The sequence below is a fragment of the Gracilinanus agilis genome, chromosome 3, assembly GCF_016433145.1.
Source record: "Gracilinanus agilis isolate LMUSP501 chromosome 3, AgileGrace, whole genome shotgun sequence".
NCBI lineage: Eukaryota > Metazoa > Chordata > Mammalia > Didelphimorphia > Didelphidae > Gracilinanus > Gracilinanus agilis.
In genome coordinates this window covers 246,851,720-246,995,898 of record NC_058132.1, presented here as the reverse complement: position 1 = coordinate 246,995,898, position 144,179 = coordinate 246,851,720, and the positions used below count along the sequence as shown (strand labels likewise).

The 144,179-nt window shown below is 35.2% G+C and overlaps 1 protein-coding gene across 1 annotated transcript; it reads right to left on the bottom strand.

The window, feature by feature from the left end:
• Positions 1 to 31,028: 31,028 nt before the first annotated feature.
• On the bottom strand, positions 31,029 to 132,877 carry ATF2 (activating transcription factor 2). Its single transcript, XM_044669774.1, has 12 exons — positions 132,839 to 132,877; positions 110,400 to 110,469; positions 96,086 to 96,182; positions 91,579 to 91,697; positions 91,310 to 91,438; positions 86,348 to 86,526; positions 84,572 to 84,686; positions 81,661 to 81,747; positions 48,597 to 48,746; positions 45,981 to 46,187; positions 37,197 to 37,302; positions 31,029 to 31,434 (listed from the first exon to the last, which is right to left on the bottom strand). The coding sequence occupies exons 1-12, from the start codon at positions 132,868 to 132,870 to the stop codon at positions 31,208 to 31,210; spliced, it is 1,518 nt and encodes a 505-aa protein (XP_044525709.1). The 5' UTR covers positions 132,871 to 132,877; the 3' UTR covers positions 31,029 to 31,207.
• Positions 132,878 to 144,179: the final 11,302 nt, after the last annotated feature.

Here is a 144,179-nt window from a genome sequence, read left to right as displayed (position 1 = left end):
AAAGTTCTCTACATATGTGATCTCAGTTGATAACATGATTAAAATCACAGATCCAGCTAGGAGGCACAATGGAAAAATGTGCTAGATCTAGAGTCAAGAAGACTAGTTCAACATGTAAAACCCAGTGGAATTGTGCATTGGCTATGGGAGGGGGTGGAAGGAGGGGAAGGAAAGAGCATGACTCATGTAACCATGGAAAATATTCTAAATTAATCAATTAAATAAAATTTAAAAAAGAAGATGAGTACAAATTCACCTCAGATAATTACTAGTTGTGTGGCTTAACCCTGGGCAAATCACTTAGCCTCTATCTGACTCATTTTCTTCATCTATAAAATGGGAATAATAATAGCAACCACAGCCTTTTTTCTCTATACACACACATGCAACACACACACACATACACATGCATATACATGCACACGCACATACTCTCATTCTCTGTTGGTCTATCTTTCTATTACTCATCAGCTTACATGGTTTGGATTCAACTACTAGCTCTCTCTTCTGAGCCTTAGTCCTGCATCATCAACAGCCTGTTGGACATCATTACCATCATCGTCACAGCTAGTTTCTGAAATTTGCAAAGTGCATGTATGTTAACACAATACAATCCTATGAGGTAAGTGCTATTATTAACCCCATTTTATAGATGAAGAAACTGAGGTACAGAGAGATAAAGGAACTTGCTTCAGATCACAAAACTCATAAATGTTTGAGACAGGTTTCAAACACTCTTGGCTTCAAGTCCAGCACTCTTTCCACTGCACCACCTAGTAGCCTCCAAGACATCTCTACCTGGACTCTTAAAGGCATCTCAAACTCAACCCAAAACAAAACTCTTTATCTTTTCCCTTAATCCTCCCCTCCTTCCTGACTTCCCTATATCTGTGGAAGGAGATTCCATTCTTCTACTTATTCACTCCCAGAGTAATGAACTGCCATATGCGATCAATTGCCCAATCTTATTTAGCCTTTCTCAAAATTCTGAACTCTGTCCCTTATCTACTCACAACGTGACCTCCATGGTTCAGCACCTCATCCCCCTTTATCTGGATCATTGCAATAATCTTCTTACTGGATCCCTGTAATATCTCCCCTCTCCAATCCAATATTGTTGTATTGTTTTTCCTGCATTGTGCAGTTGGTTTCTTGACTGCTGTTACCAAGGGTCCATTCATTTGATCAATAAGCAATTATTAGATATCCTAAAATAGACTATGGACTGAGGATACAAAACCAAATAAAAATAAAAGACTTTACTCTCAAGGAGCTTACATTCTGGTAGGGGAAAAACAACATGAACATTATATTCCAAGCAGGTCAAACTACCACTACCGTGTTGACCACTTGAGCACTATCCCTTCTCGAATCTTGATTGAGACAGTCCAGGAACCTGAACCAAGGAGGCTTAGGAGTAGTGGTGTCCCCTAAAGCACCAAACCTGCTTCTTGTCCCCACTCCATAGCCATCATTGAAGAGAGAAATCATTGTGGAGAAGGCATCTACTTTCTTCATCACTTCCAAAAACAATTGCTAACAATGGATGGATAGGCACAAGAGCCTTGGGAGTGGTAGCATTCCCTAGGAACACCATCCTGCTTCCTGCCCAGCCCTCACAACCATTGTCTGAGGAGGCAGCTCAAGTAGAGAAGGTGCTAGCCATCCCCACCAACTGCTGATCAACCACCAAGTGGTTGGGCCCCCAAGCCAGCCAAGCTGAAGCAGCAAAGCACCCAAGTCAGAGAGATTGGAGGCAGCTTATGCCAGGCAGATCAAAACACCAGAATCACCTTGACCATCATCTCTTTCAGACTGTGTGGAGAGTGAAAGACAAAATGACTGAGGAAACAAAGGTTTGAGCTTTTGAGCATTTTGTTTTAGTAAACAACACATGCTGATTGTTCAACAAGTTGGGACTAGGACCATTCTTCAGCTTAGGGTTGAATCCCAAATGCAGGGAAAGAGAGACTTTTATACATTAAAAATAATTAATCAAATAAGACAATTAATTTAAAGAAAATAATTAACTAGGGTACAAAATTAGATAATCTGCTTTCTAACTGGAGGAAAGATTAGGGATTTTCCAAGTTGGGAATAGGAGAACAAATATGTACAATTCCCTGGATTCAGAAAAAGAGATATCTCACTCCCTCAAGTATCTGCAAACAATCAAAGGGAACATGGAAACAAAAACTGATTGATCAACATGGGACCTGTTTTCAGATAAGACATATGGGTTGCTGAAGATGTATAATTGTGTAAGGATGGAATTTGTGCAAGGGGCATGGGACAAAAGGAGCCAGAGAAGGAGTGACTGATGGTTGGTGGCAGTTGGTGACAGTTGAGAGACCAGAGGGATTCTGGGAAATTCTCTGGAGAAGTAAGGGGAAAGAGGAACTTCCAGCAGAGGACTGACTGAGAGAGGAGGAGGAGATCTCAGCTCAAATCCAGTCCTGAGGGCTTCCTGAGGATCTTCCTTTGGACATTGAAACCCTGATTCCCTGGTCAAAGGCATCCCATCACATCTCACCTAGCAAGACTTCAATCATCCAGTCAGCTAAGTGTTTCTGGACTCCATTTTGGGAGTGATCTCTTAGGCTCCTTCTCCCATTATCCAACCTTGCTGAAAGACCCTTTCTGGTCTAACTTGTAATTGAAGAAAGGATAGAAATAGGAAATAGAAAAATAGAAATAAAAGGAGAAGGGGCAAGGGGAGACGCTTGGGGGTGGGAACCCCAGAGGTTCCTACCCTAGTGATGGACCCCGTAGAAATAGTAAAGAGGGCACCCCAAAATCCCTCTGCCCTTCACCCCTTTCCCCAGTCCCTGAATTGTAATTAATAAAAACCATTCATTAGTCAGATAGTGTTCCAGAGTGCCTGAGAGACGAGGGGGAGGGGAATCACAGCTTGGTCTGGCTGTCTCCATCTTAAAGCCAGACCACCCGCTGTGAAGTTGACTGACCTCGGGGGAGGCTTGTGTGAACCTCGCCCTCATTCAAAATCAGTTTGGGGTTGCCCATTACTCATCTTATAGGGAATCCTTGTCCCCAACTCCTGTGGGGCAGCACGACCATCCAGGTCACCCAGTTTTAGGGTGACACCCCCTCAAAGTTTCCCAGAGTATATTTGGTGAGAGGGGAGAGCCAGAAGAGAGTCTCACATCATAGACTCTCTATCTCCCCCTCTATCATAACATTGTTTGCTAACTCCCTCTTTATTCTTATAATTGTGAGAAAACTCATTGCATTAATCTTTGGATCTGATGAGATTTCCAGTCAGCATCACCTTTGGTTAAGGGTCTCTAAAGAGCAAGTAGAGGTGATCCGGTTTCCCAGCTACGCAGGGCCAGTTTCAAATAATGCAATAAGGTTTTCTCCTGGTTCCCACTATTGAACAGTTTTCTCATAAGACAGAAGCTGGACTAAATCTCTAATTGAAAAGAAAGAGAACTGAGCTGGCTCCACAATTGAGACACAAGATGGAATCAATGTGGTTCATTCAATTCCTACAATTAATCCCATCAATTCCTTCATTTGATGGAGACACCCCAAGGCTCTGAACCTGAGAATCTTGAGAACAGTAGTGCTTCCAATACACTGTCAAATGGTTCAACATCAGAAACTGTTAGGACAGTGGAAATTACAGTAAAGAAAAGGCATCATAATCTCCCTTGCTGCTGCATCCTAAGGACTCTGGGACTTTTCCCTCTAAACTGATCTGAAGGTGATTATGCAGCTGAAACCGTCCTTATGTATTGTCTCCCCATCAGAATGTGAGCTCCTTGAGAGCAGGTATTATCTTACTTTTCTATTTGTATCTGGCACTTAGTACAGTGCTTTACACATAAGAAATGATTAATTAATGCTTTATTCATTAACTTCTAAACAAATACTATATATGTATATATATATACGCACACAAAATAAATGTACTAAATCATTTTAAGCTTCTCCTCAACCTATATAACAATATGAAAAGAGTATTCTTATCCATATGTGTGTGTGTATATATATATATATATATATATTTTTTTTTTTAATCCTCATTTTCTGTCTTAGAATCAATACTAAGTTTCTTATCAAGGCAGAAGAATGGTAAAGGCTAGGCAACTGGGGTTAAGTGACTTGCCCAGAGTCACACAGCTAGGAAGTATCTGAGGCTAGATTTGAACCCAGGACCTCCCATTTCTAGGCCTGGCTCTCTATCCACTGAGCCACCTAGTTGCCCCTAAATATAAAAATCTTAAAAGAAAACAATTTATAACACTCCCCCAAAAGGTCACCAATTAGCAAAATGACATTTATTAAATATGTAGACTTTAAAATAAAATGGGTAGTCTTTGTGAAAGCAGGTATTATTTAATTTTTGGATTGTGATCACTGCCTTCTGAATTTAATCTCTCCCCTCTAGAATGTATTTTACACACTGTTGTTATTTTTTATATTATTTTTAATCAAATACAAGGTATTTATAACATGACCATTTATTATTATCATGTGAATTATTTTTACAAACATTCAAGAATTTGTACATGCAAATAAGGATTGTTCTTTTCAAAGGGATCCGTTTGGGAGGCCAAATTCTTGGTCCAGTGGTCCAGTGATCCTACCACTTCTCTGAGCACATACTGTTATCGAGTCATTTCAGTTGTGTCTGACTCTCCGTGACCCCATTTGGGGTTTTCTTGGCAAAGATACTGGAGTTGTTTGCTGTTTCCTTCTCCAGTTCATTTTACAAATGAGGAAACTAAGGCATGGTTAAAGGACTTGCCCAGGGTCACCCAGCTAGTAAGTGTCTGAGGCCACATTTGAGATCAGGAAGATGAGTCTTCCTGATTCCAAACCAGTGTTATAACCATTAAGCCACTGGCTTGGACACAATAATTTCAGTATTTTCTCGAACACATTTCCATACTACCTTCTTAAGTCTTGCTTTACCTTGTTTCCTGTTTCTAAACTGTTTCCTGCTCAGCCCATTGATTTCTGTGTCTACTGTTCCCAGGTGGCCTGCCTGGTTTTGTCCCCTAATAACTGCTTGATTCTTCCATCTTCATTTTGACCACCTTGTCCTGGCTCCTTGATCTGTAGCTGAAGCCTAAGGGGCACCGTGACAGAGTCAGAGCCTCACCTATTGTGTGGTGTGTGAATGTACCTGAGCCTATGTTTCTGTGCATTCAGGTATAGACTTGGGTAGGTATCTGGTCTCTAGAGCTAAGCTTGTGAGTCACTTGAGAACGTGCTCTACTCTCTACCACTATATCCTCCCAAAGGTGCTACTCATTACCTGTTATAGTTGTTATTGAGTGGATTTTCAGTCATGTCTGACTCCTTGTGACCCCACTTGGGTTTTTCTTGGCAAAGATACTGGAGCATTTCCTTCTCTGGCTCATTTTACAGTTGAGGAAACTGAGGCAAACAGGATTAAGTGGCTTACCCAGGGTCACACGATGAATAAGTATCTGAGGCCAGATTTAAACACAGGAAGAAGAGCCTTTGTGACACCAGGACTGGTGCTCTAATCACTGCACCCTGCCCATCATATACACTAATTTCAGATTAATCAGCCACAAACACGTTTCCATGCTGCCTCCTTAAGTTGTACTTTGCTCTGCCTTCTGTTTCTAACCAACTGCCCAGTCAGACTTTTGACTTGCCTTGACCAGGCTGCCTGCTCTATCTGCTACTCCACCTAGTTGCCCACCTATTTGGCACTCAAATACTTGAAATTTGTTCACATGGGAGTGGCCCTTTTCAAATGTTATTTTTCACAACAGAAGACCATTTCTAGAAATGTTTTTGCAGTTGATGCTAAAAAATCGTGATGAGGGGGCAGCTGGGTGGCTCAGTGGATTGAGAGTCAGACCCAGAGACTGGAGGTCCTGGTTTCAAATCTAGCCTCAGACACTTCCTAGCTGTGTGACCCTGGGCAAGTCACTTAATCCCCATTGCTTTAACCCCTGCCAATCTTCTGCCTTAGAACCAATACACAGTATTGATTCTAAGATGGTAGGTGAGGGTTTAAAAAAAATCATGATGAAACCTCGAATCAAAATTTTTTTGATTGAAGTCACATGGGGAAATCCACTAATCCAGTGCTCTAGCCACTGTGCCACCTAGCTGCCATCCTACAATGGAGAAACTGTGGCTCTGGGAGGTAGTGATCTACCTGTGGCCATTCAGCTAAATGTTCAGAGCTGGGACTTGAACCCAGTGAATCTAAATTCCAAGGGATACTCTTATTAATTAATTAATTTATTTATTTTTAGTTTTATTTTGAATATTTTCCCCTAGTTACATATTTCATGTTCTTTCCCTCTCCCCCAAACTCCTCTAACCCTCCTTAGCTGACACACAATTCCACTGGGTTTTACATGTATCACTGATCAAGACTTAATTCCATATTATTGATAGTTGGACTAGAGTTATCATTTAGTGTCTACATCCCCAATAATATCCCCATCAGCCCATGCGTTCAAGCAGTTGTTTTTCTTCTGTGTTTCTCCTCCCACAGTTCTTCCTCTGAATGTGGCTGGTTTTCTTTCTCACAAGTCCAGAGGAATACTCTTGTACTCTATCCACCATACCATGCCAGGTTTTACTTGAAGACCACTAGTAAAAGGAAAGTCAGATACCTCCTATGTATGAGCTTTCCCTGCGTCAAAGATCTGTGGTATATCTCTAACTACCACTAGGCTGTATTTTTGGTGAAGCAAATTCCAAACTAAAGTCACCCTTTGGTCTGATTTGCCCCAGAAAAGGAAAGCTCATGTAAAGCAGGAATACTACTAAATGTACTTTATTTACCACTTTAACATTCTCTTTCCTATTCATCTCAATTTGCAAAATTGACAAGAATGAATGAAATCTTTGTTTTACTCAAGAGTTAGGAATTAGCCATGGCTCTATTTGTCCCAAAACAAAATGAAGGAAGTATGACTCTTCTCTCTGAAGAAAAATTTGAAGTGAGAAGAAGAAAAGGAAGATGGAATGCATCTGGAGTGAGAAAGAGATATGTGATATTGTACCCATTCTCACATCAGAGGACATCAAGTCCAACCTGTACCTGAAGAAGAATTCCTTTAATAATATATAATAATGACATATGTATTGTGCTTTAAGTATGCAAAGTATATTATGTGTATTATCTTATTCCAGCTGTGAAAAAAATGAACTTATCATTATCCCTTTGTTGTTCAATTGTGCCTGATTCTTTGTGACCCTATTTGGGATTTTCTTGGCAAAGATACTGGAGTGTTTTGCCATTTCCATCTCCAGCTCATTTTACAGATGAGGAAACTGAGACAAACAGGGTTAAGTGACTTATCCTGGGTCATCCAACTAGTAAGTGTCTAAAGCCAGATTTGAACTCAGGAAGATAAGTCTTTCTAGCTCCAGGGTTGGCACTCTATCCATGGAGCCACCTAGCTGTCCATTCTCCAGCCTCATACAACCCAATTGCTTCCATTAATTCTCCTAAGCCATGCTCTACCATTTGTATTTGTGCTTTACCATTTGTAGACCCTCCAATGAGAATACTTTATTATTCAAGGTCAAAGAATACGAAATTTTCAAGAATGCTGTGGTTATACCATTCTTTGACCTCCCACTGCTTCAAAATGAAGATAACTTTAAAAAAATAAGACAACAGTTTCAACCCCAAAGAGCATAGGGAAAAGCTTACATCTCATGTTGAGCTGGCAAGATATAATACTTTGAGTACAACTATCTCAGATTATTTTATTTTTATTTTTATGAGTACAAAGATCGCAAAGTATTTTGTTTAGGGGCCCCTAATTTCTTGCAGTTTCAGTCATCCACAGTCAATCCAGAGAGCTAAAAGTCTATCGTCTAAGCACTGGAAGCCTGGACAGCTCTGAGGTCTCTTCTGCTTCTCCTTTTGCTTTTTGTTTTTGAGGAGTGGGGAGGTCACTGAATTGAGGGACAAGAACAAGAAGAGGGACTCTTTATGTATGTGGGAGTCAGCAGGTGTTCACTAATATCCACAGTTTCAGCCATCACAGCAGGTCTTGGGAAATATCCCCAGCGTTCTGGGAGCTGCTGTATTTATAATCAGGCCTAGATTTAAGAGTGGCTCTAAGGAACCTCTTTCTAGAAATACAAACTATAGTGGGGAGGGCAAGAGAAGGAGAAGAAAGGGAATTTTTTCCCCATGGTCCTTCATGTTTCATGGACTTCTGGCCCTGTGCCTTCCTCTTTCCTCATTCATCCTGGTTGGCCACTAGTTGGTCCCATCCCTGTGAAACCTTCTATGGTTTAACTTTCTTCATCATTGCAACTGCAAGATAGCATATGGCAGAATGGACTGCCCACTTAGTCCTGCTGAGGCTGGAGATTTAAACCCTATACGTGCTTACCAATGATGGTGGCCTTTCCAGAAGTAGTCTCCATGTATCTGTTCCTTGCCCCAACTTAAAAAGAATGAGTTCCATGTTCCAGTTAATGGCCCTGAAGGGGAAAAAATGCTTCAAATAATGCTACAGCAAATAATTCGCCAACAAGTAACACAGATACTATTCTGCTAAAATAGGAATGATTTTTATTTGTGTGTCCTAAGAGTAGAATCTCTGATGTTGGTCAGCTACATTGTCAGGAAGAGAATTCTTCTACAGGTAAGTAAACACCCAAGTCCTTAAATCAATGCTTACTGATTGAGAGAAATCAGTTAGCTAATTTTGATACCAGTCAGTGGACTCCAGCCATAATGTTCAAACAAGAAAGATCCTTAGAGATCATCTAATCTAAATTCTTCATTTGACAAATGAGGAAACTGAAGTCCTTAAAGGTGGAGTAACTTTCTCAAGGTCATTAAAGAGATTTGGCTGTAGCTACCTCTAATGCAGGAATGGATGTGCTGTGCAGGCACAAACTTTTAGCCTTGAACAGAAATACAAATTGACTGGTTTTACTCTTCCCTTCATATAGAGATCTCAGATTCATATTCTATTTTTTAATCAATCATTATTTTTTGAGGCACAAACCACAAACCAGAAGTATACCATTGTCAACAAAAAATTCTACAGTACTGATCCCATGCTTGTGTATGCTAATGTTTCTTTTAATGTCCCAAAACTTTAAAATTTGATCTTAATAACAATTGTTTGCATTATTTTATTGATGGCTTTTGTTTTGACATCAATTTCACTTTCCAATCTAGCCCTCCACACTCCCTCCACTAAAACAGCTATCCCTTCTTACAAAGAATAGGAAAGAAAGAGGGGCAGGAGGCAGTTCAGCAATCCTAACCAGCAGTTCAATCAAGTCTGGCCGTTTTTGCTACATATTATTCTAGATCAAGTTTCCCATCTCTGCAAGGAAGGGAGATAGAAGAGTTCATTCTTAGATTTCTTTTTCAGTGCCAAGTCTAGTCATAACATATATTCAACCTTGATTTTTGTTGTCATTTTTTTCTCTTTACATGGTTGTACACTAAGGGGTGGGTTGGAGTCAACCCAAACCGTTCTGGAGAACTGAGTGTGAAATTTTAAGTGTGAGCCTTTATACTTCAGAAATTGGCAAATGCTACAAACGAGGACTTGATTCATTATTTAGACTTACCTGATAATTTTTATCATTCAATTGTTTTACTTGTGTCTGACTCTTCCTGACCCCATTTGGGGTTTTCTTGGGAAAGAGTTTGGAGTGGTTTGCCATTTGACAGATGAGAAAACTGGGTTAAGTGACTTGCCCATGGTCACACAGCTAGTAAATGTCCAAGGCCAGATTTGAACTCATGAAGATGATTCTTCCTGATTCCGAGCCCAATTCTCTATCCACTATGCCAGCAATCTGTTAAGTGAAGAAGAAACTGTTAACAATACAGATTAAACTTTAAAATATGTTCTGTATCCTGGAGGGTTTTTTTTTCTCTTTGGAGAGATGATTATTAAAATGTTACCAGCACACTCTTGGCTGTAGTTATAATGCATTTTGTTTTCTTGGTTTTGCATATTCCACTTTTCATCAGATCATAGAAAATTTTGCACGTCTCCCTATAGTTTTGGCTCCATTGTTTCTTACAAGGCAGCAAAATTCCAAGTAACATGATCAACAGACATTTGTTTTGTTTACAGTTCATTGCTACTATCAAAAAAGTGTTGCCATAAATACTTCCATCTTTGACTTCCTTTGAATAGAGCAACTTACATTTCTATATTTCTATAATATCTTAAAGTTGGCAAAGTGCTTTTCTCACAACAGCCGCGAGTATTATTATTTGTATTTTGAATATGAAGACTCAGAGGGATAAGATAATTTGCTGAAGGTCACACAAGTATTTGTTTTAGGAAGCAGGATTCAAATTCAGGTCTACTCAAAGTCCTGAGCTTTTTTTTTTCTCACTACAACAGAACTGACACTTTCAAGCCTGAATTAAAATAAGAAACTAATTAAAACTCTTAAAAATGTTGCTTTTTGATAGATTTTGCACAGGAGCATTCCTGGTTAACAGAATGATCATTTACTATTCCAGTGTATAAATATAGAAGTGACAAAGTAAAATTGTCTTTTTGCCCTTTGGAGAAAAGATCTAGATTATCTTTATTATGTGGCTACATTTTTTCCTATGTAAATCAAATTTATTCATGTAGAATCTTATTTCCCTTCAATTTTATAAAATGGCAAATGTTTTAACCCCCCAAAAAGGGCTCTGAGCTGCAATTAAAATAATTTAGGGATCCTAAATACATATATATTTTATATGTGCATATATATGTCTAAAAACTGATCATTTTAATAATTATACATAAAACAAATCATGAAAAGTACCTTGAGTTATTTTAATATTTTCCAGCTAAAGACTTAAAAAATAATTAACTGCTCAAGTCAACAACAGTGTGCTCAACAACACACTGGGCCAAAAAATTTGCCTAAAATGATTTCCCCAGTATTCTTCAAGGGAAATCATTTAACTCTGGATCTTCAGGATGAAAATGAGTCTTCCTGACTTCAGATGTGGTACTCTATCTACTATGCCATCTAGCTGCCCCAAACACATTAGAATATATGCAATATAACATTATAAAATATATTGTTGTGAGGAAACCGAAAGATTCAGTAAGATGACTTGGCAAATACTGGATATTCTATCTAAATAAACACAGATTGTATCCATTTGAAGTCATAGAATAAGTGGAGGGTGCTGAATTTAAATTTATCTGTAGGATAAAGAATGCATACCTTTTAATCCAGTGATATCATTACTGGGTCTGTAACCCAAAGAGATAAAAAAAAATAGGAAAAGACCTGTTTATACAAAAGTATTTATAGCTGCACTTTTTGCGGTGGCAAAGGATTGGAAACTAAAGGGATGTCCCTCAATTGGGGAAGGGCTGCTGTGGTATATGATATTTTTATTTGAAAAGTTTAATTAATTAATTATTTTAGAACATTTTCCCATGGTTAAATGATTCATATTCTTTCCATCCCCTCCTTTCACCCCACTCCCACAGCCAATGAGCAATTCCACTGGGTTTTACATGTGTCATTGATCAAGACCTATTTCCATATTATTAATATTTGCACTAGGGTGATCACTTAGTGTCTACCTCCCCAATCATATCCCCATTGAACCATGTGGTCAAGCAGTGGTTTTTATTCTGTGTTTCTGCTCCCACAGTTCTCTGGATGTGAATAGCATTATTTCTTATAAGTCCCTTAGAATTGTCATGGATCATTGCATTGCTGCTAGTAGAGAAGTCCATTACATTCGACTGTGCCACAGAGTCTACATCTCTCTGTGTAAGGTTCTCCTGGTTCTGTTCCTTTCACTCTGCATCACTTCCTGGAGGTCTCTCCAGTTCACATGGAATTCCTCCAGTTCATTATTCCTTTCAGCACAATAGTATTCCATCACCAACAGATAAAACTGTGGTAAATGATGATGGTAGAATACTATTTTGCTATAAGGAATGATGAAAAAGATGGAAAGAACTGCATGAATTGATGGAGAATGAAATAAGCAGAACCAGAAGAACATTATACTCAGTAATTGAAATATTATGGGATGATCAAATGATCAAATGTCTTAGCTACTCTCCGTAATACAATGATCCAGAACAATTCTGAGGACTTATGAAAAAGAATGCTATCCGCCTCCAGAGAAAGAATTGTTGAAGGAAGAATGAAGATGGAAGAATATGATTTATCATTTGTTTATTTGGGTATATGATTTGGGGTTTTGTTTTACGAGATTTTTCAATTACAAAAATAAATAATATGGAAATATGTTTTGCATGATAATACATGTATAACCCAGATTGAATTGCTTGTCAATTCCAGGAGGAAGGAGGGAAGAAGGGAAACAACATGAATCATATACTTTCGGAAAACTTAGGTGAAAATTTGTTATTAAAATAAAGAAAAAAATTTTTTAAACCCTTGTATTTCGGTGTATTGTCTCATAGGTGGAAGATTGGTAAGGGTGGGCAATGGGGGTCAAGTGACTTGCCCAGGGTCACACAGCTGGGAAGTGGCTGAGGCCGGGTTTGAACCTAGGACCTCCTGTCTCTAGGCCTGACTCTCACTCCACTGAGCTACCCAGCTGCCCCAAGAAATTTTTTTTAAAAATGTATCTGTAGGTTTTGAGATTGTAGCAGCAGAAGCAGAACAGATTTTGGAATGGGTCCTGGGCATGTCCATGAATATTCTGTAGAGGTAATGTGCCTAGAGATTGTTCTTGGAAGTCAGGGAAACTGGGTTTGAATCCTGCCTTAGACTCTGTGTGGCACTGGGCTGTCTTAATTTCTCTTGGCTTCAGGTACTTCAAGTTTAAGAAAATAGTATATAATAATATCCCACAGAGTTGTGGAATGTACCAAATGAGATGACTATATAAAATACTTACTTTGCATACCTTACATACACTCAATCTTCAACATTCACCCATTTTACTTGCAAGACTTTGTTGGTCCTTTAACTTAATCCTGTGTGCCTCAGTTTCCTCATTTGTAAAATGAGCTGCTGAAGGAAATAGCAAACCTCTTCATGATCTTTGCCAAGAAAACCCCAAATGAGGTCAGGAAGTGTCAGACACAACTGAACAACATAAAAAATGCTCATTAAACTTCTGTACCAGCAGTAATGCAATGACAAAGGACAGTTCTGAGGAACTTATGGTAAAGATGCTACCCACATTCAGAGGAAGGACTACAGGAGAGGAAACACAGAAGAAAAACAACTGCTTGAATGCATGAGTTGAGGTGGACATGATTGGGGATGTAGACTTGAAACTACCACATCAATGCAACTACCAACAATTTGGAAATAGGTCTTGATCAATGACACATGACAAAACCAGTGGAAATGTGCATCGGCCATGGGTGGGGGGGTTGGGGGGGTGAAGGGGAAAGTAGGAGCATGAATCATGTAACCATGTTAAAAATGAATATTAATAAATGTTAAAAAATGCTCATTAATTGGTGTTTGGAGTGTATTTAGTTATATGGAAAATCAACAGAGAAGTTATAAGCTTATACATGAGCCCCTTGGAATAGCTGCAGATTTTGATCTGTCTCTTAACCATATCTAACTGGGGGAGGAAGGAAAGGGGGTGAATATTCCCCTTTTTTCTTTTTGAAAAAGGGCCTGAAAACTTAAGGTATTGTATAAAGTGCTAGTGCTGTATACTTTATGTAGGTAATAATAATAATGGCAATTATTGTTATTGTCATAACTGACACAGTCAATCCTCAACTTTCCCAGGCAGTAACATTCCTAGAAAACAGAGGGAAAGTAAAAAAAAAAAAAAAAAAGTGAATGTTGAACATCGAACCTTTGGGAAAGAGGGGATTAGGTTTCCACAAACATCAAAAACTGTAATCTTTCCCAGCTGATGGTGGCTGCAGACATTCCAACACAAAGTTTATTTAACACTTTTATTTTCTCATAAACTGCATCATAGCCTTTGCACTCTTGGCTTTAGGTCCCAAAGGGCTTGCACTATGCATTGAGGGCCTAATGGCAATGCAAAATCTGAGTTTAAGAGACAAACAACGAAAATTTGCAATGAATGCATGGGGAGCTCTTTACCACAGTAGGGTGAACAAGACCAGTGAAGTAGGATACCAGCTGCTCTGCAAACTTACAAAAATCAGGCCTCTTTTTTTTTTTTTTTTTTTTTCTCTACTACATATAGCACAACATTTTGTGGCTCCATTTTGGGGTTTCCTTGCCAAAGATGCTGGTGTGGTTTGCCATTTCCTTCTCCAGTTCATTTTACAGATAAGGAAAGTGAGGCAAACAGGGCAAAGTGAACCTGTCCAGGGTCACACAGCTAGAAAGTGTCTGAGGTCAAATTGAACTCAGGAAGGTAAGTCTTCCTGATTCCAGGCCCTGCACTCAATCCACGTGGTTACCTAGCTGCCCAATTAACTACCAAAGTGGAATCTTTCCCTTGTAATCTCCTTGCGGATGAGGATTGTTTGGTTTTTTTCTTTCACCCCTCTACCACCTCCGCCCCTCTCCATAAAAGAGAAAAAAATGGAAAGGCATTAACTTTAGGTTGAAGAAATACACTCAAAGTCGAAAAAGCCGAATTTATTATAGAAGTTTCAGGATTCGTAGTCTTAAGAAATTTAAATGATTTTTTTAAAAAAAAAGCATTAAAGGAATAACTAGCTGGATGAGTGCACTTAAAATTCAGAAATATGAAAAAAGTCAGGGTATGAAGAGAGCAAAAAAATCTTATTGTGGGTTCTTAGTATGTGAAAAAGCTGTATGAACACGTTTGCAGATGACATCAATTTCTTCTCTGCCTCCTCCTCTTCCTCCTTCTTCTTCCTCTTCCCATCATCCCCACAATTAATGTTGATAAATTTACAAAAATATTTTTAAAACTAAAATACTTAGGGAAAGACTGTGCATGATTTTCTGTTAACTAGAGGAAAAGAAAGACTTGTAGGTCCACAGATCAATCTGGATGCTGAGGGGACCTAAGTATGAACAATAAAGATGGTCATAGCTAGACACCAACACCTAGTAGAGAGTCTGGTACAGAGTAGGTCAGTGATGGGCAAACTAAGGCCAGCAGGTCAGGTGCAGCTTCCTGAAATGTTCTATCCATCCCAGGACATTATTCCTAATCTGACGAATACAATACAATGAACTTCAAAAGAGTTGCCTTAGAAACACACTGACAGAAGAGCATTTCCTTTCCTTGGGCCCCCTCTTTAAAAAGTTTTCCTATCACTGGAGTAGGTGATTAAAAAATGCTTTTTGACTTGACTTGAGGTAAGTTCTCTGGCTTGCTGGTAGAAGAAAGAATTTGATCTTGGGTGGGGGGAAGACAGAAATAATGGGTCCATTTTATTTCAGAAGGAGGTCTCTCTTGATGTCAAGTCCACAGTTCTCTCCATTAAATCATATTACCAATCTGCTATAGAAGAGCCCACTACGTGCAAGGATTGGCCTCCACAGTGAAAATTACTTGCTATTATACGGCTCAAAAACTTCTGTCATCTAAATCTGTCCTTGGCACAAAATGATGCATTTGCCAGACATCAGTGATAGCATCATGAAAAGTGACATAGAAAACTCCGAGTCTGTGCTGCTCTTTGAAATTTTGTTTACAGGGAGTTATAAGTAAAAATGGTCATGGACTAAACTCCTAAAATAATTTTATTGAGCCTTTCATTACAAGAAATATAAGTGCAGGGAAATCTTATTTTGCATTTAAGTACTATGCTTGAATTTTCCACAGGTAGTATTACTTGTAGGCAGCTATATGCCCCTATAAATGAGAACAGTAACAATTTATGGTGGATAGGTAGTAAATGTTGATTTTATTTTAGTGTCTGTGCAGGTAGAGGAGGGCAAGAGAGGGCAGACTAGTTAAAACATTCTGGGTAGGCCATTTCTTTCTTCTTACTTGCAAATCTGACAAATTGTCTGTTCACTAGTCACTAAATCAGATCTCCATTGCCAAAGGGCTTCACAGATTCCACTATTAACCCATGGAAGCCAAAGAGAGAAAGGGCCCATCTATAAAAAAATATTTGCAGCAGCCCTTTACTGGTAGCAAAAAACTGGCAAAAATGTAGCTATTCATCAGTTGGAGAAAGCCTGAAAAAATTGCAGTATATGCATGTAATGGTGTAGTATTGTGCTCTAAGAAATGTTGAAGGGGACAGCTCTAGGTGACTCAGTAGATTGAGAGTCAGGCCTAGAGACAGGAGGTCCTGGGTTCAAATCATACCTCAGATACTTCCTAGCTTTGTGGCTCTCGTTAAGTCACTTAACCCCCATTGCCTAGTCCTTTACTGCTCTTCTGCCTTGGAACCAATACACAGTATTGATTCTAAGACAGAAGGTAAAGGTTAAAAAAAAAAAGAAAAGAAATGCTAAAGATAAGGAATTCACAGAAACATAGGAAGATTTGTAGCTATTAGTGAAAACAAAGAGATTAGACCCTGGAAAACAATAAATGACTGCAATATTTTGAATGACATTAGAAAAACAACCAAAACCTAATTGCAATAACCATTTATTGTTATTGTATTATTGAATTTATTGTTGTTGTATTTGTTATTGCATCTATTATATACAAATTGTTTTTATTGTATATAATATTGTATATATTATATGCATATTGTATATCATTGTACATGTTATTATATATTATATGTTATTGTGTCTATTATATGCTAATATTATATTGCATATAATAAATGATGAAGAAACAGTTTTTCCTTCATGGTAAAGAATTCAGGGACTAATCTATGGATTATAGCATCAAATGAAGCTCAAGACAATGAAGATTAGGCCATTTAGTATATTGATTTGCTTAACTGTTTTTTTTGTTGTTGTTTTTCCTATTACAAGGGATTGAGAAACAGATATAAAAAGGCATTTATAAAACAACAACAAAATATACAGTGACTCATTGGAATTGAGGCAAAAAAGGGATTAGTCCTTCATTTTGTTAAATCTTGGTTTCCTTATCTCACCTAGGTTTGAAGTGTGGTGGAGATCTCCTGGGCCTTTGACTTGTTCTGTTTCTACCCTGGGCTGGGTTGACCCTCTTTAGGTAACCTGGTGGGTTTATCATATTAGATCAGGTCTCTGGGCAGTTCAACTTTAGCCCTGTTGTAGTCTAAGACTCTCAAACTCAAGTGATCCATTGACTTTAGCCTCCATTGGGAGTAGGGCTTCCTCGCATGTGCCACCACAACCAGCGTATCTACCTTCATGACCTCATCTTATCACCTATCAGGGGGACTCCAAGACCTCTATCTTTTCATCGAAACTCCAGGATCATACTTCGAGTATTCTTTCTAGATATTTTCACTTGGATGTTTCCACTTTACTTGAAATTTAGAGCTAAAATGAATCACTAACTCCCTCTAAACCAGATCCCTCTTCCACTTTCTTCATATCCATGACCCTATTATTCTTCTTATCAACCAGGCTGGAGACCCATTGGACACAAACATCTCAGTCACGCTACCTATCCAGTCAAAACTAAAATCTTGTTGATGTTTTGCATGAAGTGCACCTTGTATTCATCCCTGCTCTCAATCCCATCCCATGGCCAAGGTCTCAAGTATCTCACCCTTGGCATAGGCAGCCAGGTGATACAGAGTGCTGAGTCTGGAGTCAAGAAGAACTGAGTTCAAATCTATCCTTAGATACTAACTGGACAAGTCACTTTACTTCTGCCTCAGTTTCCTCATCTATAAAATGGGTTCAATAACAGCACCTACCTCCCTGGACTGAGAATTGTAAAGTGCTCAGTACAGGACCTGGCACATAGTAAGTGCTATATAAATCTTAGCTATTATTATTATTATTATTATTATTATTATTATTATTATTAAAGTAATAGATTTCCATTCAGCCTTAAAGAACCACAGAATTTCAAAATTAGAGGAAACATTTCAAAAAAAAAAAAAAAAAAAAGGAAACCTTTTAGGCCACTAAACCCAATCCTGTAATAGAACAGGAAATATGTTTGTGGCTTTTCCATATCCTACTCCCTCATTATCTCAGTCAAATCTTCCCTAAACATCGCTTTCATCACTTCACCTTTCTGCTCAAAAACCTCATATTTCTATGTATCTATACTGATGTGTGAGGTTCTTGTTGGGAAGGTCATGAGAACAAACCATTGTCTTTTGTGTCTTTCTTCATCTGCTTTCCCTCTGTCTATTCAAATCCACCCTGTCTTTGAGGGGACTGTTTATATCCCACTTACTCCAGGAAGTCTTCTCTGATTATTCTAGCCTTTGTAAATTTTCGTACATCTCTTACTTTTCAAAACTTAGTATTTAGCACAGTATCTGGCACATAGTAGGTATTTAATAAATGTTTATTTGCTGATTGATCTTTGGTAATATTTACATAGTACATTATTGTAAACTGTACTATAGAGTGCATATTCCATTATGTTCTATTGTCATTTCATGTGTATTAGCGTTGTCTCCCTAAATAGATTATATTTTCTTTTGGTGTCCTTCTGATAGGGAGGAAAGTTAACATTAAAAAAAATTTTATGTGTGTATATGCATATGCATTATCTCAAAGTTGAAATTATCTATACTATTATTAGTTTCAATAGTTATACCTAATTCTTTTATTTAAGATTTTTAATAATTAATACATTTCTACTTTTAAAAGAGTTCACTACTAATGAAAAGATACTTCCTCAAAGTTTATGATGATCAGTGAGACAATTATTTATAACAATCATCCTGGAAGCATTCCTTTGATATTTTCAAGGTGAGAAACAGATTTTCATATTTTAAGTACTACCTTGTCATCAGTAGAGTATATTCTAGTCTTCGGAAAAGTTAATTACAGTCTAATTGTTGTCTAGCAATGGCACGAGAAGACTAGAATAGCTTACAACATACTTAAAATAGAAATTATTGCTTTTATTGCAAAATCCAATGAAGGACGATGTTCCATGATTCTGGATATAATATTAATTCAAATACCGTGATAGATATCAGTGCTGCAGAGGATGAGTTAATAGTACTTGATATAAAAAAAAAGCCAGGTATTGGAATAAATACTAGAGAAAGGGAATATTTAAATCCAACTAGGGGCCATTTCCTCCATAAATTATTCCTTGATTCCCAAAGCTCAAAGAAATCTCATCTCTTCTCTTCTCTTCATAGTGTTTTGTTCATTTGTATTAGACATTGATGGATATGTCTCCTCTCCCCTGCTATACTCTTAAGTTCTTTAACATTAGGGACAGCATCTTATTTATCTTTATAGTTTTCCTGATGCATAGACCACAGTGGGCACTTAATAAATGCCTGTGGAACATGGAATTAGGTCTTGATCAATGATACACGTAAAACCCAGTGGAATTGTGCGTCGGCTAAGGGGAGTTAGGGGGGATTGGGGGAGAGGGAAAGAACATGAAACATGTAACTATGGGAAAATATTCAAAATAAAAATAAAAAAAATAAATGCCTGTGGAATTGATTTGAAGATATCTTACTGGCCATTTAACATCATGGAATTTCCAAAGATCAGCTCCATCTTTTGTACAACCAACTCTTTAGCATCTTAGCAACACAAAGAGATGGTCATATTCTTGAGCTTGACACCACTCACAATTGTTTCATGTTGCATCTTTCCCCATCCTTCACTCCCAACCTCATTCCTTATTGTCTCTCTGACCTCTGTTCCTTTCCTTCATCAGTTCTTTCTCAGCCATTGCCCTTGTACTTACTCTACTATCCACTGATCTGGGATCCTTTCCTCCTTGTCCTATTGATGATTCTATCGTGCCAAACTCCAGGTCTGGATTGCTCTCATTAGATCTTTTGTTCCTTTTTGTATGGTGTTGAACAGAACTAGAGAAGATCACAAAACCATGATTAGGAGGTCCACTAAATCTTCATGCTTTCTAATCTCTATTGGATCCTCACTATACTAACTAAGGCAATCCTTTGATTTCTCCCCAATTGGTTCTTGCATCTATTCACCATAAGGGATATCCCAAACCTTGTCCCTTTTCTTCAGACTTCCCATCCTAACCACTCACCTAACCATTTTGCCACCTGAGGACATAAATTCATATATTTCACCAAAATCTCTTCTTTTTTATTTCTGTTTAAAATCAAAAGGTAGCTCCTCTGCTTGCACAGATCAATCCTACTATATATGCACCTGTGATTCCATCGTGATTCTCTAGCACAAGGGTCGGCAACCTTTTTGGCCATGAGAGACATAAACGCCACATTTTTAAAAATGTAATTTGATGAGAGCCGTACAGTGCTCACAGTGCGCGCTCCTGTAACAGCGCCTGAAAAAAAATTGACTTTATGGCTCCTGCAGAAAGAGCCATATCTGGCCCTCAAAAGAGCCAGATATGGCTCGAGAGCCATACGTTGCTGACCCCTGCTCTAGCAGATTGCCTCCACTATCATTCAATCCCTTTCTAATTGTCAGTCTTTCCCTATCTTCTGGTTCCTTTCCTGCTGCCTGAAAATATATCCTTATTGCCTCCCATTTCTGAATAAAATATCTCTATTTCCTTTGCCTTCTGGATAAGAAAAAAACAAAACAAAGCAAAACCCTGCACTAATGAATGCATCTTGGTCCTTTGTGGTATTCGTAAGTGCTAGTTCTTCTAAGATTAAAAAAAATAAAAATCCTCACTTGACCTTACATCCACATTAGTGACAGAAGAAATAAATCTTCTCTTTTCCTCAACTACATTTGAGAAAGCCATCTATATTAGGTGCTTCTACTTCCTCTCCTCTTACCTTCTTCAATAAGATTTCAGACTTTATCATTCAATTGAAACCTTTCTCCAGTTACTAGGGATTTCTTAATTGCCAAATCTAATGGCTTTTCTTAGTTCATATATATATATATATATGCATATATATATATATGGTATATATTTAACATATATACCTATTAAATTAAACTTTAAAACTCAACATCTGGTTCCTTCCTACTTTTATGATCCCCTTACACCTAACTCCTCCCACATAATCTTCAATCCATCTACACTGGCTCATTTTAATGTTTCACAAAGATAACATTCTCTCTCTCTCATTCTGGTCCCTAGGCACTGTCTATACCTAGCTCATCCTTTGAAAGCTCTTCCTCCTACATTATAACAGAGACTGATACACTATGTTAAAATCAAATGTAATGGACTTCTCTACTAGCAACAATGCAAGGATCTGGGGCAATTCTGAGGGACTTACGAGAAAGAACTCTTCACATTCAGAGGAAGAACTAGGGGAGTAGAAACGGAAGAAAAACAACTGCTTGAATACATGGGTTAATGCGGATATGATTTGGGATGCCGACTTTAAATGACCACCCCAGTGCAACTATCAAAAAAACCAGTGGAAATGCGCATTAGCTATGGGGGTGGGGAGGGGAAGAGAGGAGTAAAGGGGAGAGAGAACATGAATCATGTAACCATGGAAAATTTTTCTTAAAAAAAAAAAAAAGAAAGCTCTTCCTCCTAACCTTTGCCTCAGTTTCCCTGACTTTTTCAAGATTCAGATTAAATTCCACCTTCTGGTCCCCCCAGCTCCTGGTGCTTTGCCTCTTCAATTCAATTCGATACAAGAAAATATATTAAGCACCTATATTCTAGGGTAGCATTGGTGAAGTATTGGCACATGTGCCAGGCCAGCACAAGGGGAGCTGCTCTGTTCCCCCTCTTCCCAGTCCCTGAGGACATTTTTGTATGCCCCCGCCTCTGTCCAGTTGCCCAAAGTGAGCATTTCCTCCCTCTGTTCTCTGGGGTAATGCAGGGGGCTAACAGGCAGCTTGAAGTTGTAGTTTGGGCACATAAACTCAAAAATATTTGCCAATGCTATTCTAGGGGATTTCTGGGATGTTCAGAGAAAACTAGCATCTCTGGTATGAGGGCTTGCTAAGCCTTTTCCAGAGCTGTTCATCCACTTTTGGTGTCCTCCTTCACCCGACTCTCACCTATGGCTCTAAGAACCTGTAGCATGTGCAGCAGCCACACTTTGGTAAAAACTATCTCTGCAGACTATCTCAAACCAGGTGGAGGATAACTGACAAGCCTTAAATCTGTTGGTGAATTAGGAGAATGTCTGTTCCAAGCGAGCGAAGACTTTCCCGGGTAGAATGGGTGGATGAAAACAATTTGTTCCAATAGGCTAAAGCAGGCACTGTGGAACAGTCAAGCTTGGTCAGACATCAAAGACACCAAGGTCATCCGCTGCATCCTGGGACATCACCAGTCATACCGGCTTTCATCTTGCCATGGGTCTTCGATGACTCTGGAAGAGAAAATGAGGCTGATGATTTTGTGCAATTCTGCCTTGCTTAAATCCAATTCACTGGTGAGTCAAGACATCACTTTGTAATGTCACTGGTCCTCTTCTAAATGAAGGAGGAACAAGCACAACTATGTGCCAGGCATTGTGCTAAGTGCCAGGTGCATAGTTAATAAGAAGACAGTCTATACTCTTAAGGAACTCAAAATTCAATGTTTGGGGACACACAAAAGGAGACAGGAATGCAGGGATGGGGGTAGGAGATATCAGGTGCCTGGACATCTTGTTTAGTGGAGTTGAAAAAACCAGGCAGGGTGGTATATGTAAAATGGAATGAATCCAAAAGTACAGTTTATGCCCTCAATAAAGGAAAGCACTGGAAGCAGTTTGGTACTCTACCTTCTAGACCTCCAATCAGAGGGAGAGGCAGCTGAGAAAGGAGGTGTCAATTAAGGCTTGAATTAGCTTCCTGGTGATAAGATTGGGGATGATGAGCTTAACTGGGAGGGACATCTTGTTCCATGGAAACCAGCAGATGCAGAGAGTGCAATTACTTCTCTACTCCATGTCTTGTTTATGTCTTGAATATTCTTATGAAATTTAAGTTAGTCCACACAGTGGTTGTGCTCAGATTTAGCTTTAGATCTTACTGTGTGTCCTTGGGCAAGTAACAACTTCAGTCTACCTCCATTCTTCATCCGTAAAATGGGAATAACACTACTTTTTTCAGAATTGTTGTGAGAATAAATTGTGATACATAAGCACAAATCTTAAAGGCTATATATAAATACAAGCTATAATTGTTATTGTTTTTATTGTTATTTACATTTTATCTTCCCCTTTAGAATGTAAGTTCTTTGTTTTTGTTCATTCAGTTGTATCTGACTCTTCATGATCCTTGTGAACCATATCATGCCAATACTGTCCAAGAGTTTTCTTGGCAAAGATACTAGAATTGTTTTCCATTTCCTTCTCCAGTGGATTAAGGCTAACAGAAGTTAAGTGACTTGCTCAGGGTCACATCGTCTGAGGTCATATTTCAACTCGGGTCTTTCTGACTTCAGACCTAGTGCTTTATCAATGAAACCACCTACCCACCTCCAAGAAGCTCCTTTAGGACTATTTTTGTCTCTTTTTATGCTCAAGGTTTAGCTCAGTGACTGACATACATTAATGAGGTTATTTGTTCACTATTTTTTAAAGCATCATTACTGACTCCTTCCCCCCCAATCAAACTACCAAAATTTTTTTATTTAGCACATATTACATACCAGGTATGAGGTATGTAAGCCAGTCCTTACCCTCTAAGACTTAACATGTTATGGCGGGGGGAGGGGGCTGGAAAGGGAGGAGGGACACAATATACTTAGAGAGAAATAGATGATATATGTGAAGTCGATAGAAAAGGATTTGGGATGGGGTACTGACAAATAGGGGGAATCAGCAAAGGTCGCTTGAGCAAAATCCTGAAAGGAAGTAGAGTTTTAAAGGAGCAACAAGGGAAAACATCCTATGTGAAATTTTATTTTTCATTTTCATTTATACCATGAAATAAAGCTTGTGCAAAGGGCATGGAGGCTTGAGATGTAGAGTATGTGAGGAAGGGCAACTACGTGAAGCCATGGATTCTAGGACTCAAGTGCTTGGAGTTAGGAAGACTCTTCTTCCCGAGTTCAATTATGAGCTCCAACATGAGCTGAGTGACCCTGGCAAATCACTTAACCCTATTTGCCTCAGTGTCCTCATCTGTCAAATGAACTGGAGAAGGAAATGACAAACCATTCCAGTATCTCTGCCAAGAAAAGCCCAAAAGGGGTCATTAAGAATTGGACACAATTCAACAACATGCGTGAAGAACAAATAGCCAGGATGAGAGTGCTACAAGAGTGTGTGGAAGTTAATTTATAGTAGTATGCCTGGAAGTGTAGGCTGGAGAAATAGAGCCTTAAATTCTCAACAAAAGTTCATATTTTAACCTAAAGATATTGTGGAGTCACTTAAGTTTCTTAATAGCCATGATATGGTCAGACTGGGGCTTTAAGAACACACCATTGATTGGCTGCAGACCAGTTGAGAAAGAGCCAGAGCCTGGATGCACTGAGGTCACTTGAGCTATTTATTGCAAGTCTAGTCAAGAAATTATGTCTGAATTAGTATAGTGGTGTGACTGGAAGCAAAATTAGGCAACTGATGTGGTTGGATGTTGAGTGGAAATGAAGGACAGGGGGCAGCTAGGTGACCCGGTGGATTAAGAGCCAGAGAATCCTGGGTTCAAATCTGTTCTCAGACACTTCCCAACTGTGTGGTCCTGGGCAAGTTCCTTAATCCCTATTCCCTAGCCCTAATTGCTTTTCTGCATTGGAACCAATGCACAATATTGATTCTAGGATGGAAAATAAGCGTTTACAAAAAAAAAAAAAAAAAAAGAAAATGGACAGAGGATGTAATGCAGGATTTATGCAAGATCTCTTGCATTTGCAAAATTACCCTAGGCTGGCCTAAGCTAATTTCCTGCCCAGGTTCCATGTTCTTGCATAAATCCTGCATTATAAGGATGACTACTTGGTGGTGAACTTGGGTGAAGGAAAAAAATGGTGATACCACCAAAATAAACAAGGACATTAGGAGGTGGAGTAGGTGTAGGGTTAGAGTTTCAGTTTGGTTCTAAAAAGACACAACCCAAAATACAATGTGAAGACAATTAAGATGACAAGGAAGTGACAATGAATTGTATGGGGTTTTTTGGAGATCAAACTTTTAATATTTATTCTCTGGTAGAAATGAAAATGAAAAATAATGTTACCTAGTATGGTCTTTAAGAAAAGTTTTTATTAACTTAAAATTCTTGCTTATTTTTCACAAACATAAAGTGATGCTTTACATTCATAGGAAAATGAAAGCCACACGATTGGCAAAGGTCATATTAAAATTCATCTGTCAGATTTCGTCAGCAGGCTGTACCAAACATAGCTTCACTTACTCATATTATTTCTTTAGGTAGAAATTGCTTATTTAAAAAGAAATCTGCCAAAGAGATTGTCTTCCTTCTGTATAACCTTTACAAGGAAATGGAACCTAATACCAAAAATGCTTCAATATGCAAACTAGATTATCAAAATAATTTAAAAGGTGAGGCATCAAAAGGGTCTTTTCCTATTTGAATGTAGGATATAATGTGAAGCAAATTATGTCTGACTTTAAAAAGTCTTTACCAAAATCAAAAGTATTTTTATGAAATTAAGATACAATACAAATTTTGGAGAACAGAAACAATAACATCCCAATAGGGATGATTCAAAGGACATGCTAGAAACATGGAATATTTTCTCCCTAGTCAGAAAGCCATTGGCACAGAATGTCAAAATGAGTTAATGACCAGATTACTGATGCACCAAACTAGTAGAAAATGGATCTTTTTCCAAGCTATTTGCCACTATTTTCTATTACCATCAGTTTTTGAATTACGAGTTTGGCTTACCAAATTATACTATATTTTTGGCTTAATTATTCCAATTGATAGTTACAGGGTCTTTCAAATGTGATGGGTGGTTCTGAAGAAATGGCTAGTTCTGCATTTTTGAAATGGGAGAAAATTCACAGATTGAAGTCATTCTTAATTGTCTATTTCCTGAATTTAGTTTGCAATTCAGCAAATCTACACTTACGTTTTTCCTGGGATTTACTGTGACACTTCTGTAGAAAGATTTTTTTTTTATTCAAACATTTTGTACGATTTTTACCTTGGCTCTAGGCAGTATGCAGGCTCTCAAGGATGTTGTCACCCTACAGAAAGAATGTTGTTTTTGGTTCTCTTGTACACAAGTTCTTAGAGTCTAGCAAGCATCAAGTACTACAATGTAAACAGTAATATCTTATAGTAGGAAAATGAGAGGAAACCATTTTTACATTTAATTGTAAACTTAAAGAAACTGGAGTCTTCAGATTTTTATGTGTAAATATACATATATTTTGAGAGAGTCAATTTAATTCAATAACCATTAGTAAGTACCAACTCAATCCATGGTCTTGTGGCTGACATATGAGATCTTGTTATTTTGTCAATAATCAGTATGTAGTATAGGATTAATGAATTTGTAAAACATTATGGAAGTGAGAAATTTAAAAACAGATAAAAATGTGTAGAAGACTTACCTAACTAAACCTGTAGATTTTGGAGTGTTTCTCAAAGGAACTAAGACAACAGACATTTAAAATGCTGCCAGATCTTTCTATTTTTAAGGGCTTGTTTTAATTAGCAAAGCACAGCCATTCCATTCAGCCTCTTTTGCCTCAGTATATAATGCATATTGCAAGCCACAATGGCCCCCAAGATCTTTTCACTTACTATTGTTTATTTTGGTTAACTTTTTTGGTGTCTTAACTGTAGGATTCATGAAATCAGGCACTATATTCCCATCTAAGTTCTTCCCTCTCCTATAATCTATTAAATCCTATGCACAGAAGGTGAAGTCTAATGTATATTGAATGAATGGGGGAAAAAAAGACGCTAATGCCATCCTGTCTGTCTCACTTGTGATCAAATAGTATGATAAATATGAAATGAAAACTTTAAAATAATTACAAATAGGGTATGAAGAAGATAAAAGCAAGGAGGTAGAGACAAAAGAAAGCTATCTTCTATTCCAGGCTTGATTTGCTGCAAAGACTGACCTTAGAAACAACACTTAGAGCCTTCTGACATCTGTTCGCTTCTCTATGAAGAAGATTGGTCTAGATAACCTCTAGGGTTCCTTCCAGCTGTAAATCTACAATCCTATCATCCTTGGGCAGTCAGGAAGAGTGAGCAATGAGGCATAACCAAATAAATACACAGGGACCTTAGAAAATCCATAGTGAGATAAAATTTCAAGTTAAATTTAGGCTTAAGATAAAAAACCAAGGGTATTGAATAGGCTGCCTCAGGAGGTAGTGGGCTCTCCAGACTTAAAGTATTCAAGTAAAAACCAACTGACAAACCTGTCTTGAATATTGTATTAGTTAGGGGGCCTTTGAAATTCCTTCTAAGTGGGATATTCATGATTCTGGGAAACAACAAAAATATGGGACAATGTTAATTGCTTCTAGTTGTAAATATCATTATTCTGTGATCAAGATAATTTACATAATATTCCAGAAGGTAAAATTCTGCCAAATCAGTTTCCCTCAGACTTTTTCTTATACCTAAAGCATATAATATAGGGGAAACAAAACAAAACAAAAAACAACCCAATGTTTTTTCCAACTCTCTCTCTTAAGCATATTAAAAACAACTTTCTGTTGTCTTGTTGAAGCTGAAATACTGAACAGCAGTTTAACACCTTTTAAAGGAGAAAAATATCTTAAACCTTGAATAGGTTAACTTCTGAATTTTTAACTCATTTTAAAAGCACTTTATTAAATTACCAGGCTTTAATTTAATGGATAACTATGGATTCTTGATATCTTCCTCCATAGTACCCTTGACTGAGATTTGTCCATTTGAGTGATCATCAAATGTTGTTTCTACCATTCTATCCTCAAACATTAACTCTACTATTTAAACTAATCACTCAGAACCCTTCTCTCTTAAATTTTACCTTAAGGGAAGATAAAATTTCACTTGAAGACCAGTCTTGTTGTAATATCACCATTCCACTGATAGCTGAAATTGGCACAAGAGGCTCCAAGTTAGATTAATACCCATTCAAAGGGGTATTAATTATTGAACAAATTTTACAAATAAAACTTAACCTATAAAATGATGCCCATGGTATGGTCCTGGAAGAAAGACCAGATTAAAGTTGGGTATCATAAAATATGGGAGTGATTGAAATATTTTAATCTTCATACTAGCTTTTATAAATATTAACAAAATATTAATAAACTTTTATAAAAATTAATAAAATTAGATATTAATATTAATGAATAGTAACAAAGTAATTAATAAAAATTAAGTTTCTTCTTAAGCAATATACAGCTTCCTATATTTGCATCAGTGTGAACAAGTCAATTCGACATGATCTTCACCCTTAAGCTCTTTACTCCTCATTCAAACTTCACAGTAATTCATGACATTTTAAATGCATTTCCCTTTATATCTATACAAGAATAGTCAGCACCTAGCACTTATCAACTCAAAATATAGCATAAAATAGGTACCATTCAAGGAAAAAGGGCAACACTTTCTATATTATAGTGAAAGGGAAGTATTACATTTGGATAATAGTTAGGAAATAACTCATCTGACTAAATTTGTGCAAAAGGACAATTTAGCCTTTTATGCATCTAATAACCTTTAAAGGCAGTATAAACCTTTAAAAAATATTGTGCTGAGAGAGAGTTAAGAAGTGTCTTGATAGCTGTTGATGCTTATATCAGGGTGACTTAGGGTAGTTCTTTAAAACAATGAGTATGAGAATGCTATTAGAACACCAAGTACTAGATTAAGGAAGCAGGAAAAAAGAAAAGGTAAAAGAAAAAGGCCATAATTTGAATTTCCAATGATAAGAAATGCTCTTAAAAAAAGTGTGAGAGAGAACATCAATCAAATTATGAATGTAATTTAAAGATAGACTTTATTCTCTGATGATTTACTCATGCAACTGCATGTAAAAGAAAACAGTACAGTTTGTGAAACATTTCAAATGTAAAGACTCCAAATGTTAATTACAGAAGTAGTGTGACATACTTAAAGTCAAAACGGAATTTGTACAACTAATAATGGTTTTCATTTTGCTGAATACAGGTTGCTTTATAATGAAAATTCTGCTAACCTCAGTAAAGTACAGTAATTGTTTACATATCTCCTTATATCTATGTTGTTTTATTTTACAGTTGTGAGAGTTCTATTACCAAAAAAATGTATAAATAAAAAGAAAAATGTTTTGAAGCATTCAGGAGAGTGAACCAATGAGGCTTTACCTAATCCACCAAAAATATGATTAAAAATAGTAATTACATAACTATCTTGCAGAATTCACATTTTGTGCCTTTGAAATCGATTCCCTCTCTGCATATCTGTGGCAGAATGATAACTGAGAAATTACTTTCACTGATTAAATTCTACCTATGAAATCAAATAAACCCAAAGATTTTAGATGCAGGAATACCAACTAAAATTATTTTCAATAGGCCAGATATTTAGAATTCCTATTATCTTTACATTTAAAAGTCCCAAAGTGGTATTTAGATCATTTGGATGCTTTGTAGTTTTGACCTTAGAAAGACTGGATACTATATAAAGCATATTCTTTTCCTAAAATCATCAAGGACATTCCATACAGATTTTTAAAATATCAGTCAAGCAGATAGTGTAGCATGTAGAAGGAAGAACAAACTACACAACTTATTATAGAAGCATTACAGATATCCATGTTATATTTACATAATGGAATCCTGCCTGAATGCCAGAAGTTGCTACCGGGTATGCTTTATAGCTATTTTACAAAGTTTGCTTACCTGAAGCATACACCTACTTTTTTTTTTAAACAATTTAGTCTATTGTAAAATATTGTACTGTATTTTGAACATAAGTGCAGAATAAGAATAGATAATGGCACATTTAGAAAACTCAATATCCTATTGATGATGATTGGATAATGAGAAAAGTGTCCTTCCAATCATCTCATCAGAAACAGACAACACCATGGAATGTTAGTTATCCAAGTCCGCACAGGAAACAACATTCTAAACTGCAATCATCTACCAGCCAGCATCACATTGAAGGCATCTTTAAACACTCAAGCAAAGACTGCCGGCATATACTACTAAACCATCCATACAAGTGCACATATACTTGCGCGCGCTCGCGCACACACACACACTTGTGCACACACACACATATATACACACGCACACACTCCACATTATAATTACATTGTTTTCAAGATACTGATTTTTCCACGAGAAAGGTATCAAAATTTGCTACTAAAAGATGAGAGTGCTTTCACAAGATTAAGTACAAGTTATCTTGCAAGTACAAGACTATGACAAAAAAAAAGTTTTGAGTGGTCTAGTGTAGTCACTTTAGGTTTTTCTGGTGATCATATTGTACTTGGTTATGCATAAACTCCTCAGTTTTTAACTTGAAATTCACAAAAGATCAAGTTAACTTTGAAAATCTTCATATATCTGATAACCCTGTATCATACACTATATATTTACTGTCTTTTAGCCTCACAAAGTAGGGTAACTGCACACTTTTATTTGGATTCAAATGATAAAGGCTGACACATACTAACATCGATTTGATTTCATAAAAAACAAAAGCCATTTGTTTTATACTAATGACCCTGATCTAGTTTAAGAATGTGCATAAAAAGGTACTGTATGTCTTATACCATATTGACATTTAAAAAAAAGTTTAAAAGCCAAATAAAGCTCTACAATATGATATAAAGCAAATGTTTTCTCCCACGGTTCTTGCTCTCACAATGTGCAAAATAAAAAAAGGCAAAAAGATTAAAAGCAAATTTACCGTTACTATCTTTCTCTTGCCTAGTGCTTTATGACCTTGTTAATATTACAAAGTCAATAGGGACTATGCAGAACTTTGGTATAAATGACATAACAATACTACCATCACAGTTGAGGGGCAGGGAATAATTAGGTAGAACAGAGAAGTGGGGAGAGAGATTTAGTAATAATATCCCCATATTTGTTAAAATAATAACATCAAATTAAAAGTGAAATAAATCACATTGTACTATACACACACTTTACACATTGAGCACAGAAAAGAACTATTAAATCTAACAATATTTATAAAAAAAAGAAAAGTCTTTTCCACAGAGACTAGAAACTTGCTCAGTCTTATCTTCATCTGCCCATATTCCAATCTTTAGAGCCAAATTTAATTTCAATTTTTAAAAAAATTAATAATTTTTACAACTACAGATTTCTCCTAAACGGAGATGGTCTTTCCTTGATTTCCCTTTAAAGTCATTAATATCTAAAACTGTTGCAATCCACATTTTTAATCAACTTCCTGAGGGCTGTGATTGAGAAGGAGGAGCCATTACAATCTGTGAAAGTGCTGGCTCTGTACTCTGGTCCGCCATCTGGGTAAGGACTGAAGTGGCTACAGCTTCTGCCTTGGAAGTTGAACTCACTCCATTGGAAGTGCTGACCGAACTGTGCTGTATCGCTTCAGGATGGGGGCTACTTGGCACTGAAATGTCTTCTGAACTATCATCTTTATCAGCAGCTGAGAAGAAAAACAAGAAAGTACTTACTTTTCTCATATGAAACAACGGGAAGATTATTTTATATATGATGGGGCACTGTCCTGAGAGATTACTTTAGAAGGGGCATCTGATGCTTATCTAAGAGCAAGTGTTGACTCATTCTGAAACAATGGTAAATAGGTACTTCCCCCCAACCCCCAAGTAGCTGACAGTCCCTTCAAGTGGCCAACTGAAAGGCATAAATGTAACAAGCCACAACTTCCATTCTCATAGTGCTCCTTTTACAATCCTGCGAAGAGTGGAGATGAAGGGGCATATAGTGCATTTTCACTGAGTAGGGAACTCAAGAAACATACGTTAATGGGTTGTTAAAAAAAATAAATGAAAGGAGTAGGCATGATGCAAAAATATGTCACTTAAAAAACCCCTTATTTACATTTCTATTTATCAGTTTACTGGACATTTTTTGCTTAGCTCTGTGTATACACACATTTGTTGCTTTTGTTAAGATAAAAATATTTATTACACAGCAAAAAGGTATCACAATAGCTATTACAGATGTGACCGAAGTTTTCAAATTATTCCCTCTGCATTTTCAGAACTGCAGTGTTTTTGGCCGACTTTCCATCTACTGCAGCAATGGATGATTACAACACCTGATTCTAATGATGCATACACATGAGAATAAGCAATATTTAGAGTCTAAATGCCACCAGCTGTTACAGTTATGTGAATTAATTAAGATTTTTTAAAAATCCACATAAGAACTCCAGATACTCCAACAGAACAGAAATTCAAAAAGTATATCTAAAAGTTCTGTTGTCTGGACAATAGGTTTACTTTAGCAGAATGAATTTTTTTTTTTTTAAATTTAGAAATTTAGCTTTGAAAAGCAATACTGAATCTTATTTTATACCAGGTCTGCAAATATATTCTCATCTGCTTACTTGGGGCATATGTTCAGTAATAGAATTAGAATCAGAGAATGTTAGAATTGAGAGGGACTTTGGAAAACTGTCCATCTTTATTTTACTTAGATACCACCAACCCTCCCTCCTATCAGGTAACCCCTTATTTTATAACATACCAAAAGCATTTTAAAGTTTCTTTTATGTGTCAAACACTGTGGCCTCAAGGAAACCTACATTCTATTGCAGAAGGAAATTGTAAAAGTAATAGCTACAAAGTAAATATACAAAAAAATTAATAGGTACAAAGTAAATATAAATGAATTTGAGGGGTAGGAGAAACCTTAGTAGAAGGGTACCTGAGTTAAGGCTTGAAAGAACTCAGGGATTTAAAGATGTGGAAGGGAAGAGGTAGTTCATTTTAGGAATGGAGATGGGAAAGAGAATGTTATATGTGAGGTACATGTACTCAACTGAGAGTACAAAATTTAAAAAGGGAAACAATAATAAGCCTCAAAAGATATGTGTGTTGTCAGAAGCCAGGTTGGGAAGGGTTTTAATGATAAATAGGAATTTGCATTTTACCTTAAAAGGCAACAATATAAGAAAAACAAAAGACTAGAGAGAGATGCAGTCACTTGCTCAAGGTCATACTAGTTAGAATTTTGAGCTGGGACTAAAATATAAATATTTCAAAGTCTCAGTGAGAAATGGCCTCCTTTTCTAGATCTTGAGCATCCCTTATGGACATCACACTTTGCCTGAAGGTCAAAACCTTAAGTTTAAGTTTGTCCAATTACCTTTTTACCTTTCCCTTATTAAAAATTAAAACAACTTTTATATATAACATCTTAGTGGGGGTGTGTGTGTCAAATCAGTGCCTGGCTCTGCCAGCACAGGGCTTAATGGCCTTCCCAAAACCAGATTACTCTTCTAATACTGGCCTAAATAACATACAATCCCATCATCTCCAAAACACTCACTTTTATTTCAGGGCTAAGATTTCTAATGCAGGGAAAGGATAGTTTGAAAGCAGAATTCCAGTGAACTTTGTGCTTTCTACTGGCAGAATTATTCAGAAATAAAATATTTCTTCCTTAGAAAAATTTTAAAAGACATTTGGATTACTTACAACATATATATGTACATATATATATATATATGTATAAAATATATATATAATATTCCTTAAAAGGCAGTACTTGAGGTTAATTTATATGTATGTATCTTAAAATCCTGTTTTTTTAATGACTTCTTTAATGACTTTCTTTAAAAATTAAAAAAAAGTTGGTGCAGTTTGTGTTTAACTCAGTCATTTTGAGATTTTCTGATCTCCCCCCTCCTGCTGCTCTTTGACATTTTATTTTATTAATTTGTCCCTTCTATTATTTCTTACCCCACTGGGGAAAAAAAATCTCCAACAAAAAAATTCCAAACCTAAAAAATAAAGCCAATAATACATAGCTGCACACTAGTTCCCACACTGACCAAGTCTGAAAATGTTTCTTTCTTGTGGATTCATAATCATTCAATACATTGATCAGGTTTCTACAGCTCTTCAAATCCTCCTCTACTTTAATTAAACAAACAAAAAAATCCCCAGCAAAAATATTTCCACTGGGTGGGGAACCTGGTCACAAAATATGCAGCAGTCTTGACAGTTTTCTTATGTAGTAATATATATTAAGGGTACAAAATATTCAGTTTTTAAAAAAATTACAGAATTAGGATAAGAAGAAACTTCTAAACTTCAGATTTAGAGAATTTGGCACAACAAGGTAACTTTTCAAAGGAAAAATAATAATAGTTTAATCAAACAGGACACTGAACTAAAAGTAGTATAGTTTCATTTCCTCTGCCTTCTAGAGCAAGATAGGGGAAGATTTTTTAGAAAAATTTAGAAGCTTTTGGAAATAAAAGAGACTAATCTATGATAAAGGGCATAAGAAAAAAAGCATTTTGCAAATAATATTTCAAAATAAACAGGAAAACTATATTCATTCAAATATATCCAGGAGATCTCAAAGTTATGAAGTCTTTAGACACAGGATACCGATTCAGAAAATCCCTTAATAGCAAAATTTGTATATTCAATGTTTATTAACATATAATAATATTGTCATTTCTAGAATGTGAGGGGAGAAAAGGGATAACATTAACAATTGCAGAGAGATACAAAACTTAAGGGTGACAGGAAAAGTAACAATTACATAAGACCTTGTTTGGTATTTTGAACTTTTGAACTTTGCTTGAGGTAAACAATATATTTTGCTTCATGATTTTGAATAAACAGTATCTTCTAAATTTTGATAATTCTAATATTCTAAGAGCTGTCGTGCCAAACACTGTACATATTGAAAATACAATATAATCACTCCTAAATGTAAAACTTTTAAAAAAATAAATAGCATAACAATGGCCAAATCTGAAGAGTATGATTTAGTCACACAAGATTACTCTCCTATTCTATTCTTCGCATTATTATTACTCTTTTCAATTATTCTTTATCTTGTCTCACCACATTTTTATACAATGACTTTCTCAAAGGTTTGTACCATACTCTAAATTCTATCAACTGCTACTAAACAAATTCCAGCTAGCACCCTTGACTGTAATGCTTTTTATTTACAAATATGTTCTAAGAATTTAATTTAGTTAATAGTTTATAGCCAACTTACTTTCATGCCATAATACCTATTATTGTGACATAGCGTATACATTAAAAATTTATGTTAAGTAACAGCTTCCTTCATTTTCTCCAAATTGTAAATAAGCCTTTTTCATGTGTAATTTGTTCAACTCTTTACCACTTTATTCTTAAAGAAAATGGACTTGTATATACTTTGGAACATATTTTAGAATTTTCACTTGATATATTCCAAACTAAATATTAAAATTCATTTGGGATTGTCAAGATATTTGATTTTAGTGAACTCTTGATAACTCACACAGAGGAAGAAAAGAAACAGCAGCATAGACAATCCCAAGCAACAAATAGTAATCATATTCTTCTCTTTTATTCCTTAGTAAATTCCCTCTACCATTTTATGTATTCGATTCTTATTCACTTTGCTTTTCAAAGTTATTCTATTTGGTCTTGGATGCATTTCCTAGGGACATACTGGGCAGAAACTGACTGGCTGAGAATGTATTAGACAGAGAGGTAGCAGATAATCAAAAATTTGTTTCTGATAATTAAGAGTTTAGGCAGCTAACTTGCATTATGGATAGTGCTGGGCCTGGAGTCAGGAAGAACAGAGTTCAAATCTGGATGCTGACACTATTAGCTGTATCACTCTGGGTAAGTCATTTTGCTTCAGTTTCCTTATCTGTAAAATGAGCTGGAAGAGGAAATGGCAAACTACTCCAGTATCTTTTCCAAGGAAACCCGAAAAGGAGTCACAAAGAGCAGGACACAACTGAATAAAAACAACAAAATATTGAGGGTTGGCTATTCTTATGTTAAGAGTTAATTTCTTAACTGTAGGATTTTCAAGGAAGGCTATTTCCTTTCAAATTATCAAAACTCAAGAAAACCTCACTTGTTAGGAAAATCATGTATGCATAATATTATCTCCAGCAGTTTCTTTATGAAATTATTTTCTTCTGTCAGATGGGAGCTATAATGGCCTCATCCCTGCAGCAATCATTGTTAAAATAAATCCCAAACATATTTCTACATGGTTCCAATTTACTTCACAATGTGATTTGATATTCTGTCAAAATGACTAGATATCAAAAGACTGAGATTTATGTGCTCAAAACTGACAAAAATCAGTGTTCTAAATATATATGGCAACAGAGAGTTGCTAAATCTCTCGAATCTTTTAAATTAAAAAATATTGCCCATTCTGATGAAACTGCTTACAATGACTACAAGTAAAGATGGTGGCCATTAAGTTTTATCGCAAGCACCTGAGGAACTGTTTGCACGGCAATAGAAAATGTTTCTTTTCTTCTGAATTACTGACACTGGCAAATTAAAATGAAGTGGATACATATGGCAGAAACAATCTTCACATTTACAAATATCCTGAAATATCACTAAATCATAAAAACGAAAGCTGTGGGTTATATATTATGAATGTTGCCTAATGCGTTCCCAGCTCTGTTATTTGTTACAAATTTGTGTACGATGGACAAAATTGGCCATTTATTCAAAAGCGGCAGCTGGTTCTAACATTGTGCATCTTATCCCCAAAAAAGGAAGTTTCAAAAGGAAAAGCAAAATTAACCTTTAAAATGCTGACCACAAAAAGTGAACCACTTGACTTCTTTGTAAATGCTTTTTTCTACCAATAGGATATTCACAATTTAAATTACTGTTTTTAGCTTTCCTTTTGTGTAGCTGTAAGAAGTATAGTTTACAAAGCTGAATACTTAAATACGCAAGGAATCCAAGAGTAAAGGAGGTGAAATTTACTATTTTAAAAAGATTCCATGATCTTGGATAGACTGTTAAATAAGGACAGCTGCTCTCCATTCATTTAATCATTAGAGAATTGGGGAGAAGGACAGGGGATCTTTCACTTTGCCAATCTAAAAATATGTATTACCCCAAGACAACATACAAATTTTTTCAGTACTTCCAATACTGTGAAAATTATTGGGAAGCTTCATTTATCTATAGGAAACTACAACCTTATAAGATGATGCCCATAGAAAACAAGAAAATCTATAATTAGGGGCATTTAGAAAACTAGGTTTTAAAATACTACAGGCAGGACCCTGTACTCCAACAACCTCGCAGAAATCCTGGTATTTAATCTTAAATCCTAGAAGTGCCGTTTCCATGTTTTTCATGCTAGCTCAATTCTCACTGGCAGTATTTCACTGACGCAGCCTCAGGCTGTGGGTAATGGGACATTACTCACCATGATAGCCAGATTTCTTCTGCATGGCGGTCACGGGGCAATCTTTATGAGCCAGAAGAAGCTGCTTCAGCTGTGCTACTTCATTTCTCAGCAGGGTGACTTCACTCTGGAGATGAAGAAACAACTTGTATGCCTTACCAGAGTCAAACAAAACACACACTTTTTTTACAATTTAAAGCAAGCAGGTATTAATGTCTGAAAGTATGACCACTTCAACAACTCAGCTAAGAATTAAATACTTAATTAACACAATTAATTTTTGTATTTAGACATGCAAAAACTTTTGCAGAGTTTACAAATTATGATAGGGCCAACCACATCCATGCACTTTTTCCTTTCTCTAAGTTTCTCTCACACTGGCTTGTGGCTTCTGGAGGCTTTCTTTCAACCAAACAGGAGATGGGCATTAAAAAGGTAATTATTAGAAATATTTCAGAATCTGCACTGGACATTTCAGTGATGTAATTACATTGAGTTCTATTTTTCAACATCCTTTCAATTACAAAGGGAAATATGTAACCATCTCAAAGATTAAAATTAGCACCCTGAATCCTGAAATATCAGATAAGCAACCTAGAAACTAGAAAGATACGTATGAACAACAACACATGAACATCTGAAACATCTAAATGGTTCCACATGATAGAAGTTTAAAAACTAATAAACCAAATACTGATTTTTGTTCCACTCATTTTAGTTCTTCTATATGGCAGAGAGTACCTCCTATGGCTCATGAATAATAATCTTTGGGAGTACCTTATTCTGGCCCAAGTGTTAACACTCCAACTGTTTTCTTAATATCATCATTCAAATACTAAAACCTTTATAAATGAGAAGCTGCTACTTACCAATAATATGCAATTAGCAATGACATGTACATAAAGACAATATTTCCAATTATATTAATGTCTCATTTGTTTGGATATTACTCTCTAAGCAACTGGAACCATTCAAAACTATAAACCTAGAACCAGTAGGCCAAGAAATACCTCTTGAATGGTACCCGTAAAATTTATGGGCTTTCCTTAGAAGGGAGTTAATATAAAAAAACAACAACAAAAAAAAAAACAAAGGCAGCATAAGGAGTAATAGGCTCACTAACAAAAGAAGTAACAAGAGACAATAGAGGGAAGAGACATTAGAACTATAAAAGGCCAACACACAAGAATGGGAAAAGCCAACCCATCTGAGGCCATGCAGTATAATGGGAGTAGATAGTTCTATGAACCTAAATAAAAGGCATTGCTGTTACATCACAGTCCAATAAGTTATATACATAATGATAACCTTAAGTTATCAAAAAACACTAGCTTAGGTTCAGAATACTATCAGATGAAGGAGAGATGTACTTAATATTTTGAATAAACATTTCTTAGTTTGGGTGCTTATTACAAGGTAAATCGGTTATTTATCAAATTCATTTATGTGAAACACATCATTCTCTTAAAAAAAAAACAAATAAAACAGGTTGTTACTGAACACTAATGCCAATTCTTTATTAGTATCTGTACTAATGAAGGTCAGTAGTGGCATAAAAAAATCCAAAATTTTGCCAAAAATTATTTTCTTTCTTTCTCACACGCATACACCCACTCACACACCTCTTTGTACCTGATCCTGACTCTCTGCCAGTTTGATCCTGAGACCTGACTGGAAGGAGGGATCAAGCTGCCCCAACATGTGAGGATCTATATGTAAATAAATCAAGAGTTAATTCAATACCTGGCATGTATGTGATTTGTTTCTTAAAAGAGCTTTACCAAAACTCTCTCATTAATTCTTATGTCTCTGAAACAGAAGTTGAAAATGTTCCCATTTTATACAAGGCCGTAATGACTACATGTCCAAAGAATGAGGGAGCCAGAGAAGGCACCTGCAAGAGTGCAGATAATGTGAAACTGGGTAGACATTCCCATTTCATTATGTGCACTAGAGCCCTCACCAACTTGCTATACCAATTTTTTCTCTTTTAATGGTTAGGAAAATAACACCAAAAAAAAATTTAAGGAGGGGTATGCTGGAGCTAGTTCAAACCAAAGTAATTTTCAAAATTTCAGGTTGACCATTTATACTTGGAAATTATCAAATACTAAAAATCAGAGCTTAATTTATTGCTTTGTTAATTGTCCTAGACTTGAAGTGAATGGAGAAAATATAATAATGTAGATTAATTTAAAAATGTGTCATGCATACATTTCTTTTCTCAGGGAGATGGTTGTTAAACATATACCAGTCCATGCTTGAGTTTAAGTGAATGGTTCAAAAATCACATTATTTTAAGATTATAATTAAAAATAATTACCACAACCTACATTGTTTTCTCCCTAAATAGTTATATGAAGTTACCACAAATTGAATTTATGAGACAATAGAATAATTACTAGTAATTGTGATTTAAAGTTGGTAAGCTGAGAATTCCAAATATTAAAAAAAAAAGCATTTCTATACTAACCAAACTAAATTCCTAAATTTTTATACTGCCCAAACTAAATGTGGGTGTTCAAATCCATTAAGATAGAATTTAAAACAATGAAAAAGACATCATTTTATGCTTCAAAATCTGTCACTGTTAATATCATCACTGTTCATCTGATTCAAACCACTTGGTTTATGAATGAACAAAAGTGAAGTTTCCAGTGATTAACAAAGAACATTACATATTAATTACTAATTAATATAATTAAATGAATTCTAAATTCACTACATTTTTTTCTTACACCTTTTCCCAAAATGTGAGTGGCAAGCAAAAATGCTAATGTTGAGATTTATTCCAAAACTAATTTCTAGTGCGTGTCTTACATTTGGGACAATTTCAGCTAAATATTCTATGTTGTCTAACTATAAAATATGAAATAATTTCTTACAGTATGACTCCAAGTCAGGACAGCAATTTCTGATTGAAAGATCTATATTATATATTACTTTTAATAACTGCATTTGAATACTTTCTTACATGTTGTTAGTCATATTTTGAGTAGTCAGTGAGGGTTGGAATAGAACAAGGGTAAGGTGAGAGTGAAAGGATAAAGACAGAGGGGCTTATAAAGACACGGCAAAGCCAGTGGTGATGTAAGAAATATAAAGCCAACAATAGCAGCATATACTGGAAACAAAGTGTCAAAGGTGATTTATTAAGAGATAAATATTTATTCTTGCAGAAACATTAAGAGATAGTTGGTTTAAGTATTATTACCCTTATTTTATTGGTGTGATGAAGTAACTAGGGCTCAAAAAGTTTAAGGGACTTAATCTGTGTACATGCAGTTAGTAAGAGGTTGGAATTGATTGGGGCATGGCATAGGACCATAGATTTACTAAAGTCATTTGGTTCAAATCATTTGATGAGAAACTATGTTCAAGAAGGTTAAGGAGTTTGTCCAAGGGCACTCTGGGAAAAAAATGTCAATGCCCAACTCCAAATCGAGCACTCTTCTGCAAGGAATGGAGAAGAACAGTTCCTGGCAAGTGGTAAGGCAAAAAATAAATACTGGTAAATAAATTCAGTTAACCAGTTAATCTTCAAACATAAATTATAGTGTACTGTATATAAGCTTTATGTTTTAGTGATAAAACAATTCTCCAAAAAGACAAGAACCAGGTACAGAGACTAGTATGTAGGAAGCACATAATGCTAGCTGATTAATTTACTTACTAGAATGCCCATACTGAAGCTACTGAGTCAGTGAGGGGGGTACATTTAGTAACAAAATAATTTTTACTTTTCCTTAAGTGAAAACAAGCAAGGTTAATTCAAATCACAGAGGAATCTGACAAGAGAAATACAAAGGATTCTTGAAAACTTTGGAAGTGGGAACTGTGGATTTTAGAAAAACCTCTCAAGTCACCACTGCAAATAGCTCCATAATTCAGAAACTATTATAGACCCTCTTTATCTTATTCCTACTCAATTTCTGGGTCTAATCTACTCTCAGGAGATCACACTCTAATTTCCAGATAATGAATGTGAAAGCATTTGGAAAAATAAAGAGTGCTATGTAAAATTGATCAAAATGTATCATTAACCTAAACAAAGCATTATTAAGCAGCTAAAACTTGGAGAGATGGTAAATCTTTAGTCCAAAGTCAAGTATAAATTATTTCTAGATTCCTTACATTGCTATTCTCCATTATTATGGGTAATTAAAAGTCAAATATATATTGCCAGATCATGTTAACGACATTCTTTATACTGTTCCTTTGAAGAAAACTCAGTATGATGAAATCATGCCAGGATAACCGATCCATTTATTCTGGATGGTCATGGTCTCAAAGGCATACATTTCATAAAACAGTTATCTATGACTTTCTAGTCTATCACTACTTGAAAAATCTGAGAACTAATCATAGATTGGTCTTTTTCCTTTGAATAATTTATTTCCCTGTATTGCTGCTTCTTTTTACTCATCACAATATCCAATTACCATGTAACAATTCTTATTTACTGACTATTTGTGGGCAAAATTAACCAGTCAAAATGGAAATAAAATCTTAATACATGATCATCAAGAGTATCTAAATTATATACTTAAAACACTAAGAAAAAAGAATAATAAGATCCTTGATTAAGTTATGCAATTTTCAGCACATCAACAGAATATGAAGCAACATGGCACAGTTTGGGCACTTCAGATAAAAGTCTTGGTTGTTAGTCATGCCACTAACTAGCTGTGTGATCTCCAGTTTCTTTATCTGTAAAATAAGGGGAGGGAGTAACTAGATGATAACAGCAACATATGTTTACATAATGCTTTAATGCTTATAAATAGCAGAAATACTATTACTATTATTTTTATAGATGAGGAAACAGAAACTCAAACAAGTGAAAAGAATTGCCTAGGACAAACCACTATTAGCTGTAGAGCCAGGCCTAGAACCTCATTCTTTTAAAGCCAAGACCAATGTTCTTTCCCTTATGCCATGTTCCCAAGGATCTTCTAAATCTAAAAGTCTATGCTTCTAAAATGAACCAGTATAATGCAAGATTTAAAATCATTACTTTAGCTATAAAAACAATAAAGAATTCATAAATTTGTAAAGTCTCTTCTCAAAGAAAAATATGACTGATGAGGTGTACTAAAGAAAACCAAACTGAATAAAATTCCAGGTCAGTATTACACACATTCAAATAGTCTCCAGAGTTCAACATGAATATATTTTAATGTCATCATTAGTTGTTCCGATTTCTTCTCAAAAAAATTTAAAGTTGCCTATTCTGATGGGAATAAGCTCATCTAAATACCACAGAAGATCAAGAAAGACAATTTTTTTTATCTGTTTCACATACTAATGTGGAAAAAAATGTTGCTAATAAGGAAAAATTGAGGGGGTGGAGAAATATCCAACTTAGCTCTGTCTTAACCCATCTACTGAATTCTGCCTTACTCTTTCATTGTCTCTTTTTTTTAAATCGATGTGCTAGGCTTAAATAGGTCTAGATCTCATACAACTTTAAGTAAGACCTCAACTTTAAAAAGTTTAATAAGCTGCACATCTCTAATATTTTAATCATGAAAGCAATGTAGGAAAACTAATTTTAATAAAAAAAGGATTCTGCTCTTTTCCTTATAATTGTGAAATAATGAAAACTTAAAGCAGATAAAGTGAAAGGCTCATAGATTTTCAGCTGGAACAGATTTTAGAGACTATCTAGTTTGATCCTCTCATTTAAGAGATAAAACTGAGGCCCAGGAAGATTAAATAATTAGCCTAACTCAACAATGGACAATTATTTAAAAACATGAAAATAAACTATCTGAACAACAGTGCCGTAAATTCAGTCCTGGCCAACTGATAATAAAGCATACCTCCCTCCTTCCTTTCAGAAGAGGTAGGTAGCTAAGGATGTGAGATGTGGTCACTATGTCATTTGGCTTTTGGTAAATGTTTTTTGGAACAGGTATGGGTTCACTGTTGAGATAAGAGGAGAAATAAATGGTATAAAAACAAAAAGCAACAATAAAAATTTTAAAATAATAAAAGCTATTTCCTAGTGGGAGAAAATTTTAAAAGTCAATTCAGGCAAAAGCAAAAAACAATGGGCATGTTGCTATTAAACAATGCACAACAATAATATAGTTGGGGTTATCTACTAAATTGTCTTTCTAAAAAACAAAAAAGTAAAACAATTTATAACTGAGTACTCAAGGTTTGGATCTGGATCACTAGAAATACTTTCATAAAAAAAAAATTGTGGAAAAGATCAAAGTTACCTGTAATAACAAACCATTTAAGAAAGTTGAAATGTGATAAAATATAGATGAGTCAATTTAGGTAGGAAGGAAAATATGAACTATTAAACCCTTACATGCAAATCTCTTAATATGAAAAGTCAAATCACAAAACTTATTAGATTTACTATTGAATACAACATATAAGCAATCATGGGTCATTACTGCCCACTATGCTGATCAGCTATGCCAGCATGTCAAGTGAAGAATTATTAAGGAAATGCAGGATTGATTTATGTTTTTACATAAAATACGGTTTAATTATTTCTTTGACATTCAATTTTCTTTACAAGTCATTCTGTTCTTCACAGTTAATGGTTTTGCTGTTGGCAGACTGAAAGAAATTTCTTTTCCCCTGAATCTACTATAAGCATGTTAACTCTTTATGCTCTAGAAGCCAAAGTCTACTGCTTACTTTTTTTTATAAGAATTTTTTGTATTTCTAACTTTTTTTGTGTGAGAGGCTATTTTGTATGATAGAAAGTTAGTCTCAAAGTCAGGAAAACTCAGGAAAATCAAGTCTCATATTTCAGTGGCCCAGGCAAACTCCTCTCTAATACCACAAAGTTGTAGAATAATAAATGAACTTTTCTCTACTGAGATCACAGGTCTGTGCCCCTCCCCTCACCATTTTCTCATTTGTTTGTATTAGATGTCTAAAATTTATGTAACTGTAGAGATTACTCATCAAATTATGTCAGAAAAGAGTTTGAAACTGTCCTTTCCCTAGTTTTTATTGCTCCTTATGAAATCAGACACAGGCAATTCTTTAAAAAAAATCTGAAACTTAGCTTACTGAAAACTAAAGAATTAATTTATTTTGAATGCTAAATCCTCTTAACTTTTTCTAAAAACAATAAAGCATTGTTGTTATTATAGCAGTGGCTACTACTGCTGCAGTGTAATTAAGGATACATCAATATCTCATTAAAAGTTGTTAATGCTACCATAAATATGTGCTCCAGGCAGAAAACTGGCACAGCCTCAAATCCAAGTGAATTGAGTAATAAAAATTCAGGTGGATGATTTTATGTTAGAAAAGGGCAAAGAGAAAAATATAATTTACATAATTTTAACTTAAAAATTATAATCAATAATACTGGAAGTTAACAATCACTAAGTATTTAAATCATTTTTCAGAATGTCTTTATAACACATTATAACATAGTCTACTATCTACAAACATCTCTTTCTTTCAACAAAACTATTTTCCCCTACAACCTTATATTTAAATTTTTTAAAAGTGGTACTTTTATTAGATCTCATTTTCCCTAATAATTTTTACTAATTTATTCCATGTAACAAAAATGTGTTAATATAACTTAGTATTTATTAAGTCGTTATGATCAGAATGAGAACAATGTTTTTAAATTATTATAAATGATTAAAAAACACTAGGCAAAACAATTTCTATATCGAAAGCTACAATAATAATCTTTAAAACTATCCACATCAAGATTTTAAATGTATTTTAACTCATGAAAATAAAGTCCAGGTCATAAACCTTTCGTTTTAAAACTATCATAACTATATACCATCTATGATGCTGTATATTTCATCTAAATACTCAAAAATAAGCATATTATTGAAAATCTTGAAAGGCAGTTATCAGATAAAAAAATCTCAGCTCATCAATTATAAGTATATAAAAGATTTGTTTTAAATTGGGAATAAATAGTTTGGGGAAACTTTAAAAATTTTATTGATGATTCTAATTCAAGCTACGTTATAAATAATTGAAGTCCCTTACTATCATGTCTGATCTGTTATAATGGGATAGTTTACTTAAGTTTCTAGTGGAAAATTATCCACAGCACTAAAAAGATGACTAGAAAGAAATGGTACTGAATGGCACCCTCATTGGCAGTCTGTGTATAGAAATAAAAAACTAGACACGGATGGGATCTAGACAAGCTTGCACCGCAATGGGTCTCTCAGAAATGGAGCTGAGGCACATGGCAGGGCAGTGTCGGAAGCTTGCACTGCCACTGGCCGTATTGTACCTGGTCTGTGGATAAATAGAGGCCTTCAGTTTCCAGTGCTGTCAATCTGGCACCTTTCACGAGCACTATATTCACTTTAAAGAAAACAAAAAAACAAACTACAGTTAAAAGAACAAAGGAACTTAAAAACAAGAAACCTCTACTGAAGCAATTTCATAGTTGTGATACAAACCAAAAGAAAAAAAGACAAAAGATGTTCTAGGAGCAATAATGTTTTTTATTTTAATTTAAAAATTAAATTTATGTTAATTTATATCACAACCTTAAAAAGAGGGTTCTGGTAAGGATGGGGACCCATTTTTCCTAAATAGCTAAACATTGTTTTTGTTGTTGTTTTAATCTCTCTATCAGTATTGCCATTTTTACAAAAATAGTTTGGATGCTATTTTAAAAAGTACAAATCACTTCATCTCTAAAATAAGTTTTTTTTAAAAGCTACATTTGCTATAGATCCAAAGCATAACCAAAGTTTATCTCCTATGATGTTTGGATAGCTAACTCACAAAATCTGAAATGCTTTGTTTATAGGTATAAAATGTCTGTATAGACCATACCTGCAATTGTCCATTCAATGAACTCAAGTCTTCTGCTTTCTTCTCCAAAGACTGAACCCAGACTTTCCTTTTTTGACGGCACCTTGAAGCTGCTGCTCTATTTCGCTCTAGAAATTTCCTCCTTTTTTCATCAGGGTCTTCATTGGCTGCTCTTCTTCTACGCCCACCTGTATTTTGTGTCTGTGGTGCTGGGTGAGCTGGAGAAGCCTATAATAAAAAATATATATTTATTCTACTTAGTGAAAGAGGTAAATTAGAGAAGGTCTGCCATCATACAATTTCAATACAAGGGGCCAGGGCTAAAAACTGGTTATCAGTCTCTAGCCACATGAGTTTATTTTTGAGAATATAATTTGATTTATGAATTGAATGATGTGTAATAAGATTATTACAAAAGGTTTTCAAAAGAATGGTGCAGGGCAGGTGGGTAGCTCAGTGAATTGAGAGCCAAGCCTAGAGATGGGAGGTTCTAGGTTCAAATCTGACCAAATGTGTGACCCTGGGCAAGTCACTTGACCCTCATTGCCTAGCCTTACTACTCTTCTGCCTTGGAGCCAATACACAGTATTGATTCCAAGATGGAAGGTAAGGGTTTAAAAAAAAAAAAAAAGAATGGTACAAATGGAAAAAAGTAATTTTCTTCAGAATCCCAATTTTTCTATGTATACATTAACAAGTTTATTAGAGTATTTATTATTTGACATATTACAATCAAGGTTTTATTAGTTTATGATTAGAAATCACTAACTTAAGGATATACAAAAGTCTTATTCAAATTCAACAGATAGTCATATGATACATATTATAAAATTCCATTTTTTAACCAGAAAATTTGATTGTCAGTCCCAAGCTCTAAGTCTAACAGCTTCCTGCTGCCTCTAAGAAAAAAATGTAAACTCCTCTATTTAACTTCTGAAGCCAAGACTTGACCTTAACCTTATCTTTCAAGACTCAAAGGAAAGGCTCTGTTTCCCACAGTCTTCAATCAAGTTAAACACACATATTTTTACTAGTCTTCATGACTTTGTACTAGCCCATCTTTTATGCCTGGAGTCTCATAGCAGTCTTTCTCTTTATGACTCAGCTCAAGGCCTAACTTCTACATGATACTAATTACCTGGTATTCATTAAATTTCCATTTATTCTGTTATGTGCTCATACAGAATGTTCAAAAAGTCTTAGTGCAGATGTATACTTTAATAACTTAAAACTGTACTAAGACTTTTGAGGGGAGAGAGAAACAGAGAGAAATAGAGAGAGCTCATGCCATTCCCATCCCTGCACTGATTACAAGTTACTGGAGAGTGAGAATTATTCCATTTTTATTTGTGCCTCTAATGCCTAGAATAGTCGTTGTTACTTAGCAAGTACACATAATATTAAATATATATTGATGTGTAAGTATAATTTTGAATTCTGTTTCTTTTTAGGTGGTGGTATTTATTAAGGGAGTAGAATCATTCTTTTTTTACAGGCCAGACCATCCAATTCTCACTACTCAATTTCCTAGAGCAGAAGGCTATTCACCTTTTTTGTGAAATGGGCCCTTTGCCAGTCTGGTGAAACATACCCCTTTTTCAGGGCATAAAAAATGTTAAGATTATAAAGAAAACCAGTAATAGTTCACAAATATGAAAAAAAAACCCCACCAAATTAAAGGATCTCAGAATAGGAACCGCTGGTATAGAGACTCCTTGCCAATGTCATGACCCAATCACAAGCCTACATTGTAAGATACACTGTCGGTCCTTTCACACAAATGATGCTACAGAATACTGTGACAATGGAAGAATAGCTCAGGGAGAGGTGATAGGAAGAGAACATGTGTTTCCTGAGAATCAGGTCCCAGGCAGGGTAAGAACCAACTGATAGCTGAAGATACAAATCAAAAATCTGCCATCTTGGTAGAAGATATCCCAGACTAAAATTCATGAAGATATAGTAAAATTTTGAAATAGATAACCAGTTAAAAAAGGCTTAATCCTTAAAATTTCAGAACATAATAGTATCTGATAATTAAGAAAATATATTTACTCCTGGTATCAGGCCTGAAGATTTTTCTAATCCTCTTGAATTTCCTGATAATAATACCTAGCATAACTCTCTCTTAGAGAAAAATGGAAAGTGGTTGATTTTTTTCATTTATATTCTTCACTAAAGTCCTTCATTAGTTAACAAATTACTGCTTTATATAAGTGCTAACATTGATTTTTTTAAATTATTTTCTGTGAGTGACAAAGATACAGAAAAAGACACACAGAGAAAGAGGCCAATGTTTCATGAAATTTGAAAAATAAAGGAATTTTACTAAGACTTTAGAAAAATGAAATATACTTCTTCCATATCAGTATATATGTGCACATATGTTTGACTAGCATTCACTACTAATTTACCATCAATACTTTAGTAGGTCTTTCCCTCAAACTTTTACTGCACTTTGGAGTCAAAGAACATGAAACTTTAGAAGCATCATCTTTAAAGATACATTTGATAAGGTCATGTATTATGGCAATTTAGCCCTTAAAAATCTGTTCAACAGAAAAGAAAAAAGGAGGCAGCAACAATCACAACACAATACAGGATAAAGAGTAACAGGGGTTGTCAGGTTAAATATACCGGAGTTTCTGTTGTGGATGTAGCAGGCTGTTGTAATGACTGTGCTCGCGATTCCTCTGACTGAGTCCTACCCAATCCACTTGCATGTCCCTTGACTGCATCTCCATTTGTTACCTGAGGATGTTGCTGAGTCAAAGCAGCTTTTAATCTCTGAAAATTAAAATACATACTATAATAATTATGCTTAACCCTTCAAAAAAAGAAAAACAACCCCAAAAAAAGACATATCACAGATAATTATAATATGCAATTACTTATCTGGCTAATGAAGCAGCAAAGAAACAATAGCACTAAAAATTAAATAATTTAAAACTGGTTTTGATTTGCTACATTGAAAGGCAAAATCAAAGAAAGTAACTAAGTCTGGAGGCATTCAAATTTTGTCAAAACTAATTTCTAATTAAGCTATTATTTAAAATAAGCCTTTAGTACCAACCATGTATAGAATCAAACTTTTTTTAAAGATCCCCAGTCTTCAAACTGAGTTAAATAAACTTATATAATGAAGCACATATTTAGAAATTATTTTGAATTAATTATTTGAAGGCCATTTTGTAAAAAAAGTAAAATGCAGATTCCTTTACTAACAAATACAGAAATCTAAGTTATTGTGCTCAACCAGATAAATGACTACAAATTAAAATGTAATCTAAACTTTTATTTAATAGAATACATTCTACAGCTGAACTACAATGTTCTAAATAGAAGTATGTATGTGTATATACACATGCACACACATGACCTGGAACTCTTATCATATGTGGCAAATGGCAAATCCTTGTTTGTTATCTCATTAATTCATTGTCCTAGGACAAGAATATTTATCCTATAGCATCTGTAAGGAAAATCTTTTTCTAATGTAATGGACTTTGCTACTAGTAGCAATGTAACAAGTCAGGACACTCCTGAAAGACTTATGGAAAAGAATGCTAACCACACTGAGAGAAAGAACTATGGAAATAGAAATGCAAAAGCAAAACATATGACATCACTTATCACCTGTATATATGGGTATATGATTTGGGGTTTAGGCTTTAAAAGATCACTCCATAGCAAAAATGAATGATATGGAAATAGATATCAAGTGACAACCTTTGTACAACCCAGTGGAATTGCTTCTCGGCTCTGGGAGTGGGGAGAGAAGAGGAGAGGGAAAGAAAATGAATCATGTAAACACGGAAAAATATTTAAAAATAAAAATTAAAAAAAAAAAAAGAAAATCTATTTCTAGTCCTGGAATTTTCCTACCTGCTGCCGGGAGATGATTCTTTTGACCCTTTTCACCACCATTTAATTGTTAATGACTCAGGAATGAATAATGAAGTCTTTCTATATATTCAAGCAAACTCTGGGTTCACACTATCTCAAGTTCATTATGACATGTTTTCATTCATGAGCAAAGATGTCATCACACTCAAAAAATCCCCTGGATATGACATCAGAATGAAGTGAATATCTAAGTTGGAAATCTGAATATTCACCTGGGACATCATTTATCACTCTCTGTGCTAGTGACCAATTTCACACGTAGATATCTTGTCTCCATCCCAAGGAGACTGTCAGTTCCCTGAGGGCAAGGTCTATGTCTCATATTTCTTTGTATCCTCTGCCCAGTACTTTCAATAATTAGAACCTGGTATTTATCAAATGACTGAAATTGGTTCCTCAATTCTACATTTCCCAAAGCTTGATTGGGCATCCCACCACCACCAGTGCATTATAATGTGTGAATTCTCATGAAGCTTTTATGATTGCCTTTTGTAAATGTGAAATAGGTCATTACAGTTGCTCAATCAATAAATAACTGTAATAGTTCGTTGTGGCAAGAAGGTTACACTCTCTCCCATTATCTGTCTTCTGGCTTCCCAGACTTCTTTAAAGTCTCTAATAAAGTTCTACTTTCTGCAAGAAGCTTTTGCTGATCCTCCTTTGTGGCATTTAAAATTATTGTAAGCCTTGGGAGACTACAACTTCCAGGACTCCCTTCTACAACTTTCCCCGACACCTCCCACTTCCTTTGTGGAAGGTGTTGAAGAAAGTATCAAAGAGAAAGTTTGGCGCCTTTTCATGCTCTGCTCTCTAGAGCCTGGAAGCTGGCTGACTCTCTCTGATCCTGGACTCTCTAGTCCCTTTTCATCTACCTAACCTTTTCCCTTTCCTAATCTAAATAAAACCTATTCTAAACCCTAACTTGCTCTCTGATCTTTTATTTGAGCCCCGAAGGGCTCTGGTCAATTTCCCCTTGCCAGGGCTGGTGACCGCTACCTTCCTCTCTCCTTTCTCACATTCAACCTTCCTTCTACCTACCTTCCCTTCTCCCCCTCACACCTTCATTCTAGCACCTTTTCTCTGTTGTTTATTTCCAATTTATCCTGTATATAATTTGTAAATTTTTCTCAGCATGCTGTCTTCTCCATTAGACGGTGAGTTCTTTGGGAACAAGGTCTATCTTTTGCTTTTCTTTGTATCCCAAGTACTTAGCACAGTGTGCCAAGGCACACAGTAGGTGTTTAATAAATGCTGATTGATTAATTCTAGATTTTCAAAAAACTATGACAACAAAATACAAGTTTGAGAAGATTCTACAACAATCCAGAAAAAACTAGATTACAGGTTGGGTGACGTATGGTGTCTGTCACCCAGGAACAGTCTATCTAATTTCAGTTATACTCATATGCCACAGGATGGGAAATCATGTGATGAATGTTTTTGGTCCCACCAACTCATAAAATCTGCTAAAGCACAGAGGAACAAGTACTAAAGCAAATGATGACTTCACGTGTCCTTAAATTATTAAATCTGAAAACTGAAGGAGTGAACTGTTTAATTTATTCCAGAAGATACTTTAAAAAAAAAATTGTAATGCCCTGGTTAGTAGCAACTAATGCACTGGTATTTATTATATTTCCTTGAAAACCACACTGAGAAGACCTGAGCACCAACTTTTGGGTTTTGACTCTGCTATGTGCTGCTATCTGTGTGAACAAATAACTGAGTTTCTTATCTTCTGTTTTCTCATCAGTAAAATGAGGAAACTGGACCTATTCCTAAGGTTCCTTCCAATTCTAAATCTATGAACCCGGTTCAACTCAATTTGATGAGAATAAACATTACTCTGAATGAAGTGGAAGCATTTTTCAAATTATGATTTCTTTTTTAAAAATAATTTTTAAAATGTCATCGCTCCATATCCACTAAACTTTTTTTTTTAACCCTTACCTTCCATCTTAGACTCAATACTATGTATTGGTTCCAAGGCAGAAGAGTGGTATGGGTTAGGCAAGGGGGGTTAAGTGATTTGCCCAGGGTCACACAGCTAGGAAATGTCTGAGGCCAGATTTGAACATAGGATGGCCTGGATCTCAATCCACTAAGCTAAACTTTTAACATAAAAAATGAGACTTGGAACCAGGGAAAAAATAAACAAGATACCAGAACTTTTGCTGAAGAAACACTTGTTTCTATATTAAGAGTTCATATCAAAAAAGATTTGTGCCAAAGCATATATGTTAAACTGACTTACGAGAAAAATCTTAAACGGTTTTCAGGGCTTTTGCAAGAATATGGCTATGAGAAGTAAAAATAACAAAACACTTTCCTCATTCAAAAACACCTGGTAAGGGGGCAGCTGGGTAGCTCAGTGGATTGAGAGCCAGTCCTAGAGACGGGAGGTCCTAGGTTAAAATTTGGTCTCAAGACAATTCCCAGCTGTGTGACCCTGGGCAAGTCACTTGACCCTCACTGCCTACCCTTACCACTCCTCTGCCTTGGAGCAATACACAGTATTGACTCCAAGAGGGAAGGTAAGGATTTTATAAAACAAACAAACAAACAAACAAAACAAAAACACCTGGTATAAAGTATTATAATACTTTCATTTATTCACCAAGGATTTACTAGTGCTTTCTATGGGTTGGACATAGTATTAGGGGCTAAGGACACAAAAAAAAGTCTACCTTCAACAAGTTTACACTCTAATAGGAGGTGGATACAACATTTACACAGCTAAGTAAACACATGATAATTTTAAGTGGAAGAAAACACTAATAACTAAGGAGCTTTAGAAAGTCTTCTATAGGATGTGGCACCTAAACTGAGATCCTTGAAAGAAGAAAGGGGTTTTAATAAGTGGTAGTGAGGAAGAAGTACATTCTAGGTATTGAGGTGCAGCAGCCTTTGCAAAACAGTAAGGCAGGAGATAGAATGCTAATATAACAATAGTTATGTGATCTCATTTGTAAAAATCTTATTATTCTAATTCCAATTTTCTGGATGTGAGAACTAAGGCTGAAAGAAGTTACATAATTTTGCCAGGTGCACCCAGCAGCTTGTGAGAATTTATTTTTCATATATTGTACTGTCTTATCAGTGCTCTAGGGTAGAAAGGCCCTAAATCAATTCCTATTTTATTAGGGAGAATTATTATGGGTCTGGGTCAGAGATTTCTTCATAGTCTACAGCTTTTTGCATTCTCTTTGTCCTTAGAAATGTCAAAGAATGTCTTTCTTTTCAACAGAGTTCAGTTAATAAATGCAGAGGAAAAGGGTTCTTTTTTCCTGCATATGTGACAAACCCCTCATCTGTCCACCTGTTGGGATGGGAAGGGGTAAATGGTTTGATGGACTACCTCTTAATTAGCTATCCACCAATTAGAAATGTCTTAGAATGTTCAAAGGAGGGACTAAATGAGTACAGAACTCACTCCGCTAGGCAAAGCTGCTTTCCCCAACTTGAATAAAGTCAATTATTATAAAATCATTTCCTTATTTCTATTTAAAAAAAATTTAACGAATAATGTACTGCTAGAGGAATAATTTCAAGGATTTAACTCCTAAATCTTCACAAATAATGGTTAGGTTGGCCCAATTTTGTTAATTTGCATTTGTGAAAATACTTATTATGTGAAAGAGATACAGAGATAAAAATGAAATCATCCCTTTGCTCCTTCAGGAGTTGACATTCTACTTAGGGAATACATGATATACAAACAGAAGTAAATATAAAATCATGTTGAGGGCTAGAACACTAAAAACGGGGGGTAGGGATGGGCATCAAGAAAGGTCTCCTACAAAAGGTAGTACACTGAGTTATCTTGAAAGAAACTAGATTCCAAGAAGGATGTTAAGAGAGGAAGTGAGTTCCAGATAATGGAAGGCAACCTGTACAAAAACACAGATGGAAGATAAAATGTTAAGTAGAAAATATCAATTGCTATTAAGTTGGTCTGGTTGAATCATAGGGTACATAAAGGTGGGAAATACAAAACGAGCAGATTAGGCAGAATCTAATTTGTTGAAAAGTTAGGCTGTGTAACAGTGGTTCCCAAACTTTGTTTGGCCTACCGCCTCCTTTCCAGAAAAAATATTAACTAGCCTGCTGGAAATTAATTTTTTTTAATTTTAATAGCAATTAATAGGAAAGATAAATGCACCTGTGGCCATCACCACCTCCCTGGATCGCCGCAGCACCCACCAGGGGACGGTGGCACCCACTTTGGGAATCACTGCTATAGAATATGCATTTTATGTTGAAGGCAAGAGGGAACTACTGAGGAGGGGGTTATCTTGGGAATATTCATTTGGCTGCTGGGTAAAGAATGAATTACAAAGGAAAAGACAAGAAGCAAGATTAATTAGGAGGGGGATATTATGGAGGTAGAATCTATTATAAGTGTTGGAAAATGACTAGATATAGGAAAGAAGAATGGAAAGATCAAGGATGATTTGGGGGTTGTGAATCTTGGTTATTTGAGTTCTTAACAGAAATGGAGAAGCTTGGAAGAAGATAGATGTTAAGGAGAGAAGGCAAATAAGTTCTATTTTAAGAAAGCTGAGTTTGAGATGCCCATGAAATAGCTAGGGAAAGATGTCCTACAGGCAGGTGGCAATGTGGTGCTGGTGTTCAGAAGGGAGCCAGGGACTGGAAATATAGTTTTGGAAGTCATTTGCCTAAAGACAATTTAATTCATGGAGGTGATGAGACTAAGAAAAGAAAGAGAGAAAAGAGAAGAGGACCTAAGTCAGAGTTTTGGGGAACACCTAAGCTTACTGGGCAAGAAATTATTAGAATCTATTAGCAGTTAGGTGGTTCAGTGGATAGGGGACTGAGTTCAAATCCCGTCTCAGACACATACTTAGCTGGGGACAAGTCAGCCTCTCTTTGCCTCAGTTTCTTCAACTATAAAATGAGGTTAATAAGAGGTCCTAACTCCTAGAGTTTTTGGGAAGCTCTAAGAATATAATATTTGTAAACATTTGTAAACATAGGGCCTGGCATACAGTAAGACCTATACAAATACTAGTTATTGGGACAACTCAGTGGATAGAATGTCAGGTCTGAAGTTGAGAGGGCCTGGGTTCAAACATGACTTCAGACACTTCCTAGCTATGTGACCCTGGGCAGTTTTCTAAATTCTTCACTAGTTTTATCCCCTGCTTATAAAGAGAAGTACTTCAGAGGCATAGGAAACTAGGACATTGGTGAGCTGAGAACTGTTACAAGATGGTGTGGAGCTGAGTGGCTTACAGTAATACCTAGATAGATGGAGGTGCCAAAAAGGAAGATGGCCTTGGGCAGGGACAACAGCAAAAAACTAAACTGATGAGATGAAAGCAGTGGAGATAAGACTTGGTAAGATTTTGGAGTGTACAGAGGGCAAAAGAGTTTTTCAGATTTTTAAAACAATACTACATACTCAATTACTAAGTTGGTGCCTTCTCTATACCCAAATCATCTAATATTAGTGAGGTAAAGCACAGTAGATTAGTCTAGCTAAAGCATTTGGAGCTTCCTAGGAAGAACATGCCATAGAACCAAGGAGCATATAAAAGTTTTATCGTTAAAATAGCTTAACTCTTAACATTAATGAAATACAGTTATAGCACATAGGGGAGTCTGAAGTACATAAACATCACTCTCTTGAATAATCTTTAGTAGGGCAAGTTACTACCTGATAGAGCACTTAAAAGCAGCATCAGTATTCATTCATTATCCTCTCTTGACTGCCCTAGGGTATACAGTATGTATCCAGTGAGGAAGCTCTAATGTTTGCTCCATGCTGTTACATTGATTACAATGGATCTGCCTTGAAAAGTGTGCCACTGGGTATAAAATGTAAGAAGAGAATTGCAAGGGTTAATTAACACTGCTTCAAGTTTCTGTCAATTTATTTTAAAGCTTATAATAAGCTTACACAACAACTTAAATGAAGATCACACCCCTTCCCCAACAACAACATAACTAATTCTAAATATTTGACTATGGAGATAATACTAATAACACAGATGCTTTAAAAATCTAAGTATATGAATGTAAAAAATATGCCATTAAATAACAAATACTGTATGCTGAAGAGCTACTTACTCTAAATATTTAACTATATATATATAAAACTTACTATAACATCTTAATATTATATTTAATAATGATAGACAACTATTTTTATAAGGGAAGTTTCAGAATATATCCAAATGAAAAGTATTTTCCAAAAAAAATTACACATGAACAAGATACATTTTATAGTAACACAGAAAGTTAAAAACTAGAAAGGAGCTTGGAGATCATCTAATCCAGATGCTGAAATTGAAGCTAAGAGACCTGAAAGGTTTTGTCCACACAGCCAGTCAGGGACAGGCACAAGGCAAGGACATAGGTCTCCTGGCTCCTGGTGCAGTCCTCTTTCTTCTACATCTTAGAGATGTTAAAATAAAGACTTCTCACCAAAACAGGGTTTAAGGACAATTCTAGCATTTAAAAGCTTAAGATTAATAAAAACAACAAGAATAAGGTAAATGTCAGACAATCATTATTGAGGTAAATGATGATCTAGTAAAAAAGTCATTGTAAAGTGACAGTAAGTAGCTGGGAATTGAAGGTTATTTAAATATAATTTAGTAGGAAAAATAATGCATTCTCTGTGTAATATGTATAATGAAATTAAGCAAAAATTTATAATGAGGAATCCATTGTAAAGAAAATTGAGAACTGTCACTCTATATACCATACTATACAGCAATATGAAATCTGAAGAATAGTTTTCAGGGATAAATATAGCACTACTTAATGAAAGAACGAACAATTAGTCAGGTTTACCCAAGCTGGATAATAATTCTGCCATATTTATTCAAACAGGTAATTTGGCTAGTTTGTTATTCAAGTTCTATTGTGTTTATTTGAACCCTTGAAAACAAATCCTTATCACATCTGTCAAAACTTAGTAGGAATAGACTACTCCATCATAGCTCACAGAAATAAGATAATATTCTCCAGAAACAATTTATGAAAAAGTCAGATCCATATTTCATATATGCCACAAAAGCTCATCAGAGTAATAACCCTCCTTCTCCTGGGTGTTATCCTACCATCTGCTGCTCTATTACTTATCTTTATTTTGCAACTAATTAACAGCATAATCTTCTAAATTCAGCAAGTTAATTATCATTATTGTGGTCTTTGCAGCATCATCAGTCCTCATGAAGTCTTGTCTCTCTACCCCCAGAGAACATAGGAAAATGAAGTAGGTTGGGAGAGGGTCTGTTTCTTTGGAGTGGGCTCATTAGGTGTTTGCTGATTAGCTCGGCATGCAGAGAGGCAGGTCAGAAGAATTCTGCTGAACACAAGGTTCCATGCCGGGCTCAACCGAGTTAATGTAGGTTTCTGAACATTTGCCAAGCTGCCCTCTGTCAGCTCTCAGTAGAAACCCCCTGCAGAAAACCTACCGACTACCACTGTGTACAGAGATATTTCTCAGTTTGTCACACAAGTCTTTATAGAATGATACTGGAGGGTACAAGTTAAACAATTTAACAAGTCTTCTTAAATTAAACTCTTAAGATGATGAACATTTTCTTAGAAATTCTATTTTAAATGTTTAGTCTAAAAGAAAACAAGGAAATTTATACCTGTTTTGGTAAGAAGTTATTATTAATACTTTACATTTGTACAGTTTTCAAGTATTGCTCACATGATCTTGTTTGGTCCTTACAACTCTATAATGTAGCAGTACAAGTATTATCATTACTATCTTACAAATAAGGAAACTGAGGCTCTGAGTTAAACATCAATGACTACAGTGGCAGCAAATAGTGAAGCTAAGATCTGAACTGACACCAAGTTTTTAATTTTTTAAATACTAAATAACCTCTTAAATATTTCATTTACTTAATTTAATATTAATATCAACATTTTTAATATTTAATATAATAAAATACTTTAATAATATTAAATAACCTTTTAATGATAATCAATATTTTAGGTGGCTAGAACAAATATACTCAAATAATTGAAAATTATTCAATATCATTACAGACAGTATTTAAAGATTCAACATATAAAAAACCAAACTCATTCTTAATCCGGATTATGCTTTTCTGGTAACAAAATTGAAAGATAACCATAGCATTCTACAAATATTATCTTTAAAGATGTACATGCATACTTTAAAATTACTTCAGAGAATTTTTGTTCTGGAGACTGAGGGAGATAATGCAAGTATCATCCCCATTTTATAGATAAGGAAATGGAATGAATTAAGAGAATTGTCCATGTCATGCCAAATCCTGCCAGGATTTGGATTTGGGTGCTTTTCATTGTACTCTCTCCACTGCCCTTTGGTTCTTCTAATAAGGAAATAACATGTCAGAAGGATTATGAAAATCTAAAATTTGAAATACCTATTTGGACAATTTCTCAAGTTTTTGTTCAGCTGTAGGAAAAATCCTCTTCTTAATTACTACTGTTTTGTCATTTCTGGTAGATCATTTTTGGAACTTTTTTCAGGTCATTTTATCATGAACTCTAGCTTTGAATCCTCTAGTGGAGTGATGGGCAAACTTTTTAAAGAAGGGGCCAAAGGAAAGAAAATGCTCATCTGTCAGTGTTTCTAAGGCAACTCTTTCAAAGTTTCGTTGTATCGTATCCTACTCATTGTATTCGTCAGATTAGGAATAATATAGCAGGCCAGATGGAACATTTCAGGGGGCCACATCTGGCCTGTGGGGCCATAATTTGCCCCATCACTGTTCTAGTGGAACCCTAACAGTTTTTTTTTAAGAATTTAGTGGCTATACACCTAAATGGTAACTTCCTAAGCTACGGCCTGGGAATAAGAAGCAAGCTAGTTTTCCTTTGGCCAACAACAGCTTGAACTACAGAGTAAATGAACCAAGGGTATCTGCAGAATAATGAAAAATCCATCTAAGTTAACAATGACATAATTCTAAGATTATAACACAGATGTAAATGGTGATAACACCCTCTCTTGCCCACCAAAAAAAATGACAAGGCATTTATATCACTGAAAAGGTCATATGGTATAAGAAGTATAAAGCAAACTGGTCTTGGAACCAGAAAACCAGCTTTCAATTCCCAGTTCCACCAAGATATGAGATCTCGGGAAAGTCACAGAACCTGTTTGCTTACCTAAAAAATGGAAATAACAATATTTGAATGATGTACTTTTTAGGGTTCTTATGAATGTTATCGTGACCTAGGCATGAACAAATCTGAGTAAGAATCAACTCAAAACACACAAAATCTGATAACATTCTTGATAGTTTATATTGTTTATATTTCATATATTAATTTTTTTCATATTTTTCAAATAATTTTAATCCTTAAAAATTATAGTTGTATATAAATCTGACAACTCACTCATAAGCAGACAACAGCAAAGCTAGTAACAAGTACCATGTAAGTACCATACAAAATAAAATCATAAAAAAATTAGATGCTTTTAAAAATTAAATAACCCAATACTGTGATGAATCCTGGTTTTTTAAAAAGCTGCCTAATTTTGTAGAACTATGAATGCTCATTAGTTATTATGACAAATCTTTAAAAAGTTACTTTCTCAATGAACACCGGAACTATTCTTTTCCCTCTCTAACCAATGCTTGGTTGGTTGTTGTTTAGTCTGACTCTTTGTGACTCTATTTGAGGTTTCCTTGGCCAAATCACTGGGGTGGTTTGTCATTTCCTTCTCTGGCTCATTTTGCAGATGAGGAAAATAAGGGAAACAGGATTAAGTGACTTGCACAGGGTCACACAGTAAATGTCTGAGGATCTGAACTCGGGTCCTCCAGATTCCAAGCCCAGTATTTTATCCACTGTGCCACAGTGCCCTTATACTTGGCAGATATTCTATATTCTATATTCTAAGGACTGATGACTAGTTAACACAGAAATTTGATGTATTAGAGAAGAGAGAATTAAGAAATATGATCATGAAGAATTATAGCTACAATATTTAAAGGGCAGCAGAGCCTAAGTTCAAATCCAAGGAGAAATAATGATAATCTGAAGCTAACTTTTATCAAGTAAAAGAGATAAGACTGAAACATGCTAATGATCACAGGACAAAAGTAAACTAAGGGAGTATATTTGGAAACAATTACCGACTGACATTTGGGGAAGAGTGGAGAAGAGCAAATAGTATTTAAATGAATATTATATCCTATATTACATAAGAAGAATCAGGTAATGTTAGTGCTGTAAGCTGATACCTATAGCTATTTGATGGTGGTAGAGTCAAAAATCGTGTGTGTTTGTGTATTTCTACATTACTCTGATTTACTATAGGCTATGATTCCCTAACAGATCAATGTTCAAAGAATATGAAAACACCTCTTAAAAGAATATTGAACTATTAAGAAAAGCAAATCAAAATAACTCATCAGGTTTTAACCTGATGCTTTGACTATGCATAAGGCACGTGGCAGGTAGCTCTGAGTGGGGGCCTAGTCAGCCCTGTTCCCCCTTTCCCTTATATTAAAGAGTGGCTTTTATGACTATTTAATAGTTCTGTGCTTTTTCAAAGTTAATAATTTTGTTTGTGCATCAATTACATTAAACTTTTGCCATTTCTGACTAAATACTTGTTCTCATAGTTTCTCAATTTGTCAAATTGTTTCCAAAGTGTCACAGTTTGGTCCCAAACCAATTCCCAAAACATGGTTAGATACACGTACATCCTCAGTTATGTTCTGTATATAACACCAAAGTAAAATTTCTAGTCCCGTTATCCTATAATAGTGCCTTATCAGATGTGTAATCATGTGATCACAGCGTTATGTATGTTTCCTTAATTTTTTCCAGTGTAATTGTCAGACTGGGCTATTTGAAAATATGACTGCTGGGCATGACCATTAAAAGTTATCTTGAAATCATCATAAACATCCACAAAGCTGCCTTTTAATGCAACATTAAGGTTGATTCTCGATTTACATTTATCCTCTGCTTATGCTACTATTCTTCTATTTAGCAGAATTTCAAATGAATGATTTGGTGACACTGATCATTCAATTATTGGTTCAGTAGAGTTTCTGTGAGATTATAACTGGTGTGCTAATGGTGGAAAAGAAAGACATCTGAAGAGATAAGAATCTCTTACAAAGGGTAATTTTACATATTTGTTTTTTAGTCCTTTTCCATCATGTCTGGCTCTTTTCAGTTTGGAGTTTTCTTGGCAAAGCTATTGGAGTAGTTTGCCATTTTCTTCTCCAGATCAATTTTACAGATGAAGGAAGTGAAGCAAATGAAGGTTAAGTGACTTGCACAGGGTCACACAGGAAGTGTCTAAGGGCACATCTGAATTCAGGTCTTCCTGACTCCAAACTGAATTTAAAGTGCATTTATTATTTAATATAGTGTTTAACATTAGCCAAAAAATAAGTACTTTAAAACATATTCATTTTTGTCACTGCTTAGATGACTAAAAAAAATTTCATCTCTTAGCAAGACAGGTTGTATAATTCTGCTATTCTCCATCATGTGTATGAGTGTGCATATTCACTTTATTTTTGTTTTAAATTAATATATAGAAACAAATCTGATGTGAAACTAGATAAAAGACTTTTAAATACTGGCACTCTTTAGATATGTTATGAGTAAAATTAATATAGATGGATATTATTAAAGATATTAGTGTTTTATTAATAGCCATATTGAGAATTAAAAAGAACTATGTCCTGCTAAGATCTAATTCAAAATGCCCCACCTTTTCCTGCTGAACAGGCCGTTTAGAGGACTTGAAAACTACATTTCCCAGGATTCCTCTTGTGTAATACATGTGGGCAGGAAGTGTGATCATGTAAACAGAGGTATAAAGTCTCAGAACTTGATTGAGATGCTTTTTTTCCTGCGGAACAAGCCAGGTGGGCAGAGGTAATGGTGGGGCATTTGAAGTACATCTTAACAGGTACGTGGCCTTCGTGATTACCAATATGGCTTTAAATAAACATTGAATATATCCATCTATATCAATATTATTCGTAACAGTTAAAAAATTCCAACATCAAAATTACCTTTACATATAATTATTTTATATTACGTTAAACATTCTAAGTTGTAACTCATTTCATTAAAAATGTTAAGACAGGGGGCAGCTGGGTAGCTCAGTGGATTGAGAGCCAGGCCTAGAGATTTGGGAGGTCCTAGGTTCAAATTTGGCCTCAGACACTTTCCAGCTGTGTGACCCTGGGCAAGTCACTTGACCCCCAATGCCTAACCTTACCACTCTTCTGCCTTGGAGCCAATACACAGTATTGACTACAAGATGGAAGGTAAGGGTTTTATTTTTTAAAAAATTGTTAAGATGTTCCATAAAATTTGTAAAATACAAGTTTAATATGAAGTCTTTAAGAAAACTATTATTAATCCCTAATTCCTGAATTACTTGTTTTTAATTCTTATAGACTACAACACATAAAATATTTTAAACTATTTTCTATTTAGTTTTATAATAATTTTTTTCATAATTATAGGTGAAATAAAATTTTCTATTTTATAATTATGATTTATCATAGAAATTTTAGTTTAGGGATTTTTGGGACCAAAAAAAAAAAATCATTGTAGTTAATGTAAGTACTCAATAACGAAATCTAAAAGAATATTATTAGAAGAATATAAAATTAGCCTGGAAGCTCACACCACTTTTTGTGAACTGATTTGAAAAACAAAAAATATTGTTAACTACTGGTCTACATTATAAAGTTCCAGCCTCAGCTGGAAGAAACCCAGAACAAAAGGGAACTTAGAGCAACTCAATACTAAGTGCTTTTGAAATGGATATGTTGTGTCAACTAACTTCCTTATTCTTCAACTTACTAACTTTTAGATTTCCCAGACCAAAATATCTTTTCCTAGGTCTCTGGTTCCTTATTTGCTATACTGTCTCCCTCACTAGAATGTTGAGTTCTTTCATGGTAGGGACAGTCTTCTTTTTGTGGTATTTATATTGCTGGGGACGTGGAATCTAAGACTCCAAACTTACGGCCTAGTGGGATCTAATGAACCCCAAGTTTTAGGAATAGCTTGTAAGTTGAAGACCCCCAAAGATTTTGCTAGTTCCCTATTCCAGTGAGAATCTATCCTGAAGGGAATCTCAGGCTAGCAGCTCAAGACTGAATAAGGGACCCTATGGCAAATGCTAAATATCCTTAGGTAGTCTTGCCCATTGTATCAGAGACTCTTTCCCAGGAAGACACCCGTGGGCAAGGACCACCCTTTGGTATCCATTGTAATGAGCCCTTTCCCTTAAACCCTAGCCTCTGGCTAAGATTCCTTTCCCAAGATTGAATGTATCAGGTCAGTATGATAAGGCCATCATATTTCCCATCCCCTAGATCTTCCCATATAGGTTCCTTTGTTCCTAGGAGTGGTCATCTAGCATGGTGGCACTCTCAGGGGGTCAGGGCCCAGAGCAAGCAGAGTTCAATCCTTGGACTCTGCATAAGGCGTATATGCAGCTCTGAGTAGAAGGCCTACTCAACCCTGTCCCCCTTTTTTCCTTAATTAAAGAGTGGCTTTTATGACTATCTAATAGTTCTGTGTTTTTTAAAGTCACCAGTGCCCAGCAGTTATTTAGTACTTTCATTTCATTTATTTGTTATTTGGGAACGTATTTTAAATATTATTTCCAAAGTCTTTTCCTTCCAAGGATTAATATTACTCAATTCTTTCAATGAATATCATACTCATATGGTATAATCTTCAGCCAGCTAACTATTCTCCTTTCTTTCTTATTCCATATATGCTCTTCTGTTTATTGATGTTCTTCCTAAAATGCAACACTCAGGACTTTTAAGTGTAGTCTAATGAGGTTAGAATACAGAACTATTACCTCTAAATGTAAAAACTATGTCTCTTTTGTGTAGCTGAAGATTATCATAATTTTGGGGAAGTGTATCCTATTACACTGTTGAGTCTTACTGAGCTTGCATACAATTCACTAAAACCTCAGCTGGTGCCCCGCCCCTTGCCCCTAGACAATATGCTCTCTAGCCACAACTCCATCTTATATTCTCAAATTGTTTATTCTTATTACATATCACTTTATGATCAGTCAAGTGTTCCGCTACTGTTCAGTCAGCCAGTTAGGTCCAATGTTCAGTCCTTTGCAGACAAAATAGAGACCATTCATGATAAGATTCCTTTTTTCCCCTCTATATCTCCTGACCCCCTTGATATCAACTCAATTTTCTTCTGCTTTATTTCAGTCTCTGATGAAGAGTTGATCCTTCTCTTTTCCAAGGTCAACTCCTTTATTTTTTTAAAAACTCTTACCTTCCATCTTGGGATCAATACTGTGTATTGGTTACAAGGCAAAAGAATAGTAAAGGCTAGGCAATTGGAGTTAAGTGACTTACCCAGAGTCACACAGCTAAGAACCTAGGACCTCCCGTCTATAGGTCTGGCTCTCAATGCACTGAACCACATAGCTGCCCGATCAACTCCTTTATTTTTAATCTTTCTTTTTTAAACTCATACCTTCTGAAGTATCAATTTGAAGTCAAAAGAGTGGTAAGGGCTAGTCAACTGGGGTTAAGTGACTTGCCCAGGGTTACACAGCTAGGAAGTGTCTGAAGAACCCAGGTCCTTCCAAATTCCAGGCCTGACACTGTGCTACCTAGCTTCCCCTATATTTATCTTTAATACCTTTCCCACTTACCTTCTCTAGCAGACCAGACTATGTATCTTAAAAATAATAATAAATTTATTCCCAAACAAGAGGTGTCAAACATGTAGTCAATGGCTGCAAGCAGCCAAAAATACTATCAGTGTTGTCTGAATAAGATTAAAATGTGGAAAATAAGTAACAAAAAATAATAAAACACAGATAATGCTAATATGTAGTTTTCTAAGTCACTATGCTACTCGCAGGGATCTTTATGTATGATTTAATCAATTCCATTTCTATTTGAGTTTAACATCACTGATATAGACCATTTAACACTTCTTTCTTTCCTGATCAAATGCTTGAGAAATGTTTATTGCCTCTCCGCCTCTTACTTTATTATCATTCATTTTTAAAATTTGCTTTTCAACTTTATACAACTGAAACTACTAGCTCCAAAGTTATCAATGATCTCTTACGTGTCAAAATCTAATGATGGCCTTTTCTTAATCCTCATCCATTTTGACTTCTTTGCAGTGAGTAATGTTATTGATCAACTTCTCCTTCTACTTTTCACTCTGTATTTTTGTGACCTGGCTCTCTCTTGGTTTTCCCTCCTACTAGTTTAACCATTCCTTCAGTCTCCTTTTTTGATTCTTCATTCATATCATGCCCAAGACTTTGTCCTGAGTTCTTTTCTCTCTTAGTGACTTCACCAATTTCCATGAGTTTAATTAATCATCTCTGCTGTCATCAGACTCTCATATCTAGATATATCTAGCCTTAATCTCTCCAGGTCTAGTTAAATGCAATACTAATTGCATCCTAGATATTTAAAAACGAATGTTCTCTAGTCAATTCATACTCACTTTATTCAAAACAGAACTCATTCTCTTTCCTAAAACCCACTCCTCTTCTAAATTTTACTCTGTTCAGAACAGTAAAAGTCCAGGTTCTTAATTCTGGTGAAAGTCATTATCCTCAGTTCTTCAATATCATTTGTCCTTCATATCCAATAAGAGTTGCCAAATTTTGTCATTTCTACCTCCACTCCATCCTTTCTTTCCCATTCAAATAGCCACCGCCTATTTTAGGCTTTTATCACCTCTTACATGGATTATTTTAAAAGCCTGCTTATTTGGCCAATCTACCTCAAATCTTTCCCCACTCCAAGTGATCATTTCACAGAGCTGATAATGGGATTTCAAAGTGTAAGATTCAATTAACAATTTCTCTAATTCAATAAATACCAGGAGTTCCTTAATGCCTCTTGGGAATAAATATATATTCAAATAATTTAAGGCACTTTATAATCTGGCCCCCTTCTCTTTTTCTGGTTATATTACACAGCACCTCTTTTCATAAACAGTAATCTAGCCAAACTGATCTCCTTTCTGTCCTTCACACACAGAATCCCATGCCATTGCATTGGCTGATCTCTATTCCTGGAATGCAATCCATTCACCTCGGCCTCCTAGTTTCCTTCATGAAGGCTTTACTCAAAGAGCACTTTCTTTGTGAAACTTTGTTGATTTCTTCCAGCAACAAATCCTCTGCCTTCTTCTCTTAATTCAATAGAGTATACCCTGTCTCTTCTTGCTAGACTGTGAGCACCTCAAAAGTAAGAGTTGCTTCACTTTTGCCTCGCTACCTCACCCATTACCTAGCACAGGAAAGCATTTAATGAGAGTTTGTGACTAAATGTTTGACAAGACAGATCTTTTTGGATCTTTTCTCTGCCATCTTGTGTGTTAGCTAAGCTAACCAGCTTTTCCTCATTTGTAAAGGTGACAAGTATGGTCTATGCCTTTATCCAAGTCACTGATAAAAATGCTAAATGGCATTATGCTAAGGATAGATGCCTGGATCATTCCACTGCAAACCTATTTCAAGGTGATATTGAAATATCTAAGTTAATATTGTTTCATACAGATCGAGACTTTTTGATGGCTATTCTTCAAATATGACACATCCTTCTCTCCATTCAACACTGGACACTGCCCTTATGCTCTTATTCCTCACTTTCATTTCACAATTATTTAATTTCTTCAAGACCCGGCACAAACACTATCTTGCACATGAAGTCTTTTTCTGTTTCTCTAAATTCTAGTTTTCTAGTTCATTATCTCCCTAATTTACTTAGCATTTATTTTGACTTTATTCTTTATAACCTTATAAATACATGAGTTGTCACCTTTCCCTGAGACTGTAAGCTCCCTGAGAGCAAGGGTTGATTCACTTTTGCCTTTGTATCCCCAGTGACTTCCATAGTGCTCAGCACATGAAGAACACTTAAAATTAATACTTGTTAAATGGTTCCATCTATTTTACATCAAATTAACTATATATACTGTCATCCAGCCACCATCTTTCTAGTTTTTCTATGAGATGAAAGATCTTGTTAAATACTTTTTTAAAATTACACAAGACTCCAATCTAGTAGAAGGGCTTTCAAAAAAAATTACTAAGGTTTATTCAACATGAACTATTCCTGATGAAGAAAGTGATGTTGTCTCATTGATAATTGCTAAATTTTTTTTGGGTAGATGTTCACTAATAAATCTTTTACTAATACATAATAGAATTTTGTCAGAAATCAAAGTCAAGCCTTTGGCCAATAATTTAAAGATTCTACTCTTTCCTTCATTGAAACACAAAAAGCATTTATTCATCTTTACTCCTATAATACATCTCCTGTCTTCATGACCTTTCAAAGGGTATTGATAGGAAGAAGAAAGGGGAAATGGATCTGTTGCGTCCAGTTCATTTGTGGACTTAACATTGAAGGAAAAGTTAAGATGACAGTAAGAACATCTAGAGATAATGAGCTCCAAAAAGATGCTTATTTTTTTGTACTGTGTTCTTGGAGCATTCTCCTAAATAGGTGCTAGGGTAGCACATAGTCTAGACAAACTACTGTGACATTTACCTGGATTAAGTGCTAGATAAAACACATCATAGAATTCTTAGAGGGCATTACTACCAAAAACCAAGTCAGAGATATCCCCACAAAAACTCTAGCTCCTATAATTCAAAATGTAAGACTACAATAACAATAATTTATTTGACTGATGGTTTAGAACTTTCCATTGTTTGTTTCCATAAGGAGAAAGGAAGTGATTAAGGAAAAATAATTCAGAACTATTTTAGGAGACAATGACAAGAATATTGATATTATTGATTAATCTGAGTTTGCAAAATCACTAGACTAAAGCTTCTTTAATAGTGTCCTAGTTATGTGCAAATGTAACTGAGTATACATCATATCTATAATAGAGACTATTACTAATATTATAAAATATAGTTGGTACATTTCTAATTTCATACTGGTAAGGAATTCATTAGTGAATGGGAAAATCTGTTAGTTACCCTGGGGGATAAAAAGATAGAAAAAAAAATAAATGAGAAGATATGATTTAAGACTGATGGAAACATGTCAAACTCCCAAGCTATTTTATTTCTTAATAACAGTGTTTGAGAGTGTAGTATATAATTGTGCTCATTCTATCTGTTCTGAATGTAGAATGGTTCCAATCTCTTAGGTTTTAATGTGATCAGAAAATTTTGTTGAATATTAGAATTTTAGAAAACAATTGGAAGTTTTGAACATAAAATACAATATGAATGCTCTTCATTGAGTCACATGTTTTCTAGTCATTTTAATCATGGTTCTCTACTGCTTGCCTAATATAAATAGCTACTTGCCATAGACAGAAGACTATTTGCAGGATATTTTAAATAACATGCATTAGATTATAACTGTTTGCTAAATAATGAACTCAACCAACAACAGAACCTACTGAAAGTACTTTTGATTTGGGTTTTTATAACCTACTATGATGATCTCAGCATTTATCATCTTAAATACTTCAATATTTTACAGAATCACTACTGTATCCTTCTTTATTTTTATATTTAAAAAATTTTATGCTTGACCTTGCATGTAATATACTTCTTTCCCTAAAACAATGTCAAATATTTTAGCTTTCTCAGAGTTAGCATTCCACACTAATTTTTGGAGTTCCATCTTATATTCAAAAATATCAAGGTTAAAAAAAAAATCAAGATTATGTCAACTGATGCAGTAAGGTTTTTTTTTTTAAAGAAACAACATACATTTCTGCAAAAAAACAAAAACTAGGAAACATGATAATATATGGCTTTCCTTAATATTAAAAGTAGTTTCTATGTAAAACAAAGAGTTAGTTCTATAATGTAATGAGGATAAATTAAAGATTTCCCCCACTAGGATCAGGAGGAAAGCAAAGCAAGGATATCCATTATCAACATTATTATTTCATAATGCAGTCAGAAATGATAGCTGATAAGAGATAGGAAAAAGAAATTGAGGGAATAAGCACAGAGGATAAATAAATTTTTGCTCTTTGCAGATGGCATAATAGCTTCCTTAGAAATCCCCAGAAATTGAAACAACTAATTAACATAAGCCCACAATTTAAACAAATGAAAAACAGATATAAATAAATGAAGAAATAGTAATTGCTCATGGATAGGCTGAACCAATATAATAGAAAGGACAAGATTACCAAATTAATTAACTCATCAACCATGCCAATTTGTGTGTGTGTGTGTGTGTGTGTGTGTGTGTGTGTGTGTGTGTGTGTATGTGTGTGTATCACCCCAAAATGGAGATGTTTTCACCTTTGGTGATTAAATCTAAAGATGGGCAGTGTAGATTTAATCTAATTAACACAATATAAATAAATAAATAAATATATATATATATATAACTGGAGGTAAAAAAAAAAGGAGATATTAAGAGAAATGGGAAAACGGGCAAAATGGAGTAAATTTATATTTCATAAAGAAGCACGGGGTGAAGAGGGGAGAAGACCAATAGAATGGAAGGGTAAGGAGGTTGTATAAAAGAAATACTTAATTCTTAAGTGCAATGAAGTTAACTTAAAGAGGGAAGAACAATCAGATCCATTGGGGCAGAGTACTGATTCACACCCTATAGAAAAGTAGAAGGGTAACAAACAGATTGGTGGGGATGGAAGCAATACTAGGAAGGGAGGGGGTGAAGGGGGAGTGTAGCTTAAAAAGACCCTAAAGAACAATAAGAGGGGAATAAGAAAGGAGGGGGGAAAAGGGAAGTACAATAAAGGAAGGGACTAGGAGGACTGATTAAGAACAAAACACTGGTATAGAAGGAAACAGTGAAAGAAGAAAGGGTAGGACAAGGAGAAGGAATCAAAATGTCTGGGAATACACAGTTGATAATTATAACTATAAATGTGAATGGGATGAACTCGCCCATAATATGGAAGCAAATAGCAGAGTGGATGAGAAACCAAAATCCTCCCATATGTTGTCTACAAGATACACACATGAGACAGATAGACATACATAGGGTAAAAGTAAAAGGCTGGAGGCAAAATCTATTAGGTTCCAACTGAGAAAAAGAAGGCAGGAGTTACAATCATGATTTGTGACAAAGCCAAAGTAAAAATAGATCTGGTTAAAAAAGATAGGGAAGGTAATTACATCCTGATAAAAGGTGGTATAAACAATGAAGAAATAGCAATACTTCACATGTATGCACCAAATGGTATAGCATCTAAATTTCAAAAAGAGAAACTGCCAGCTCTCAAGGAGGAAATAGATAATAAAACTATACTAGTAGGAGAACTGAACCTTCCCCTATCAGATCTAGAGGAATCAAATGAAAAAATAAATAAGAAAGAGATAAAAGAGGAAAATGAAATCTTGGAAAAATTAGAGTTAATGGATATATGGAGAAAAATAAATAGGGACAAAAAGGAATACACCTTTTCACGAGCACATGGAACATTCACAAAGACTGACCATGTACTAGAGCATAGAAACATGGCAAACAAATTCAAAAAAAGCAGAAATAATAAAAGCAAACTTATCAGATCATAATGCAATAAAAATAGTTATTAGCAAGAATACATGGAGAGGCAAACCAAAAACTAATTGTAAATTAAATAATATGATTCTCCAAAATAAGTTAAAGAACAATCATAGAAACAATTAATAATTTCATTGAAGAGAATGATAACAATGAGACTTCTTACCAAAACAAATGGGATGCAGCCAAAGCAGTAGTAAGGGGGAAATTTATATTGAGGGCATATATTAACAAATTAGGGAGGGCAGAGGTCAATAAATTGGGCATGCAACTTAAGAAACTAGAAACTGAACAAATTAAAAATCCCTAGATGAAAAATAAATTAGAAATACTAAAAATCAAGGGAGAAATTAATAAAATGAAAAGTGACAGAACTACTGAATTAATAAATAAGACTAGAAGCAGGTACTTTGAAAAAACAGATAAAATTGACAAAGTACTGGTAAATCTAATTAAAAAAAAAGGAAAGAAGAAAACCAAATCAACAGTATAAAAGATGAAAAGGGAGACCTCACCTCTAATGAAGAGGAAGTTAAGGCAATAATTAAAAATTATTTTGCTTAATTATATGGCAATAAATATAGCAATCTAGGTGATATGGATGAATATTTACAAAAATATAAACTGCCTAGATTAACAGCAGAAGAAATAGAATATTTAAATAATCCAATATCAGGAAAAGAAATTGAACAAGCCATCAAAGAACTCCCTAAGAAAAAAATCCCCAGGGCCCGATGGATTCACAAGTGAATTCTATCCAACATTCAAAGAACAAATAATCCCAATACATACAAATTATTTGATATAATAAGCAAAAAATTCTACCAAATTCCTTTTATGACATTAATATGGTACTGATTCCAAAGCCAGGCAGACCAAAAAAGCAGAGAAAGAAAACTAAAGACCAATCCCTAAGGAACATAGATGCAAAACCTTGAATAAAATACTAGCAAAAAGACTCCGACAAGTGATCAAGAGGATTATCCACCATGATCAGGTGGGATACCAGGAATGCAAGGATGGTTCAACATTAAGAAAACCATCCACATAATTGACTATATCAACAGGCTAACAAACAAAAAATCACATGATTATCTCAATAGATGCTGAAAAAGCCTTTGACAAAATACAATACCCATTTTTATTGAAAACAATAGAAAGTATAGGAATAGAAGGACCTTTCCTAAAATAACAAACAGTATATATCTAAAACCATCAACAAGCATCATATGCAGTGAGGATAAATTAGAAGCCTTCCCAATTAGATCAGGAGTGAAACGAGGATGCCCATTGTCACCTCTATTATTTAACATTGTACTAGAAACACTAGCAGTAGCAATTAGAGAAGAAAAAGATATTGAAGGTATTAAAATAGGCAATGAGGAGACTAAGCTATCACTCTTTGCAGATGATATGATGGTATACTTAAAAAATCCTAGAGAATCAACTAAAAACCTAGTGGAAATAATTAACAACTTTAGCAAAGCGGCAGGATACAAAATAAATGCACATAAATCATCAGCATTTCTATATATTTCCAACACATATCAGCAGCAAGAATTATTAGAAAGAGAAATACCATTTAAAATCGCCCTAGACCAGTGGTGGGCAAACTTTTTAAAGAGGGGGCCAAAGTAAAGGAAATGCTCATCTTTCAGTTTATTTCTAAGGCAACTCTTTTGAAGTTTCATTGTACTGTATCCTACTCGTTGTATTCGTCAGATTAGGAATAATATCCCACAGCTGGAAAGAACATTTCAGGGGGCCGCATCTGGCCGCAGGCCATTATTTACCCATCATTGCCCTAGACAATATAAAATACTTAGGAAACTATCTACCAAAACAAACATAGGAATTGTACAAACACAACTACAAAACACTTTCCAAACAATTAAAACTTAGATCTAAACAATTGGAAAAATATTGATTGCTCATGGGTAGGACAAGCTAACATAATAAAAATGACCATTCTACCCAAATTAATTTACTTATTTAGCGCCATACCTATCAAACTACCAAAAACTTTTTTACTGAATTAGGAAAAACAAGTTCATTTGGAATAACAAAAGATCAAGAATATCAAGGGAAATAATGAAAAAAAATGTGAAGGAAGGGGGCCTAGCAGTACCAGATATTAAATTGTACTATAAAGCAGTGGCCATCAAAACGGTATAGTACTGGCTAAGAGACAGAAGGGAGGATCAGCGGAATAGACTTAAGGTAAGTGACGTCAGCAAGACAGTGTATGATGAACTCAAAGAGCCCAACTTTGGGGACAAAAATCCACTATTTGACAAAAACTGCTGGGACAATTGGAAAACAATAAGGGAGAGATTAGGTTTAGATCAACATCTCACAACCTACTCCAAGATAAATTAAGAATGGGTGAAAGACTTGAATATAAAGAAGGAAACTATAAGTAAATTAGGTGAAGACAGAATAGTATACTTGTCAGATCTCTGGAAAAAGAAAGATTTTAAAATCAAGCAAAAGTTAGAAAAAATTACAAAAAGTAAAATAAACAATTTTGACTACATTAAAGTTTTTGTACAAACAAAAACAATGTAGTTAAAATCAGAAGGGAAACAACTGGGAAAAATCTTTATAACAAAAAACTCTGACAAAGGTCTAATTACTCAAATATACAAGGAGCTTAATCAATTGTATAAAAAAAAAAATCAAGCCATTCCCCAATTGATAAATGAGCAAGGGATATGAATAGGCAATTTTCAGATAAAGAAATCAAAAGTATCAATAAGCACATGAGAAAGTGTTTTAAATCTCTAATAATTAGAGAAATGCAAATCAAAACAACTCTGAGGTACCACCTTACACCTAGCAGATTGCCTAAAATGACAACACGGGAGAGTAATAAATGTTGGAAGGGATGTGGCAAAATTGGGACATTAATGCATTGCTGGTAGAGTTGTGAACTGACCCAAATATTCTTTTTTTTTTTTTTAAACCCTTAACTTCTGTGTATTGGCTCATAGGTGGAAGAGTGGGCAATGGAGGTCAAGTGACTTGCTCAGGGTCACACAGCTGGGAAGTGTCTGAGGCCAGATTTGAAACTAGGACCTCCTGTCTTTAGGCCTGGTTCTCAATCCACTGAGCTACCCAGCTGCCCCCGATCCAACCATTCTTGATGGCAATTTGGAACTACGCCCAAAGAGAGCTAAAAGACTCCCTTGCCCTTTGATCCAGTCATACCACTGTTGGGTTTGTACCCCCAAAGAGATCATAGGGAAAAAGACTTGTGCAAAAATATTTATAGCCACATTCTTTGTGGTGGCAAAAAACTGGAAAATGAGGGTATGCCCTTCAATTGGGGAATGGCTGAACAAATTGTGAACTGGAAAGACTTCCAGGAATTGATGCAGAGTGAAAGGAACAAAACCAGTAGAATATTATACACAGAGATTGATACACTGTGGTAAAATCGAATGTAATGGAGTTCTGTACTAGCAGCAATGCAATGATCCAGGACAATTCTGAGGGATTTTTGGAAAAGAACACTACCCACATTCAGAGGAAGAACTACAGGAGTGGAAACACAGAAGAAAAACAACTGCTTGAACACATGGGTTGAGGCAGACATGATTGGGGTGTAGACTCTAAACAACCACCCCAGTGCAACTATCAATAATATGGAAATAGGTCTTGATCGAAGACACATGTTAAAACCAGTGGAAATGCACGTTGGCTACAGGGAGGGGATGGAGGTTGGGGTTGGTAGAAGAGAGAGTAAGAACATGAATCATGTGACCATGGAAAATTTTAAAAAATATATAAATTCAAGGTCGTGTACTCAAAAAAATAAGTATCTATTTCAGGTGATGAAGTCCCTAAAGATTTTGATCTCTGGATAATTCCACATTTCCCTTCTAATTAGAACTTTAATTTCTTTTCAGAAAACTTTCCATTTCTCCTGGTTGACTTCTCCTGCAGGATTTTAGTTTATAGGCTCCTACCTATCTGCTCTCTCCAAATGTAGGAAGCATGTCAAACTATGTCATAACTTCTCTTTCTATACCAACAAACTCTAAGATGGGTTACTGATTTCACCAAAGGTTCTCATCCTTAACAATCCTTTTCATCTTTAATGATGAGAATTACATTCAGAATAATTTTTCCTTAACCTTCTAAAGAATGAAATTTTCTTTAAGGTAAGTCAAGGTATTACTAGTTGCTCTGATTGGTAAATAAAGAGGTTCAGGGAATGGATACTTAAGTCACTAAAACCCTACCCATTGTGCCAGGATTATGATGTGCCCTGAACTCTTTAGTTATGGCCTATTTTTTTTTTTTTTTGGTACAGGTAGTCTACAGTAAACTCCAATGATAATATCACTTCCATTTCTTTTCCCATTGATTTTGATCTAAATGTTCTCCATAATCCTTTGGTTCTGGAATTTCTTCCCCATTAATATAACTTCTTAATATAACGCACAACTCAATTTCTCCCTGTTCCCCTTTCCCCTCAATTCTGGTTTCTTCTGAATATCCTTCCATTGAACCATATACACAGGCACAGGCCTCATTCCATCAAGTCTCTGTAATTCCTATTAGGTAAAAGTTGACTCTGGGTTAGAATATCTAATTAACATTGTTTATTACCCAAATTTTGCATTTGTATGTAGCTCTCTGAGCATATGAGCTTTATTGATGGCATCTTGGATTTTGTTCCCTTTGATTTTTCTGGACTGTTTTACTGCATTATTGAAGTCTGGTTTTCCACCTCACCACTCAACTGAAACTACTTGCTCTAAGGTTATCAATAATCTATTAATTGCCAGATCTGGTCTTTCCTTAATCCTAATTCTTCTTGACTTATCTGCTATATCAGACCCTCTCTCTCTGTATATTCTCTCCTTTCTGGGGTTTTGTGACACTGTTCTTTCTTGGTTCACCTCTTTATCTGACTACATCTCAGTCTCCTTTTCTGGCTCATCATTCACATCCCCTAAAAGCTGGTATTTTCAAAGAATCTTTCCTGGGCCCTTTTCTTTTCTCCCTCTATATTCTCTCTTGATAACATCATCAGTTTCCATAGGCTTAATGAACATCTTATCTGTAGAGCTGGGAGTCATCTGCATTAAGCTCCAGTTTCTTCCCTAAGATTCAATATTATATCACCAATTGCCTATAGGATATTTCAAACTTGATATCCTGGAGACATCTTAAACATATCTAAAACTGAGCTCATCTTTCCTCATAAAGCCTCTTTCCCCCCCAAACTTTTCTACTTTATTCAAAGGCCCAATGTGTCAGGTTCATAATCTTGGCATCATCCCTAACTCTTCAATCTTCCTCGTGCTGCCTATCTAATCACTTATCAAATTTTGTTTTTTAGACTATTTTCTCCACTCACACAGCTACCACCTTACTTTAGGTCCTCAGCACTTCTTGCCTAGAACACCAGAAAAGCCTCCTATTGAGTCTTTCTGCTTCTAAGTCCCTCTTAATACTGCAGGTTATCCTACATAATGTTAATGAAGTAATTTGCCACAAATGCAGATCTATCTATGACACTCCCTTATTCAAACAACTCCAGTAGCTCCCTATTATCTTAACGATCAAATATAAACCCCTGTATTTAACTTTCAGAATTCTTTACAACCTAGTCCCAATCTATCTTTCCAGTTCCTCTGGATAATTAATGTCCCTCTGTGATTGAATAAAACTGACCTCTTTCCTATTCCTAAGACATATGCTTTTGCATTAGCCATTCCTCACAGCATGAGGAATTCACTGCCTTATCATCTCTGCCTCAAAAAGTCTCTACCTCTCTCTTCTTTTAAGAAACAGGCCACTGGGACAGCTAGATATAGCACAGTGAATCGAATGCCAGAACTGGAGACAGAGAGGAGGTCCTGGGTTCAAATCTGGCCTTTGATACTTCCTAGCTTTATAACCCTGGGCAAGTCACTTAAGCCTTAACACTCAATTGTCTAGTCCTTACCACACTCTTCTGCCTTGAAACCAATAGCAAGTATTGATTCTAAGATGGATAATAAGGGTTAAAAAAACTCAAAAAAATGAAGATCTTCTATATGAAGTTTCTCTTGATCCTTTCAACTGCTAGTGTCTTCCCTCCCAAATAGCCTTAAATATTTATATTTATTCTCTTTATATTTATGCTATATATTTTACATGTACTTTTCTTGCTCATTAGAATATAAGCTCACTGAGCGCTTACGGTTTTTATATAAGTAACTGTGTGTTTGGAATTCAGGGAGGCGCCATTTATAAGTATCTTACAAACTTCCTGTGGACATGTGGGGAACTTTGCGACTACATTTCCCGTGATCCAAAGGGTTCTGGTTTCTGGCGTGATTACGTCAAAGAATGGGAACCAATGGAGAGCTCGACTTAAATTTGGAAGTCAGGCTTGAGACACTCTCTCTGGTGTGCGAGACTAAGGAAGATGGGTGGAGATACGGACAGGTGGCATTTTTAAAATAGTCAGAAGTGGTTGTATATATTTTACCAACATGGCCATAGAAATTAAAATATTAATTTCCTTCATAATATCAGCCTTTATCATTTTTAATCCTTATATTGATGGCAACCAAAAGTTTGAATTTCAGGTTCTCAATTTTCCAGATAGTCTAATGAGAGCATTTAGAGTCCTCTCAAAAGCAATAGCCATGCTTTCTTTTTGGCCATTTTGCTCAGTTCTTTTGAGCAATTTTTTTAAAAAAGGAGAGTGGCTTTGCTCGCCATGTTTTCGCTGGCCAGCCAGCTGAGCTGGATCCACCTTGGGGGGGGTCAGAGCAGCTTAACCCCACAATTCTGGTGCCCCAGTGCCTCTGCTGCCGCTTTTCCTGTTCGACTACCTGCCCACTCCTGAAATTTCTGAGCGACCCCTGCTGCTGCTGTGAGCCACAATTTTAGAGACTGTTTCAGCCAACTGCTGCTTAAGATTTGGGAAGTATTAACCCCCCTGCTCTCTTGGTACTGACTTTTAACCTGAAAGACATTTTTACTCCACTTTTGCTCTTGTTAAGGACTCTTAACCTGAAAGAGGCTTTTACTCCATTCTAGCCCTCCATGTGTTTCTTCTAAAGTCTGACCTAGGCACCCCCCCCCCACACACACACACAATCTCTCCACGTGGGTTTTCTAAAAACTGACCTAAGCTTTTTTCCAGCCTCCTACCCCACGCCTCCACCTGGACGCTAGAGTTTAGTCTTCATTGGGCCGCATGGCCTATTTCAAACTTTCTTACGATTATTAAACTTGAAACTCAGGGGAAGAAATTCACCCCATACCGCTTAGAACTTTGAACTTTAAAACCCTTATGCTCAGAGCAGAGACTGATTATAAGGACCTTGAATTTGGACCAGAGGTGAATTTTTAAACCTCAGAAATGAATGGGTTTTATTTTTGTTTTAAAAAGACTCTGTATCGTACTGTATTTTTGCATTTTGCTGAGTTCCTGTTGCACTGAATCACTTTAAGCTAATGAAGTTTTGGCTGCTAGATTAATTCTGTTTATGATTTTATTGTAACTCCCAAATAATGAAAAATCTATTAGAACTGGCAAGAGATTTTTACTGTATCAAAACAATGCTGTTATATGTACCATCTATGAACATCTTACTGGATTTTATAGGAGCACATGTCTATCTTGGTAATTGTGTACAACCATGGAGGTTTCGATGCCTTGAGATTTAAATTGTAATTTTATAAGAGGTTTTAAATTTTACTTTAGATCCTAGTCCTTGCTGTATAAATGATAAGGTTTTTATGTATTTATTTTAAAGAATTGTTGTCTTAAAGGATAAGCTTTTATATATTTTATTATAAAGAACTGTTGTCTTAAATGGGTAGAAGAAACATGAAAATTTCCTACCCAGGATTTTTTTTTTAAACAGGAAGCCAAGAGAGCTCCTGTATACTTGTGTTAGTCTATATGTCTTAGCCTGCTTTTCTATCAGAAGGATCTAGAATTCCTGAGGATAATTTAGACCAGAAGGTTTTTTTTTTTAAATATCAGATTTTGCTATGGAGGCAGTAACAGAGTTTGTTGAGAAAATATCTTAGCCAAGGTTGAAATTGTAACAAGCAAATGATTTTTAAACATCATAGCAAGTGATTATAATAACGGGTTGTTTATTATTGTTTTAAAATATGATATTAGAAATTATGGTACTCTATTTGAATGTGCATTGTGAATCTGCTATTTTTGTAAAACCCTTCACTAATTCTAAGCTATTTATTTTTTTGACATTTTATTTTTCTTCCTTACATGTGTAATGCAATATTTGTTCTTTAAAATTTTTTTAATTAGAGCAATTGATTTTTTTTCTCATCTTTTACTGGAAGCACATATATAATTATTTATCTTTTTTTTTATTTTACAGTGATATAAGCTTAATGCGAATATATATTTGCTATAATGATGCATACCTAAAAAGCCTCAGACTATGGTAACCTGCCAATTATTGGTAAATATTATGGGACTGTGATTTAATGCCTCTCTTTCTGACTCCAGGAGAAGTGCTAAAAAGAGCCACAAGGTCATGGAGACTGACTGAGAATCTGCATGGATTGCAGGAGTTCTATGCCAGTACTGAAGGGCTTGAAACTGGGGTTTGAGTTTTTGGAGTCCCAGTCTCTTCTAACATTTTAAAGGACGAGAGTCCCCTTTAACTTAAATTCCTAGTGAAGCACCTAAGATTGGCTATCATTTATGGCTCATTCCCTGAGAAGTTGAAAGCAAATCAGACCAGAGAGAGACGTTCCCCTTATTTTTCTTATATAGAGAGAGAATGGCAATTTTCTATAGTCCTGGCCTTGAATGGGTAATTGCAAACTGCACACTTTACATTTCATTCACAAGTTAATTTTTTTCTCCTTTTAATTGAATTTTATTCTTTTTATTTTTTTATTATTTCTTTGCCAATTGATTTCATACAACCTCCATGACTCAGCCATGCATCCTTAGCTGAGAAATGTGTTATTTAGAATTTTCCTCAGGGGGATGTGTGTTGTTTTTTTTTTTTAAATTCGATAATGTAAAATTATATATATATATATACATATATATATATATATATAACTCTTTTAGGAGTAATTTCAGGGGGAAATGTGTAATTCTTAGAAGGAAATGTATGTTTTATAATTTATAATGTAAAGTTTAAATTCTTTTGAGAGTAATTTCAGGATGAGGATTATGCCATCTCCCCACACCATGAAGATGCCTGAAGAGCCTTCACTGGATTATGAAGATCCAAATTTGAACTTTAGGGTGCAGTTGATTTGAACTATGGGAAATTGAATTAGTTGAATGCATTTGTTTTGAATGTACACTCTTATGCCAATAGGGGACTGCCCCAAATTGGCTTTTGTCAATGCGGCTAGTTTTATCCTTTTCTTTTATCCCCAAATTCCTGCAATTTAGAAGTTGACTATGTTTACAGATCCATCGAAGAAAAAAGACCAACTTTTTTTTTTTTTTTTTTTTGCTGGATCTCAGGGGGAAATGTGTGTTTGGAATTTAGGAAGGCGCCATTTAAAAGTATCTTACAAACTTCCTGTGGAAATGTGGGGAACTTTGAGACCACATTTCCCGTGATCCAATGGGTTCCGGTTTCTGGTGTGATTACGTCAGAGAACGGGAACCAACGGAGAGCTCACCTTAAATTCGGAGGTCAGGCTTGAGACACTCTCTCTGGTTAAGAGACTAAGGAAGATGGGTGGAGATACGGACGGGCAGCATTTTTAAAATAGTTAGGCATGGTCGTATATATTTTACCAATGTGGCCATGGAAGTTAAAATATTAATTTCCCTCATAATATCACCCTTTATCATTTTTAATTGTTACATAACTAGCACCTAGCACAGTGTGCACATAGTAAATATTTATGGATATAGTACCTAGCTTATTGAATAGAAATAATTTTCTCTTCTCTCTGCTCTTCAGATGTATTTTCTTTTTTGTTTTTACACTTAAGTGCTTCTTCCATTTTTGTAAGGAGCAATTCATTATCCTTGTTAATTTGGAAAGTGGAAAGCATTTCTTAAGCTCCTTTTTTTCTTTTAGAAGGGAGATAAGTTAAAAAAAAAAAAAAAAAGTTAAGACTTTGAGAATAGGTAATAGTCATTTACAAATTAATACATACTCTTCTCAGGACAAGACAAAATTATTCCTGCTCTCTTTATTTGTTTGAAATGGGACCCTTAATCCTTAATCTTGCTAGCAGTTTACCCAGAGAAGAAGACTGGGGCAAATTGACTGTGTTTATCTGTAAGTTTAGAATTTGATTAAGAATTTCTAAATCCTAGCTGAGTGCTCTTTTCACTGTTCACCTTGATTTAATGACTCTTGCCTTACCTAAAGTCCATCCAAATTTCTCCTCCCCGTATTCTATCTTCTTTATGATTCCAAAAGGCTCCAAATAATCTCCATAATTCCTTGTTTTGCTCAAATCCTCCTGATTCTTCCATATAATTGGATAAAGACACTGGTAAAGTATTCCATTACTAAGTAAATTTGGGAAATGCTTTAAGAGTTTTCCCTGATGGCAAACAACTGGCCCCAAAATATCTAAGTTACAGGGTTATTTTTAAAATTCTGAAATTTAAAAAAAATTTCCTCTGTTCTATACACATAAAAAAATTAAAATTCACAGAATCCTAACTTTCTTAGATTGCAAGGGGGCTTAAGAGACCAACTAGTTTTTACAGATGACAAAACAAATATAATAAGGTTAAAAGGCATGTGTAAGGTCATACACATCAAGATTATGGTAGAGATAAGAATATAATCATGCTCTTCTCTGTTGATATTGCCTTTTCTAAAATTCTTACTGTGACAAATGCAGAATTTTCTGGCTTTCCTTAATATAAATTTTAATCATTTAACTAACCAAGTTATAGATTATTTGTTAATACAAGATAAGCATTAACATTATGTTTGAACCTCCTTAGCAGAAAACAAGCTAAATTCCTGCTGCAATGCAAACAGCTTCCACCAGGAGGAGCAAGGGAGTTTAACTTTTGAATCAACACATAGTAAAAGGTGGCCTTAAAACTATGTGGCTTAAAGTAGGGTCTGTGTCTTCTGACTCATCAGCCCACTCTTTTGGGGCAGTATGTCTTCAAGAATTCAGGCTCTTCTCTAATGCTCTACAAAATAAAATCTTTCAAACAACTGCATGTACAGGGACTAAGTAGCATATTTAAATAGGGTATTAATACATGAAAAACAGATCCACAACAGACTCAAAGGAAACTTAAAAGAATCTAAAAACAAAACCTTACTTACCATTTTAGCCTCTGACTGCACTGGTTGCGGGGAAGAAGGACCTGGGATTCCTGGGATACTAGGCACCATGGTGACAGGTCTAACAAGCTGTGCAAAGATGTTAAAATTTATTTTTTTCTACATAATATAAGTAATATAGAAGCCTCATTCTGTCTATATAATAGGCAATATAACAAAAACTGGATTAAGGAGCAAATAAATAAGCCTACTAGCAACTGAGGAGATGGTATATTTATATGTAAATGCATATATACAGACAAACATTATGAACTCACACACATATTCTTCCTTCTTAATTCCACAAGCATACTTTCTCATCACCCTGTTTTTCTGACCATTGCTATAGAGTTCCATAATTATATATTTATGCAAAAAAATTCTCAAAAAATTTCCATACTTCTAAGAGGAAAAAGCATATCACTTAAAAATAACTTAAATGTAATTATAATATACTTTATTTTTTCACATAAATCTCACTAAAGTTTTGGCTTTTAAAGAAGTAGTTTCAGTTATCTAAAAAAAATCTGATTCTAGTATTAAAATTTAATTTTAAAAAAAGATCTAATGGAATATTGAATTCTCCCAATAATGCCAGATAAATGCAGCAATATTATATGTGGGTTGGTACCAAATAGCTTTTATGAGACTGTTTTAAGAAACTGGAAGAGACCAGGGTTGAATGAATACTGGTTCAGAAATGGTTACTGGAATAGTTTTCTCCTCCTCTCCCTCAATCCAAGAGGTTAGGTTATGTCTGACATTGGCATTAAAGAGGTAGGTTGGTAGCTATGTCTTTATTACTGTTCGTAACAGTTCATTAAATGAAGGGCACTTCCATCTGACTTAATGGTATTTTAAACCCTTATTAAAATAACTGTTATAAAGTATTATGATGACAATACTGGATGACACAGACACTTTAAATAGTAATTTGGAGTGAATTCTATTGATGTTGAACTGAAGTAAAAAGGCAGAGTGCACTACTCTTTGACCCATCTACTGTAGTTTGAATTTTCAGCATTTTAAGATTATAATTATTATTGGTAGTAAGTAGTCACAGGTACTTTGTATTTTCAAATTTATCATAAAAATGTACAGAAACACAATGCTTATAACAATTCTAAAATTGCTGGTAAGTTGCCTGGTATTACTAAGCAATAGTCTTCTTTTAAAAAGACTTTCTAAAGCTAAAAATCTGGCTTAAAGAAGCATCTAAAAATCACACACACATAGAAACAATACAATATATGTGTGCATGCACATCTGTATGCATATACACATGTATGTGTATATATAATTATGTAAATAGTTAAGTGTATGTGCATGTATATGCATAAATGTGTGTATATGTGTACACATACATACATTTACATAAGTAAACCTTCATTCTAATGATGTGGGATATAGGGTAACTTCAGTTCTCCTCTGTATTATTTGTGAGTGATGGTCATGACCAGGATCTGGGATTATAGTGTTTGTTTTAAATTCAGGGAAGTGTCTAGCAGACTCCCTATGGAAATGTGGGAGACTTTGAGACTACATTACCCATGATTCCAATGGGTCTTAGGGCGTGGGGACATCAAAGGTTCCCACTCGGGGGCAGTTTAAATGAGAGGAGGGCCCAAAAGAATGCCTCTTTATCTTCCTGAGGAGCTGACTGATGCACGGAGAGGATGGGCTCTGGCGGGAAATCTAAAAGCTAGGCAGGCGAGGTCATATATATATTTTACCAACATGGCCATGGCTTTAATTAAACTACTAATTTCTCTTATTATATCAATCTTTATCATTTTTAATCGTTAACAGTAGCAGTACATGATTCTTCCTATATAAAAATTGCCTCCACCAATGCAGCTTGGTAGCACATCTAGTGAGCTGCCTGAAGCATGAGACTTGCCTGTAGTCTGAGAATGAGTAGGACTTGAACTAAGGTTTTTCCCCATTCCAATGCTGGCCTCTATTCTCTACCATACCGCCTACTTTTGAAGGAAAAGCTAAAAGAAATGTTTTGTTCTATTATATTCTAAGACCTTGTTAAGAATCTTAATATTTTTGAATGGAGGAATCCTAACTACTCAACTTTAATACCCCATATCCTGACTTGGGCATTTTCGCTGGCTGCCCTCCAACCCTTGAGTACCCTCACTCCTCATCTTCTGGTTTCCTTCTTCTTGCCAGCTAAAATCCTACAGTTAAGAAACCTTTCCAAATCCCTTTTAATTCTAATGTCTTCCCCTTGTTGATCATTTCCTATTTCTATTTTATTTACACAGTTGCTTGCAGGTTGTCTTTCTCATTAGAAACTCCATGAAGGCAGGGATTATCTTTTGCTTTTCTTGGTGTCCCTAGTCTTTAGCACAATGTCAGGCAAATGGCAGGTGCTTAATATTTATTGAATGACTATAGCTTGTAAGTATATGAAGCTGGATTTGAACTAAGACCTGTCTGATTTCAGGTCTACACCTACTACCTAGTTGACTCTTAAAAAAAAAATTTATCTCCAAATTTCCCTGCCATACAACGTAATAATTATTTAAAAAACTGATACAGGGGCAGCTGGGTAGCTCAGTGGATTGAGAGTCAGGCCTAGAGATGGGAGGTCCTAGGTTCAAACCCGGCCTCAGCCACTTCCCAGCTGTGTGACCCTGGGCAAGTCACTTGACCCCCATTGCCCACCCTTACCAATCTTCCACCTATGAGACAATACACGGAAGCACAAGGGCTTAAATAAATAAATAAACAAACAAACAAACAAACAAACAAACAAACGAACAAACAAACAAACAAACAAATAAATAATTGATGCAACTTTCTAATAAAAATGATCAGCCTTGAAACACATTTTCTGTTTATTTTACTAACATTCCTTTGTTTACAAGAAAAAAATTAAATATTTTAATTTCATACTTACTGGAACTGCAGCAGGAACATGTACATTAGAATTTGTAATTGAGGCAGGAATGGCAACGGGCATAGTCTGTCCATTGGGAAGATGTAACAATAGAGGAAAAGGGCCTGGTACGGGACTGAGAAATAAAATGGAGAGAATTTAAGGACAAATAAAAAGCAAAGAAAAAAGGGTAATCTTGTCTTAAAAAATAGCTTCATGACTAGTCTGTCTATTTACTATCATACTTCAACCTTAAAAAATAAGACTTTGAAATGATTGCAATTTCACTTGAAAAAAATTGAAGTTATTTTTACCAAGAGTTCCTTCTTATCCCCTCTTTCTAATCAAACCTCACTCAGAAGCCTCTGACTACTATCCATCTCCTCCTTCCTCCTGTTCTCATATGAAGAGATGGCTTGTTTTTCTCCTTCCATGCACAAGGGATTTCATTCAGTGTTCTCTGGTAGATTTTTCTCTTTAATCAGCCCCACTTTCACTTCAGGCTCTTAACTTCAAGCTCTCCCTATGTACTTCAAGCTCTCCCTATGTACTGAATGCTTCCTTACTGCCTACAAATATGTTCATGTTTTTCCCACTCTCAAAAAGTCATTCATCTATACCTGCTGGCTATTTCCACATACTTCTCTGTTTTGTGGCTAAACTTAAGGATGTTATGATTGATGTTGCCATTTTCCTTCTAATTTTCTTAACTCTTTTCAGGCTGGCTTCTGACTTCATTCAACTGAAATTGTTCTCTCCAAAGTTCGCAACAAGTTCTTAACTGGCATATCAAAATGATCTTTTCTCAACCTCATCTTTGTGATCTCTCTGCAACCTCTGATATAGTTGATCATCCTTTTCTCCATCTTTTCTGACTAGGTTTTCATTTCTCAAGGTTTTGTTCTTCATACTCTTCTCCCTCTATCCTATTTCACTTATCAGCTCCCATGGATTTCATTATCATTATCTATGCTGATTATTCCCAGATATCCCTCCTGACTTCTAGTCACACATCTCCAATTGCCTACTTCATATTTTGAGCTCAAAGACCTATAGACATCTTAAACTCACCATGTCCAAAATGGAACTTAACCCCTCTCCTTTCTAAGTCCCTAATACATTTGAGGGTACCACCATCCTGCTTGCCAACAAGACTCTTAACATAGATGTTACCTAGCATCATTTCTCCCCTCTTTCACACTCTATATCCAATCAGTTGCCAAATCCTGTTGTTTCCTCTTCCTAAAATCTCTTATCTCCATAATACTACATCCTGGTACACATTCTCCTCATATTATTCCTACAATTCTGAAATAGGTTTCTGATTAAGTCTCTCTCCTTGCTCCAATACTCTCTTCATTATAGTTCATCCTCCACTCAAAATGATCTTCCTTAAGTGTATATCTAACTAAAACAACTCCATATTCAAAAAAATCCAGTGGCTTCTTCTCACCTTCAGGATCACATATAAAATCATGTCTTTGGTGTTCAATGCCCTTCACAACATTTCATGGTGTTTAAAGTCCTTTATAATGTAGGCTTGCAAATTAATTTTTTGTTTTAAGGGTAGGAGAAAAGAGGACAGGAAGGCAAAATTACATTGTATTGGGAGTTATGGTATATGTTTTTTATCACTAAAAAGTAAATAATTTTCTTTAAAATTAAAATTTATCCTGACCACCCCATCCTCAACACCCAAATGAATGAAAAAAATGATAAACTCCAAAAAAAACAAAAACAAAAAAACCTCAGTGAGAGTAAAACAATGTCATTTAATAACTAAATGATATTACTTACACTATTGGCCTATTGGAGGAAGGAGCCTGGGTGATAACAGTACTTGATGTTGGAGAAGGTACTGCCTGCTGAATTATGACACTTGAGTCTGAACTTGTAAGCAGGACATTGGGAACCTGTAATGATGCTGGACGAACTATAGTTGATGTGGGTTGTGCAGTCTGTGGCAATGATACTTCCTATTAAACAGCAGGATAAAAGAAAACAATTTTTATATTTATTCGAAGTTTTTTAGTGACATGAAACTACAACCAATGGAAGGACATTGGTCTCTAACCAATTTGTGTATCTACTATATCTACTGGGCAGACTGAGGTTATTATCCAGCACATGTCCAATTTTATTAACAGTGCATATATTACTTTAAATAAGATCATTAAAATAGCTTAAACAATAACTCTGGGTAGAGAAAGAAGGAAACAGTGTAATACTAAGGAAGCTGCAATAATTAGTCACTTGTTAGTACCTACTGTTCATCTTTTTTTTAAAAATTCTTACCTTCCATCTTATAATTAATACTATGCATTGGTTCCAAGGCAGAAGAGCAGTAAGTGCTAGGCAATGGGGGTTAAGTGACTTGCCTAGGGTCACACAGCTAGGAAGTATTTGGGGTCAGATTTGAACTTAGGACCTCCTGTCTCTAGACCTAGCTCTCAATCCACTGAGCACCCCAATTGCTCCAATCCTTTTGTTTTGAAGAAGACCAATGACATTACAGGGTGATGTCTTTACTTGTACATGAATTGGATTTAAGCAAGGCAGAGTTGCACAAAGTCATCACTTTTCTAGAGTCATCTAAGTCCATTGGTGAGACTAAAGTCAGAATGACTGGCTATGGCCCAGAATGCAGTGAATGGCCTTAGCATCTTCAAAGTCTGACCAAACTCTATGCACTGCACAACACCTGCCTGCTTCAATCACTTTCATGGTCTTTGGAACAAATTGTTCTTATCCACCCATTCTGCCAGAAGTCTTCACATGATTAGCACAGACATTCCCCAAACTCAGTGATGGGTTTTGAGGCCTGTGAACTACCCTCAACAACCTTGTTTAGCTTGTCTGCCAAAATCTGTTTTACTGGAATGTGACTTCTGTGCATGCTACAGCTTTTAGGTTCTCACCTAAAGGTGAAAGGTGGATGACCAGCCCTGAAATGGGCTTAGTAAGCCATCACACAAAAGTTCTAGTGCTGCCTTAACATCCTGCACATCCCTAGCACCTACTAGCCATCTAGACAGTACAGGGTTGGCCAAAGCAACACAAATTATAAAAATGGCCCTGCCCAATTTCATCATTCTGGTTAAAGATAAAAGCACTTCATTATCTGTTGAGAATTGGCTTTATCTATGGCACAACATAGTACAATGGAGAGAGAGTAGATTTAAAAATCAAAGGGGTCTGACTTAAAATTCTACTTCTGCATCTTGGTTTTTCTAAAATGAGGACATTGAATTACATGGCATCTGATGTGCCTTCTAGCTCTCAATCTATGGCCATGTTGTAGAATCTCTGGTTCTACACCACCACCAACCAAAACCTTTTGAATGTCAAATGGCCCTAGGAAACTCATATATCCCTTTCTCTTAGATCAGAATATTGTCCATAGAAACATAAAACTCTCTTGGTAAAGCTGGCTCTCCAATACAATTAGAACAAGAGTATTTATTACTTTAAAATATTATTTATTTCAGCTTTAGCTCATCCCTTAAAATTTGTTATTTTTTGTATATAGTTTATAATGTACGTCAGAGATATCAAGTATAAAAGAGTGCAGGCTTATAGCTTGCAACATTCTTAAGCACAGTCTAAACCAGAATAAATATGTAATTGGGAGGAAACATTTAATAAAATAAAAGTAAAACATAACATAGATAATGTTAATATGTCTAAGTCAACATACAACCTGAAGATTTCCTTATGTATGGTTTAGTGGTCCTGTTTCTATTTGTATTTGATACTACTGACATATATATTATTGTGGTAGTGAATGTATAAACTTTGCAAATAAATATATTTTGGAAATTCAAACTCAAATTTTTTTGCAAATAATGTTACAATTTAAAAAATTTGGAGATTAGTGGTCTAGATTATGAGATAAGACTGGAAGACCAGTCTAATGATTTAGTTCAGGGGTACATATATTTAGGACAGGCATCAGAGAAGAACCAATGAACCAGGATTAAAACTGAATATAGAAAGAAGAGAGCACAGTGAACTAAATTTGGAAAATTGTATAGTGCTTTTGAAGAGCCCATGCTGCTGCCCAGCATAAAAGCCTATTTTTTTAGACACATTCTCCTGATGCTGCTGCATGATTATGAATCTTGAAGTGCTGTGACCTCTGAAAGTTTTAGATGGACCAAAGATCAAGGGAGAGATGTGTGGCAGCTATAAATAAGCTACATTATGGTTATGCTGTGAGCCCGAGGGATAATGGGTCTGCTAATACATATGTGATAAATGCAAGCTGATGTTCCTGTATGTGAAGATTAAAGGACTTGAGAAAAACTGATCTCTATAGTCCAGCTTATCACAGAGACAGTAAAGGGTTACTAAATCAAATGGAAGAAAATAATCTTTTAAGGAAGTGAGGTAGAAGCAGATTCTGAAGGGGAAGAGAGAAATCAAAACCATGTAGAGGCCAATAAGTGAAAGAATGACAAAGATTTCCAATTATTCATTATAAATTCCAGTAGATTATAAACTCTTTAAAAGCAGGGATTATATAGTTCTTCATCTTTATTGCTTTAGTATATTGAAGATAGTATGGAGTATTTGGAGAGAATAGCACATCTGGTGTGAGGGCTTACTAATCAGAGCTGCTCATCTACATTTTTACTCAACTCTTGCCTGTGGCTCCAAGAAGCTATAACAACATGCACAGCAGCTAAACTCCAATAAAATAATTTTGGCAGACAAGCTAAACAAGGTTGAGGGTAACTCACAGATCTCAAAACTTGTCAGTGAATTAGGGGATGTCTATTCCAAGCATGTGAAGACTTCCTCTGGCAGATGAGAACAATTTGTTCCAAAGGCCATGAAAGGGGCTGAAGCAGGTGCTATGTAGTGCTTAGAGCTTGGACAACCTTTCAGGATGCCACAGTTATCCACTGCATTCTGGGCCATAAACAGTCATACTGACTTTTGTCTTGCCACTGGACTCTGACTCTGGAAGAAAGTCTGATGACTCTGTGCAACTTAAAAGCAAGATGTGCACAAGTCAAGACATCATCCATGATATCAATGGTCCTCTAAAACAAAGGATGAACAACAACAATTTTGAACAGAATAGAAACTTAATTTATTGACTCGAATGTAAAAAGAATTCTGAATCACTGAAACTACATGCCAAATACCATTTCTATAAATGAATATGGGCCTTCTAAAGAAGCTGCAACATTATATGATCCAAAGAAAAAAATGAAAAAATTCAAAGGTATTTAAAAAAAAGTAAGAAACATTCTACTGGACCCAGGAGGAACAGACAAGTTACAATCCAATTCAAAGTATGCTGAATTAGTATCATATGTTAAGAAAACATAGACCAGAATAGAAAGGCATGAGCTTAAAGCTAAAAGCAAGTGTTTAGATAAGAAGAAAAGGAAACAAAAACAAAAATTATGTAGTCGTGGATGGATGTGGACTGCATGTATAGATTTACACATTAATGATACGGCAATTTGTTTCTTATTATATAGACATTCCTTAAATAAGCAGGTCAAAAAAATCTATCAAAGAAATCTGGTAAGATGTAGCTCACTCAGTGGATTAAGAGCCAGGCCTAGAAAGGGGAGGTCCTAGGTTCAAATCTGGCCTCAGTTACTTACCTAGTTGTGTGACCCATGGCAACTCACTTAACCCCCATTGCCTAGCCCTTACTGCTCTTCTGCCTTGGAACCAATGCATAGTATTGATTTTAAGAAAGAAGGTAAGGGTTTAAAGAAAAAAAGGGAGACTTCCGGGTTAAGATAGCTGCAGAGTAGAAGCAGTGTGCTTAATCTCTCCTAACCCACCTACATATGACTCCTCAAAAGGACATGAAAAACAAATCCACATGAGCAAAGGGACCCCGCAATAGGGCGTAGCATTGAAGGTAAGTGGGATTTGGGCATTTCCATGCTATAAGGGGGTGAAATAGCTCTCATTAAAATGAGAGTTGATCAACCCCCTCCCCCCACACCACCTATAGTGCCAAAGCCAGCACACAAGAGTTAGAGCAACCTTGGAGCATTCATTAAGTTCTTGGTAGCTATCTGGGATCACTAGGACCTGCTCCTGAGAGCAGCAAGACTTAAGACCCCAAGAGACTAAAGAACGCAGACCTTGAGCAAAGACTCTGGGCAAGGACCTTGGGTGGGGACCTAGTGCGGAGGGGTGCCTGACTGTGGAAGCAGTACCCTGAGACTCTTAAAGGAGTTTTGGGCAGAGGAGCAAGCAAGGGGACCACCAGGAGGCTTGACCCTGAGAACAGCTAGACTTGAGACCCCAGGAGCCTAAAGAGCACAGAGGATAAAACTGAGAGGGGCAGCACTATGTTGTGACTGAGGCAAAAATTGCTCCACCGCTTGACAGAGAGCCTGCCTGCCTCACCCAGATCTCTGACGGAGAAAGATAAAGAGCAAAATAATAATGGCAAGCCATGCCCAAGAACCTCCAAAAAGAAAGATCAAGAAGAAAGAAAAAAGGAAGAAATTTGGTCAAAAGTTTGAATTGTATGTTTGGTATTAATATCCTAAAATTAATATCTAAAACTGTTTCCCTTTATTTATAATTTTCCTTTATTTACAATAAAGATGATACTATTATTCAAAGGACATATATCTTTCTTTTCTTGAAATATGTTTAATGAGATGGTATAATGAGTATACTAATTTCAAATATGTAATTTTTTCAGATTATGCAGCTTTACATTGTTAACTAATTGATTCTGTTAATTCCCCCAATAAATATTCAATTTCTAACCTTTTCATCACTGGTAGTGGATTCTGGGTGAGGTAAAGGACTATCCTGGTGAGATGTCTCCACAGCAGAAGGCTCTTCGATTTTGCTTCTAATGATGGGTGTTGCAAGAGGGGATAAATCTAGGGGCATCTAAAATGCAATATTTATTAAAATAAAATCATTAAGTACAAAACAAAAATAAAGGTAACAAACGCGTGAGTCCAAGATACTGCAATAATAGCCAGCAATATCCCTATGAAGCCTTTAAATTGCAAATGTTGCCAACATACTTTTTTAATGTCATCTTCTGAGGCTTTTTTGAATTCATTTTCAAATGGACTTGCTAGCTCATTGAACAAACCCACTTCTTCACAGTTCTTCAAAAATCGTGTTGGTGTAGGTGTCTGATCTGAAAATAAATGCAAAGAAGTAATTACATATCATTTTAAGTATTAGAAAAGATGTTCTAAAATTTGGTTATTAACACAACAGCAAATAACTGATTCAGTCAGTTGCATATCTTTTCTTTGGAAAGAACTCTTCCTTTAAAGCAAACAAGATTTAGTTAAATTTCTGCATCAGACAAAAAGATTCCTCTAGCTTTATAGAAATAAGTTTAAGAAAAGTCTTCCTACAGCTTATCAGTGAGATAGCTTGCTATATCAATGTGCTCAGGGATCAGTTATTTTAAATAAAAAACATCCCTACTATCCGACATGTCAGTACAGTCACTTTAGGTTTCTCTGTAAGAAAATACAAAATAGAAGTAGCTGAAAACAAATAAGCTTTAAGAAAAAAAAAATGAAAGAAATGGTCATATTTATAAAACTTCCTTTCTCACATACTTTTGGTAATTTATCTTGAAACCAACTTGGAAGGACAACAAAATAAAGTTCAATAGACAGGCCAAATGGCAACGTGTTAAAACCATAAAGAAAAAGCTAAAAAAAATTTAAATACCTACTTACCATGTTCTGAAGCTAATTTTTAATTTTAATGCTGTCTGTATAAAGCAAAGAGTACTATGTCAAAAATATACCTTCCATGCCATGTATATTACAAGTAATGGTAATATTCTTGAGTGCTTCCTAACTTTAGTAAATATAGCATATATATCATTATTTGGATTTGTGTGTATATACTATATGCAGTAATACATATACAAATAATATTGCCAAAGTAAAAATGCCAACTACTAGGTGTACTAAAAGAGAACAAATAATAGCTTTATGCATTACAACTGTTTTGCCTTTCATTTCCAATGTCTATTAGTTTATATAATTTTCGATTTAATAAAGCTATTATCTCATCAAATTATGTTTAACTTTTAATGTATCTTGCAAGTCCCTTGAGCCAGAGAGCCAGGTGCAGCTGATCAAAGTATTTTCTGAGGCTGTTTCTCTGATGTGAAAAACGGGATTTAAAAATTTCAAGCATATCAATGAAATTCAAATAAGTGGACAGATAATTCATAATTTCCTACTATTTGGTTTTGAACTGCAGTTACAGAAAATACTTGTATATTTATATATATATATATGCATATGTATATACACAAGTTTTTATAATGTCTATAGATACAGACACACATTAGTAGAAATATAACATATCTTTAGTATGTTGTGACTCGTGTATGTAATTTGGTATAAATCAGGAGTCCTGGGTCCCAGACAGAGTTAATTATTTAAAGTTTTGAAAGGATTTCATTATCTTCTTATTTTATGATTGCTATTTTATCTATAAAATAATCCTATAACATACTCCTAAGAAAGTTATATAGCTAATTTCCAATGTAACTGTATGAATTTCATCTCATATCCACCACTATATCTAAGTTGCATCTTTTTTCAACCTAATGATTTGTTTATTCAATTGTTCTTTTCAGGGACTCTTAAGGAGTATTAAAAGGAAAAAACTGATCAGTTTTTCATTTAAAAAGGATTAGCTTGATCAATTTTTATTAATAAATTTACTTACATGGTCATAAGTGAAAAAGACATAAAACAAAATAAACCATTAAGACTGAGAACTCAAATGTTAATCTATGTACAACCATAAATGTGCTAAACATTGATGAATAGTAAAAACTATATATATATATATAATCTAAATGATTATTTCATATATGTATACATGGATGTTTTTATTTGATATTTAAATATAGCAAATTCCATGAATTACAAATTTAAATACAAATTAAAAGTCTCATCTTATGGAAGTATGAAGTTGTCCAATGAGAAGAGAATTTATGGTTTTAAAAAATGTTTCTTCTCCTTAGTTTTCCCCAATTGCTCTAAAAAAAGGGCAAATTAAGTTAGTACTATTCCAACAAATTAAGATTATTTGTCAAAATGGGTCTATTTAACACAATGCCAATGTAACTGTTCAAAGGTATATATTAGCCTGTCTGAAAAGCAGCTTTTAAAGAAGGCTGTTAAGGTAAGATATTATTTAAAACAAAATAGTACTTACATGGTATTTTAAGGTTTAGAAAGTATTTTACATATCTTAATTCATTTGATCCTCACAACAATCCTGGGAGTAGATTCTATTATTAAACCCATTTTATAGATGAGGAAACTGCAGTAGAAAGAGATTAAGTGACTTGTTCAAGATTAAGTGACTTGTTAAGTGATTTGTTCATGGATAGTAAGTGTTTGAGGCTGGACTTGAACTTAGTTCTTCCTGATTTAGTTCAGAACTCTATCCACAGTGCCACCTAGATACCTCAATAACTTGGAGATTCCTTAAATAATTCAGATGTTCTCTCTTTTTCTTTGACTTGGTAAATCAAATTATAAATTTAAAATATTTGGTCATCAAAAACTATTCATAGAATTAAATAATTTCTAAGTTGGAAGTAAGTTCAGTAACTATCTAATACAGCACAGGTCTGAAAAAAAAATCTCTTAACAAAATGCCTTCTAAGTAGTCATCTACTTGGTTCCTGAAGTAAGTTATTAAGTTTTTGGCCACCAATTGATAAGAAATGAATCCTTACATAAAACCTCAAGCCTAGGGACAGCTGGGTAGCTCAGTGGATTGAGAGTCAGACCTAGACACGGGAGGTCCTAGGTTCAAATCTGGCCTCAGACACTTCCCAGCTGTGTGACCCTGGGCAAGTCACTTGACCTCCATTGCCCACTCTTACCACTCTTCCACCAAGGAACCAATACACAGAAGTTAAGGGTTAAAACAAACAAACAAACAAACAAACAAAAAGCCTCAAGCCTAAATTTAGACAAAAAATTACATCTAAAAAATAAATCTAAAGCTCACTTGTTTTTGGTAATGGGCTGCCTGTACCTAGAGGTCTTCAAGCAAAGTCTCAATGATAACTTATTCAGGTATGTTGTAGAAAGGATTCTTATAGTTCAGATCCATATTAGATTAGAGATGACTTCTGAAGAACCCTCCATTTTAGCAATTATGTGATTCTGAGTAAATAATTAGAATTTTTGCCATACTAGGATTGTAAACTCCTAAAAAGCTAAATTTACAATATCCAAGATAATCTAGAAATTCTGTTCCCTTTTCCCCTTTTTGTTCTTCCTTGTGGGTCTATTAAAAAGTTTATTTTTCCCTATATGTATTTAAGGGCACTCCAAATATATTGCACATCCAAAAAATTTTAAATGACACTATTTCAAAATTCTCTTGAACAATATAGCCATTTTCAAGTAGTTTCTTTAAGGTACAAAGATCATTTTTGGAAATATTTTCCCTTGGAGGTTTACTAAAAGAAGAACTATTTAAACTATATGTGATTGTTTTTTCTTTTTCATGACTGAAGGCAATGCAAGGTCTCGCCACTGACATATATGTAATTTCTGAACTTGATTCAAAGCAAGTGAAGCAATTTAAGGCTCTGAGTAAATGAATACAAATTTTCAAAAGAAAATGAATAATTCAGAAACATTTTAAAAATCTGAATGTAACTTTGTTAATTTTATATGGCAATGCAAAGAGTATTTTATAATTTATGAAAAATTCTGAATTAAAACTTTCATGATTATTTTTTCCACAACAGTTAGCAGTTCCATAATAGTAACTGCAATAAAGATACAAAGCTTTATTTGTAAATAAAAATATGAAAAAAAATTCTACTACCTAGTGTCAAGACTAGGGGGAAACAATCAGCAAATTCATTGTCTCTATTTTCACTTATTGCGGTAAGTTAATATGTTTTAGTAAAGTGTTGACTAATTTTAATGACACTGTTGAATGAATGATGATTAATTTAAACATAGCCAAATTCCAGGTTCTTTTTCTCTTATTCAGGCTAATTAATGGTTTAAAATCTAGGTGGGGTAACTTAAACTTACTTCATATACAAAATTAACCTTAAATATAAACAGAATCCAAACCTATGAATTTGCTAATTGTTCTTCCTAATAGCAAACAAATGTTTAGTCCTTCTAAGTAATTTCTAAAATACTTAGCAAATGAAGTTCAAGAAAGTTGGAAGTAACATTTAACTTAATACCACAGAAATTCAATTATTTTAGCAACCTTTGTGCTTTTTATGCATGCTCAACACAAAGTTCCCACTAATTCCAACAATACTTAAAAAAGAAATCTACTTTTAAAAGCACATAAAAAAGTGAATGAATGGTCAGAGGTGGAAATGGATATGTAATGGGTAAAATACATATTGCAAACATTTATTGCAAATGAAATCATTGGCATTTTTCACCAGTGTAAAGGATATCACATATATGTACAGAAAATACACAAAAATTGTGCACATTCCAGGAGAACGATGTATATAAGCTATTAATAAAAGCATATACTAACCAGCCACAATGACACTGTCATTACGAGCTGGACCAAATTTCAGTGTCATCTCATGTTTATGTTTATGGACAGCCAAATGATCCTCGTTGGTAAAACGCTGTGGCAAAAAGTTTTAAAATACAGTTAAGATTTTCAATTTGATCAAAATAAATAATATGATATGGAAATTCAATTCCACATGTAAAACCACCATTAACATTGAAGTAGCAGTTTATCTGTTAACTATAAAAGATACTATCTTTGTTAGTATAGATATCAACCCAGTAGATACCAAGTGATCAGAAAGAGTTACCCTAAGAATAAACAATACAAAAATGTATCCTTACTCTGCAAAATCCATTTCTGATGAGCAAATTTAAGAAAATATCAAGTTAAGTAAACAATATAAATTTATAGGCTTGCATTAATTTCCATGTTATGACTTAACATCCTATGATTCTATATTTTAATAGCAAATGAACACATTATAAATAACTGACCTTTGAAGACAATAATTCATTTTTAAAGATTTTTAAAAATACTTACCATCTTAAGTTAAAATAAACTAGCTTAAATACTAATCTTAATTTGAGAAGTTCTTCAGAAACTATTAGTCCTAGACTAACTGTTAAATAATTTACATTCTTTATGTTATCACATAAAAATATATATACATAATGGGCCACACACATAAAATAAGATCTGCATGAAAGGACTTGCACTTGTGTAAGGAGGGGTAACTGATTTATAACTCTACAGAAGACCATGGAGATGAGTGTGTACACACACACACACACCCCTCCTCGTGTTTCATCAATAATTTAACCAGCCTTAGTTTGAATGCAGTTAAAAAACTGAATTATTTAAATTAAATTATTTTGAACACAATATAACAAATGTTTGAAAATGGAATGGGAGGATATTTTCAAATTCGCTTAAAATTCACTTTATTATAATTGTAAAAATACAAATTCTCCTAATACTGGACGTGTATTTTCTATGCTACTTGATGAGTGTCAGATGCTATATGTGCTAATGTAAATTGTTTATATGCTCACTTAGAGAACACAAATATAAATCTTTATGCCTACTATCTTCAACATATCAACTTGCTCCTCAGAAAGCTTTACACTTTATTAAGTGTACATGTTTTGTATTTGAAAACAAGCAATGTTTACCACTTAATGATACAATTAGGATTCCAGAGCAATCATTTTTAAAAACTAAACCAAAGAAAAGGATACCTGTTTAGATGCATATTGCACTAGTTCAATAGTGTCAAACTCAAATAAAAATGGATATTGACTTAGGAAAATTCCAAGCTACAAAATTATATTATTTATGTTGTTGTGTTGTATTTTGTTAAACATTTCCCAATTACATCTTAATCTGGTTTACTAAAGTTTTGCAAGTCTTGAATGTAATACCTCCGTGGTAGAGTACCTTTTGGTTAGGGGCAATAATTTCTCTAGGAACTATAATAAAATAATCACATATAGTTTACCTCTTTACCAAAACTACTGATTCCAAAAATGTATCGTGAACTAGAATTCTTTAATGAATAGAGAGCTATATAGCTCCACTGTTCTCTAGAATCCTAAAATATTAGACTAAACATAATAGAGAATATATTTTACAAGTTTGGAATCACAAATGTAAATCTATGAAATATAGAATGAATCACAATCTATCAATAGCACTGTTATGAAATCCTTTCAAGATAGACAGCATTTTTTAGTATGCTGCTAAGTTGTCAAAAGTATGGAAGCAGGGGGCAGCTGGGTAGCTCAGTGGATTGAGAGCCAGGCCTAGAGACAGGAGGTCCTAGGTTCAAATCCGGCCTTAGACACTTCCCAGCTGTGTGACCCTGGGCAGGTCACTTGACCCCCATTGCCTACCCTTACCACTCTTCCACCTATAAGTCAATACACAGAAGTTAAGGGTTTAAAATTAAAAAAAAAAAAAAAAAAAAAAAAAGTATGGAAGCAACGTCTATTTGTGCAGTGAAAAAGGTAGTACAAAACTTTTAGCAATTATTCTGATGAGTGAAAAGGAATGCAGAGTACATATTCACAGCTTTCCTAGATTTAGATTTCTCATTAAGTTTATATACTCATATGAATACATCTACTTCTCCTTTCCCTTTTCATTTTGATAATGTTCCTCTTTCCTCAACAGGAGTATCTCTTAAAATCACTGAATTTGAGAATTTGAAAAGATCTTATTCTTATTTAATTTAATGAATTTATTTTATAGATGTAGCAATTGCCTTTGTCTATCTGCCCAACTGCAAATTTTTTTTAAAATCTGAAGAATCAATCTTTCATTATCCACCAAATTAACTTTTTTCCTAAAAACAAACAAACAAACAAAAAAAACAAATCCAATCATTAACCCAAAAAGTATTACTCTTAACTAAATGAGAGTATACATGTATTGTGCTAAGTGTTAATGGGTCAAATAGGAATAACATCTCTTAATCACTAATGTTCCTAGGCCTTTGACAAAATGGTTAACACCACAAAAAATTAATCATCATCTATTACCTGATATCATAGAATCTTAGACTAAAAAGGTACCTTGAAGGTAAATCTAGTTCAACTTCTCATCCAATTTAGGAATCTCTTCTGGCTTTCAACCTGGTAGTCAGCCATCTATCCACTCTTTGAATATTTCAAATGATAGCTCACTTTTTTAGAAGGCAGTCTAATTTAATATACCTTTCAAAGTTGTGGCATCTTACATTATTTTGTCAACTTAATTTGGGGCTGTTCAAGTTGTTGCAATTATATATTTTGAGATCATTATATAATGTCCCAAACTTTCCCAAAAGCTTTAATTCAAACATAAAAGTCCACCTGAATTCATCTACCTTTTATTAGGAATTTCCAGAAACTGTCACAATATATTAAAAGATCTGAAAGTACTCATTCTACTGGCAAATCCAGTGATCATGCCTCCTTCTCATGCTAGATTTACAAATATCTTTTTATATTTTCTCTTCTAAGTGACTGTCCCAGAATGTTTGACTGCTTACTGAAATTCACCTTGGGAAGCCATCATAATCAATTCCCCACTACCCTCAAGGGATTTTAGTTAGAAATTTCCTTCTTAGTATACATCTTCCCACCCACTGTTGCACACTTCATGAAAATATTAAGACTGCTGAGCTAAGACTGTTTAACACTAAGTGCTTGGAATACACACATCCATCAATATAACAGCATTCAAAATCCTCTTGGAAAAGTTTGGTAAGAACAATTCTACCAAACAATAGAACCAAATACCACTTAACTCTCCTAAAGGGACACACAGGTAAAGTGCAGGTATATGGTAGTTAGAAAATTACATAGGAAAATTCAAATTTAAAGCAAAATATTGAGTGAATATTCTCAATTCAAAATAATCCGTGTTGTGTAGTAAGGTAAATTTAGGTTTGATGTAATTAAAAAGCTCCCTCTCCCTTTACTTTTTTTTCTTCTCATTCTCCCCAGTGAAGGGGAAGTAGAAGATTGTTTCCTGACACTAAAGCAGAAAAGGATTCTTCTTTCTTTCTTTTTTTTTTAAATCCTTACCTTCCATCTTAGAATCAATACTAAGTATTGTTTTCAAGGCTGATGAGTGGTAAGGGCTAGGCAAAGGAGATTGTGACTTGCCCAGGGTCATACAGCTAGGAACTGTCTGAGGCCAGATTTGAACCTAGGACCTCTCATCTTTAGGCCTAGCTCTTAATGCACTGAGCCACCTAGCTGCCTCCCCAGAGAATGATTCTTTCAAGGCTTCTTGTAATTCTTAGATTCTGGGATTAGTAGATTTGAGGCTAGCACTCCCCTCCTGCCGAATCTGGGGACAATGACAGAAAATATAACCCTCTGAAAAAATAAAGTTACTCAGTATCAACCTAAATTGAATTAAAAAAAAATTTTTTTAATGCTAGGTTGTTTTTCAAACTGCTGAAAAGGTTAGGATTTCTTCCAAATATTACCAATTTAAAAGATTAACTAAAACCAGTTCCTGACAAATGCAAAAAGAAGAATGGTAGTCTAAATGGAGCCTATGTCAACCGGTATGGCAATAAACATTTATTAAGCACTTACTAATATGCTATGTTAAAGGCTCAGGATAGAAAGAGGCAAAAGACAGTCCCTTTTCTCAAGGTGTTCACAATTTAATGGGGTGATAGTTGAGCTATCAATGTGTTTGTCTTATCTGTCACAGAGAAAGTCTACATTGTATCTGGAAGATATCCAAATTATTAAAAAGGTGTTCTCTCTTAAAAGGACAGAGATATATCGCATGATTCTCTAGACTCTCACAGTCCTGAATGCAATATAAAATTTTCCAACTCCCTTGGTTCTGATTCCATGCTCATTAAGCAATCTTATGGTTATCAAATTGTTTTTTAGGCTAAATGCCAGGAAAAGGATGCTCTGTTTTGCAGACCCAAATACTCTGTTTACTAGAAAGGCATAACTCATTCCACTGCAAATAATTAAGATGACATTCCAGTTATAAAGTCAGCTTTAAGTGGTTTCCTAAGGTCTGATCACCTTGAGGTTAAACTTTAATTTTCCCCCTTAACTAGTGTTGTTATAGCCAAAAAAGCTTATAGAAATATTATAGCTTATAAGAATATTATAGCCAAAAAGCTAAACTTGGCAATTAAGCAGGGGGTTTTTTGGATAACGTCATGCCCGGCTCAAGCAGGGCAATTATCTCTGGCTGACAGCCCCAGGGCCACAACAGAAAAGCCTTGAAGATTCCTAGGCAGAACAGCCTTGAAGATTAAGAATCATATCCTGTGGCACCTGGAAGCATCCCTACTCCCTCTGTCTAGCTATTAGCTAACCCTAAAACAAAGGCACCTATATCCTAGAAACATATATTCCCTCTTCTGAATGCACCACTCGGGATTCTCTTTGCTGAGTTCCCCCAGCGCGCGCTGGCAATAAAGCTTTCTCCTGCTTTGGTTGCATTGTCTCGTGTGTTCCTCTGGAGACCACCCATTTTGAACCCTAACAGTGTAAGGGGGAAAAAGGGTTTTTTGGTCAAATATATTAAAAGGTGGTTGCCAAGGGAAAATTCCCTGATTAAGGAATAACCTCAAGTCAAAATTGACTTTTATAGGAATTTATTTACAATTGAGAAGAGGTAGAAGAAATAAGAATCTAACACAGTAGGTAAATTACTACGATCCTCTAATTAATCCAGGTAGATCTAATTAACCCAAGGCAAGAGTCAGAGGGCCGGAGGCTGGGAGTTGAATGAAGCAAAGCTTCATTCACAGAGTCTCTATTAAAGGGAAGTTCCTTAAGAGAAGTTCAGGAAGATTCAATCTTTAAACTCATCACATGGAATTCCAAAGAAGATATTAAGAGCAGTCTCACCAAGGTCTCGGCATCCCAGCCAGCACTCCTCCACAAACCAGGAAAGCTAGAAGACTGAGCCCAGCTAAGTGAGGTCTCTTTTTAAAGGGTTCACTTATGCGTCACTTCCTGTGCCTCCCTCCTAGTTGCATGTCCAATCATAACAGACACTTCACTTAGGACTGCCTAGGGGGCAGTCAGTTGATTCTGATTCATCACCCACTCTAGCACACGGACCTCCCAAAATTGGAGGTGTTCTCACCTTTGGTGATTAAATCTAAAGATGGGCAGGTGTAGACTTAATCTAACTGTCACACTAGCTAACCAACCATACTTTCTTTGCCACATCAACAGCTCTGTCTCATTCCCTAAGAAGGTATCCCAGGACTCTGTGAGGGCCAGGCCATCTTCTTATCTCTAGATTAACACTAGTCTTGCTCCTGAGTTCCATTCCTGCATCACTGACTTTTCCACTTCATCCACTTAGCTGCCAAAATGATATCCCCAAAGCACAGGTCTGACCATATCATTCCCCTGCACAAGAAGCTCCATTGGCTTCTTTTTGCCTATAAGATGAAATACTAACACCTGCTGGGCTGTTAAAATCCCTCACAATTAAGATTTATCTTATCTTCCTAAATTCAATGCACACTATTCTCTCTACTTCAGCCAAACTGTTCTTATTATTTCTCAAAGAAAATATTCCTTTGCCTCTATTGAACAGAAGCCTTTAAAACTAAATGATAGTGACCTCTGCCAAATAAAAATCCATCAGATTAGAATTTCAGAAATTTGTAAAGGGAGAAAATGGGAAAATGTGTTTTAGTTCATCCAACAAGTTTAACGTTTATTCATTCAACACTGAGTAACTATAATTTGCAAAGCATTATTACGTGCTAGCCAAAAAGAAAAAAAAAAAATTCAGGCTAAAAATAGTCTGATGTTAAAGCAAAACTTGTTATATAGCAACTGACTCATGGTATACATCATTAGAACAAAATTAATTCTTGTCTAACTTTTTTTTTTTAATTTTAAACCCTTAACTTCTGTGTATTGACTTATAGGTGGAAGATTGGTAAGGGTAGGCAATGGGGGTCAAGTGACTTGCCCAGGGTCACACAGCTGGGAAGTGTCTGAGGCCCAATTTGAACCTAGGACCTCCTGTCTCTAGGCCTGGCTCTCAATCCACTGAGCTACCCAGCTGCCCCCTCTTGTCTAACTTTTAAAGAAAATTGAAACTGTAGTCAGACATTAAGAATATGGCAGAGACAACCCGATTACCAAAATCTTAAAATGGAACACAGGATGACTGTCAATAAATCAAGATATTTCTCACTAGCCACAATGAGAAAAGTTTGACATTCAGCATCATTGTAGTTTTATGCTGAAATGTACTGTTTTTCATGGCATAGTAGATACATGACTACATGTACCAAGACTATTATATTTGTGAATTTAATAAAACCAAAAGATTCACAAAACATTAAGATAAGGATGAAACTTTTAAAAATAAATTTATTCCCCTACATCCCTCCACTGCCAATTTAGTTTAGAAATTTGAAGCTGGAAATATACTTTTTTTTTTCATAAAATAACTACTGTTATTTGTCCAATCTCATGAATTTAGTGGCAGTATTTAGAACACTGTAGATGTTAGCAAATAAAAATGTATTTTTATTTTTTTATAACAAATAAAAATAAAAAGGTAGAATCCAAGTCTAATTTTCTTATGCCAATTGCCTCAGTTCCACAGTTTATATGGAATTTTGAGCTATTAGCAAATTTTGAGAGACTTGACATTTATAAGTTGTTGAAGTAAACACTCAAACATTGCATGCTCAACCCATTTCTATCCCCCCAAAGAAACAAGAGACAGCCTTATTCAACTCATTTTTGCAACCATGTTAAAAATATAATAAACAATAAATTTGTTTTCTGGTTAACTAATGTTCCTAATCTCCTGAAATAGCCTTTCAATACAACATGCTACAAATATCTTTAGAAAGCAATAAGAAAGTTACACAGAAACTACAATAAAGTTTATGGTCTAATTCACAAAGAACAATTTTAAGTCAATAGATAATGAGCACCATAACACCTTGATGCCAAAAGCTTTTTACTATTATCACACAGTGAAAAGTAGCCACTCCAATCTGCTACCTGGAATTATGCTGTTCAACAATACTACATATATACATGAAAATAATGAGACTCATTGTTAGTATAGCAAGGGTAAAAAACTACTGAAAGTGTCAGGTAAACAATGTGGTCCTCCAAACAAAAACTTCAGAAAAATGCTTTCTTAGAAAGCCTACATCTTAGAGAAAATATCCAGTCCCAATAAGACAATTTAGATTTAAAAAAAAATTTAAACTAAAAGACATTTGAAAATATAATAAAAGAAGAATAAAATAGACCTGACCAGCACTGATATCATCAAGACTCAAATTTACTTTAATACTTTGTCAAAGGGATTAGTCAACAAGGTGATATTGGTACACGGAGAAAGCAAAACTGTCAATGGTTTTCTCATCAGATATTAAGCACGAGCCCTGAATCCTCATTATGACTTTTAACTATAGGATGGACTTTAAAACAAGATTAGTTGGGCTAGGATCTAATTAAAGTTATTTAATTAATTATATGATATATAAATTTTGTCTATATTATATAGGCAAATACATAATATAAATATATAATAAAATTAATAAAATTTATTTTTTTATTTAACAAGGTGTAAAAGAATCTGATTCCAAGTCCCATAATAAGGATCCAAAAATAACATTAAGATAAGACTTTAGCACTTCTTTTCAGTAATTCAGATTTTTACTTCTTCATAATTCCTTATTTGTAGTATGTTATAATCTGCTCATTTCCACCATGTACCTGGCCCACTGCCCTCTGGGTGATCCTCAAATTCATCTTCTTGACACAGCTATTACATCCACACTAATTCAGTATTACAAAGATAGGTCTTTGCTTCAGGGAAGCTTGAAGAACTCTGTAATTTTCCAAAAATCTAGTCCACTTTCTTCTTCCTGTTAAATTATGGGAAATCAAACTGTACATTTGCGTAATTTGTACAAGCTTAATACACTGCTCAAAGAACACTATAGGTTGGCCATCCAAAAGCATGTCATAGTCCAGACAATAGGCCAAACTCTTATGCATGATTACAGGTTTCAGGGTGTACTTCAATGTTCTGGGAATTAATGCATTCAACACAATGTCATTCATATTTAAAAAAAAAAAAAAAGTATTCGGACCTCACTATCTACAAAAAAATCCTTCTCTTCAACTTGATCTGTGTTAGCTCTCCTTCATGAGAAAGATAGCTTTTGATATGAATAACTGTAGGCTAATCAATCAAGGTTACCTCTCAAGAAATTTTGCATACTCACATATGTAGGGAAGACATTATTTTTTTAATTATTTTTTTATTTAGAGCATTTTTCCAGAGTTACATGATTCATGTTCTTTCCCTCTCCCCCAAAACCCTCCCTCCCTTCCCTGTAGCCGATGTGCAATTCCATCGGGTTTTTCATGTATCATTGATCAAAACCTATTTCCATATTATTGATAGTTGCACTAGGGTGATCTTTTTGCTTCTACATTAGGGAAGACATTATGGGAAAGCCTATATGGTAGTGTTTTGCTTTACCTTGTCAGATGCATTTATAAGTCAGAGAGTAAGGGCAATGAGATCTTATATATCTACTTTTTTTAGCTGAGTGATGGTAAAAATTTAATGTATTGTGGAATATAGCATCTAAAAGTCTACCTGTTCCCCACTCACACTTCCAAGAGTGTTCTTAATGCATGTGTAATTTTTCCATTAAAATGTTGTATAGATTAAAAAAAAAGGGTCATCGGTAGGTAGTTATTAAAGTTCTCATGGTTCCCTTTTCTGAAACGTAGTAATATGGCTTAATATTTTTCTACACCTTTGTTATTATCACTAGATGATATATATATTCTCCTCCAGACACTACAACAGTGCTAATTCCAAGACAAACCTATATCTCCATTTAGTTTTCTTACACACCATTTCCTCTACAAATATGAGCATATCTAGGACTATGGAGTGTAGTTCAACTGAGAGGTGCTCTAATATTGCTGGTTAAAATAAAAGTCTATTATTAAAAACAAATATCTCTTTTGTTTGTATATCTCCTCCATCTTCTGTTTTCTCTCCTTTAGGTTTCATCTTTTCTAGATCCTAGGAATGACTTTGATTCATTGGGTCTGTTTCCCAACTTTTCTTTAAATGTATCTGCCCTCCATGATTCTTTATGTTCATGAGATTTTACAAAAATCTTCCAATTCTCAATATTGTCTTTGATTATCATCCCTCTCTGTTTGGTAAGCAAGTCAAGTTTCCTACTAACTAAGGCAGTTCTGGGCCTCTTTTTGGTCTTTGTATTGTGGCAATAAATTTATATTGGTTATTATTTTTGAATGAAAATATTTTAATTGTACTGATACACTTTCCTCCACCCATTTCTCATTTTTGGCATTGGTAATTTTTGTAAATATGTTATGTGGGAACTGCTTTATTATACATTATGTCTTCTTTCTCATTTTTATTCTTCCAGATTTATTAATTTTGATCTTGGTGTTAACAAGACAACAGTCTGACTGTATACATATAACTGATTCAAGAATGACTGGAGCTAATTGATTGCTGTTTAATTTTTAATCATACTATTACATTCTCATCATATCTAATACGTTCTCATTTTTGCTTTGAAGTTTCCTTCAGCCTTAGTGAAATTTTAAGTTTGAATAACTAACTTAAATAGGTCATATTTTTCCAACTTCTCTTGACATCTTGACATCTATATTTTTGTATTAAAGTCACTAAATATTCAAATATACGATGATTTATTAAGGAAAGTCTTATCAAGTTCTTCAAAGAATATTTATACTTTTTCATTTTCTGCTAAAGCTGCATGAGTTGGAATTAAATGCTTATCCTACACACTGCCATTTATGAGATCACCAAACATCCTATGGAATTATGCTTCTTATTGTCTTTTGCATAATAAACAATCAATTTCCCCAACTCTTTTATTTATCTTTAAGAAAGTGTAAAAAGAAATTCTTGGTTCTCTTTGTCTATTCTGATTTTACACTTTGCCTAGTATAATTTTGGTTAACAATAACTTAAGAAGGGCAGCTGGGTAGCTCAGTGGATTGAGAGTCAGACCTAGAGACGGGAGGTCCTAGGTTCAAATCCAGCCTCAGACACTTCCTAGCTGTGTGACCCTGGGCAAGTCACTTGACCCCCATTGCCCACCCTTACCACTCTTCCACCTAGGAGCCAATATACAGAAGTTAAGGGTTTAAAAAAATTAAAAAAAAAAAAAAAAAAAAAAAAGGAACAATAACTTAAGTACTCCTACTTAGTACCTCACTAGATTGTGAGGACAAGATTAGCTCTTCTTTGTCTACTTTTGAATCAATCAACAAAAGCAATACACCCACACTTAACCTTAAGTGGGTGCAACCCAGGTGCTAACAGGGTAATAACTCAGTAACTTGAGAATCCAAACTGGAAGTCAATCCAACAGACACTGCCCCTGAGCAGGGCTGGACAATTTGGAAACTGTGACTGGCCCCTGTGAAGAGGGGCAGGAACAGGAAACCACCAAAAAAGCCACAAAACCCCTGAGCAGTGAGGTTGGTGAAGTTGAGTCTAGTGGAGAGTGACTCCTGGAGATAAGTGAACTTCACTGGAGACTACGGCTTGGATGATGGCATCAACTTGGATCCTGACTCCTGGACTTCTTCCTTGAGTGAGTGAAAAGGGCTGACTACTTTCTTATTTTCTTAAGAGACTAGCTTCCATCTTGGAGGAGGACTTGTAGTTACTTACTACTGGGCCTCCTGGCTGAGGACTAGTATAGGCATTTTCTCTAACCTCTCTCACATTTCCCTACTTTGCTGTTTCCCCTCTATTTTGTAAATAAACTTCTGACTTGAGATATAATAATTCTGGCGACCACATTATTTCACATAATTTAAGTCCAACCATTAAATTTAACCTTTTCAAAAGGCCTAGGAGCTATCCTTCCATTTAGTAGCACTTTCCTTTGGTTGTCTAACCCAGTGATGGGCAAACTATTTCCCCGAGGGCCAGATCCAGGCCATATTTAGCCCATCACTGCCTTAAGCAATTCCCTAATCACTACATCTGGATGTGGGGGCATAGTGATTAGGGAATTGCTTAAGGCAGTGGTGGGCTAACTATGGCCTGGATCTGGCCCTAGGGGAATAGTTTGCCCATCACTGGACCAATAACTCAAGAAGCTGTTATTAAGCATCTATTATGCACCAAGTACTATGCTAAGTTCTAGGAATAAAAAGACAAGACAGTTCCTGCTTTCAAGGAGCTCACAGTGTAAAGAGGAGGTAACATGAAAAGTAGGTACAAACAAAATATATACAAGATAAATTAGACATAATCAAAAGTGGAAGGGATTAGCTTTAAGAGGGATCAGGAAAGATTTCTTATAAAGAAGTGTAATTTTAACTGGGACTTCAAGAAAGTCAGGGATATCAGGAGTCTTAAAAAAAGGAGAGAATTCCAGGCATAGTCTGCCAGTAAAAATGCCCAGCCAGGAAAAGTATGTGTGAAGAGAGAAAGAAAAGAGGTCAGTGTCATTGGATCACAATAATATGAAGGCAAATAACAAAACTGGAAAGATGGGAGGGCAACCAAGTTATTAAGATCTTTGAATACCACACTAGATTTTCTATTTGATCCTAAGGAACCAGTAGAATTTATTAAATCGAAGAGAGACAAAATAGGGGAGGGAAAAAGGGGAAAAAACAACATGGTCATCAGATCTGTGACTTTGACAGCTCAATTTGACAGCCGAGTGGAAGATGGATCGGAGTGTAAAGACACTTGAGGCAGAGAGACCAACCAGCAGCCTACTCTTAATAGTACAGGGGTGAGGTAATGAGGGTCTGCATGAGGGTAATAACAATGTCAGAGAAGACAAGGAGGGAATAGATGAGAGAATTACAAAACATGAATCCATTCCTCTTATAATTTGTCTGGATGAGGATCTCATAATGTATTAACAGCTAAGATAAGTTTATAGTTGTCCAAAAGCTGTGATTCCTGGGATCATCTGCTCCCATTTCTATCACTATGACATCATAAACACATAAGTGTAAAGGGGTCAAATGGAGGTATTTCACATTTTTCCTTGTTTCACAGCTTACCAAAACCCAACAATTTATCACTAAGAAACCCAAGGATTTGACAAATACTCAGTTCTGTTCAACAAACATTTATCAAGTATCTTCTAAGAGAGGCACTGACCAGGTATTTGGAATATAACAACCAAAACTGTCCCTCAGAGAGCTTATGTTCTATTGAAGAACAGCAATTAATAACGGTAACTTAAAATATGTATTTTGTAGCCCTTTCCAGGGTATGGGTTCTACCTTTCTCAGAAAATTTAACAGAAAGTATTCTTTATACAATACTAAGAATACAGGGAGCACTTCATTACTGATAATACATGGAGTACCAAAAGGCCAATAGATGAAAAGTGATATAAATACTTCATTTAATCTGTTTTTGTTAGAGATTATCATTAAAAAAAATTTCTGATTCACTTGCACAATTGCAAAGGATTTAGGAAATTTCCTTCTATTCTCCCAGAATATAGCAGAGTATTAAACTGCAAAATGCTAATATGTGACATAGTTTGTTTACTGGTAAGTTTTTGTAAAAGGTCACTTCAAGGGAAATAGGAGAAAAAAAGAAAACTTGGTAGGGGGAAAATTTTTTTCATTATTATATCTCTCTGCCCTAGCGGGTTTTTTTTGGAGGGGGGGAAGTGGGGAGGCAGTGTGTGTGGAGTTGAGAGGGGGATGGAACAGGATAGACCCAATTTGCTTGAAGTATTATGAGTTCAAATAATTTGCTCAGGGTCACACAGAGATGGAAATGGACCTCTGATATTTTAATCCAATAAGTCAAAATGCTTCTGTTTTCATTAAAAGGAAAAAAGGGAGAAGCGTAATATTTCTTCTCTGTATTATTTAAGATAACAGTGATAGAAAAGCCTAATTTTAAAACGGGTTATTAGAGAAAACATAAGTGATTATTTAATTCCTGCTTACCACACCATGGAAATCTCTTTTGAAAAGAAAAGCAGGTTAAAATAATTATTGACTTGCCATGGATTAAGGCATAAAAATGCTTCCTAAGGTTATAAAATATATAACTGTGCAAATGTGTGTGTATATGTAGATTGATAGATATAGATATATAGATATGTATATACACAAATGTAGAGATATATACTTAGCTATACATACACAGACATCGCACACAAGTACTGGACATTTATTCTGACTCAGTGTTTCTATAACATTCACATTATGAATGTAATAGTAATTAGGTTAACAGGTTTATAGTTTAAATGTTATATTTGAAAAAACTGAAAAATTAATTTCTGAAACTTTTCAACCAAATATGCCTTTTTGCTTTATAACATAGGAGACTTGGGAAATACAATTATGTTAAAGATACCATTAGTTGGTTACCAACTAATTCTACAATAGTATAAAATAAACCAGCATTTTTAATCTATAGTTCATCGTCTGATACATTTAAAAATTATACTGTATTTTATTACCTCCACATTATGATATACTTCAATGAAATAATTTTATAGGTGTGGGCACTTCCTATTCTCCCTTATTCATATCTTCTATCATTCTGCCATAGTAGCTTTAATCAATTACAATACTTGGAACATTTTCTTTCATGAATAGTAAACTCCTTTAGACTATGTTCGCCCCAAACTGGAATATTCTACTATTAAATGAAAATTATTAAGTTTTTCTCAGAAATTTTCTTAGGGTAGTCCTACTATTCTTGTATGTTTACTCAACCCCCAAATGACCTGCACATACACAAATGGACAAAGAGATTACATTACCTGGCCACATCCAGGGGCAGTGCATAGAAAGGGTTTGTCATCACTCATATTCCACAGGTCCTTGAATTGCCTGTATTGAAAGGATAAGATATGTCTAAAAACCTTTATAGTACACAAATAATCTTTGCAGTGAAAAATTATTTTAATTCAAAGCTAAACATGTGAACTGATCATTTAGATTATCTAACAATGTGCTATTCTTAGCACAGAAATATACAATTTTTAAAAGTATTTTAACTCTATTAATTTCCATATTGAAAAGATATATAACTACATATTTCTAACATAAGAAGGATTTATAATCAGAAACTAGGTCTACTTTTTGTCTAACAATATCTTAGCACTTGGCATTTTGGGCAGAACCTTACCTGAAAATGTGTGTGATTCATTTTTCCTATTCTTATCAGTTTGCATCTTTTTACCACAATAATTTGAAAGATCTCATATAGTTCTAAAATCATTATCTAAATAAAAGGTATATAGCACTGCACAGTACCACTTGGTTGGAACAGAAGTAGAACCCCTCTACCACATTCACTGTTGTTGGCTGAGTTCTTTTCCTCATGTATACTTAAAAAGAAAAGGGAATGGATGGGGCAGAAGGAAGAGCTATGTAAATATCCTAGTTCCTAATATCTCTGCTCTGAACCTTTCCAGAAGATCCTTAAACACCATAATTTATGAAACAAATTAAGACCCAGTCATTTTTAACAACATGGTACCCTTTTCTTTCTTCCCTTCTTTCTTAGTTGAAAAATTCACCAGTCTCATTTGCAAACCGGCTCCACATAACAATCCATCAACAACTATTACTAAATAATTGTATTTATAAGTATATATAAATATATATTTATATATATGGGTATATATAAATATATTTATAAGTATATATACATATGTATAAAATTTTATTTACACAGTATCTACCTTTTAGGTACCAACCTAGCCCTTACCACTCTTCTGCCTGGGAGCCAATACATAGTATTGACTCCAAGACAGAAGGTAAAGATTTAAAAAAAAAAATGTAAAAAACTCTCCACTTACAATGAACTTACATTCATCCTAATGTAAATCTATTTTATTTTTTAAATCTTTATTATAAGAAAGTGAACATTTCAATGTGTAAATAACAGAAATAAGTTTTATGTGAAACTGAGCTTTAGTTGTGTAGATGAGTTTCTAAGAACGTATTATTATAGTACATTTAACACTGTAGCCACAAAAGTGCCTGGCTTGTCCAGTGTCTCTTGAATTGGCTTCTCCTCTCTTATGGATTTTTAAGGTTTCAATAACACTCCTTTCTTTTCTGTAGCCTTATTACTATCTACCAATTTTCCTGCCCCTTCCTCCTAAAGAAGAGCTAAGTATGGTCAAGCAAAACAAATCAACACAATGACTAGGTCTGAAAACCTATGTCTTATTCTTGACCCCTCTACCAAAAGGGATGAAAGTATGTCTTAGCATCAATTTCCTGAAGTCACCACTAGTCACTAAATTGTTCAGAGTTCTTAAGTCTTTCATAGTTGTTTTCTTGACAAATATTCATCATGAATGGATGAAAAAGCAATTAGTATGAACTTCCTATTTGTCAAACACTGTGTTAACCTCTAGTTAAGATACAATTTATAAAGGCTAATCCAATCTTTGGCCTCAAGGAACTTATCTTCTAATAGAGAAAGGCAACACAGAGTGATAGCCAGGGAAGGTATATGGAAAGTAAGTTGACATACTATTTCCTGAAATAATTTATGATTTATGATTCAATTTATTTATTTATTTGTTTATTTATTTATTTATTTAGCTGCCTGTTTATTTATTTGTTTGTTTGTTTATTCGTTCATGACTGAAGCAGGGGCCAGTTAAGAGAAAAGAGAGAAACAGAAAACAGAAGTATGTAAAACATTCTTAAAAAACACATACACACACACACAGAAAAGTTACAGTTTAGTTGTACAAATGGTGGAGAGAAGAAGGAATTTAAGTTTAGGCCAAGGAAAAACCCTCTACTGTCTGGAGCAGTTGAGGTGATCAAAAGCTAGTGGCTGGAGATGGAGCAGACAGGGCTGGTCTTTAATGATCTTTAATGACCCCATATAGTCAGACCTGCTGTTCATCCATGCTAGGCCAGAATATTTGGTTCTCAATCATCCCAGACATAAGAAATGATGGAGTGATAAATGCAGGGGCAGCATAACCAAGGACAGCAACAACCACAGTGGGAAATTGAGACACTAATGCATTTCTGGTGAAGTTGTGAATTAATCCAGCCATTCTGGAAGGCAATTTGGAGTTATGCACAAAGGGCTTTAAAAGAATGCTTACTCTTTGATCCAGCAATATTACTACTGGGTTTGTGCCCCAAAGAGGTAAGAAAAAATACTTGCATGAAAACATTCAGAGCTGCATTCTTTGTGGTGGCAAAAAAATTGGAAAATGAAGGATTGTCCCTTGATTGGGGAATGGCTGAACAAATTATGGTATATGATGGTAATAGTATACTATTGTGCTGTTAAGGAATGATGATCTGGAGAATTTCTATATGAACTAGGAGAATCTCAATGAACTGACATAGAGTGAAATGAGCAGAATCAAGAGAACACCATACACAGAAAGTAAGACATTGTGGAACAATTCAATGTAATGGACTTTGCTACTAGTAGCAATGCAACAAGGTGGGACACTCCTAAAGGACTTATGAGAAAGAATGCTAACCACATTGAGAGAAAAAACTATGGGAATAGAAATGCAAGAGAAAAACATATGACATCACTGATCACCTGTATATATGGGTATATGATTTGGAGTTTAGACTTTAAAAGATTACTCTATAGCAAAAATGAATAATATGGAAATAGATATCAAGTGATAACATTTCTACAATCCAGTAGAATTGCTTGTCAGCTCTGGGAGGAGGGGGAGGGAAAGAAAATAAATCATGTAAACATGGAAAATTATTTAAAAATAAAAAAAATTAAAATAAATATTCACAAGGTGACAGTGTGTAAAGGTGGAAGTCCAAGTGATGTCTAAGAGGCAAACCTCGGTAAAGCAGTATTTTTTTTTTTTGTGGGACTAAATCATAAAATGAAATGGTGCATGGAAGGGAATTAGGGGATGAGGAAAATAAAGGGGTATGCTCTGGTTGAGGAATGGCATGGGAAGATGACTCCTATAGTCTCTGAAGAAGAAAGTCTGCAGGAGAGTAGAGGGTGGGAAGGACTGAAAAGGGAGTAAAAGGGGGGAAGCTTTGTTTTGGTGGTGAGAGGGAGTGCTGCTGAGGCACTCCCTATGGGTAGAGAGAGATGTTCTGAGAAAGGAGATGGAGACCTTGCATGTAGTCCTGCCTTAGGTCATCCTAGGAACACACTATGCTTGTGAGGGGAGATTAAATGTTGATAAACATTTTTCAATAGTTTCCTAGTTCATAAACTTCTCTAGGAGTAAACATTTTCTTGTACTATGTTGCCATTCTTGGGCCAGGTAGGTACATCACAGCAGAAGTTTACTAAGCAGTGTTTTGGGTTCTTTTCCATGCTAGGCTCCCACCTATCCCCTCCTAATCCTGTCTCATTGAGGGTGTCACTATATAGCAGGGGCCACTAAACAGAGGAGCAGCATTTGTCTAAGGTCTTTCTATAGCTTTGCTCACTTCTTCCTTTTGATGTTTTCACCTACTGCCTAGGGTTTGTGAGGCAGTCAAACTCACTGGCCCCCTAAAATCTATTCTATTCCTAAAATCTGTTATTCTATGATTTTTTACTTCTGGCTTCTGAAATTTCAATTCTTCATTTGAAAAAAAAATACTACTAAGAGAAATTTCAGTGAAAACAACTCTGAGGTGCCACCTCATACCAGTATTTTGGCAAATATGACAAAAGAGGTAATGGCAGTTGCTGAATGGGCTCTATGGAAGACAGGCTCACTAATAAGAGTGATAATGAGACTGTGAATTGGTCCAACCGTTTTAGGAAGTCAATTAAACAACTGAGAAATGGTCATCATATCTGGCAATGCACAAATCCCTGACGACCTCTGAGAAAGCAGTTTTAGTAAAGGATTCAGAAGTCAGATTGAAGAAAGAAGGTGGTATAAAAACATGAACATTAACACGTTTCCCCCTCCAAAAAAATTTTGTCACAAGGGAAAGAGTGATAGAAAAAGTAAATGAATGGGGCAGAAAGAGAGATGAGGAGGAACTAGTTCAAGACTCTAGAAAAAGTGGAAGATGAAAGAACAGGAAAAACTATCTTTCTGAGACTGAAGGAAAAGAGAGAATGAATAACGATGCCAATAAGTTTTAAGGAATGTAATTGTCAGATGACTTCGGTCTTCTCAATGAACTGAAAGGATGCTGAGTTTGGGAGGTAGGTGGGGAAGATATATTTGTAGTTTAAAAAGAGAGGAAAAATGTTAAGAGCAATCCCTGTATAGAAAGAAATCCCAATTCAATAAGACAAAGAGTGTTGACTATAATGTTCATGGTTTCTTTTGGTTAAAATGTTGCTGCTTCTTCAAATGAGCACAAAAAGAAAGAAAACAGAATTCCTTAAAGTTCAACATTATTTGCAATCATATGAATAAAAATCATATGCTAAATATGATTATTTGGTGAATAAGCCAAGTTATGTTTCAATATTCCTAAATAAAGCATGACTTTATTTGTATAAAGATGTGGAAAATTAATACTGTATTGGTTTCCCTCCTTGGCCCACAAAAACAATTTGATTTTAAAGCTAACAGTCTTTCCCCCAGACCAAGAAATGGTTTGGGTCCTCCCTTTTTTTGTCTAGATCTTTTGTCTTTTTGAAGGATAATAGGATTAAAGGCATATGACTGGGCTGACTTTTGTTGCAGGCAGGGTGGAGACCTGCTTTTTATCTGTAAACAAGAACTCTCAGGGTAATAAAGTCAGTAAGCTCTAGCCACCAAGTTGATCTAATCACATGGAAAGGAGGAAAGGGTATGTTGGCATCCTCCTGACACTTGCCTGTTTCTGTGATGAAGTAATGAGTAAGTCTCTGAGGTCACTTCCTACCTACTTGCCTGTTTTCCAATAAGGTCTCTGAGGCCACTTCCTACCTACATGTCTGTTTTCTAATCAGAGATGTCAAGGGGAAGAATTGGATGACATCAGAAGGGATATCTAATGGTTTGCATGACAGGAAGTCTTCTACTCTGGTCCAGTTCTCTTATCCAGCTTCTCATCCTTATACCTCTCTTCACAGTCTAGGTGCTTACTGCTTGGGCTCTTTGGCCCAATTCTCCTGCCCAGTTCTCTTGGTATTTGTTCTGGATGAAAAGGAAATCCAATGGCTGGTTAGAAATCTTGAGCAGTCTATTAATAAATTAGCATTTTGAAATTAAAAAGAAATAGCCTCCAGAGAATTTCATTTCTTACAAAGAGAACTAAAATAGAGCAATACAATTTAATTTTCTCCAAAATTTCAAGAAATTTTATACTTCTATAACTGGTGGTTTTTGAGGAGTCTAAGAAATTTTACTTAGGTCATCCTCAATAAATGAGGTATTGTCATCTTATTTCACCACTTTTTCCTACAATAACTGGGTATATCTGCACAAAGCAACAGTAATTCAGAATTCCAGATGAAGTGGCGGTTCTTTTGTTAGAGACATGATTTAAGGAATAGACGATACAAGGTGTTAGACCAAACAAAACCAAAACCAAATCACAATTCATCTACATTCAACAAATCCCTATGAGAGAAAACATTTGAAGTTACCTAGGAAAATAATATTGACAACTAAATTCCTATCATTAAAATAAGGTGTCCCAAAAGTCAAAATGAAGTTTCAAGCTTTAATAGCTTGGAGCTTAAAACTTGTACTAAGATTTTTCAGACATGCTGTATATTCTTACTAGCATAACAATATGAAAGAAACATTAGGCTCCAAAGGCACATTGCTACCAAGATTATATTATTCAATACCACTAGAATGATGAGTATTATGTTATTAATAAATCACTACAGGTATTGTAGTGGTATTATAGTGCCAAAATGCACACAGTTAACAACTAGAATACTATAAAAGTTGTGAAAACAGAGTCTTTGGTCAAAGTTTGGATACCAAATGAAGGCAATGAAGGTAATTAAACAATTAAATGATCTCCTAAGTTAACCTAATTAAAGCAGAATGACTAAAAAGGGTAGCTAGCTATCTAGTATATCCAGTCTAAAGAATTAAGATAATTTTTACATTAGTCCTCATGTCAATGTAACTAACAAATATTAACCAGAGTCTTTCAGGTCTCATCTGGAAGAACAGAAAATGAATGAAAAGATTGAGGCAGAAGACAAATCCAAAGCAATTCAACAGCTTAAGAGATTTTGCTGGAGTAGGGAGAAATCCAGGGAATGTGAGTAAGGCAGAGAAAGAATAAAGCCTAGAAGGTGAAGGGGATAGAAGAGAGGGACACAAAAAATACCCCAACACAATAATCAAGAAGGTGATTGATACAACAACCCATTCTCTATACACCAATCCATTCAAGAGATGGTGTAACCTGTTGCCCCAACCCTCCCAAAAATACAGTTCCTGCTTTACATTAGTGAACTACTTAATCCTTGAAGTGGACCTCTACATAAAGCATTTTTTAATATAATGTAAATTTCTCCACCCATTTCATCACTTAAACATACATAAAAATATCTTTGTGTGAATCATAAAATGTACTAAAATGCATACATATTAAAAACTATACTATAATAAACAGAATTATGAAATGAAAAGTAAAGTTAATGATAAAATATATATACTACCATAGATAAAATTAACATAGATCTGATGTATGTTGCCCCTTCCCCACCTATAGTACCTAATCTTTATCACTAGTCCTTGAACTTAAAGAGATCTTAAGAGGATTTGGACTCATCTTTTCAAAATAAGAAAAATTAACTCGGGTTAAGATGGCAGCAGAGTAAGGAATAGCTGCTTGATCTCTCCTAACCGAAGCATACAGGACTCCTCGAGGGGACATAAAAACGAATCCAGACGAAGGAACCCCACAATGGGGCGCAGCATTGAAGGTACGCGGAACCGGGGCATTTCCATGCTGTGAAGGGGTGAAACAGCTCTCACTAAAACGCGAGAAGAAGAAGCCCCTCCACCACCCCCCACACCATGCACAGCGCCAAGGCCAAAGCACAAGAGGGAAAGCGTGATTGGGGCAACCAGTGAGTCACTGGCAGCTCCAGGGCTTATACCTGAGAGCTGCAGGACGTAGGACCCCAAGTGGTTAAAGAACGTGCACAGACTTTCCCGAGCATCTGCACGGGTGGGGACATTGCCCTAGGCGAGGACAAAGATCTCAAGCCCACGGACTTTCCCGAGCATCTGTGCGGGTGAAGACATTGCCCTGGGCGCAGACAAAGATCTCGAGGGCAGGCTTGGACCTTGAGTGGGGACCCGGTGCAGATGGGAGTGTGGCTGTGGAAGCAGCCCCTGAGACTGCTGAAGGAGCCTCGGGCAGAGGGGCAGACCTGGGACGACCAGGAGGCTTGACCCTGAGGACAAGGAGACCGGAATTCTCGGGAGCTTAGAAAGTGCAGGCAGACCCTGAGTGTGAAGACAAAGCTGAAAAGGGGCGGGGCTACTAACAATGGCAGGCCGAGAACCCCAGAAGAAAAAGATTATCAAGAAAAACTCTGGAACACTCGACAACTTTTACACAGAGAAAATCCAGACAACAGAGGAGGACAAACAAGTATCCAAACCTTCCCAAAATAATGAAAACTGGTCACAAGCTATTGAAGAGTTCAAAAATGAGATGTTGAGGAAGATGGAAGAGATCTGGCAAGAAATTAACAGCTTAAAAGGCAGAATTTCACAATTGGAAAGTGAGGCAAGTCAACTGAAGACCAGAAATGACCAGATAGAAAAGGAAAACCAGTCCCTAAAGCCTAGAATTGAGCAATTAGAAGCCAATGATCTCTCAAGACAACAAGAACAAATAAATCAAAGTCAAAAGACTGAAAAAATAGAAGGAAACATGAAATATCTCAATGAGAAAGTGACAGACCAAGAAAACCGGTCTAGAAGAGACAATTTGAGAATCATTGGTCTCCCTGAAAAGGGAGAAATTAATAGAAATTTAGACTCCATATTAAAGAAATTATTCAGCAAAATTGCCCTGAAGTTCTACAACAAGAGGGCAATATAGACATTGAAAGGATCCATAGATCACCCTCAACACTCGATCCAGATAAGACAAAGCCCAGGAATATAATAGCCAAATTCAAGAGCTTCCAAGTAAAAGAAAAAAATCTTACAAGAAGCCAGAAAGAGACAATTAAAATATCAAGGAGCACCAATCAGGATCACACAGGATCTGGCAGCCTCCACGCTAAAAGACCGCAAAGCTTGGAATATGATATTCAGAAACGCAAGAGAGTTGGGCCTTAAGCCACGGATCAACTACCCATCGAAACTGACTATATACTTCCAGGGGAAAGTATGGGCATTCAACAAAATTGAAGATTTCCAAGTTTTTGCACAAAAGAGACCAGGACTAAATGAAAAGTTTGATATCCAACCACAAAAATCAAGAGAAACATGAAAAGGTAAATAAGAAACAGAGGAAAAAGAAAGAAAACTCATAATTTTTTAAATTTGACTCTTTAAGGGCTTAAATAAGATCTAATTATCTGTATTACTATGTGGAGAAATGCTATGTATAATTCTCTGTAGTGAACTCTATTCACTATTATAATATTCACTATTATAGCAATCAGAAGAATAAATCATAGGGAGAGGACAGGATACTAAATGGTCTAAGATGATATGGGGTGGTGGGAAAGAGGGGTGGAATAGTAGGGAACACCAAGAGAAATATGAGTAAATAAAAAAAAATAGGATATTCTATTAAACACAAAGAGTGCATGGGAAGGGGAGGGGATAAATAATATAAGAAGGAGAGGGAGAGAGCATTAAGAGGTAATAATCAAACCTTACTCTCAGTGTAATTAACCCAGAGAGGGAAGAGTAGCTTTATTATCCATTGGGATAAAAAACTATCTAACCCTACTGAGAAAGTCAGAAGGGTCAAACCAAAGGGAGAAGGGGAGTGGGGAGGTCAAAAAAGGGAGGGGAGAAGAAAGGGGAGGGAATTCATTAGGCCTTTAAAAAACAAAAAGAGGGGAATAACAAGGGAGGGGGCAGAAAGGGAAGTCAATCAAGGGAGGGGATAAGGGATACCGGCTCAAAGCAAACCACTGGTTTGAAAGAAAATAGTGTAAGAAGAAGGGAGGATACAAAAATGTCAGTGAATGCACAACTGATAATTGTAACTCTGAATGTGAATGGGATGAACTCGCTCATAAAACGGAAGCAAACTGCAGAGTGGATCAGAAACCAAAATCCTACCATATGTTGTCTACAAGAAACACATATGAGGCGGGCTGACACACACAAGTTTAAGATTAAGGGCTTGAGCAAAATCTTTTGGGTGTCAAATGAAAAAAAGAAGGCAGGAGTGGCTATTATGATTTCTGACAAAGCCAAAGTAAAAATAGATATGATTAAAAAAGACAGGGAAGGACATTACATCCTGATTAAAGGCAGTATAAACAATGAGGAAATAACACTGCTCAATATATATGCACCAAGGGGTATAGCATCCAAATTCATAAAGGAGAAACTGGCAGAGCTCAAGAAGGAAATAGTAAAACCATAATAGTGGGAGATCTAAATATTCCTCTTTCAGATCTAGATAAATCAAACCGAAAAATAAATAAGGAAGAGGTAAGAGAGGCGAATGTAGTCCTAGAAAAATTAGATTTAATTGATATGTGGAGAAAAATAAATAGGAACAAAAAAGAATACACCTTCTTTTCAGCTGCACATGGTACATTCACAAAGATTGACCATGTAATAGGGCATAGAATCATTGCAAACAAATGCAAAAGAGCAGATATAATAAATGTAACCTTCTCAGATCATAATGCAATAAAAATAATAATTAGTAAAGGCACCTGGACAGGCAAATCAAAAACCAATTGGAAATTAAACAATATGATTCTCCAAAACCAATCTGTCAAAGAAGAAATCATAGAAACAATCAACAATTTCACTGAAGAGAATGACCAAAATCCTACCAAAATCTGTGGGATGCAGTCAAGGCAGTACTCAGGGGGAAATTTATATTCTTGAGTGCATATATTAACAAATTAAGGAGGGCAGAGATTAATGAATTGGGCATGCAACTCAAAAAATTAGAAAGCGAGCAAATTAAAAATCCTCAGATGAAAACTAAATTAGAAATACTAAAAACCAAGGGAGAAATTAATAAAATTGAAAGTAAAAGAACTATTGAATTAATGAATAAGACTAGAAGCTGGTATTTTGAAAAAACAGATAAAATAGACAAAGTACTGGTCAATCTAATAAAAAAAAAGGAAAGAAGAAAACCAAATTGACAGTATTAAAGATGAAAAGGGAGACCTCACCTCTAATGAAGGGGAAATTAAGGCAATCATTAAAAACTATTTTGCCCAATTATATGGCAACAAATATAACAATTTAGGAGATATGGATGAATATTTACAAAAATATAAATTGCCTAGATTAACAGCAGAAGAAATAGAATACCTAAATAATCCCATATCAGAAAAAGAAATTGAACAAGCCATCAAAGAACTCCCTAAGAAAAAATCGCCAAGGCCTGATGGATTCACAAGTGAATTCTATCAGACATTCAAAGAGCAACCAATCCCAATACTATACAAATTATTTGATATGATAAGCAAAGAAGGAGTCCTATCAAATTCCTTTTATGACACAAATATGGTACTGATTCCAAAGCCAGGTAGACCAAAAACAGAGAAAGAAAACTATAGACCAATTTCCCTAATGAACATAGATGCAAAAATCTTAAATAGAATATTAGCAAAGAGACTCCAGCAAGTAATTAAGAAGATCATCCACCATGATCAGGTGGGATTTATACCAGGAAAGCAAGGATTAGGAAAACCATCCACATAATTGTTCATATCAACAGTCTAACAAACAAAAATCACATGATTATCTCAATAGATGCTGAAAAAGCCTTTGACAAAATACAGCATCCATTCCTATTGAAAACATTGAAAAGTATAGGAATAGAAGGACCTTTCCTAAAAATAATAAACAGTATATACCTAAAACCATCAACAAGCATTATATGCAATGGAGATAAATTAGAAGCCTTCCCAATAAGATCAGGAGTGAAACAAGGATGCCCATTATCACCTCTATTATTCAACATAGTACTAGAAACACTAGCAGTAGCAATTAGAGAAGAAGCAATTAGAGAAGAAAAAGAAATCGAAGGTATCAAAATAGGCAATGAGGAGACTAAGCTATCACTCTTTGCAGATTATATGATGGTCTACTTAAAAAATCCTAGAGAATCAACTAAGAAGCTTGTAGAAATAATCAACAACTTTAGCAAAGTTGCAGGATACAAAATAAATGCACATAAATCATCAGCATTTCTATATATTTCCAACACATCAGAGCAGCAAGAGGTAGAAAGAGAAACGCCATTTAAAATCACCCTAGACAATATAAAATACTTGGGAATCTATCTACCAAATCAAACACAGCAATTATATGAAAACAACTACAAAACACTTTCCAAACAAATAAAACTGGATCTCAACAATTGGAAAGCCATTAATAGTTCATGGGTAGGATGAGCTAACATAATAAAAATTACCATTCTACCCAAATTAATTTATCTATTTAGTGCCATACCTATCAAACTACCAAAAAACTTTTTTACTGAATTAAGAAAAACTATAACAAATTTCATATGGAATAACAAAAGATCAAGAATATCAAGGGAAATAATGGGAAAAAATGCGAAGGAAGGGAGCCTAGCAGTACCAGATATTAAACTATACTATAAAGCAGCAGTCATTAAAACAACATGGTATTGGCTAAGAGATAGAAGGGAGGATCGGTGGAATAGACTTGGGGTTAATGAAATCAGCAAGACAGTATATGATAAACCCAAAGAGCCCATCTTTTGGGACATGAATCCACTACTTGACAAAAACTGCTGGGAAATTTGGAAAACAATATGGGAGAGATTAGGTCTAGATCAACATCTCACACCCTACAACAAGGTAAATTCAGAATGGGTGAATGACTTGAATATAAAGAGGGAAACTATAAATAAGTTAAGTGAACACAAAATAGTATACCTGTCAGATCTCTGGGAAAGGAAAGATTTTAAAACCAAGCAAGAGTTAGAGAAAATTACAAAATGTAAATTAAATGGTTTTGATTATATTAAGCTAAAAAGCTTTTGTACAAACAAAAACAATGTAGTCAAAATCAGAAGGGAAACAACAAATTGGGAAAAATCTTTATAACGAAAAACTCTGACAGGGTTCTAATTACTCAAATATACAAGGAGTTAAATCAATTGTATAAAAAAATCAAGCCATTCCCCAATTGATAAATGGGCAAGAGACATGAATAGGCAATTTTCAGGTAAAGAAATCAAAAGAATCAATAAGCACATGAGAAAGTGTTCTAAATCTCTAATAATTAGAGAAATGCAAATCAAAACAACTCTGAGGTATCACCTCACACCTAGCAGATTGGCTAAAATGAAAGAAGGGGGGAGTAATGAATGCTGGAGGGGATGTGGCAAAATTGGGACATTAATGCATTGCTGGTGGAGCTGTGAACTGATCCAACCATTCTGGATGGCAATTTGGAGCTATGCTCAAAGGGCTATAAAAGAATGCCTGCCCTTTGATCCAGCCATACCATTGTTGGGTTTGTACCCCAAAGAGATCATAGATAAACAGACTTGTATGAAAATATTTATAGCTGCGCTTTTTGTGGTGGCAAAGAACTGGAAAAGGAGGGTATGTCCTTCAATTGGGGAATGGCTGAACAAATTGTGGTATATGCTCGTGATGGAATACTATTGTGCTAAAAGGAATAATAAACTGGAGGAGTTCCAGGCGAACTGGAGAGACCTCCGGGAACAGATGCAGAGTAAAAGGAGCAGAGCCAGAAGAACATTGTACACAGAGACTGATATACTGTGGTAAAATCCGAATACAATGGACTTCTGTACCAGCAGAAAGCAATGACACAGGACAGCTCTGAGGGATTTATGGTAAAGAAGGCTGCCCACATTCAGAGGAAGAACTACAGGAGAGGAAACATATAAGAAAAACAAATGCTTGAATGCATGGGCTGAGGAGGACATGATTGGGGATGTGGACTTGAAACTACCACACCAATGCAAATATCAACAATTTGGAAATAGGTCTTGAACAAGGACACATGTTAAAACTAGTGGAAATGTGCGTCGGCTATGGGTGGGGGGACAGCTGGGGGTGAAGGGGAAAGTAGGAGCTTGAATCATGTAACCATGTTAAAAATGAATATTAATAAATGATTTAAAAAAAAATAACTCAACCTTGGGTTCTGAAGCTTTCCTTTCTTCTACAATCTTTGCAGGTAGATCCTAATTGATAGTTCTCCATGAGACTCCATCAACTCTTCAATATTTTTCTCATCTACTTCTAGCTCCAATTCTTGAACATTTCATCTTTGTCAAATCCACAAAAATCGGGAATGAACTGAGGGCATACTTTTCCCAAAACTCTCTTCATACATAACTTCCATCCTCTAGCAATATTCTAGATTGGGTGGTAAATATTATAGTACTTCCAGAAATTTCTCAACATCACCTCTTTATCTGTTTCCAAAGCTGCAATTGCTTAGGCAAATGTCATGAATAAATAATATGCCTTAAAAGTTCACAATCACTCCAGGATCCATAGGTTGTAATAACAAGGTAGTATTTTGCCTTAGGCTTAGCAAAATAATGCATAAGTAGTATTACCTGGCGGTTTCCTTTAAAGGCTCTAAGATTTTCTGAATGGTGCACAAGAACAGGTTTTAATTAGCAAATGTCAAATACATTCCCTTCAATGTGAAGAGTAACTATTTTTTTGAAGCTTTATGCTCTATCTTAAGTTTTTTCTTCCATCCCTATAGAGGTTCAAGATGGCATTCTTTTATCAAATAAGCCAATTCTGTCTACATTAAAGATCTGCTCTGGCAAGTAAGGACCTTCATCTATTATTTTTTGCAGGAACTCTGGGAATTTCTTTGCTCCAGCACAGTATGAAATCCTCCATAATTTTAAAATCAGAATTGGAATGCTGATTTCTTTCAGTATTCTTTACTGTAAAGTTGAATTTGTATAATGAAAATGTACATAAAGAACTGTCTATATTAGATATGTAGTCAAACTGTATGAATATGAATCTTCCCTAGTCTGTAACAAGACACTTCATTTAGTTAGGGGAAAACTTCCTCAAATACAGAATAGAGGGTTAGAGTAGATGATTTCCGAGTTCCCTTTAAGTATTTATTTAATCTATATTTCCTTTGATCTTGCATGAACTTGCAGAAAATTAATATCAAATTTGGGTATTTTCTATGAAATGATTTTCAGTCCCCCCCTCAAAAACAGCCTGCTCAAATTGTTCTTCTCCAAGACTATCAAAATAAGTTTGGTCCCCCTTCCCTCTATTGAAGTCTTTGTAGCTTTTGGTAGTCAAATACTTCATGGGTCTATTTAAACTTCATGTTGGCTTAAGGAGCAACAGAAAAGTGCAGGGGAATGTTAGGAATCATTACTGGTCCTGCCTGCAAGAGATTAATTCAATGGCTAGGCCTTCAAAAGGCAGAAAAGTCCTGCAACCAAGGACCAAGTTTCTTCCAATTCAAAATCTCTTGTCTAATTTTTACCTATTTCAGTAGCAATACCCATATATTTCTCCTAACACCAGTCTTATTCCCAACCATAAAAAAGTTCATATTCTGGTGATAAGCAAAATGTTTCCCAACTGTTTGGTTAATAATTGCAACTATAATATGTTGCCTTATCCCATCCAAGATTGTTCCTTTAATCTCTTCATAATTCAGCCTGTAACTACTATTTAGCAATTTGTTTACTTGCCTGTATAAATAGTTAAGTGCTAAACTTCTGTTTGGACTCCTACTCAGAAGATGAAATACCTTTTAAACATCAGTTGCTGAATAAAACCTGAATCAATTTACCTGTAAAACATAAGAGTTAATTATTTTAGCTTTAATACCAACATCTTAAATATTGGTTAACCCTTGGGGCTTTATACTTTCTGGAAATATGATGTGCTCATGTTTTCATACAAATAAGTGAGAAAAATTCTCAATGTGACTGGAGGAGGCAGGAGATAGAGACAGTCTTGAACACATATCAGAAAATCTTTTCCCCTTATGATTCATACCAATTAATTAACTTGAGTTCCTCAAATTACAAATTAATCTGTCACTCAACTTTTATTCTTTCCACTTAGTTTACAAGAAAAAAGAAACATGGAACAGTATAAAGAAAACTGCCAAGGTAATATAGCTTGGTAGTGCCAGAATTAGGAACAACCCTGGGGCTCATCATTTACCCTCACTAGAAGGTGTTATAAAAAAGTTGGGTAAACTATGCAGGTCTCAGGCAATTTGGGTAGTGAGGAGGGATAAAAGGTGATGAAGTGAAATGGAAGGGGAATGAAGGAGATAGCTGAGTGTAGGGAAGGGATGAATGAAGTGGTATATAGGAAGGTAAGGGAATGACAGGGAGTATACAGGAGGGCAGCTTAAACAAACTTATTCACCAAGGCTAGAGATAAAGGATACTGAGGAAATAGGCTGAGTTTCTCCAATCAGGGAAGGTATCTCTAAGGTAACAGGGAGATTGGGCCAGTAAGAAATGTTTTATATTTGGCTGGAGGGCTTCACTTGTTAATGTCTAAGTCCCTTGAGGGAGGAGACAAAAGGGCTCCTCCCTGCCAGTGAAATTGATGGCTGCAGGAAGTCTCAGATAGATACTTCCTGCCAAGATGGATGCTTGCAGTTCCCTCAAGAAATAAAAAGAAAATAATTCCTTCCCTCTTTAGCCCTTACCTTAATCTTCGATACAATGATTCACCAGAGACTTGTAGCAGTAACAAAGGGGATTTATTAAAGTCAAGAATAATCAGAGGGAAAGAGGTTTTAGGTTTTCTAACTGCTGCTAGGGAGAAGGCTGGATAGTGGGGGATGGGTCACAGGAGAAGTTTGGATTGAGAGAGTCCGGCTCTCCCAGTCAGGAGGGTTTAACTGCCTTTGAAGTAAAATAAATATTTATCAAATCACTAAATTGGGGTTAACTTGTTTAGGATGCCCTACTTGCCTATAGAATCTAAACCCACTATGTCCAATCACCAAGCCACCCTTCCTCCCAGGGCCCAAAGAGAAATTCAAGGAAATAGCAGAGATGTAATGGAGAGATCAGGGAGAGGTCCAGAGAAATTAGATAGGTCCAAATTTCCCCAAGACAAAATAAACACAGGCAAATGCCAAAGCCAGCAGGCTAAGCCCAAGCCCAAAAAGCAGAAGCCCCCAAGGCAAAGCGAGAGCCAGAAGGCAAAAGCTCCTTCAGTTGGACTTCAGCCCTATTTATAGTTTCAGGCTCCAACTGACTTTCTGAAGATTCTAAAACCTCCAACTGCCTTTTTGTGACAGTTTGAAATTGCAGAAGCAAAAGGCTTCTGTTAGCAATCTTGCATTACAAAAGGTTATACAAAAAGACATGGTATATAAAGATGTCTCATAAAAATAAAAATAAAAAACTGAAAATACAAGTGTGTATGTATATTCATAATACTCTGAGGACAGAGAAAGCACTAGTAACTAAAGTAATCAGGAAAGCTAAGCCTTGAATGAAGCCAAAAAGCAAGGATGAGGTAGAGACCTGGTGGTGGGAGAAGAAATTCCTTTATCCCCACAAGGAGGGCCAATTTGGCTGAGAAGTATATGAAGGGAGTAATCTGAAATAAGCCTGGAGAGGAAGTCTAGCAGACTACAAAGAGTTTTAAAAGACAGCCTGAGGAATTCTTACTTACTCTAGATAAAACAAGGATTCAATAAAGGCTGTTGAGCAGAAAAAATATGTTGACTATATTTTAGAATGACTATTTTAGCATCTTAGGGAGAATGGAAATGAGACTCCAATTAGATAGTAAGTGTTATGATATTCTAGGGCAAGGGATCTTAACCTGAGGTTCATGAATTTGTTTTTTAAAAGTACTGATAACTGTTTTAAACATAATTGATTACTTAAGTATTTTATATAGTTAATAATCTTATTCTGTTCAGTGGTTGATGGACTTCACCACACGGGGTTCCATGACACAAAAAAAGGTTAAGAATGTCTTTTAGAAAAAAATACTGAACTTAGGGTAGCAACCATGTGAAGGCAGAGAAGGGAAGAGATGTGATATAACTAGAACTGACAACAGTGGTATTTGGAGATGAGGGAAAAGGAAGCGCTGGATTTGACTGTAAGATTGTAAACCTGAGTGGCTTGAAGAACTGCATGAGTTTTAACAGAAATAGGGCAACTGAAAGAAGGTCAAGTTTAAGAAAATAATGAGTTTTATTTTTGAAGTGTTGAGTTTAAGTTCTATGGGAAACTAGTTGATTGATACCCACAAGTAATTATTAACGTGAACTGGAATTTCGGGGAGACACTAGAGGGGAGTTATTTTTGTAGAGATGATAACTGAACCCATAGGAAGATAATGAGATTGTCAAGCCTGAGTGTGCAGAAAAGAGAAGAAGGTCCAAGATAGGATGTTAGTGGAGACTGGCAAAGTATATTTGTTTAAAAAAAAACTGCCCCCCCCCCCATGATCTGAATGTGAAAGAGAAAAAAAAAAGATTTTCTCTTTTTCCTCTAATCAACAATCTTCCTATAACTGTTTAAGATACCATAATATTGGTAGGCAACATTAAGTATAACATATAAGTTTCGTGGCTAAATTATGAACAAAATTATGTAAAGAAATTTTAAGATACAACTGTAAGATTCTGGTAGAGTGAAATCTTATTCTTTAAAATGCTTTTGTAACACTACTAAGGTCCTTTGAAGCTCTAAAATTCCATTTTCTATACTGTGTATTGGTTCTAAGACAGAAGAGTGATAAGGGCTAGGCAATGGGGGTTAAGTGACTTGCCCAGGGTCACACAGCTAGGAAGTATCTGAGGCCAGATTTGAACCTAGGACCTCCCATTTCTAGGCCTAGTTTTCAATCCACTGAGCCACCTAGCTGCCCCCTAGTCTTTAGATTCTAAAGCTGGTACCACCACCACCTCCTTTGTTAGTTATTAACACAATCAAATATAGTTCCCATTTCTTAACTATACCTATTATTTCTTGGCTCTGAAAAGAGAAATTTAATAAATTTTTGGTTTATGTCCACTTTGATAAAGTCAAGAGCATCTAATATGCTTTTATATTCATCTTGTTCAAAGTATAGGCACAGATGAAATTTTCCATCATTTGTCATTGTCTTCTTAATCACTAACAAAATTACAAAAAGGAAAAATTTGCACATAGCAAAAACTTTCCAATGTGCTATCACAAATTAAAACTGATATCAATATTGTTTTTTTAATGGCATTTTAACTGATTGTCAAGCATTTATTAAGCATCTATAGTTCTAAGCGATAGGAATAACCCTGTCCCTCAATTAAATCCCAACCCTGAAGGTGCTTATCTACTGTAAGATTAAAAAAAAGCAACAAAAAAAAACAGTCCAATGTATAAAAAGAAACTGAAAGAAGGACAGAAGAATGGTGAATAGATGACTAGCCTTGAATGGAGGTTTTAGGAGTTCTCCAACTCCAATTGATCCAATCAGAGGAAAAGACCCCATGGGCAATAGGTACTAATGATACGTAAATTCCAGAGATAAAATCTTATATTTTATATACTTCTAAAATTATATGCCTGATTTCATTTGGTGAATACTAAGTAATTCACTACTCCATTCAGAATTTCAAGATGGAAATGGCAATTGTTAAATTTGTTTTTTAGAAAGAAGCTTAAAAATGATCCATTTCCACCATCTCTCTGATAAATGAATTCTTTCTATAACATACATAGATCATCATTCCATTACTATTTGAAATAGATCATACATAGATCATCATTCCATTACTATTTGAAAAGCTCAAGTGACTGGGAAATCACTAGCTAATGAGGTAACCCATTCAATTGCCTGGACAGCTCTAATTATCAGGAACTTCTTTGGAACAATGAACTAAAATCTACCTCCCTGTTTCTTCTACTCTTTGGTCTTTTCCCTTTTAGAACAACTGAATAATCTGACTCTTCCACATGACATTCTTTCAAATATCTGAAAGCAGTTATTAAGTCTCTTACTTCTAAACCATTTCTTCTTCAGCCTAAAAATAAAAAGTAGTTTTGAGTCCTGTCATTTAGTGAGCTACAAATCAATCTATCTTTGAACCCATTGCACTCCATTTGTCCACAGGGACATCCTGAGACTTTGTGTATCTATTAAATTCCTTGCTGAAATCCATTCTCTGTAGCTTTGTATTCCAAGGAAATGAAGAGTACACTGCCCTATCAAACTCTTTACTCCAAAGTGCAAGTACAAATTTTTATTTTTCTTTAGCATTCTAGTTTCTTAATGGAGACCAACATCTACTGATTAAGATTAAAATAGAGTGTGGCTGGTACAGGGGAAGAGTAGAGTAGGTCTTTGTAAAATATATGTTTGGCTATACAGTAAAAGGGTGAGAAGGGGGATTAAAATCTATTTGTTACCAAAAAGGTAGCTGAGATTTTGTATCATATATCATGAAGGCTCAAACAAACTCTGAAGCAGGGTTATGACCTAGCTGGGGAAAGGGAGTTAAGAGGAAACAAGGGTACCAAGTTCATGAATAGGATTAGGGGCCACAATAGTCCACACAGAGAAAGAACTGCAGAGAAACCTTGGTTTACAACAAAAACCTGTCAGAGGTTATTTGATGAAGACCATGTTCTCCAAACGCATTGGGTGTGAGCCCCTGCTCTGACTTGTTTATCACTAGAGGAAAAAACTATGTGAGTACTCAATTAAAATGGAGTTATAACATTAGTATTTAGTAACTGATTTGGAAAGACAACATCAAAGACAACATCAAACCCACAAATTACTTCCATGTCCTCAGTCCCCAAGGAAGCTAATTCACTTCTTTTTGAAGCTCCTACTCTAAGGCCCAGCCAACTTCACTAGTAAATGAATGTAAAAATTGCCATCTACTGGTTGGCCCAACATACCAGAGCCTCTTATTTTCCTTCACATACCAATAAGCTGTCCACCCAAGTCAACTTACTATTTTCCTGCTTCTGTCCCCACTTTCCACTTTTTCCTGAAGGCACATTGATCAAAACAACAATATCATTACTTATGAGAAAGGGGTGGCAAACATAACCACTCAACGTTTTTGTGATTCCCCAGAACAAAACTGTCTTCCCTGTCCAGTCCCCAGACTTCAGCACTGCTCTCGGCAAATTTATATTCTCACTGTGAAGATGACACATGTAAATTTCTTGAAAGTAGGAACCCAGTATCTTTTTGTACTTGTTTCCCCCTCATAGGACAATGCCTGGGAATATAATAACCATTTTATGTTTTTTGTACCCCCAATTTATCTGCTTCACAGCCTACTACTTCCTATAATGACATTGGTAATACAATTCTCCTCTTCTCACTCCTCTGAATTAAAACACTTCTTTACTCTGTCTTGGTTAGAAAACATTTGAGGTAGTACTGCATTCAGTTCTGGGCACCACAGTTTAAAGATATTAAAGCTAAACAGAACCAGAAGACAGGTGGTTCAAGCGCACAAAGGATTAATATACTATTAAAAAAAAAAACCACAAAACATGGGTTCAACTATTAATTTACAGTTGAAAGCTAAAGTTTTTAAAAAGAGTTATGAGTTAGATAAAAATGAAGTTTATGAACATGTGTCACATACTAGAAGAAATCACTAAAATCCTGAAACTTCTTTCCTTTGGAGATCTTTAAAAAAAAATGATTCTTTTTTTTTTTTTTTTTTTTTTTTTATGGCTGGGTTATGGCCCTGACTAAAGTTAAATGATCACTTAAGGATCTTCCATTCCCATAATCACAAAATTCTAGTGGAGCTCAGTGCCAAACACACTTTCCACAAGAGAGGGGCAATCTACATTTGCAAAGTATGATATGTAGCCATTTGAGTATGCTTCACAAAAGTGGTTAGCTGTTGGCAGTCACACAAAGTGCTGTGATTTGTCATTATTTCCAAGTCCTTATTTTAAAGTATTTTGTTAAATGAAAAGCTAAAAATAATGAAACATAAATATCAATAGTTTTCTGTTTTGATATTTAAATTTTAAAATCTCTGAAATGATTCTATTCCTATAAAATCCAAAGCTTCTTTCTTTTTGTGGTACTTTTCACTTAACAGGTGTCTAACAAATATATGTCAGATTAACTTTTCAGCTTTCAATTTCCCTTCTGTTTGGGGTTTCACAGCATTTTAAAAATCTAGTACAACCTCTTTTACAAATGAAGTTGTTGAGGCTTTAAAAAATTAAGCATCTTATTCAAGTTCATATACAAAATAATGAGCAAATCCAGAACTTTGGTTTCCTCTAAATTATCTTGTATATAAATTTTGTTAATTCTACTAGTACACCTTCCTGTAAGTGTAAATATATTCATTTGTTGGATATCTCCCACACTCAATATATTCAAGGTAAGTTAAACACAAAGTTAATAGGAATGGCTATGTCTGGGAATACAGATAGCAGTTTCCTAAACTGAATCTCAAATCGTCAGATTCTTTTTTAAGCATATATGTATGACATTTCCTGCCTTAACCATGTGATTTAAGTCCCATTTGGCACCATTTATTCTACTACTTTTTTGCAAAGGATGGATTTTGATCATGAATGCTTTATGAAGAAGTGATTTACAAAGGGATGAAGATGCATGTCCCAAAATAGTCTTTTCACTGTACCATTCTTCACTTACATCTACTTATGTTGTTTTTTAATTTTTTTTTTAAACCCTTACCTTCCGTCTTAGAGCCAATATTGTGCATATAGTATTGGCTCCAAGACAGAAGAGTGAAAAGGGCTAGGCAATGGAGGTCAAGTGACTTGCCTAGGATTACACAGCTAGGAAGTGTCTGAGGCCAGATTTGAACCTAGGACCTCCCGTCTCTAGGCCTGACTCTCAATCTACTGAGCTACTCAGCTAACCCTCTATTTATGTTTTAAGAAGTGTAGCAGTCTTATCTTTTCGTTACTACTTTATTGACATTAGTTAGCCCAAACTAAAGTTATTAATAATGATTTTTTAACGTTTTTGTGAGTTGAATTTGTAATTGCAAATAATAAAAATTCTGAGGAGAGCATGTGTCCTTCCTAACACTACTTAAAAGCAAATATGCCAAAAGCTAAAGAATGAAAAATGTTCTACACATTACAATGGTATTTAATATTTTAAACAAAAATTCACTTAACAATACTAAATGTATACCTGGCAGAATTCACGTGTAACTTGAATTTCATAAGGCAAACAACTTATCGCATCCACCTTTTCATGGTAAGGATACTGAAAAACAAAATAGTTTTGCAATGTTAAATAAAAAGACTGAAGCAATAAGGAGCAAATTATAAAATACCTGTGACAATCATGAAATATAGTTAATTATGTTATTTCTACCAAAGTTACTAGAAAACAAATGGATTCTCTACCCTGCTAATAATGCTGGTACTTAAGATATATCTTAAGTTAAAATTGAGGATTTTCAGTCTTTTGATTCCCAAGCTAGGAACATTTATGAATGCATAGTATAAACAAAAGGTTGCTCTAGAGAAATTGGTGGCAAAAGCAGCTCCCTGGAAGAACAGTAGCAGGGGATGGAGAAACTGGGAAGTAGCTCATGGTTTCTTACATGAAAACTCTCATGTGAAAAAAGGAAAATTAAATCTCTATTACGACTTCACCAGATTAAAGGACTGCAGATTTAGAGCTGGAAGATACCTTTGATTCCTTCATTTTACAGATGAGAAAAAACAGAGATCAAGTTATTTCAAGGTTACATAGAAATGACAGAAGTGATTTGAACTCAGATCCTCAGATGCCAGTTTGGATCCAACCCTCTTTCATTGTACCATGATGCATCTCTTCTTTTATATGTGCTTATGTATCTAATAGATTAACTGACACAACTATATAAATGATGGATCTTTCAAATAAGGATCCATGGGCTAGATGTATATTAGAAGAGCTCTGAATGCTATGACTGACTAATAGAATATCAGAGAGGTAAGAAGAAGGGATTTTTGACTAGACAATCATTCCCAATGCTCTATGCCTATTGCTGATTCTAACATTCTTCGTTCCTTCCATAACAGGAAAATAGGGTCAAAAACTTGGTACCCTTATATGGTTGCCTTCTAAAAACATTGCCAACCTTTGATTTAATCTAATGTTTTATTATTATGTGTTCATACAAAACCACAAATGATAAAAAATTCATGTTTAATAATAAGTTCTTTGAGATATAGAAGATTTTCTTATCCTATAGTGTAAGAGGCAGTAATAATTTAAAAGAAAAACTTTGGAAGCAAAAACAAAACAAAACACAAGTAAGATCAAATTCTGATTATGCTATTTATTTACTATATGACATTAAGCAAGATACTTAACTTCTAAGTCTATTTCTTCATTTGTCAAAGAGATAATAACAGGCTTGTAAAGAACTTATAGAAGCAAAAACTTATGTTAAATTAATTAAACCCATTAAAGGAAAATACTACTATATGAGAAAATGAAAGCTGACAGATTATCATAAGGGAAAACCATAACTAAAATATTATTGTTATACGCTAGTCATCTGACTGGTAGTAACAAAACTAATGCCATCCTAAAACATATACTACCTTTAAGAAACTAATTTTATAGAAAAGTCATCCAACTAGTTCTTTCTTTCTTTTTTTTTTTATTTTAAAACCTTACTTTCCCTCTTGGAGCCAATACTGTGTATTGGCTCTAAGACAGAAGAGTGGTAAGGGTAGGCAATGGGGGTCAAGTGACTTGCCCAGGGTCACACAGCTGGGAAGTGTCTGAGGCCACATTTGAACCTAGGACCTCCCCATCTCTAGGCCTGGCTCTCAATCCACTGAGCTAATCAGCTGCCCCTCAACTAGTTATTTCACTTCTGGATGGACTCTATTTTTAATAGGAAGCTTAAGAAAAAAACTTCAGAATATGCTGACAAGCCAATATTCAACTGCTTGCTTCTAGTTTGTTTCTTCATATTATAAGGTATTATCTAGGAATAGGAATGCTACAACGTTACAAAATTAATAGTAAATGGAATGAAAGTAGGACAATTCTCATGTCAAGAGAGACTCGATGGATGAATCATATGTAAAGCTTCTAAGAAAGAAGATACTCTATCCTACAATAGCAAACTGCTCATATTTAGTGAGGAACCAGAAACATAAAATCAAAATAAAGAGAGTAGTTTTAGGAGCAGCTAGGTAGTGCATTGGTTTCAGAGCCAGGTCTAGAAAAGGGAAGTCCTGAGTTTAAATCTGCCTTCAGATACTTCCTACCTGTGTAACTCTGGATAAGTCACTTACCCCAAAGGCCTAGTCCTTACTGTTCTTCTGCCTTAGAACCAAAACACAGTATTGCTCCTAAGATGGACGGTATGGGTTAAAAAAGAGAGTAGTTTCCATTCACTCAAAGCATTCATTATACCTTTGCCAATGAAGTTAAAGTTGGAGGCAGCTCCTTGTAGACAAAGTTGCTCACAGATTAAGTGGCAACTTGGACCTGTTTTATATTCTTGTTTAGAATAAAAGCTGTAGGCTTTCAATTTTAAAGCAGCCTTCATAATAGTACTATTGGTATTTTATAAGGTTTGATTCAGTGAAGCAAATACAACAAACCTAAATATATATTTAACTAGAGGCTCCAGAGTCTTACTCCAAAGCCTCCTCAGTGTGGAAATGACACAGGTATAGTGGAAGCTCAGTCAGGTCCAACCATGCAAAAGACTTCAGTATGGTCCCCAAAATACATCACCTCTGCTTCCCAGGAGTGTGATGCCCTCTTTGGCTATGCAACCCATAAAACAGCATTTAGAATGGTCTCTAACATATTTATTTCCCTTCTACTTTTGAGGTTATGGTGAAGCAGTGGGAAAATAAGGCAATGAGTAGTTTTAAAAAACAAATTTAAGGGGCAGCTGGGTAGCTCAGTGGAGTGAGAGTCAGGCCTAGAGACAGGAGGTCCTAGGTTCAAACCCGGCCTCAGCCACTTCCCAGCTGTGTGACCCTGGGCAAGTCACTTGACCCCCATTGCCCACCCTTACCAATCTTCCACCTATGAGACAATACACCGAAGTACAAGGGTTTAAAAAAAAAAAAAATTTAAATGCTTATATTCTAAATGTGAAATTCTTGTCCAGCAATCAAGTAACATACACAAATTGATTCCCATCAATCTTAACCTTCTCAATATAAACAAATCCCAAAGACAAAATGCAAAGTTCATGGAGAATAAAGGATTTAGTAAAATTGAGATTTATCAGATTTCAATGTAACTAGTAGTGCTCATGAGTGTGGTATGCAGGTAGATGATGCAGGTGACAGGATTGATCTTGAGTTCAAAATCAGTTCAAAATCCTGCCTTAGACACTACTGGTACGACATTGGGCAAGTCACTTAACTGCTGGTGCTGCAGTTTCTTCAACTGTAAAAGAGAACAGAATAATAGCACCTATTTCCCAGGATTGTTGTGAGAACAAAATTATGTACTTGTAAAACACATTGCTAGCTATTTTTATTATCATCGTTATTAAAAAGACCACCATAAATATAACTGTAGCTTATGTCCCAACAATTGCTGCAGATTAAAAACAAGAGAAAATATACTTGGAACTAAGTGAGATCTTCCAAATTCAATATATATTCTGATATTGTGGCTTTAATAAAGAAGTTTATGTGGGGGAGGAAGAAGAGGAGGGAAAGGTGTTGGAAAACATGAATCAGAGGCATAAAGGAGTAAAAGAGGTCAAAAGACTACCAAAGTCTTATGTCTGTACATCATTAATAGTTTTGTTTTGTTTTAAAACCCAAGATTTTTATTATAGTGAGCACCAAACACAAAAAATAAAATTGAATGGATATGGGAATGCCTAATATAAAAAACTACTTATTAATAATTTAGGAGTTAGTCCTGAACGATGTATTTGCTAAGAATCAGATAGCCAAAAAAAAAAAAAGAATCAGATAGCCAACTTGTCAAAATCAATATAAAGCTAAAAGAGAAAGCAAATAAAAAAAAAAATGGCATGAAAAAAAAATTTAAAACCCATACTATCTGTCTTAGAATAGATACCAAGTATTGGTTCCAAAGCAGAGGAGCAATATGGGTTAGGTAAAGGCCTTGTGGCTAATAGCCTTGTTTAATTAACCTCTGTGCCCCTCTAAATTCTCATCCTGTCCGAACCTCTGGTCCAGGCCAGAGTTTCTCTCTATTTCCCTACCTTCAAACTTCCTAATTGTAAATAAACTCCCGTAAAAGCCATCCTGACTTGGGTCTATTTTAAATTTGGAATCAAGCTAATCGGATTCCTAGTTATGATACCTTAAATATCTAGTTTCCCCTCTTACACCTAGGAAGTGTCGGAGATAAGATTTGAAACCAGGACTTTTCATCTTTAGGCCTGGGTATCTATCCACTGAGCCACCTATCTTCCTGACATGAAATTAAAAAACAAACAAACACAAACTCTATTAATCTAACCCAAACAAGTTCTTAACATTAAAAATGTGAAATGAATGAAGTTTAAAAACAACAAGGACATAAATTATAAAAACAACTTTATTCAGTATTGTAATCAATATAAATCAATTGCCATAATGTACTGCCCAGAAGAACCTAAAACTTCCCTTAGTCAGAAAATACTTGGCCTAACATAAAAGCAAAAGGAACCATTAGTTTACAATATAAACTCAAGTGTAAAAATTGTATTGAGAAAAATGGTAAAAATTACAAATACTATCATCTCATAAAATAAGAATCAGTATAGAGAAAACTAGTTTAAATGTTTCCCAAGAAGACCAAATAAAAGCAAAGTTATCTTGAGAATATTTAAGAATGATACTAGGAGAAAAATTCTCTAAAGAAGGAAAAGATTTTCAAAGCGAACATAATTATAAGGTCTGATCTTTTTCCATACCTTCAGAATCTTCTCTTCTTTAACATTAACAAAAAATCCCAACCCTTTAGCCTCAAAATTGTCATCACCAGCATGTAACTCCCCTGTATATACTTAGTCTGGTTAGAATTACTCCAAAAGGATTATGTCCAAATAGCTATAAAAGAATGTATACCTTTTGATTCAGTAATATTACTGGGTCTGTATCCAAGAGATTTTTTTAAAATGGAAAGAACCTGTTCGTACAAAAATATTTGTAGCTGTGCTTTTTGTGGTGGCAAAGAATTGGAAACTAAAGGGATGTCCCTCAATTGGGAAGTGGCTGAATGAATTGTGGTATGTGATGGTGATGGAATACTATTGTGCTATAAGGAATGATGAACAAGATGATTTCAGAAAGAACTGGAAAGACTGCAAGAACTGATGCAGAGTGAAATAAGCAGAACCAGGAGAACATTATGCACAGGATCTGAAATATTGTAGAACAATCAAATGTGATAGACTTTGCTAATAACAACAGATGATTCAGGACAAATCTGAGGGACTTATGAAAAAGAATGTTATCTACCTCCAAGGAAAGAATTGTTAGAGCAGAAATGCAATGAAAATATATGATTGATAAATTTATTTGGGAATATGATTTGGGGTTCTGCTTCTATAAGATTATTCACTTACAAAAATGAATAATAAGTAAATGTTTTGCATGAAAATACATGTATAATCCAGAAAAAAAATTACAAAAAGAACTACTCCAAAAGGCAATGAAAACATATGATTTATCACTTATTTGGGAATATGATTTGGGATTCTGCTTTTATAAGATTATTCACTTACAAAAATGAATAAGGAAATATATCATGTATGAAAATACTTGTATGATCCAGAAAATTTACAAAAAGAACTACTCCAAAAGGCAACGAAAAGAACATAACAGACCCACATGCCTACTTTCTCATCTATATAAAGTTTTTATGAGAATAATTTACGCCAGTGGTTCCCAAACTTTTTTGGCCTACCGCCCTCTTTCCAGAAAAAAATATTACTTAGCCCCCTGGAAATTAATTTTAATTTTAATAGCAATTAATAGGAAAGATAAATGCACTCGTGGCCATCACCACTCCCCTGGATTGTTGCAGCACCCACCAGGGGGTGATAGCGCCCACTTTGGGAATCACTGATCTACATACTCATTCAGGGCATCCTTGATTAAAAGTAAACAAGCAAATGTCTATAAGTAAAGTAATACTGTCATCTCTCACTATATCATGGTTTATGTTATCATGGCTTCTCTATATTGCAGGTTTTAAAAAAAATATGTATCTAATTCTGTATCATGAAGTTTTCGCTTCGCTCTATCGTGGGATTTTACAGATGAATACTATACCGTACACAATGGAAATGCAATATGCCACTACCACTTATGCAAATTTGCCAACGTGAGAGATTGTACAAGGTTGAGTGCAAAGCAGGTGCTCCTACTATATAGGCTGATGGAATGAAAGGCAACCAACCACAGCATTATGTTCTATATCCTGGATGCTAATTGGCTCAGTGTTTAAAAGAGTGTAGGAAAGGTTTATAGGAGAGTGGGAAGGGTTCATATTTTAAAATATATATAAATATGACACCACTACTTTGCAGATTTTCACTTATCGCGGGGGTCTCTAGAAAGTAACTCCCAAAATAGGTGAGGATCACTGTATTCCATAGTAGACGTTTTATAATCACAAAATTGACCAAAAGGTTTGTGAATATAGGATCTCACAGTATACTAATTATTTGTGGATAATAAGCAGCAAACAATTTAGAAGGACAAAATGCTATGCTAAAAGGTAGCTAGATGGTATAGTGGATACAGCTCTGGGTCTGGAGTCAGGAAGACAAGTTCCAATCTGACCTAAGACACTTAATGAGCTATGTAACCCTGTGTAAGTCATTTAACCCAATTAATTAGCCTCAGTTTCTTCCTCTCCAAAATGAGATAGATAAGGAAACAGCAAACCACTCCAGTATCTTTGCCAAGAAAACACCAAATGAGGTCAGAAAGAGGACAAAACTGAGATGAATGAATAACAAAACTAAACTTATTTTCCAGGCATATGTAAAAATAAAACAAGGGTCTTTAAAAGCTATAACATAAGTAACTTTGTATGATGGCCTTTTGATTCAAAAAATAAAAGCATAAAACAGTCGGAGAAGTAGATTTGCAGAAGATGTTTGCCACCGGCATGGAGGAGATCCAGTGCAGAGTCCAAGGTAAAGAGGTAGGTATTTCCTACAGATAATAAAATCTTCCCAATGCAATCTTCTCAATGTCATCTACAAAGAGGAGAATCAATCCCTAGAATAAAGCAGCCTCCTAAATGAGATTCATAATTATTCCAGAGTTTAAGCTATCTACATGCAGGAAAAAACAAAGTGGATAAGAATGTCTAATATTCAGTCTATAATATGCAACTATATTTACAACTTATAATACTAATGTCTGTGTATATTTTATACAAACATTTCAAAGAATTGGGTCCAAAACTGAATGTGACAAGAATAAGCTGGAATCTCTTTTGAAATCTGTAAAATTATTTTAATTACTCAAAGCTTCTTTCAGAAATAAAGGTTCAACTTTTAAAGAGTAATAAATATCTTCCTAGTGCTGTTGTATAGCTGTATATGCAAATTTGTGTAGTAGCTATACATGCAAAGTTGTATGGTGGTATATGCAAATCATGGAACACTATAGTCTAAAGAAATAAAGGGTCATCCAAAGGGCAATGTAGATGTATGTTGGGGAGCAAAACAAGAACAGGTCATCATGAAAAGGCTCTAATACATTACAAAGAAGGTATTAAGAAGCTGTACAAAGGATATAATCAAATAAATGCATGATTAAAAAAAAAAAAAAAAGATGATTGAAGTCTTGCTGGGTGATAAGCAATGGGATGTCTTTGACCAAAGAATCAGGGTTTCAATGTCCAAAGAAAGATCCTCAGGAAGCCCTCAGGACTGGATGCAAGCTGGAATGTCCAATGCCTTCCTTTCTCAGTCCTCAGCCGGAAGCCTCCTCCTCCTTCCTCCTCCAGAGAATTACCCAGAATTCCTCTCATCTCTCAACTGTCACCAACTCCTTTTCTGGCTCCTTTTGTCCCATCTCCCTTGCATGAATTCCATCCTTACATACTCTGATCCCTTACTGATATCCTAGGTAATATATAATGACAGTTCATAAATTTGCATGGTATACTGAATGTTTTTTAGTTAGAAGAAATCCCAAATCATTATAGCATTCTCTAAGTTTATAATCATATGGGGAAAAAGTTTGAAGAAATCAAACTCCTCAAAAAAAAGTGTGGGACTCATATTTTGAATAGTACTGACAAAAGAGGAAAAACAAGTTAAACTTTTTGCCAAATTTTAAAAAAGTAGATTATTTTAATTTTACCACCAATATGAAGATTCTATCCCATCCGTTTCTTCTTCTGTGAGATAAGAAATAAAGGATAGAAATTGTTTTAATTTCAATATATGCAAAGTAAAGTAAAGGGTGGATTCATTTCTTATTAGTTGTATAAATGGAAATATAAATTTGAACCAATCTGAGTAACAATGCTAATTTATATCTGGATTTCATAATAAATGCCCTTTTTCAATATTTCAAAATATTTATGATTTCATTGGTATAGATACTTCCTTTGATAACATATTAAAACATTCCATACCTTAAGTAGTTTTCATGAGTTGCTATTGTTCGAAAATGTTTTAAGTAGGGGTAAAATTTATGATAATGAGACTTACTCACACTTAACTGAGGCTAGTAATAGGCTACAACTATGGGTACATATTCAAATGCTTTGTCACTTACTAGATTTGTGTTTCTGTAAGAAATTATAAGACCTAAGGCATAAGAATTCTGAGGGGTCCTCAGAAGGGTTGAGTATAAATTGCTATATTGATGAAATAAACATACGATGCCAAGGATATGAAGCGAAAAATTTCAGTCACCACTCAGCTTTACATCTATTGCACATGGACACAGACACGCACATACAAATATATTTTTACACACATATTTCCATTCTATTTACCGAGGAACATTTGTACTACTTTTGACAAAAAATCATATTCCTAAAATTATGATCCTGCCAATAGAAGTGTATTTCATTCAATATTTTATAGAGCTGTAATTTCATTTGATTAAATATTCCTTTCATTGATGTAGACATCAATACTCTTCAAGAAATACTGTGACTTAAAAAATAATTATACTGCAGGCAATCAGGTGATGAGCTAAGCTGGCCATAGGCAGGCTCATACTTAAAAAGCTTTCCAGTTTGATAAAACCTGCCAGAGTTTATGTGCTACTAACATAGTACTCAAGGGCACTCAGGGTTATGACCATAATAATGAGAAATTAGAATAGAATTTTAGAAGAAAAAAAATTCAGGAAGATATATCTACTCTAAAACTTTCTAAAGAACTAAACCAGCACAATAAATTCTGTGATAAATTACATAAAATATGTGGGCTTTAAAGATATTTACCTCAAGAAATTAAGATATCTAATAGGTAGAATCAAAGAAGATAGTCATACAAGTTTGAAAAAAGTTCAGATGAATTCGTTTTCAGCTGATTCATAATATTATTATTATTATTATTATTATTCCTGGTGACTCCTTAGGAGCATAGGGCCGCAACCATCTCACGCCAACGGACTCTGTTCTGGGCAACTTCCCCCAGCTGGGCCCATGTCATTCCAACCGTTTTTGTTTCATTTTCAGCAGATCTTCGCCAGGTCTGTTTTGGTCTTCCAACTTTCCTCCTCCCTGAAGGGTTCCAGCTCAATGCTTGTCTGGCTACGTTGTCTTCCGGTTTTCGTAGCGTATGTCCTATCCATCTCCACTTACGTTTCTTTATGTCCTGACTAATGGGGTACTGGATTGTTCTTTCCCAGAGACTAGCATTGGAGATCTTTTCAGGCCATCTGATGTTCAAGATGTGACGTAGACATCTATTAACAAAGACCTGGAGTTTGTTGGTGTTAGCGCTCGTCACTCTCCAGCTTTCTGATCCATATAGGAGGACGGCCTTTACGTTGGTATTGAAGATTCGGAGCTTAGTGAGGAGGGACAGTGCTTTGGAGATCCAGACAGACCGCAGGGTGTTAAATGCCTTGTCTGGCTTTGTTGATTCGGTTTCTGATGTCCTCATCTGCTCCGCTGTCCTTACTGACTATGCTACCCAAATAGGTGAAGTGGTCAGTCTCCTTGATGTTTTCTCCCTGTAGCTGGATTGGCAGGTCCTGTCCGCTGTTGACTGTGATCACCTCGGTCTTCTTCTTGTTGATCTTCAGACCTGTCTTCTCCGCTTCTTCAGAGAGTCGTGCAAGTTTGGCTTGCGCATCCTGCTGCTTGTGAGAAAGGAGACAGATGTCATCTGCGAAGTCAAGGTCCTCGAGCTGCTTGGTGTGAGTCCATTGAATGCCCGTATTGTTGTCCTTGGTAATTCTTCTCATGGTCCAATCTATGACCATCAAGAGTTGATTCATAATAACTTGGGTTATTAATCTTTCTTGGGCTATTCCTCAAACAAAGCACTCCATCTACCAACTCCGCATTTTCATCAACTATCCCCCATACCTGAAATTCTCTTCTCATCTCAGCTTCCTGGTTTCTCAGGCTTCTTTAGAATTCCATATAAAATCCCACCTTCTACAAGAAGACTTTCCTGCTTCCCTTTAACACTAGAAAGGCCGAGTGTGTCACTTGACACAAAAATCTTATTAACATTTTACTTTAAAATAAAAAAGTTTGTCCTCTCTCATTTCTTTGTCTTAAGGATAAAAAAATGCATAGTGTCAACTGATGCAGGTTGGTCCTTCAAAATACTATGTAAGTTCTAGTCTTTCTAGTGTCTTCCTTTTGTTATCTCTAATTTATCTTGTCTATAGCTCGGTTGAACATTATGTTCATGTCATCTCCTCCTTTAGATTGCATTCTTTGAAAGCAGGGACTGTCTTATAGTTCTTTATGTCCCCAGCACTGTAATAGGTAAATCTCGAAGTTCTGGAATCTCTCTGACTCTGCTTTTGCAGTATCTCCTGCTTTCCCATGATTTCCCTATAACAGGACTCAGCACAATGCTTAGCATATAGTAGGTGCATAAGTGCTTGTTGATTAACAAGATAAAAATGTTTAGAAGTACATTACTAATCATTTGAAATTAATATCATGAAAGACAATAACAAACTCCCAAGGTGGCAAGGCCAAAATAAACTGTTCAGAGAATTCTATGACTGTTTTAGGTATTATAAATCACAGGCAATATAACAGGTGTAAATAAATGCATGTTAAAGTAATACAGAATATTTAATATATACTATACATTTAGTTTTTCTCATTTTACAGAGTGGAAAATTGAGACACAGGTCTAAACCAATGTGAATTTCTTGAACATGTAAATATTTCCAAACTAGGGGTATATATTAAGCAGAATTAAAACAAAATTTCCTTAAACCCAAAATATCATTCAAATGGCTATTCTTTTTTTTATACAATGCATATAAGAATTGAAGAAAATTGTTTCAGATTTTCCCAGACCACCACAACTATTTCCTCATTCATAAAATAAATCAACTGCCTAGAAATG

Bases quoted from the DNA above. Each gene is read 5' to 3' on its own strand.
- ATF2 (XM_044669774.1), bottom strand. From the start codon at position 132,870: ATGAAATTCAAGTTACACGTGAATTCTGCCAG. The intron at 91,439-91,578 runs GTATGTTGGCAA...ATTGCATTTTAG, and splicing joins CAGAAGATGACATTAAAAAA to ATGCCCCTAGATTTATCCCC. The intron at 31,435-37,196 runs GTGAGTAATGTC...TTTTCTTCTCAG, and splicing joins GAAGAAATCTGGCTATCATG to CTGCTGATAAAGATGATAGT.